Source organism: Lissotriton helveticus, chromosome 8, assembly GCF_964261635.1.
Source record: "Lissotriton helveticus chromosome 8, aLisHel1.1, whole genome shotgun sequence".
Classification (NCBI taxonomy): Eukaryota; Metazoa; Chordata; class Amphibia; order Caudata; family Salamandridae; genus Lissotriton; species Lissotriton helveticus.
This window is the reverse complement of record NC_136069.1, coordinates 1128168993-1128313171: the sequence shown is the minus strand read 5'-3', so window position 1 is coordinate 1128313171 and position 144179 is coordinate 1128168993.

Here is a 144179-nt window from a genome sequence, read left to right as displayed (position 1 = left end):
ACTACGTTGATATTTAGAGACTTTATTAAGAAAATATTATGAGATTACATTTATGGGATGAGTTTAATTGGCCTTCTGGCTCAAAATAATGTTTTCTGATTCTGACATAAACATAAGTCCAGCACCATATCGAAATGCCTGTTGTCATATAGCTACAGGGTCCTATTACAATACCAGAATCTGATACTTTACAAGACTACTAAGAATCCTTTAGAGAGAGAATACACAGTCCACTGTATGATGATTGATACATCTGGGAAAATTGGTGGGATACTGGTAACAGCTGACCTGATGCATAACATCCAAAGAATATACATACATATAAGAAATTAGTTAAATCATTTGCTGGTAGTTATGACACAAACAATAAGGGCCTAATTATGGGTATGGCAGACCTGGGACCGCTGTACTCGTGGTGGTGGTGGTCCGACCGCCACCACCCCGCAGTCTGACTGCCATATTATGATGGTGGCTGTGTGACCCCCCCACAAGACCGCCTCCTCTGCTGGGATCCAGGATCCCACTGAAGCTGTGTTGCTAAATGGGGAGCAAAATAGTGGCAGTGCCGATGTTGGCCCCACCAAGCAGATTACGACCTGCATTTCCATCACCCGTTTCATGGCAGGGACTCCATAATGAAAAGGGTAGCAGAAATGCAGGGCCCACGGGAGAACCTGCCCATGGGATGCATGCGGGCAAATGTTGTACCCCCCTAGAATTGCACCTTTGTGCATGCATTGTGTGGCATGCATGACATGGTGCAGGCCACACAGTGTGTCCGACATGGCAGCGGTCCCACAGCAGCAGCATGACAGCTGGCTGTAATCCTCAGCCAAAGCATGCCGCAGCTGTGGGACCTCTGCCATGAACCACCAGCCCAACTAAGTTATCATAATTGGGTGGGCGGGGATGCCGACGGCTTGGAGGTCTTCATGGGACCGCTGTGGCAGCGGTTCTACTGAAAGCCTGCCAAACTCACAATTGGGTATAACAGAATGGGGTAACCCAGTGTCCCTCAGAGTTTGGGTGAGTATATAGCAAACTACAGTGGCTATGTCGGGAACGCCAATCACTTTGATGATAAGTACAAATCATTAGAATAATGGACACTTATATATTTACTTGAAGAATCCAGTAAATACATTAGATTAGAGTGCTCAAGCGAAAAAGAACAACACATCCTGACAAACATGAAAAACTCAGGAATATTTGCAAAACATTTTTAGTATTTGATTTTTTCAGACAATATCAATATACAAATAGTCAGGCTGTCCAAGTAAAACACAATAAAATAGTGACACGTGTTTCAAGGTGAAAAAAGTGCTCAGTGCTGGTGACAAGGTGCATACATACAGGTATGAGGCTATATGCAGGATTGTACAGTTTCAAACAGGGAGGGAAAGGGGTCAGAACAATGATTGGAGTGATCACTCAGGTCAAGGCTGAATTTTAAAAATTTGGAAACCAGAGATATCCTAGAGCTGGACCATGGTTAAGCGTCGAGGTTTCAACCCTAACGGTGCATCAATGGTATGTCACGGCGGGTCTTCAACAGGACAGAGGACAGCCTAGGGTAGATAAGACATGATGTAAGAGGGTTGTTTTGAAGTGGGCCAACATGGGAGGTGGACAAGTGGTGACTATTACTCACCCTGAGTCCAAGAAGGTGTCCCGCGCAGTATGGGGGCAGCCAAATGAATCTAAAAAATTTATAAATTGGAGGTTGACTACCAGGTCTCTTTATACATACATTAAATTAACCGCTTAACTGTGGCGCAAATTCTTCTGGTGCGGAAGAAATAATGAGTGGTCTGGGCTGCGTCGGTCAATGGACGTGCGCAGCACCAGTGAGGTAGTGCTTGCAACGGCCCTTGGCCGACGCAAGCACGGTACTGGTTAAAGGAGTGTGCTAAAAAGGGAACAAGTCTTACCTGTCATGGTCAGGAAACACATGAGTCAACAGGATTCCAAAAGTGAATCCCAATTGTAATATTAACACCAAAGGAAAACATATGAATCTCAGTAATTCCCTAGAAGAAAATACCAATTCATAGCGTTATGATCTGCTTTAGTCAGTTGCATGCTCAATGATGTGATCTGACTATGTCGATAATTATGTCTTACCTGCGGATTGGCAGGACGACTGTGATTAATCCAGTTCAGAGCAGCATGACTGAATCAGGGCCAAGAGACCTATTTGGAAGGTGGTGGGAATAATGTATCAAAAATATAAAAGCTGGCACATGCCTCATTCGTGCTGGACTGCCACAACAGTAATCATGTCTTACCTGTGGCTAAGTCGTAACGCTGTAAAAATCCAGACTGGTAGGAAAAGAATCCATGTAATAAATCCTATAATATTAAAGTGTGGGGATTTTGAGAAAAGTTCAAATAGAATTATCGGAGAATCATCGTTAGAGAACAGATAGCGGAGGCTCACCATGAAAACAGGCAGCCGCTCTGCAGTCTTGAGGCTGACTCCGCTTCACTTCATCAAATGAGGAGTTCTGCCCCGATGTGCTCGAGGACTCTTGACTCACAATCGGGCCCTAAGTGCTGTAATATGCCTAGCTTTTGGATCTTTAAAAATACAGCATTGACTGATGTGGTAGTCACAGAGCAGAAGGGATGCACAATCACTTATTCTTTCAGGAAACAAAGGGCCATATGTATCAAGCAAATTCGCATTCGCAAAGGCCGAAATTAGCAGAATTTCGGCCTTTGCGAATGCTAATTTGCTCAATGGTATGTATGAAACATTTTGGCTGCAAAATAAGGAATCGCAAATTTTGCCATTCCTTATTTTGCGATTGCACTTAAGGAATCGCAAATTTGGCGATTCCTTAAATGCAATGTATCAAAGAAAAATTAATTCAAAATGCCCATAAGGATTCGCAAATTACCACCAACTGCGAATTCTTTTAAAAAAGCAATGTTTTTTAAATCCAAAGGTGCCATATGACGCTCATACATGCCCTTAGGGCATGTATTTGCGCCATATGCCCACACATGTCATTTTCAGGGGTGCAGCAGGGTGTTCTTGTGACACTCCTGCACCCTTGAAAATATTCCTAAATTGCGATTAGCAAATTGCTAATCGCAAATTTCCCCTTCATTCCTATGGGCCTCCTGGCCCATAGAAATGAATGGGAAATTTGCGATTAGCAATTTGCTAATCGCAATTTAGGAATGTTAAGGAATCGCTAAAGAGAAGCGATTTCCTACATACATACCATTTTGCGATTTCAAAATAGCGATTCCTTAAAAATCGCTATTTAGAAATCGCAAATGGTGATGATGATACATATGGCCCTTAGTGACACTGCTGAGAGCATGCTATGGTATGGGAGGCCATTAATGGATAAAACAGAGTAGAATGCATCAGCAAGGAGAATGGTACACCTACATTTAACAGGGTTTCATCTGGCAAACCTGGAGTCTCACCTAAAGGAATTTGATTTTAAATACCATGGATTAGGGCGTTGTTACTGATAGGGTTCACTTTCCTGGTCTATGCTGTGTAGTATCGTTAACTGAGTGCATTCCAAGTCATTGTGCCTACCAGATTAAATGTGTTTATCCTTTTACAGCTGGTGAATATGCAGCTGCCCTGTAGCTGGCACCTTAGTGAACGGTAGACCAGCTGTCAAGACAATGGTCCACATTTCATTGTGCAAGTGAAAATGTGGTCTGCATTGCACAAACGAGAACTGAGATCAAAATGCAGTGAGATATACTGTGTGACTGCACTTGCTTGCAGGGGGATGTCAGGAATCTTTATGATCCCTTTTCCCACTGTGCAAGGGGCGCCTTTGAAGGCACATTAATTGTGCACCACCTCTACATGGCGCGCAGTCAGTATGCCTGCTGATGACATTTAAGCCTGTGCACCTGAGCCTGTAAAACAGCATGGGTGCAAAGTGTTTCCTCATTTGCATTAAGTCATGTTCTCATACCAATTATGGAATGGTTCTTGAGATCACCCCAGAGCTATAAGTGAACCGTTGCAATCTGTATTACAGAAGGGGCTGCACAAGCATCTTAGGCTCCCTCTGTAATACTATGTGCCCTCAGGGCATTTGCTCTGGCACACATGCCTGTTTTGTCCCAAGGACACTTTTTGATAATATGGCCCTAGGTGAGAAAACAATGCTGGGGGATTTTAAAGCAGGGTTGGATTAATGCAGAGAGTTTGCTAACAATGAGATTAAATATACTTGTTTAGAAGTTCATGCTATGCGATATGACAGGTGAGAAGGATTTAATTGAACTTTAGTTTGGCTTGTCAAAATGAAAACAAACTGACCACTGTCCTGGGGTTTGTGGAGGTTATAGCAAGCTAGTCAACAGGAAAATATATGTAGATTTTTAGTTTTGCACATATCAATAAAAGCTATACTCCACCAAGCCTGGCACCTCACTGCAATAGACTGGACAATATTAAGACCAGGATGCATTTCCATGGATAGAGGAAGTGCAGAGAAAACTATTTTTTTCTACTGTTATCCCAGGGCAAAAATGCAGCACTACCTTGCCCTGTGCTGGGAGAAAAGCAACAGACCCAGATAATCTCTCAAAAGAGTTTAAAAAAAGCTATAATTAGATTCTGGCACATAAATACCTTACAGCATATGTGGAGGTGCTAGCTAAAGGCAAACTGACCTAAACCACTAGTGATCCAAGATAATAAAACTACTGAAGCAGATCAAGCTTTTAAAATTTGTAGATTTTATCATCCATTTTCTCTGATTATTTATAATTGAAATGCCTTTACCAACATGATCACAAATTGCTACTGATGATGTAGTAGCCAGACAGTCGTTGATTTTATCATCCATTTTCTCTGATTCATTTTTATTGAAATATCTGTAATAACATTCTCACAAATTGCCACTGCTGATGCAGCAGCCAGACAGTTTGGATGTATCTTGTTTTGCTCAAGATCAAATCATTTGAGAAGAATCTTTGCCACACTCTATCAGCTAAATCCAAACAGCAAATCAGTTTTGGTCTAGCTAGATGCATAGAAAGCTTTTGACTTTGTGGAATGGCCATATTTTATAGAAGTCTTGGAAAGAATTGGATGATGTACCCATTCATTAGTCCATGTATGAGATCTAGGATTGCAATGGAACAATATATCTAATAGATACCTAAACAGTGATTATAAAGGACATGGTACATTGCTCTGAGGTAACAATGGTGTGGCCTTTAATTAGTCTGAAACCCTGGCAGACAAATGGGCAAGACTGCAACTCTCCATTTTAGGCTAAATATTCCTCCTGAAAGCAGTGGTATTTCCAAGGTGCTTCTATCTCTTTCCAAATATCCCATTTAGGGTAACCATGCAATTGTTTACTGAAATTAAGCAAGTGGGCATAATATTTTTCTGAATGAGGGTCAATATTAGATGAAATAGGAAATTGTAACACAAACATATAGAAAAGAGGCTTCTGATTTTGGGCCATAGGGCCTTTTTTTTAGCAATCAATCAATCAATCTGGCGTTTGTTAAGCGCAACTACTCACCCGTAAGGGTCTCAAGGCACCCGGGGAGGGGGGTGGGAAGGATAGCAGGCTCCAGTCCATCAAGAGGGGGTCTGTTGAAGAGCCTGGATTTGAGGTTTCTTGCGAAGATGGGGAGCGATGTTGTCTGTCTGAGGTGGAGCTGCGGGGCTTTCCAGGCTCAAGCCGGATGAAGGAGAAGGAGCGGCCTCCCGATCAGGTCTTTCTGGTGCAGGGGACCACAGCATAGGAGAGCTGGGCAGATCGTAGGGTCCTCTGGGGTGTGTGGAATGTGAGTCGGCTGTTCAGGTATGCTGGTCTGGTGTCTACGAGGGCCTTGTGGGCATGGGTGAGCATCTTGAAGGTGACTCTAGCTACGAAGGGGAGCCAGTGGAGTGTGCGCAGTTGCTGGGGGATGTGGCAGTGTCTTGGCAGGTCAAGGTCTAGTCTTGCGGCGGCGTTCTGGATGTTCTGTAGCTTGGCGGTGAGGTTTTTGTTTATTCCGGCCTAGAGTGCGTTGCCGTAGTCGAGTCTGCTTTTGACCAGGGCGTGAGTGACAGTCTTTCTGTGTTCGAGGGGGATCCATTTGAAGGTCTTACGTAGGAGACGGAGGGTGTGGAAGCAGGAGGACGAGGCAGAGCTGATCTGGTGGTCCATTTTGAGCTCGGTGACCAGGATGATTCCCAGGTTGCGTGTATGGTACGTGGGGGTGGGCATGCTTCCAAGGACTGGGGGGCCACTAAGTGTTGTTCCATGCATCAGGGTTTGGGTCCATGATGAGTACTTCTGTTTTGTTGGTGTTTAGTTATAGGCAGCTGTTTTTCATTCCTTTGGGAACGGCTTCCATGCCTTCTTGAAAATTGTGTCTGCCGTATTGGGTTCATTGGATAGAGAGAGGATGAGTTGGGTGTCATTTGCGTATGACACAATGTTGAGTCCGTAGGTTCTGACGATGGGGGCGAGTGGAGCCATGTAGACTTTGAAGAGTGTAGGGCTGAGGGAGGACCCCTGGGGGACTCCGCAGGTGGTAGGTGTAGGGTCAGAGAGGAAAGGGGGAAGTTTGGCTGATATGACACTTCATCTTAAACATGGTGAATACCCTGTCTGCAGTATTAGATCTACATTATAGCCTATGACACTTGCAATACAGGGAGTAGGATATTCTTCACTCCGTCCACCAAACTCTAAATAAAGCGCTGTAGTTTTTTGTGGCACAATTAAGGTACCTCTTATTCTGTTTTTTTTTTAGATAAACCTGCACCATTTATTAAGCTACAGATGTCATTGGTTTTCCCTCTGGAGATGCTTACTACTAGGCAGAATATTAATATAAATGACATGATAGGATGGAGTTAGAAGTGGGTAGAGAAAATGTGGATTGCTGGAGTAATTTACTCCTGCTGCCAGAAAACAAACTAGATATTTCTATTTCATTTGAAAATGACTACAAGAGGTTTAAGAAAAAGGTAATTTGTAACTTAGGGAATATTTAGTGAAAACAACTTTATGATAGTGAGGGAGTTCAAGAAGGATGGTGAAACAAACACACTTGAGTTATTCTTATACTTTATAATTTGACATGGCATATCTAGAATACTCCCCAAGTTTCTTATCAAAACTAATCATTTTGCATTACAAGATGATGCTATGATTGTGCAAAAAAAGGATGGTCTCCATCATTAAAAACAGCATCTTAACAGCTGAGCTAAAATGCACTTTAATGTAGGAACAGATAGATGGATATCATTGGGGTAAATATAACAGATGAAGGGTATTTGCATTTATTGAACCCAATAAAACCGATTTTTAGCAAATACATATTGAAGTTACAATTTAAACTCCAATATTTTTGTATTCCACTTTGAAAGACTAAAATTGTTGCTTCCATAAAAGATAATGGAGTGAACACAATATGCATAGAAAGGGTTTATTTTTTACAACTTGGTTGGGTCGTCCATCATTGCATTCTAGTGGGAAAGGGAAGTAAGACTGATTGACCAAACTGCCACCATTCAAATTTCTAGAGAACCTCTGTTACTGGTTACTGACAGGATGAACATGATTTCCAAACTAGATATACCTAGCATTATTGATTGTGGAACTGACACTTGTGTTAAATTGATTTTGGCACTTAATGCCAGCAGTTTAAGGATCCATTTTTGGATCTAGCGAAAGGTATGCCACAGGGCATTGGCTACACAGTATAAGCCTACTGTTTAAAGTTCATCTATTTAACTATGGGTACATGCAGAAAATGTATATCATATTATATTCACTACCTATCTATCTAGATTTGAAGGTGAGAGTTTTTTGCTGTGGGAAATGTGCATGAGAATAATTTGTGTATGGATAGGAAGGTGATATATTAGTGAAGTTTGTCAATAGTATGCATTATATGAAAATCATATGCAAACATTAAATACAAGGTAAAATAATAAAGTAGAATACCGTGACACAGATGTAAAGGAATCAAGGAAAAAATCGAGTAGTCCTATTTTAGTTGTTCATCTGTCTACTTTCTGAGCCACTGAAACACTACAGAGTGTATGTAGCCTCCAAATCAGTCTTTTCTCCTACACTATTAATGTAGTGTATATTTAATAAAGAGTATCAGGTATTAAAGATAAAAAAGAATCATCCTTAACATTTACTCTACTGATTGTACATCCTAAATCCTGTACTGTACAAAATCTTTCTTACTTACTGGGCCCTGGCCAAAGGCATGTATGCGGATTGTAGGTAAGCCCTCCCAAGCAATCTTCTTTTTGTTGTGCAATTCTGTATTAAGTTTTCACAAAAAACAGAAAGGTCAACATAGGCACACAGGGATCTGTACAAGTAATAGTCTCAGACAAATTTCCAAAAAGTACAATTAGAAAAGAGAGAGCTAGAAAGAAAATGACAGTTCAATCCAGCCTGTATAAAGGCAATACTCATTGGAGACCTAGAAGAGAAACATACCACACCCCTAAAACGTATGGAAGCCCACCCTTCCGCTGCCCCCCAGCTCAACATAGGGGGACTGATTACATCAACATACAGTAACATACCATAAAGAAGGTCAGTTGCAAAGCCTGTTTGACCCATTATTAATGGAATAGAGTGGCAACAATCTCCCTGGAAGGGGCGCCCTACATTAAGGACAGATGTTGGTCCAAAGCCTGAATAACCTTGCCATGCTCCATCAAGGTGTGTGTCATAGGGACCACATAAGTGAAAATATGACATTAAAATGCAGCTATTACTACGTCAATGCCATTACAATGAACTACCATTACAATGAGAATGTTTACCCCGCTAATGCTTTTACCATGCATGCCATTACAATGCAAAGGCAAGCGTGGTAAAGGCATACACTTGGCAAAAGTGGTGAAGGTAGGCAAATAACCCAAGCCCACCCTAATCCCTAAATTTATCTTTCACACCAAAAAAACAAACCCACCCTAAAGCCTAAAGATACCCTTCACACCAAAAAACTCAAACCCACCCCACACCCTAAAATCACCCTTCCCCCAAAAAAACCAAATCAACCCTAAACCCTAAAATAACACTTCCCATTCAAAAACCCACCCTAAACCCTAAAATGATGCTGCCCACCCAAAATCCCAAACCCACCTAAACCCTAAAATTTTCCTTCCCACCCAAAAACCTAAACCCACCCTAAACCCGAAAAATACCCTTCCCACCCAAAAAACAGAACCTACTCTAAACCCTAAAATCACCTTATACTTAGATATAGAACACAAATGCCTTTACCATTCTTGCCTTTACCAAGAAAATTGTTGTAAAGGCATGCCTGGTAAAAGCATATGCATTGTAATGGCACTTGCTTTGTAATGGCAACCTTCGGTGTAATAGCTGTTTCCCATGAGAGCGGCGCAACAGGGCGCCTTGGGCCTAACTTTGCCTGGATTATACACAAGTGGATTCAAACGGTTGCTGTCCATTTTGCACTAGAGTTAGACCCAAGAGGTCAATGGAGGTGAAAAGTTCCCCATGTCTCATCGTACTTGTGTATTTTATCATTAAATTTACAGATTAACATTTCATATATGGCCTTGGTGTGCATGTCAGCAGGCCTTGTGGTGTAGGAGTATATCGTTTTGGTTTTCTGGTGGCGTAGTATCTCAACATTCATGACTGCAAAAGCCGTGGAGATCCAGCAAGTTGTGTGGTGAGGAAAAGATGGTAAATCTGCAGTGTAATGTAGTTAAGCCAAGCGGCTCATTAAGGTCAATGTTACTCCCAGTTTGTCTCAGAGTAGATCCCAGATTTGGCTCCAGTAGGGGGAGATAGCAGTACTTTTCCATAAGACATGCATGATATTAGTCAGAGGAGGAGGATCTCCAGCACTTGGAGTCGCTGCATGTGCACTCTTGAAGGTTGGACGATGACCAGTGCCATTGAGAGAGAAGTTTAAGCAACTGAATTTAAGTTGTGCCTCTTCCAGCAACCTTTCATGGTGTTCAAGCAAATCATACCGGGGGAGGTAAGACTAATATGGTTTCCTACCAGCTGCAAATGGCGTATGTGATGGGAGGTAAAAAAGGTATGTCAGTGTGTGTGGTTTAAAGCCCTGACATAGTCCCATTGAAGCGTTTCCACACCATCATATACTGAAGAAAGTCAAATAGGAAAAAGTTTCCATCTTACAGTAAATCCTCTACATGTAGTATCCTTTTCTCCAACCACATAGTTCAATCAATCGCCTCACCTCAAATCCTAACAGACCGATTCTGCCACAGTAGAGTATGATTGTGTAGTGCAGTTGGGAAGCGTAATAATTTATGGACTTGGACCCACACATACTTAGAGGTATGAAATATCGGATTGCCAGAGGGTCTGGTTTGGGCTTGAGCAGTGTATTGCACAGTTAAAACCCCTTCCGTATTCAATAGGTGTTTCCTGGACAAACCCAGTAGGGAGTTTCCCAATGGGTTTTCAGCATAAAGATTGCATTTGCCAGTTGGGATGCCAGCCGATAGAATTCACCATACAGCAGTCGAAATCCCTCCACAGTGGTTTTGCCATTTAATTTGGATGCTTTAAGGTGTGGCTTATGGCCATTCCATATAAAAGACAAAATAAGACAGTCAATCTCATGCAAAAGTGTAAGGGGATACTTCAAGGGGAGCATGTGGAAGATAGCATTAAAGCAAGGCATCACATCTGCACTCTATCCCACAGAGATACTTGTAATTTGGATTCCGAAGTTATTTTGTCAATCTTTGGGGATACATTATCTCTGACAACATCAGTGAGTCTTGGGTTCAGATATATACCAATGTATTTAAGACATCTGGTTCACCATGTGAACTGTGAGGCCCTTAGGGCAGCTTTTGTGGTAGTGTCTCTCAGCGGTAGAGCTTTGCATTTGGACTAATTGATCCTATGACCTAATAAGTGTGAGAAACAGTCAATGAATTGAATGAGGGATGGTACTGAAGTAAGTAGAGTGGACAGAGTTACTAGAATGTTGTCATCATAATAAAATGCCTTCTGTTCCCTTGCTACAGTATGCATCCCACAGATGTCAAGGTTGTTACATATAGCTACTGCCAATGGTTCCAGTGCCAAAAGGAACAGTAAGGGGGAGAGTGGGAAGAGCTGTCTCGTCCCTTGTCCTATCTCGAAAAAAGGAGAAGAGAAGCCTGCACAGGAGAACTACACGATTGGAGAACTATACAACCAAAAGACGTTGGCAATAAAGGGGGCTCCCAGTCCGAGATGCTCCATGATCCTAAACAGATACTTCCATTCCACACAGTTTAGCACCTTTTTGGCATGAAGGGATACGAGTATCTTGTCATCTCTGTCATGCCATTGCCTGCCTCAATATATGAGCTAACTTTTGCAGGTGGTTTGCCGATGTCTGGTTGCGTACAAAACGGACCTGGAATTAGTAAAGGAAGGTAGGTCGCAAGCCGCCTGCCAAAGACTTTCACTAATATCTTCATGTCCGAGTTTACAAGGGAGATTGAGCCTGTAAGTGGCGCAGTAGAGGTGATATTTACCAGGATTATATAATAATGAGATCCTGACTCTGTTAAATTCTGGTAAGGGTCTAGTGCTGCCCAAAATTTCCCCAAACAGCTTGCCCAGTAGGAATACTCAAATAGATTTAGTACTTTTAGAAAATTTTATGGGAAATGTATCATGTCTAGGTGCCTGCAATATTGCCATGGCATCAATGGCATGAGCTATTTCTTCATCATTTATTTCCTTTCCTAATGCCTCCGCATATTTCTGTGGGAGTGTCGAAATCTGAAGCCTCACCAGAAATGCAACCGCTGACTGTGGAATGTTGCATAAATCTGTGGAAGATAGTCTGCCATAAAAATCTGTGAATTCCCATTGTATGTTTTGAGTATCTGTAAGTAAAACAGCCTGAGTAGACATTATGGCAGGGATGGTGGTGTGTGAGGGTGTCAGTTTTAACTGTGCTTCAAGCAGCCTATTCACTTTCCCCCTTTCATAGTGTCTCAGTTTAAACTTAAAGTGTGCTGTATTCACCTGTGAGGCATATAGGGCATTTAGGTCAGTCTTCGCTTTGAGACATTCACGAAGAATTTTGGGAGTGGGAATCGAGTTGTACACCCCTGTAACTGGGTTGCGAGAGCAGTCAATCTGCAATGATCCCTTTTGCAATGTTTCTTATGGGCTGCAGATTCTCTCATCATGGTACTCTGCAAGCAGGTTTTACCAGCAGGCCATAATGTCTAAGCTGAAGAGACCATATCTACATTCTCTTCTATGTATTAGCTTGGGTAGGTGCATAGACGTTGTTTATTCATGTGATCTTTATAGCGAGCTACATTCATGCGCCAGCAGACCATGGGGGGCTTTAAAATGCTGTGGTCGAAATCAAGGGCTATTATATCATGGCCGGACCTATTGTTTGGCACTATAGACATTCTTACTAATGAAAAATGAAAAATGATTTTTTTTTTATTGTTTCAGTTAATTAAAACCATAACAATACATTTTATAAAATCAACTACTGCATTTAAAATTTCCTTATGTATGGATACATTCTCTGTTAATTCATTCTAAAACATTCTAAATCTAGTGCCAGAATTTGTTATTAAAAAACGATCAAGCAATCCGTATAGTTTATAGTTCCAAGAGTTCTGGTATTATACATTATTAAGTTCAAAAGAGTCCTCTTCCAAAACAACCGCTGTTATATTATCCTTTTGTGGACAGGATACCAAGTTGTGTTTCAGCGCTTGGGCGTGAGCTATGAGGAACTTTAATAATAGGCAGTTCAAGCGGTTGTCTGTTGGGTTCAAAGTTGACATAATCACCGATCTACACGTTCTTATGCCTCGCTCGTTCATAGCCTTTTTTAGGAAGGCAGCTCGAGCTTGGGCTAGGTTCGGGCAGATACAAACAAGATGAATGAAGTCCTCCTTGCTGCTCCCACATAGTCTACAGATTTTAGGTCCGTCGTGCACCCAAATTGGTTGGTCCATGGTTGATGGAAAATTTCCCAGACGGAGCCCCAGAAACTTTTGTTTACTATGAACTGGGAATGTAATTGTTAGATATGGGGCTGCAGTGAGCGTTTTGTAGTTTGATATGACCATCCAAGCGTGTTTTCTTGTGCTGAAGGTGGCTTTGTCAAGTAGAAGAGAGTGGAATTTTGTTGTTTTATTTATGGCTTGTTTGAACGCTGGGTAAGGCAGGTTGAGTTCCCAAAGATTTCTTGTTCCAGTCTCAGTTATGGCCTTCTCAAGGTACTGGTTGTGTGGGGATTTAGCATCAGCTTTTATTTCTTCCCACAGTGCTTGATGCAGTTCTGAGGTTGCCATATTTTGTTTCAAGCTGTACCAGTACTTAATATTTGCGTACTTTCTTCCCACTGTTTCATTTATTATTCCAAATTCTAATCTCGTCTGAGCTGGTGAAGGTCCCCGTTGAATTTGGAAGGTGGATTTAAAGATGGCTGTCTGCATTTTGTTGAGCAATTCCGCGTCTTTCCCGTGCAGTCCTACGCTGCCGTATGACAGGGTGGGAAGCACTTTTGCTTTTATCGTTGCCAATAAAGGTTTGTATGATGGCCCGTAAGCTTTTTAGCTAAAGATCTAAAGGCAAATGAAAGTGAGTTTGCTCTCTGGGCAATGTACGTCTTTTGCTGCTGATGGTTATGTCGATTATCAAAGTAGAAGCCCAAGTACTTGTAGTTGGTCACGGCCTCTAGTTTTGTTCCCTCCAGTTGGATGGCTGGGTTGGCTGACCGTCGTCTGGTAATGACCATTGTTTTTGTTTTTGTTGTATTTATCTCCAGGTTGTTATTTTTCATAAATTCCGCTAGCCCTACTAGTGACCTTTGAAGGCCAATCTTCGTTAGGCTCAACAATACCACGTCATCCGCGTAGGATAAGTGAGTTAGAGATAAGGAGCCTAATTTGGGTGGATGGGATGAGATCTTATTTAGGGTTGGGGATAGGTCTGCCATAAAAAGATTAAAAAGGTGTGGGGCCAGAACACAGCCCTGCTTAAGACCTTTGCTAGTGTTGATTTTTCTTGAGAGCCGTGTTCCATTCCCCAGTATTACTTCCATCCAAGTGTTGGAATAAAGGAGTAAAATTCCTCTCAGTGTTTTGTCCAGGATGTTCCAACTGCGCAGTTTCCTCCATAAGATGTTTTGATCTACGCTATCGAAAGCCGCCTTTAGGTCGATAAAACATAGGTGGAGGGGCTGTTTTTCCGTAGGTATTTGTCGGCTAACACTGAGAGAGACAGAATGTTTGTCATTGTCCCGGTCCCTTTCCTGAAGCCTGTTTGATTGGGCGGTATTCTCTTTGCGGCATCAGACCAATTTGTTCGATCTTCCAGGATTAGGGATGCAAAGTACTTCGCCTCCACGACCAGGAGGGCGATCAGTCTGTAATTTGCTGGGGATGTTCTGTCTCCCCCTTTGAAGATGGGTGAGATTATGGAGCCCAGCCAGCTTGATGGTATTTGGTTTTCACTTTCTATCTCATCACATAGTTTTTTTAATTTTCCGCTCCAAAAATCCGGATCAGTTTTGAAGACTATTGGTGGTATCCCATTCGGTCCTGGAGCTCCACTGCCACGTGTCTTCCTTAGAATTTTTCTTATGTCCTCTTCACGAAACCATGTGTGTTTGGACTTGTTTGTTGTCTCCTTCTTCTCCTGTGGCTGAACCACGTCACAGTGAAGCCTTGTTGTAAGGAAATCCCCTTCTGGTGATTGATTTGCTCTGCATTCTTCCTTCGGATGTGGTGATTGCGTGCAAGGGGTTATGGGTCCACCACTGGAAACAGTGCTCGCTTTTCTTTGTTTGTCCCCTTTGTTGGTATTTTGTTGGTTTGCTTCTGTATTGGGCTGGTCAGGTGTTGCTTCCGAGAAACTTTGTATTAATAGCGCGGCCCAATCCGCTTCTTGGACATTAGATGTTATTGGGTTTGAAGGATGGTTTAAACTGTTTATGATCCTCCAGAATGCGTTTGAGTTGGTGTTCTTTGCCGTGCAGAGTAGTTTTGCCCAGAAGTCATCCTTCAGAGATCTTTTATGTTCCCACATTTTCTTTTTGTACTCTTTCTTAAGGTTCTGTCTTTGAGCCCAGTCTTTTGGGGACGTAGTTGTCTTTTTTAATGCTCTGGCGTTTCTCCTTATTTCTATTTTGAGCTTCACCAGGTTCTTTGGCAGTGGAATTTTGTTAATTAGGGGGCGTGTTTTTTTGGGGATGGGCATAGTTGTTGGTAGCTTTTTCGTGAAGTCCTCCCATTTTTGTATTTGGTTGCCTCTAGTTGTCTCACTCTCCGTTTTTAATCTCTGTACGTTTACCTGCAGCTCATCGATGTTGGCCGTTGGGCAGTTAAGTCGTTTCAGGTTGGTGGAAGAGGAACTATCTCCCACTGACTTGGAACTACGATGTTTGGTTAGTTTTAGATTAAAATAGGAGTGCTGATATGAATGATCACTTTTTGATGTGTATTCAATTGAAAATTGCTGGACAAATGGCAATAATGGAAGTGAGACTGCTGTGTAGTCGACTCTTGAAGTGGCCGAGGTTCCTAGATGGGTGTACTGCGGTGGATTATCACCTGGAGTTCTTCCGTTGAGGAACGCAGTCCAAGGATTTCCAAGGTTGTTACCAATTGTTGACCGATTGGTTCGAAGCGCTCTGTTTTAAGCTGGCTTTGTGGTTTAACATTCCAGAATTCGTTGGCAGCTGCTAACATCTCGTCCTCCTCTGGTGTATAGATTAAATTTGAGTTAAAGTCACCTGTTAGGATGACTTCCCAGGTGGGGTTGTTATTTCGAATGTCCCTAATTGTGGATACTAGCTGATCCAGCTGGGCTTGTTTCTCTTTCACCTTTGGAGGTGCATAGAAATTAACCAATAGTACCGGAGCTGATCTGCCAGGTAGAGATAGTTTTATTAATTGTGTGTTTGGACCTTGTGGTGCTATTTGTTCTGAATTAATATTGATATCCAACGAGATATAAACTGATAGTCCCCCTTTTGGTCGACCGTGGTTGAAATTTTTTCTTGCAGGAATGTTAAAGCGTGTGTAGCCAACAAGAGTTAGCCCCTCGAGTGCCCAAGTTTCTTGAAGGGTGATGATATCACATGCAGTCCAATTGTGGGGGGGCAAACCATCTTCCAGCCATTTCCTGGACCCGGCTATATTCCAAGACAGTAGATAAAAGATTTCCTGACTATTATCCTTATCAGGTTTTTGGGATGGTCAGTTTTTCTTCTGTTTGTTCAATGTGTCTGTTAGACCGCGCCAGTAATCGGCGTCGTCTTTGAAGTTTACTTGTTTACCTGTGTTGAACAGTGGATGGATTGCCGGTGATGGGCTGTTCCCTCTTGCTTTCCGTAGTACTGAAACTGCCTGGACTTTTTGTTCTAACAGATTTTCTTTTTTTCCTTTTTTCGCCGAACGTTCTTCTAGAGGGCCGGGATAGCGTGGTTTTGCCTGCCTGGAGAGCCTTATACCCCATGAGTTGAACCTCTCTCTAAAGGATAGCATTAACTGAGAGATCTCTGCTGTTCGCCATGTTGTTAATGTTTGTTCCAATGAGTTATTGTTATCTTGCTTTTGGAATTTGACTGAGAGTAAGTCTGCGTTGGTTAGATGTTGTAGCCCTTCAGTGTTGGCGTAGAGTTTAAATAAGTTGCCCCTGTTGAGAATGTCATGCCTCCCCTGAGTTTCGTATTCTGGGGTGAAGAGGAGTTGTTTGAGATGTAAATCGTCTTTGCTAGACCAATTCCCAGAGCCTTTCCCCGATTCTAGTCTGCTGTCTGAACTGATTCCGCAATAAAGCCCAGTCCCGGCAGGTATTTGTGTTCCGTGCGTACCGATTTCCTGTGCGCATTGGGATGTCATAATCCTTGTGATCTGATTGCTCTCTTTCGTCAAACCTCTGCTCGTGACTGGGCTGGTCTGGGGGGCTCTGATGTGCTCCAACTCTGTCCTCCTCTCTAAGGTTGCATCCTCCATACAGTTCAAATTTACACTTCGGCCTCCGCGACTTAGTACAATTTTTATGTCTGCGATAGGGGGTAGGCTTTTTTCGCCCCCAACCTGGAGTTTCCAGTTTGGGGTTCTTTCAATGATTTTAGGTGATACCTCTTGGTTGTTGGTTGCATTAGCAGGCTGGTCTTGCTTGATGGTCCCGCGTAACGTACCTTGAGACCTGCTTTGTCTGGGGTTTATTTCTTCTCTGCCTTGTGGGCAGCGTTTAATTTCCTTCAGGCCACTTTTACAGATTCACGTCAGCTTTTTGTCCGGCTGGTGTTGATTTTTTTGTTCTTGGCGTCCTCTCTGCATTTTTGCTGTTGTCTCCGAGGTTGTAGGTTACCCTAGGGGGCCAATTGGATGTGATGAACTTCCGCTTTCTGTGCGACTACTTTTTTGCGTGGTGTCGTCTGTCTGTGTTAAATTGCCCATGCTCTGCCTCGGATGTGCGTCTCTGTTGTTTGTTTCACATGTGGGCGCTTCTCCAGTACATGTGCCAAGGTTGCTTGTGACCTCTGCGGGTAGAACATCCCTTCCTTTTTTTGTTAAGAACTGTTGTGTTGATGAATTGTGTGTTTGGTCAGTTGGGTCGTCAGATTGTCTTGTTGTGTTTAATGTTTCCTCCTTGCTTTTGGCTGAGGTGAATATGGGGAACATTCTCACGCCTTCCTCCGTGTACCCTGTTAGTTTGCTTTCCTTTCCTGTTTTTTTTTTACGTCTGGTTAAGGTGGCTTTTTTGTTTGAAGTTGATATGTATAACGTTGGACTTACTTTTGGCATGTGCTTTCCTTTATGTGTATCTATTTCTGAGTTCTTGGCGGGATTATGCTCTGTAATATTTTTAGATGATTTCACTTTGGTGGGATACAGGTCTGATTTTATTAGAGCCAGTATTTGTTCTATTAGGTTGGGAAAGAGGTTCAGTTTGTCTATGATTTGGCCGCACGAGCAGGGGCTTTGCTCCAGTGTGTACTTTGATTGAGCTGTTAATATCAGGTTGTTTAATTTATCAAGTTTATTGTCAATCCCCGCAATGTAGTGGGCTATGGTATTCATTAAATCAATTTGGGTGTCCATTTTGTTGGATTGCCAATTTAAAGCCATTGCTGATGACTGAAGGGTTTCTATTACTGAGAGAAGCAGCCCTGAATGGATTGCGCTTGTGCTGTGTTCGGGGTTTTGATTGAGTAGAATATCAATGCGCTCTTGACGAGGCGAGGTGTTTTTACAGTTCTTCCTTCTCTGGTTTTTTTCGGTGTTTTTTCTTGGCTTCGTGGCTGAGTAGATTGCCCTACTTCGTTTTTATTGCACAGTTGTTCCTCTGGGTTTTTCCCCCTTTGTGATTGGTTTTACTTGTATCATGCAGCTTTTTTTTATTAGTTATTGGGCTTGATATGAGGCTTAATGATTCTATTTCCCCCGGGTTTGTTTCCCCTTTATGGTTGTTTTTACTTGTGTCTTGCATCAATTCTTTGTTTGGTATTGGGCTTGATGTGAAGTTTAATAGCTTCAGCCATGACGTTTCTGAGGAGTTCTGGTGAACAGATTCCATTTGGCTTGTATTTTGTTCCCTATGTATCTGGACTTTGGAAATCTGAGATTCTTTGTCAAGTAATTCCTGTGTTTGCGGTTTTGTGGGGGGGCTCTGTGATTTAGTTTTTAAAACTTTTGTGAAGAAGGTTAGTGCTGCTATAGGTGTTATAGGTGTTGGGTTGGGTGCTGATTTTTCTACACACGTCCGTTCTTCCTTTGTCCTCTTGCTGTCTGGGGTGGCCTCTGTTATAACTCCAATCGCCTGTGTTTTACTCTGGCCCAGGATAGGGATTTCTCCTGTGCTGCACTTTTGTGGTGAGGTGGTTTCCCGATCGAGGCACTCCCCAGATTCTTCCTGCGGGTGGACCATCACTGTAGTCTCGGCCTGATGCTGACGTTGGCGAGATGAGGTAGTTAAGTTTGCACGAGATACGTGGGGATTGGTCTTCTGAATATAGATGTTAAGCCTTTGTTACAGGCGACCTTCTCGGGGGTTAGAGGCGTGGGGAGACCGGGGAGAGATTGTTGGGTCGTAAGGAGAGTGGCTCCTGGATTTTTCAGAAAAAAGAAAGCTTTGTTTGTCTCTAATTTCTCTCTCCCATCCTGCTTTTTGTTTTTGAACATTGTTGCGATTGGGGAGATAAGTTGGGTGGGTAGCACTGTTGTTAGCCCTTTTTTTATATCTGTGTTGTTAAGTGACGTTTTTTCCTGGTTTGCGTTGCACTGGTCGGCTGGTGGGGATTTCTTTGCCTTTGAGGATCTTTTTTTTTGCTTTGGTGACCTCCTAACCCTGCCTGATTTCATCCTTTAAGGGCAGGGTGGCTGGTTTAGGTGGTTTGTTGCTTTGTTGCTTTGGGAACTCCCCCGAAGAATTTGCTCTATTTGCTCTGTTGCTCTGTGCTCCCCGCACTATTCTCTACTTGGATTAAATTGGCTTGGCTGTGGTTGGGCTCGGCAGTGGTCAAACTTGTCGCCGGGGTCCGAGGGTCCAGGGTCCTAGGTCCAGGGTCCAGGGCCCAAGAAAGTCCGAGGGAACGTCCCGACTGCTTCCCGCCTGCTTGGTGAGCCTTGCAATAAGGCCCCCTTGGGCCCCCTGAGCCCTAACTCCTAGCCCCTAGCCCCTAGCCCCTATAATCTATGATTTGGAGCAGCAGATTTAACAGTTTTATCAATTTTGTCAGGGTTAAAAGAAGGCTTGGTTTTTCCTATGAGTTTTCTGTAAGTTTCTTTGGTTTCTGTGGATTCTACAAATTGCGAGGGCAAGATGTGGCGTAATGGATCGTTTTATAATTTTTTAACTCTCTGAGGCTGAGGTTGAGGTTGAGAGGCAGGATAAATCAGCCGTGGTGGGGCAGCTTACGAGAGTCCGGCGGAGCTCACGGGGGACCGCAGGTGGATCAAACCTAGTCGGATTGCCTTCCCGGTCGGCGAAAGTTCGGCGAAAAAAGGAAAAAAAGAAAATCTGTTAGAACAAAAAGTAAGAGAAGTAAGAGCCCCGGGCTCTTACTTCGCAGCTGCCTGTACCGGCAGCCGCGCTCGCGTCTCAGCTCGCGTCTCAGCTCCCGCACCCTATGCCGGTTTTTGTGTGGCCTCGCCTCACCTTTTTTGCCGAACAGATGAATATGTGATACGCGTGGGAAGCGCGGAAACCCCAGGTGGCTGTCGACAAGTCCGCCACCTTCTTTTGCCTCCGCTGCCTTCGCCTTCGCCGCCTACGCTCTTGCTCCTCCTCTGGCACGTGACAGGAGAAGAGACCAGCACTGGTTAGCACTTCCCAGCTAGTCTACACATTCTTACTAAGTTACAGGACAACATTGCAATCATCAAAAAGAAATTAATGTGAGATTGGCTACCATGGATGCATGTGGTGAAGTTGTAGTCTCTATCTCAGGGGTGAGTTAAGCACCAAGATTCCATCAAAGCGTTGTCACTGATGATATCGGAGACTAAGGGGGTCATTAGGATGGTGGGCGGACATCCTTTCGGGGATTGGGACCGCCCGCCATAAGGGCGGGGGTCCCGTGTGGGCAATTAGGATGTGCCCGCCACAGTGGCGGGCGCATCCTGGCATTCCTGGCATTTTGGCAGGCGGTGCACTCAGCACCGCCCGCCACAATGCCAGGAAAGCATGTTGTGCACTTCCATGACCAACATGGCAGGCACCGCGCGGTGCCTGCCATGTTGTGCATGGAACTGCTGGGGGGTACCATAGGTACCCTCCATGTGCTACCCCCCACCCCCCCAACATCCTGGGGGCCCACAACAGGCCCCCAAACACAAACACTGCATGCCTTTAAGGCACCTTCCCGCCTGCATCCTGATATGGATGGCGGTGTCTAGCAGACACCACCACCATATGAAACCCTTTTCTGCCCCGTCAAATCATTGTCCGGGCGGAAAAGCAGCCGGCGGTCTTCCCATCCGCCACGGTCCCCCCGCCATACTAATGTGGCGGGGGAAATGGGTGGCGGGCGGGCTAGGATGTAGGGCGGATCGCCACCGCCATGCGGGCAGTGGCGATCTGCCCTACATCCTAATGGGCCTATATGTGTCTTGGAGTTGATGGGCATTGGATTTCAAGATTTGTCAAATAATAGGTCAAGGGGTAAATTCCAAATGCCTCCATCACAATTTTGGTCTTCTAGAATGAGAGTAGCAGTGTGGATAAGGTGGTAAAGAGATCAGATTTTTCCACTACTGGTGCATAGATTAAGCAAATGATGATGCCTAATTTTAAGTTTGGCAAAGACATATCTACGCAATTGGTCTGTCTATGTCCGAAAGGTATGTACCACTGGTGCTTTGTGCGGAAGGATAGCAACTCCACCCTACTGTCTTCTAATGGTGTGGCGGGAAGAGGGTGGCATTGCCTTGCAGACTAGCATATATTACTGAGCCCATGTAGTCCCTCTGAAGCTTAGAATGTTCAGTGTCTGTCAGGTGTGTTTCCTGAACGAAAGCTGTCGTGGTGGCGCAATTTGAAAAATTATAGTATCTTTTTCCTTTTAGTGAAATGTGTCAAGCCATTCGCATTAAGTGACACTATCCATAGTGGACATGACGAGGCACTCAGGGAGACCATTGGGCTGGGTAAGTGTGTGGTAGTAGGGATCAATCCAGTGTGTTCATTGGTGGCATTGTCTTAGTAGAGACTGGTCACTTAGACTGTAAAAAAAAATAATGGTCAGAAAGAGGCGGTGTGGTCCCTGTTGGGTCCAAAAGCAAAGGATGAAACTAACTGTGTCTCCCCTAACACAGGGAAGAGTAATAACCTACCTATATATAGTATTGGGATACAGCCGATCCACCTACCATGGCTATGAGCCCCCTGTCAAGTATGGTATCTTTTATCATCATAGCCCATAATGAAGTCGCCTGTGGCCTACCAGTGGCCCCACACATTAATGCAAGTCTCAACTATTAACAGGCAGCAATCATTGTTCTAAGTTTGCGCCGAGCCTGGCCTGTATCTATATGGCACTGTTTGAAGAGAAGTGCATCTACCCCCCTGAACAGAACCCGTATCGTGAAAATCTCACGTGTTGGCGCCGGTATATCGACGACATCCTGGTGTTCTGGAAGGGTGACCGCTCGACTTGCGAGGCCTTTTGCTCGTGGATAAACCAACAGAACCCTTTTTTAAAATTCACGGGCACGATCTCCAATCAATCCATACCGTTCCTGGACCTCTCTATATCACTGGAACCTACCACCATCAGTACCACTCTGTACAAAAAGGATACTGATAGAAACAGTTTATTATCTTACACCAGCCACCATACTAGATCCCTCAGGGACAATTTACCTTTCGGCCAATTTCTCCGCCTCCGGAGGAATTGCAGCTCGACTACTGATTACAAACAGCAAGCCCGATCCCTGCAGACCAAGCTCCAGGCCCGGGGTTATCCCACTCATCTCCTGAAAACCTCCACTAAGAGAGCCCTCAACAATAACAGGGAGGCCCTGCTGGAAATACACCCCAAAGAACAAGAGGACACGATTGTTTGTGTGACTTCCTTCACGAAACACTCCTCGTTCATCAAAAAAACGATCACCTCACATTGGGATCTTCTCAATTCTGTGGGGTTGGAACTTCCACGTCCTCGCTTTGCTTTTAAGAGGACGGCTAATTTGAAGGACACGCTGATCCACACTCGCCCTAGGAAGACCAATACCCAGACTGCCAATACTCTTTGGGACCTTCCCCCAGTAACTGGACACTATCGCTGTGGTTCCTGCGTTGTCTGCCCCCAAACCATCCAAGGCAAGACCATTGTACTTCCTGGCGACTTCACATGGACAATGAACAAGCATACTAACTGCAATAGTTCTAAGTGTATCTATGTGTTGATCTGCCCCTGCGACCTGGTATACATTGGGATGACCATGCGTCCGGTGAAACAACGTATAATGGAGCACAACAGCAACATTCGGTGCCAAAAATCACACACTAGACTGTATGAACACTGCAAAATTAATCAACATCGCCCAGAAAACATCAGGTGGGCAGTACTAGAGTGTGTACCTAACTTCAATCAACAAGCCCTCTTCCGACTTGAACAAAGATGGGTACATCGATTACAGTGCGAGGAACGGGGACTGAACGAGGGGGTGCCCTGGACTGCCCTCGCCAGATAGGCATGATTTTGGACTTCATTGTCCATTCCCTAATGAGTACTGAGATAACAAGTCAGCTCTGACTATACGTTCCAAAATGGCCCCCGCATTGAAGGGCATTCTAGCTGCTGCCTCGAGCTAACCCCTTCTCACTGTTCACTCTTGCATACCGGGGCGGAGCAACCTGAGGGACACGCCCCCGCTGGGTGCGCGCTAGATTTCGATTCCTCTTTAACTAGACTGTAGTCTCCCGGGCACCCTGCCGGCTGTCCCTGCTACTTGCGACCGTGGGACGGGTAGGTGCTGAGATGCCTGCCTTCAGCGACGCTTGAGGTAAGGTGGGGATCTACTCACAAAAGACTGCGCTCTCTTTGGTAGACGCCCGGCCAGCTACCACCCAGCGGATCCCCTTCACGAGGGACGCTGCATGAAGGTGTTTATTACTCCTGCTAACCCCGCGGGTTGCCTTACTTTCCCCATAGGAACCCCTCACTCACTGTTGGCCCCACATGGACAGCCCGTGAGGCTCCCGGATCTACACTAGCGGGTAAGCGCATCGTCATTATTGTGGACATTGCTCGCACTCACGCGCACACGTCAGTTAGGGCATTATCCTTATATTGCGCGTTTTTGACTTTGTGGCGGTGACCGCGATCACCACGCAAACACCGACCTTGAGCTACTGACAGAGTGACAGACTGGATTTGAGCGTTCTGATTTGTATATATATGGTTTGTGTTTATATCTGCGGTTTATTTTCTTTTTCCCCCTTTTATTGGATTGTTTGGCTGAACTACTCAGTCTGCATACATGTATCTTCATATGCAGTTGCATAGTCTTGAGTCACGCCCCTTGCACTGAGATGCATGCTCTAAGCGTGACAGCATGACTACTCACACACAGAGCGTGTTCGACCGCGCGCACTGGTTTTATCAATCACCTCTCTCTCACAGTACCATCCAATTGCGATGACATAGCGTTTGGATTCACGGGACATGCATGGTCAGGTCACTTCAATACACAGGCACCTGCTGATGTAAACTGTCACCATTGTACTCTAACATCATGTATGTCTGTTTTTTCAATTTTTCAGTTCCCAGTAGGTTTTCCGCCTGGAACCACTCCAGTACGACACTATTCAGGTCGTATATGGGTGTCTTTTCAATCTATTAGACACCCAGCAATTATATGAGCACTAAGGTCCTGACGAATTGCCCTTATGGCAAGAAACATGTCGACCATTTCCACATGAAGGGTTGAATAAGGATTGGTCTCATTATCTATCACTCCTTAATACCCCTTAATTTTAACAAAGCAGCGAGCCTGATCATTAAAGTTATTCTTAATGGACTCGACTGACTTCTTTTAATTCTACACACACACCCCCTTGCTCACTATTGCACTCCCTAGGCCCCTCACACACATACACCCGCTGGCTCGGAATAAAAGATCTCCATCAAAGTGCGGCCCATCGGGCTGCCCGACGGGCATTGCACCGCCAGCCTGCCGTAGGAGCAGGATACCAATGATGACGCTGGACGGACACCGATTGGGACAACAGCTGTTGGCCTGTCGGTGACTTGTGTGAGGTATCCTAAAATTCTGAAAAGGGTCTACACCCTGCACTTGTCCCGCCACCATAACTGAGAGAGAAAATTGACTGAGCGACATCACAAGCTCACACTGGGGAACTCTGTACAACCCACTTTTGCTTGCTGCTAAGTAGAGCATAACAAGAAAAAACACAGATACAATACTAATGCAGGTGTTGGATTATTATCTGCAATGTAGTAGTCCAAGCCATCCAGTTTCCATATCTCCCCGATGGGGGAAATGGTCCCAAATTCACGGCCCACTTTGTGGAGAAGAGCTACACCTGAGTGGCAGGCCACTGTGAGACAACCATTTCTAGGTGCCTTACACAACTGGAGAGTGATTGTGAGTAAACGGGTTTGGGCCCAGGGGGAAGTAATTTTTTCCTTCAGAGCTTCAGATGGGAATGAGATTTGTCTCTCTGTGGTCCATTTCCTTTAGTTTTCTGTGGCCCCATGCCTTTCGCCAGGTTTTGGATGATTTTGTCCAAATCTGTGCCACTCCTCTGTGTCATCTGTCAAATGGACGCTATTCGGCGGGTCGCTTGCCTGCGATGGCAGTGTTGGGGCTATGAGTTTTCTAACTATAGTTTCCAAAGCATTCAAGAACAGTTCAAGGTTGTCCGGATTAGTATACTTGCTCATTCTGCCAAAAACTATTATGAGCATCAAAGCTGGTTCCAAAAGGCCGTAGCATAAGTAAAGTTTCTGGAGATGGGGTTGAAATGCTAGGAACTGTTTGTGTTAGCAGCTAGTATTCTCTGAGAAGTCCGCTGGCAGGAAGAGTTGTGGTTCTCCCATTAGTGAGAACAGTGTTCCCTGACTGCCATGATAGTCTGCCGCACAGGTTGATGCAGCAAAAGGCATGCCAGAATAGGGTGAGGTGCCTGAAAAGTAGAAAGAGTACAAGACCTAACCCGGTCAGCTCCCTGTATTTCCAACAGAGGGTTAAATTGCAGTTCCAGTCGCTGTAGGATGGTACCAGTATCATGTTGGTCTGCTCTATTTTTTCTGACACCCCGTGTTGCATATCTTATCTCACCTGCTCCTGTCCTCCAAATCTGTCACCTCAGGCTGCGATCTCCAGACAGCATACTGCGTGATGTAGGGAGCCGCCCACAACTCTGGGTCCCCGCATCGATGATCACGGTGAGGAATGCCTGCCAAGCGGGTGGCAATTGGCCCCATGTGTCATCAGTCCACAATGGTTGGCACAGCGAAAGCCACAGTATCCCTCCAGTCAGTTTATTGCAGTCTTCTCACACTAGTCAATCAATCAATCAATCAGAACATTTGTAAAGCACACTACTCACCAGTGGGGGTCTCAAGGCCCTGGAGGGGGGGAGAAGCTGCTACTGCTCGAATAGCTAGGTCTTGAGGAGTCTTCTGAAGGTTAGCAGTTCCTGGGTCTGCCGTAGTAGGATGGGGAGGGTGTTCCAGGTCTTGGCGACGAGGTGAGAGAATGATCTGCTGCCGGAGGTCGCTCTTTGGATGTGGGGGATGGTGGCGAGGGCGAGGTCGGCAGAGCAGAGCTGGCGGTTGGGGGTGCAGAAGGTGAGTCGTCTGTTGAGGTATGCTGGTCCAGTGTTGTGGAGTGCCTTGTGCGTGAGTGAGGAGCTTGAAGGTGATCCTCCTGTTGACGGGGAGCCAGTGCAGGTCTCTCAGGTGGGATGTGATGTGGCTGCAGCGCGGGATGTCGAGGATCAGGCGTGCAGAGGCGTTCTGAATGCGTTGAAATAATTTCAGGAGTTTGGCCGAGGCTCCTGGTAGAGGCCATTTCCGTAGTCCAGCTTGATGCTGACGAGGGCTTGGGTGACCGTTCTTCCTGTTTCGGTGGGGATCCACCTGTAGATCTTGCTGAGCATGCTGAGGGTGTTGAAACAGGAGGACGTGATGATGTTGACCTGCTTTGTCATGGAGAGAGTAGAGTCGAGGATGAACCCTAGGTAGAGTGCGTGGTCGGTGGGTGTTGGTGCTGTTCCTAGTGCGGTCAGCCACCAAGAGTCGTCCCAGGCTGAGGGGGTGGAGCTGAGGATGAGGACTTCCGTCTTGTCCGAGTTTAGCTTCAGACGGCTGTTCTTCATCCACTCGGCGACGTCTTTAATTCCTTCGTGAAGGTTGGTTTTGGCGGTGAGGGGGTCCTTGGTGAGGGAGAGGATCAGCTGGGTGTCGTTGTTGTACGAGATGATGTTAAGGTCATGCAGTCTAGCGACGTGGGCGAGCAGTGCTATGTAAATGTTGAACAATGTCAGGCTGAGGGATGAGCCCTGGGGTACACAGCAGATGATCACGGTGGCTTTGGAGCAGAAAGGAGGAGGCGGAAGCTCTGGGTTCTGCCGGAGAGGAAGGAGGTGGTCCAGTCCAGAGCCTTGTCTTGGATCCCAGCGTCATGGAGGCGTGTGCGTAGGGTGTGGTGGCAGACTGTGTTGAAGGTGGCTGACAGGTCATCGAGGTTGAGGGCCACGGTTTCGCCTTTGTCCTGCTGGCTGGGCTTGGTTCGTTACGTCAGCAGCAGTGGTGGTGTCTGAGGCCACGTCAGCTGGGCCATGGTAGATGTCTAGGAGCCAACTAATATCATAGTGCGTCCCTGTGTGGGATTGCATATTAAATGGGCTTTATGGAAGAGACAAGAGCCTAATGCACTGGGGAGCTTCAACAAGATGTGGCCATGCTCCTCGGCACTTGGTTCAGCCCCCTCACCCAAACAACCTTGAAGGCACACTTTATAGAGGGAACGATAAAGAACCCCGTAAAATATTGTTGCTTCACCGTTGTGTAGTTGGGCCCAGCTTCAAAGAAGCTGTGAGGAATAAGCTTGACGGTGCAGGAATACAATACTAGAACAACGGGATAGTTAAATAAGAAGAACCTAATGTCCAAATCAAATTTATAAAATACAAAACAAATGTGTTGGCTGACTACTATAAAAAAGGTAAGTAGAGTTTCTATGAAGAGAAATGAAAAAGGATAGTAACTTTTTTTTATTTAAAGTATCATGCTTCTATTTTTCTCTGACCAAGGAAGCATGTAGGAAATGCCAGAGTTCTCAACCTATTCCTCCAGGAGCAAAGTGGCATGTTGGAGGAGTATCATCATACCACCTGTCGATTCGGTGTGCGTGGGTATTTGATCTGTACCTGGACTTAATTAAATTAGGATTGGCTCAACTTCCATCAATCCTGCAAGAGTCAATCGTGTTTCTATTCTACTCTTCTTTTAAGGCTTTTCCACACGAATGTGTAGATTGTATTTTGCCACTTTCCTTTCTGAATCTAAAGTACTAAACTTTGCTCCTCAACGAATTACCAGAGAACATTTATAGCAGTATATTACAATCCTATTCTCTGTATCATTTGTCATCAATGCTTCTGAGAATTTCTACTGAGCCTCCCACAACATTCTTTTTTCGAAATCTTTTCTTCGATTTTACTAAATCAACGGATTACATCAATTGTTTCGTGTTTTACCTTGCTCGCAGTGCTTTAGTGTGAATGGCTTTCAGGCCCATTTAAAAGATGGTTAATGGAATAGATAGTTGTTCCGAATTCTGGGGGTAATATTTTGGCCGAAGAAATGTTTGCTTCTATCCATTGTCTTGAAGAGCACTCGTTTATTTTTTTTTGCAAAGTTTCATCATGAAAGTTGAGAATTTTATTTTTCTCTCTTGAGTTCTGTAAAATATACTCTGATGGCTTTTACTGACAATATGCTATTTTTTGTTGTCAGGGAAGCAAAGTAACCAGGGATTGAACTCAATCAAACAGATGTGGAAAAATTGCATTATTTTCAATTTGCTTGTATCTGATTGAAATATGTTTATTGGGCTGCTGATGCTACCTCTGACAAAAGAACTGGCAGCTCACACAGTGGGGTGCCAGAATCGTTCAGCTTCACTTTGTGCTCCTGACATCTGATGAATGTGAAATCCAGCATCATTTCCACTCATGAAAGGTGGCATCTGTTTTTCTATAATGATAAACCCGAGTGCAGAGCTGGCATGTTACGCATTAATGCTATTATTGGTATGCTTAGTGGTTTTACTCTCAAACCATTGTTGTAAAAACACTATTCATAACAAGAGTAGCCAAATTAAAATGCACTGTAAAGTAATACAATCAGAAATGGCAAGCAGTGTATTCACAAATCAAAAATGTATATCAATAATTTTCTTGATGACTGAGTGGAAAAATCAGAGTTTCCACTTAGAAAAAGGTCAGTACCGCCAATAGTCCTGTTTATGATATCAGAGTTCAATGTAATGAAATGTATAGGTTTTTCACTTACATCCAGTTAATTGAAAATTGAGGTTACAACAGCATTTCTGTTCATCCTCCAGAGCTATTTAATTAGCCGGTTTTACTTCAGGAAATTGATGTGTTTTCTGACTTTCCATTTTTTCCCCCATTGTAGGAGTGTTTGAAATCACACAATATTTTGTGAAAATCAGATGAAATTATTATTTTGTCAAGTAATTTGGTTTGCAGGTTTCTCGTCTGTCTTTTTTACACAACTACATATAGGGGGGGTCGAGGGGCAGCAGACCAGGGGTAGGTGTGCACCCAGGGGATGTTGGGTAGGTGGAACAGTCCAGAGAACAGTGCGTGTTTTGGGTGGCCCTAGTAGGCAGGGATAGGTAGCCGTATTTAATGAGGGAGCAATTGGGCTACCAGCCGCCATTTTCTGAAGCGGTACATGTTGGCTGGTGGCGTAGGTCAAGCAGGGGCAAGATTTTCTTTAAGACCTGAAAGTTTCTTGGGGTAAAGTAGTCTACCCGGTATGCTTACTTGGAACAGGAGCGCAGGGGTTGACAAATTGTTCTGCGTCGTCGCTGGAGGCAGGATCCCCAAGGTTGGCATGGTCAATGGGTTTATTGTTGTTGGTGTAGGCGAAGCAGTTGAAGGGGGTAGAGGGGAGTATGTTCACGGTTATCGATTGCACAAAGTTAAAGGTTACAGTTATAGACATTTCAGAAAACAGTATGTAGATACAGGGCTGGTAGGACAGTCAGGGGAGGTGTTATTAAGGGGACATCTAAGGGTGAGGAGTAGGATAAATGGTAGATGAAGCTAGATGTATTAATTAGCGAGGATGGTAGTTTTGTGAGACAATTTTGCCTAGGGATGCACATTTTGTGATGTACACCTGTTTCAATAAAGCAGACTTTTTCATACTATAGTGTTTCAGTGGTCTGCGCTGTGCCCTCTGGAACAAATTACATCACTCATGCAAGATACAGACAAGAGAATGGTTTAAGCCGATAATCTCTATTGATAATATATTTTCTTAGGGAACCAGTCTCCTCTCTACTAACAATGGACATTCTAGACACCCTATGTAGAGATGAGGTGACTGTATATTTAAATTCTTGTCTTTTTAACCTTTTGTACAACACTATTTTTTATCTGCTTTTTGGTTCTCGTTTTAAAATTGTTATGGTTTTAATTAACTGAACAATAAACATTACTTACTTTACTTACTTACTTACTTACAGTCTCCAACAGTTGAAAATGACACAAACTCGAATAATGTGAACTTGTGAGTTGTTTTGTGTAACATGAAATTTGAAATTTCACAAATTTCACAGTGGATTTAAATGCTGCACTTGCCTAGCCAACAACAAAGCTTTCCCTCATCCTCAACAGATTAACTTACTAACCAATATAAATTAATACAAATCTCTATCACAGAATACCTGCATTTCAATTATGTACCCCAGATTAGCATTCACAAATATTACTTTCTGCTGTGTTATGTCTGGATTACTTCAGGCCAGTCTCATTAAACCTAGTCTATTCTTCCTCGTCCCATTCCTTGTAAGATGAGGCATGATGTTTTTTTTGCCCACCTAATGGAGCATCATGCATCGCATAGAAAAATTTTCCTTGTTTACTTGCTCACTTTTTCGCTCCCTCAGCCTTCATAAAACATAGCATTGCTCATCACCTCCTCCAAAATCTGGAAAGTGCAAGGGATGGCTCATTTTTGTGTGTTTTTGGACAGGTCTTGTAAGGAAATGTGGGAATTGTTGTGTGTTCGATGGCATGTTACCAAGCAAGCTGCTGCGGGTCTCCTGTCACCTAACCCTGATAATTGTTTTTACTCACCTGCCACTGTAAGGAGGAAGTATAACAAGAAAGACAAGGAAGATGAGATGTGGTGTAATCTCAAAATATTTTTGAGTTTAAAAATCATTGCAAAATATATTATTACTGAAGAAAAATTTGGAAGAATTCATTCTCATTAGTGGAAATACCCATGCAAGTGCATAATGTATGTCGAAGTGAATGCTCGAACCTTACACATTAATGAGAGTCACGTTCTTCAAGTACTTTCTAAAGGTACTGCAGATGAGTTGACTACTAATGGCTGTCTCCACTGCCTGATTCTGACTTGGTCTTCCTACCGTATAGGTCTATCTGCCATTTTTAGGTCTTTTTTGTTATTGCTTTTGGTAGTTGTGGTTTTTGTCTTTCTGTTTTGTTGTCTATGTTTTTCAGTGTTTTGTATTTTTGGGTCCACATTGGTTTAAAAAAGATATATTTATATATTGGAGCCTAACGTTGAAAGGTAATGATGGTGGATGGTTCTAAGTAGCCAGGTGGAAAATGGAGGATGCACATATCTTAACCATGCCAGAAATACCTTTTCTGCAAAGTAGCCCAGAAAATGAGAAACTGGACAACTTTGTGATTCACATTAAAACATAGCAGTTGTTGATGGGAAGTATGGGTAAATCCCTTCTCCCCAAACAATATCCAAGCAAAAGTTGTTTTACATCATTGTTCTGTGCTCTATATCCTTACAAGGTTCCGATGAGCTTCCAGGGCATTTGGATAAAAAATTATCACATTCATAGTGCTTGCTAGGCGTGAGGTTTGGAGAGATGCTACTATACTGTTGCAGTGACCCTGCTGCTGCACTTACCAATGGAGTAGCAGAGAGGTTTAAGACAGATATAGTTATGCTTGCAGTAGGCACATTCTTCCTTTAATCTAACTTGAGCATGAGTGATTCATCTGTTTGGTAATAGCTAGTTCTTTCCACCCTCCAAAATTCAAGGAGCTTGTAGATAATCCGTATTCTTGCTGGGGAGGAGTTTTTGAGCTTGGTTATCTGTGGAAAGAGAAAAAGTAATACCAATAAGAGACAGGTACATTTTCTCATCTTGGGTTCATTTTCTGCTGTGTATTGATAGAAATTATTTGAGGGACAACGTGGTAAGTGGAGCACGAATGATCGCATGACACTCATATTAGAGAATTAATCAATCAGTATTTCTTAAGCATGACTCCTTACCCGCTAGGGTCTCAAGGCACTGACAATGACAACCTTATCATTTTTATATGAGGAATGGTGGCTGTAGCAGATTCAATATGAGTTACATGTTTCATTGAGAGCTTTCTTTATAGAGCCAAAGATTTCATAAGATGCCAGTTGGCCAAGGAACAGGGGCTTATTCATTTGTCTGGGAGGTGTGTTTTGGGGGTGACTCTCAAAGGTGCTTAAAGAAGATTCAGATCTCATATTGCTATGCTGGATCTGGTGTCTTAGTGGACTAATGTGCTCATTGTAGGGGCCTGTGTTCAACCTCATGGTCACAGGTTCAAATCACTGTGGGTCCAATCAGCCTTTCACACTTCTGAGATCTATAAAATGAGTACCATTGAGTTGGATACCAATAAACATCTGTTATTCTGCACCAAGATACCCTTCGGGGTGAACTTGGGCTTTACAAATACATCTTATGTTATATTAGGGACATGGGTCTGTTAAGAGTGAGAAACACCTGAATGTGGATGAAGCATATGCGGCCTTGCTGGTATTGCTTGGATATGAGGGAAGTGATACATACACGCAAGGAGAATCTTTAAAATGAAAGGAATAGAACATGATTTGTGTAAAACCAGCAGAGACGTAGTAGGAGAAAGCTGATAAGGAGTTATGAACTGTATGATGTTACTGAAGGAGGCAGTGCTGTAAATTTTGCAAGATTAGGTTGTTAAGCATAGAGTTTCATAGCAAAAATACATTTAGGGGATGATGACGATCTGAAGTAGCTCAAGAGAGGTATCAATTTGCCATATTCCAATTCTATTTACCTGATTATGCTTCCCCATCTATCATAACCCCATAGTGCTTACTATTGAGTATTATAATTGCTATGTCTTTCTGCTGATGGAAATGACCAATAATAGAATTATGATAGAAAATAACCAGCACTAGTTGCGGGCGTGGCCGGTTAGGTAAGAGCGGTGAGGCGGGGCACGTGGGAGTCGACAGAATATGGAATGGGGAAAATAAAATGAAAAAATAAATAAACCCACTTACCTTGTGATTGCTGCATCGCCGACTCAGTGATGTAGCGAGTGCAAGGTATGTGGTTTTATTTATTTTTGTATTTTTATTTCGCCCATTCCATTGTCTGTCAACTTCCCCCATCCCACCACTCATTCCTAAACCAGCCATGCCTGACTAGTTGCCTAGAAGTTGTCTGTCCCTCTCCATGCACAGTGCTGTTGTCAAGTATGGCATTACAAAAGTCATTAGGGATGTTATCAATGCAGTCACTGACCATGTCATATGTGATATCACTTGTGATGGTACAAGCAGTGCATGGCAAGGGCGCAAGTTATAGCTACCTTTTTTGGTTTAAAACTTTTTTTTATTAATGTAAGACCTATGTATACCTACGCTATGGCCTAAGTTTTTTTTAGTCAAACGTAAATATGCAATAAAGAGCAATCAATGCACAGTAATCTTTACATCATGTATGTTGGCACAATCAAAAAGAATTACATTGTGTCATACACAGAGGTGAAATTTGTGTACTGACAGATAAAGTGCTTCATATAGAATCACATGATAGTTTTAGTCAACTGTCAGAGTGAGGTGTAGCACCATATCTTCAGCATCTAAAGTCATCAAATTGCAGACCACACTCCTTGCCTATTAATTGCTAGAAGAGGTTTTCTTTTCATTCTGCGCTGCACTGTCCTTCTGCATTCTTAATTAGATGTTAGTGTAAAGCAACAAATGTAAGAGCTGTATGCCAGCAGACGCCCAGCTTGGGCCCAGAAAAAACAGATGCATTGCATTTCTGTGTATTGCGACACACCAAGACAGTCTTGAAAAGTATTTGCCTGCTCCTTTTCAGACCCAATAGCAGTCAAATCAGAGCACAAACATCACTTGTCATAGAACCAAGAGCTGATGTCCCTCTCACACCCAAATGTCCTGCATGCTTTGTGCTTTAATGTTACACACTGATTATAGAGTTGGGAGAATTTAAAGCACAATTGTGCTATATAAAGTTACCAGAAAGCCTGGGTGTGGGTCCGATGATGATTAGGTAAATTCATCAATAACCAGATGGTGGGAGAATGATATTTGAGTGCTTGTTGCAAGGACACTGAGCTCAAATGCCAACAGTGTAGAGGAGCCCCTAAATAAAAGACTGAATTGCAGCACTCCAGTGGCATCCATCTTATGACCGCAACGTTCAACTGGCAGCGATAGCTACAGTACTACTGGTAAGTAGTATGGCACCTACAAAGCCCGACAGGGGCCTGCAGGTGGTGCATCCCACCGACAGAAAGCTCACTTGACTCTATTCAGTTGTATTGAGGAAGAGGAGAGCTGCAGTGATAGTAATTTCTAAGGGTGTACTGCACCTCTGGCACTATCTGTATTCTGACATCCTCCCACATGCTCATGGCCATGAACCTCCACCACACACAGCATTTTTCGATAGTCCTCCAGAATCCATGTTTGTACTCAAACTATTTTTTTCTTCTAATCTGCACTAGGCACCCATAGCCTTTATACTGGATTAAAACTGTAGCCCTGTGATTGAGTTACAGTGGTATTCCACAGGTATTTCATGGCATGCAAGAATTAACATGTTGTCTTCAATGTCTTACAATTGCATTACAGAAGTTTTTGGAGTAATGGAATAGTAGATTTAGAGTTAGTGTAGATGTCGCCCGCAGAATGGAGTCCAGATACAGTGACAGATTCTATTTACACCTACCTTGCCACTGTTCTACACACCTCCAATGGCCAGCATACAGATTCAATAGGTGGTCCAGCAATAATAACTCTACACCAGTTTACCAAGGTCCCAATTGCATAATTCTACCTGATGGTTTCTTTGTTAACCACGTTAGGGGGAATGTATGCAGGCATCTGATGAGTTAATTCATTCATTATTACCAAGCTTCAGCAAGGGACATCCCCATGATAACATGGAATTCAGCAAAACCCTCTTTGTAAAGTGTTCTTGGCATTCTGTTCATCCAGAATCATGACACTCACAATACAATGAAAGAAGCCAGAGGAATCATCCAGCAACTATCCAACATGCAAATCATACTCAATTGCAATTATATGCATCTTTCCACCCAACAGCTGTATCCAGGGCCACCCTTTTGCAGACACTTACCATTGATGGTTGATTCTTATGCACGTAGTCAGTTGTAGTCGTCTCTATATATCTCTGCATTCCTTTTGCGGCAAAATGGAGAACCCCTTGGGTTGTATGTACAAATATTGGTAAATATATGTATATATTTACACTGTGGTTCTGCCTGTATGCATGTATATGTTATTTTTTTTAGTTGAAAAAAACCTTTTACCTTGGCCTGTCTTTTCACTCTTTGACCTTTCCGACTACTATGGACTCCCAAACAACCTTTAAAACTCTTACCTCCTCCTATTCAAGTCATCCAACTAACAGGTGCATATGGTCACTATCCCCAATAACACCTGACACCTTCCTTCTACTAATCCACCTCAAATAACATATACCTATCCAAAACACTGGAGTGAATGCATGAGATCGCAAGAGTACAATCTTAGCAAACTTGCTAGAACCAATTCTAGAAGTGAAAAGGAATCACGCCTTAGTGATCTACTACCTATTTTCATCTAACTTTGGATTATGTAGTAGTTTGCTACTTGTCTAAGCACATCTACGCCTCGCCAGGGGTAGTTAACACTACATTAATACAATTTGCAATTCCAATTACTATTATAATTTCAATTGCAATTACAATTGCAATGGCTCACATTTTTCTCACCATTTATCCATTGCCCTACAACTAGGCTATTTTACATTTTCTGATCCCTATACACCCTGTGTTTCCTCTCACTGATAGTAAACCAATTAAAAAAAATACACTTGCCAGATTCTTGCCCTACTTTTCTCAAACAGATTCACAATGTCCAATCGCCTTTGCAATATATTACATAATTTAAATACCACGTCTGAAAATCTTCAAACCTACAAACAAATGGTGAGGGTACTGTCGAGAAGCCTTGAAAAGGATAAATCAACAAACATTCATAATGTCATCACCTCAGTCAGACCTAGCCCAGCAAAGCGTGTCTGATCAATCAACAACTTATTCTCTCCACTATACATCAGGAGTTCACACCCACCTCAAACAGCCGATGACTTAGCACTGTACTTTTCCAAGAAAATTGCCACTCTATTCTAACTGAACTAAAACTTGCCTCAAAAACACCAATAACAGCACAACTCTACCCCGGATAAATCAGTCATAGCTCAGTACACTTTACTGACAGAGCTTATCACAATAATATAATCTGCTAAATACTCCTGCACTCCTTCTGATCCTTTTAGTCCTTCCATTATTAAACTTTGTGCTCTTTCTTTCTCTGTGCTCTGTGTTATTATCTTACTTACTCTTTTTAGCCATTCTCCCACTTCTAGTACCCATCCTACATATTTTAATTCATCTATGCTTCTACGCTTACTGCAAAAATAGCAGATACCAAAACCTTTAATGACATCCATCTATGTCTTAGTAATCCATCTTTTCTCTTTTAAAAAAATCTAAAACAACTTGCCTTCAATCATCTTAACCCAATCCATTTCAGCAAAACGTCTACTTGCCCCCTCCAATCTGGATTCTTTCTACCATTGTCAATTGAAACTTCCCTTACACATGCTGCAGACTTAAACACATCAGCTCACTCCAACCGCTTCTCCTCTATCCTTCTACTCCTTGACTTTAAGGCTGAATCGACCATCCTACCTTATTTGCCTCCTTCAAAACTCTAGCAAAAACTGGATCTCCTCCTTTCTATACAAACAAATCCTTCACAATAGCTGGGAACTCCAAACTGTCTTCTAAAACAGTCTTGACCTTGGAAACCCCCTAATGAATATGATACCTCTGCTTTTTTCCCTCTATTTATCCCCCATCGTGCTATCTCTTTGTTTGGCTTCTTGTAGCATATTTTTATGCAGACAACTCCTTAATATATTTCTTTATTCCTACTCTCTCTTCTTTATTCCTACTCTCTCATGCCATCTAATGAAATACATATCCAGCTATTCTTCACTGGATGGTGCTCATGTTGAACTCCTCAAAAACTGTGTTTCTGTACTTTCCTTCTTGAGACAAACCTTTGTCTCTGCACACTTCAATTCACTTCCCACCCAACTCGATAACTTTTTCCCCACTCTTTCAGAAATCATGACATATTATTTAACCCAGCCATGGACAAGCACTACAACCAATACAGGTTGGCACAAAGTCTTAAATATACTTAAGATCCAACCACTCATTGCTCAATTTGTTAGTACTTAACAAACTAACTACTGCAATACCCTACAAATGGGTCTTCCTCAATCTTATTTTCTCTAACGGGTCAAAGAAGTTCTAAACTTTACTACTTGATAATGGAATTGGCTGTCTGCCTAAAACATGGCACTCTACAAACTACTGACACTGCATTCACCATCTCTTCCTTCATTACTGCACCAACTTGCTGATTTGCTACACTCTCATTCTCAACTTATGTTGACTAACAAAAACATCCTAACTACATTTAAAACTCCTTGTGCAGCATTTAGACTTTTTGCTTAACCTCCATTTGTCTAGAAAGAGGAGCAGTCACCCCCGGGGGGACTTTAAAACAACTCTGCAGAATTTATTTTCTCCTACTAGAAAGCAAAGTTTCACAAAGGCACAAAGAGAGGTCAGGGCAACAAAACCCTGCACCAGTCGTTAAAGTGTTGTGGCTGTAACGATGAATTTAAATGTAGTGCAATGAGCCAGAGGCGTGACCCTCATACGCCTCTAAAGAAGTGGAGAAGAACCCTTCCCCACAGCAAATTTAAACACAAAGGGCTCTGCACTCAACTAAACAAATAGAAGCTTTATAAATTAATAATATTGTCCATAGTCCACCACACATGAGGATAAACTGGTATCTCCAAAATGAAATACGTTTTAGGCGTCTTTGCTGGAAAAAAAGTTCTTTTTGTACTTTATTCTTTTATTCATCGGAAGTTCCTTAAAATCACAGCACACATTTGACAGCCAACGTGTTTTGTCCCTCTTGGGACTTCTTCAGGGCTTAGTAAATAATGAAAATGTTCCACAAGTTCTTGAAATGTAACTTTGAAAGACCGAGGAATATTGTATGATATGTAAATGCGGTATATATTTCCCAAAAGTGTGGTCGTGGTGTCCGGTGCAGAACCCTTTGTGTAGAAGGCAAAGTTTGACCACCACACACAAGTGCATCGGCTAAGTCTAAGTGTGCATCTTGTGGCATGCTTTTCAATGTAGAGTTAGACATGATTCTTTGAGCTATAGAAGTGCTATTTGATTCGTATACCACTGCTCACATTTTCTTTCTTTGTTTTATGTCAACTATTTACTTCTGTTGAATGTAACACAAAAGCTCTTAGGTTGAGCATTCCTTATGGAAGTGCTATGAATGACACAAATAAATAAGCAAATAAATAAACAAATACATCAGTCCCCCACAGAGGATGGCAAACACTTTGTGTTGCAAGGGAATTTGAATGTAGTGTGGGCAGAACTGAACCGTCTGCTGAAAGCCTAACTTCTAGCTGTCCAAATGACTGCCCTCTTCCATGTGGATGTCTTTTGAGGTTACCCCCATCTTCTCACTAGGGTATAGAAAAGACTGTTGGAGGTTGTGGTGTTGGTGGGGGGGGGGCTGTTCTTTTAGGCTCTCTCCCTCACTTTGATATCCCTGCTGACCAGTGGTAATCCTTTCCCTAGAGGGGACAGAGAAGGTGGGTATCCCTCCTAATAGTTCACCCAAGTAAGTACAAAAGGAGTTTTGCCTTAGGTTTTGGGGGGTTCAGTTCATATGCTAGGACAGAGATCCCACCCCATTCACTATCCCTGTTGGCATATGGAGCCTAGGTTGCAAATGACAGGTAACCTCTGATGTATACCAATGGCAAAGGGAAAGGCTGTGTCTGATTGCATGGGATTGCAGAATTTATCCAGCCTTTTTCAATCTTTTGTTATATATTACCTAGTTCATAATTATGTTCCCCTCCTTGGAACCAGATTGGGACTCTATGCTCCAACTGATCTGCCCCTCTGGGAGGAAACATGCAGTGTGTCCATTGGGTGTTGAGGATAATCAGACCCTTTCCATGTGGTGTGCTCCGTTTGTGTTTCCATGGTGTTTAGAGTGGTATGTTCTTCCCCTTTGATTCTATTGGTGTAAGCATTCCTAATTTAGCCCAGGACTGAGGTAACAGACTCTGATCTGGGCAGGGAATGAGTTAGCTTCTAATGGGCTTTTTCCCTCTTCAGGTCTGCAGGCTGACTCGAGGGTAAAACCACACTGTAAGGCGTGTTTAAAAAACAAAAAGGCAACATGTGCCAGTGTACTGCAGGTAAGTTGGACCCTATTCCCAGGTAATTAGTGAGCTCTCCCCTTCCTCTGGGAGACAGATCAGAGTAATGATCCTCTTAAGTGCCCTACACTTGAGGGTATTTTGACATTGGCATGGACGGTGTCAACACCTGGGATGAAACATGTTGTCTCTGTTGAAGTTGTGTGGGAGGAGCCGTGCCAGTTGTGATCCCCTACTTGAAATACTCTGGGGCATTACAATGTTGGAAAGTGGGACATCCCCTTTCCAAAGAATGACCATTGCTTCACACTTCTACAGAGGAGATGTTCTATGCCACGAACATAGTTGCTCTGCTTCATTCCTGGAGTAAAATGGACTAGAACCATTCTGTATTCTTTTCTAATGAAGCTGAAACAAATGCACTTTTCTGGCAGTCGAGAGTGCGGGGTGATGGGGGGATTTCGGGTTTGAACGTCATGGTTTTCTTCAAGGTTGGATGCATGGAATTGACCTCAACATCATTGTGTTTGACAAGTAGTGCTGTGAAGTGTGGTTCATCCCTATAGCACCTAAGTATTAATCAGTTTCTAGTAGGGCATTTATTATTTGTTTTTGTAGTTTTCTTTTGTCCTCATTCCCCTTGGAATCGAGGTCAAGGGCCCCCCTCAACAAGCACCTACCAGAGATATTTGTTTATGCCAAGGGTCAAATAGTCCCATAAACTTCTCTCTCTGTTTTCTGCTCTGGCCAACCAGCTGAACTGCAGATCACCAAAAAGAGAAGTAGAAGACCAAGAGAAAAAAGGCATAATCATTGGACCTGTCCCTACCCCAGACCACTTCTTTTCACAAGATCTGACCAATTTAGAGCAGGAGACCAAATTGTGTTTCTACTTCTAGCAATCCTCTATCCAATCTGATAGTAAATGTAATGGATTTTACCCAGTCTAATTCCGTTGGTGGTAAGTTGCTGATCCATTTTGTGCAAATCTCCCTCTGGGCAAGGAGAATTAAATAAAAACCCAGCTTTTTTACATTGTTAGACATATAATCATGCCACGCTGGCACCCCAAAAAATATAAGAGGCAGGCTTACCTGAAGTGCTGTACCATGTATAGTTGAAATACATCTACTCAAATCGCCCCATAGTTTTTGAATCACAGGACACTCCAAAAACATGTGAATATCATCTGCTTTGTCTTGGCTGCATTTCACACACCTCTGCATTCGTCCCTTCCTCAGCTTTGATAGCTTAAGGGGTGTCTAATATAATAATAATAATAATAAATACACATTTGTAAAGCGCACAATCACCCGCAAGGGTTTCTAGGTGCTGGTGGCCGTAGGGAAGATTAAGCAAGCTGTTGCCCAGAGTCACATGGTGCTGGGCTAATCTGCTACCAGTGCCGGGGATCGAACTGTTATCCCCAGATTCCAGAGTCAGTCACCCTAGCCGTGGCGCCACACCTCTTCATATAACCTATGCAGACAAAAAGTGTGGTTTCTCCTTCGATTCGTGGCACGCACAGTGGAATAAAGAATGTTAAAAGATACTTGCCATAAATCTTCTGGCTGCATCCCCAGCAAGATCTTTTCCCACAGGTCGCCTGGGAGTCTGAAGACACCGTCTGTTAATTCCACCAGTAACCAGTACCATCTGGTCACTTCCTTCTTCCTTGACACGTCACAAATCAAACTGAATACTAATTCATTTGATGTGCCTATCTCTGCCCCAAATGTCTGAAACCAGATTTTGACTTGAATATATTTAAGCTTCAAGATTTTGTTGTTGGATACATCTGCTAATTTGCCCCAAGAAACCAACTCCCCTTCATCTACCATGTGATTCCATCTCACCATCCCTGCCTACCTTAAAGGGACTGTACAAAAGGGGGTGGTTATGGACGGAGCTTTCCGGTCCAGGGAAGGCATGGCTTGGCAGTTTGGGCTGGACTGTTCCCATGAGGCAAAGGGTTAGACTGATTTGCATATGGCCATGTCTGAACTGGGGTGGCAGAGTGGGCTAAAAAACAGTGATGGATTAAACCCAGATCTGTTGACTGGGTGTGAGTGTTTGATTGGTTCAGATGCTCCGTCAATCACCACCCACTTTTGCACCGCTTTGTTCGCCATAAGTTGTCAGGGTATGTTCAGACATGAGTCCCTTGCTCACTTTGCCACTGGAATCAAGCAAGCATGGCTGAAGACGTCTGAAATGCCAGAAACAGGTCCTGGGAAGCTTGTTTCCTGTCCAGGGAAGGCATGTCTTGGCAGTTCGGGCTGGACTGTTCCCATGAGGCACAGGGTCAGACTGATTTGCATATGGCCATGTCTGAACTGGGGTGGCAGAGTGGGCTAAAGAACGGTGATGGATTAAACCCAGATCTGTTGACTGGGTGTGAGTGTTTGATTGGTTCAGATGCTCCGTCCATCACCACCCCCTTTTATATCCCTTAAAGGGACAGCAAGGATATCCCTAGTACATTCAGGGGAGGCCTGGGGTATTCCATATTGGTGCGACCCACTATAGTAGTTGAGTTTTGTCTACTTTCTGATTCTAAACCATAATGCAGCTATGCTCTTTAAGACCGTAAGACGCTCCTTTGGAAAGTACATTGGATCTCCAAACTTATGCATAAATCCTTGCTCTTCCCCTCTAATGTCCGCTAACAAAGACCTGAACGTTTTGCCAATATCCGAGCTATCAGGTTCACTTAGTATCATCTTCCCATTCCTAAAAGAAAAATGCCCAGACATATTAACACAAGTCCGGTAGGCATAAACCCCCTTTGTCTTTCTTCCTTTGTAATTTTTTTCAAGCAATCCGGGGGGCTTTTGAAGCCCAAATGAAGCTGCTAATCTTAGCCTGTATTTTGCTAGCCACTCAATATTAAATGTCAGTGGGATCACCTGGAATAGGAAATTAAACTTAGGAAGAATTAACATTTTTACCAAATTTACTTTCCCTAGAACAGTCAGTGGTACATAAGATCAACTTAGCATCAGGTTACAGGCTTCCTTCATTATCTTTGAGAAGTTTACCTCTGGGAGGCCCTTAATATCCTGAGTAATCTTTATGCCTAAGTATTTCATTTCTCTTTTGCCAGTGCACAGGCTTGTCTCCAAATTCCAAACTATTATCTCTGTTTTGGCCCTAATTACTAAGGACCCTGCAATATGATCAAGTTGTAGGGTTAAGTCGTTTAATAGAGGAACCGTCACCTGCATGTCTGAGCCATCAAATCATCCAAAATATAAAGTCAAATTTTTCTCCCAATCTTTATTTCTAAAATGGAGTATTTGATTCTCTTTCCTGATTTTTGTTGCCAAAGGTTCAATGTATTAATTACAGGACAGAGGAGCTAATGGGCAACCATTTCTCGTCCCTCTAAGTATACTGAAGGGCGTGGAGAGATTTCCATTTACCAAAACGCTAGCCTGCGGTTCTTGGTATATCATGGCCAGGGTCCTACAGAAATATTTGCCTAGGTTCCACAGTTTTAACATTTTATGCAAATAGGCCCAATTTACCCGATCAAAAGCCTTGGCGGCGTCTAGTGTAATAACTGCTAGAGGGACTTCATAGGTGGTGGATATATCAACTGACCCTATCGGATTATATGTTAATTCATGTATTCCTCTTCTTCTTACAAACCCTTTCTGACCTTCATGCAGAAGACCCCCACCACACCATTTAGTCTCTCAGCCAAACATTTTGAGAACATCTTATAATTACAATTTAATAAAGAAATGCGTCTGTAGGAGTCACATAAATTGTACTGTTTTCCTCATTTATGAATTAACGTTACTGTAGCCTTATTCCAGGATGCTGACATTTCTGCTCCTTTCCCACAAATATCCTCAAACAGCTTAGTCATAAATGACAGTAGGACCTCCTCCAAAAGCAACCGGTCCTGCTGCTTTGCCAGCCTCACTGCCCTGACTGCGCTCTTAGTCTCTATGGGGTTTATGTTACTATTTATCACTATACAACTACTTTCACTAATACTCATGAGACCATCCTGGTCCAGCCATACATTTACCTCCCCCTCCATACCTACCATCTCTTAATGATATAACTCCCCAAATTGTTTCTGAAAGGCTTCCTCAATGTCCTTGCATCCAGTGAGAAGTCTACCTGAAAGCTCACACCTAACTTCTTTTATAAAATACCTTGGGTTTGCGAACCCTTTGTGCATGCAAAAACCAATAGGGGTATGTACCATTCCAAAATAGTGAGTCACAATTTCTTTGTGACTCGCTATTTTGGAATTGTGAGTTGCTATTAGGAAGGGGCGTTCCCTTCCTAATAGCGTGCGCAACCCCATGTACAAATGTTTTGCGACCCCAATTGCGGTTGCAAAACACTCGCAAATTACCAACCTCTTCCAGAGGGGGGTAATGGAGATGCAAAAGGGAAGGGGTCCCAAGGGGACACCTTCCCCTTTGCAAACACAGGGGGAAATAATTTTTAAGGGCAGGCAGTGGTCCCAGGGACCACTGCCTGACGTTAAAAAATTAAGCGAAAACGTTTCACTTAAAAATACATTTAAATGCATCCCATTTTCCTTCAAAGAAAACGGGCTGCATTTAAAAAAAAGCTGCTTTATTCAAAAGCAGTCCTAGCCATGGGGGTCTGCTGAGCCCAGCAGGCCACCATCCCTAGGAGGGCTGGCATTCCCAATCGGCTCGTAAATTGCGAGATGCTCATTATTATTAATGAGCTTTGCAATTTGCGACCCCATTGGGAATCGCAAAACAGTGTAATAACACTGTTGTACATGCATAATAGCGCCTTGCAAATTGCGAGTCACAAAAGACTCGCAATTTGCGAGGTGTTATTTTGCGCGTTGCACATCTGGCCCCTTATTTGTTCCATCTTGGCTTTCCAGGCTAGCAATTTCCCACAGCCCTCTCCATATTTAGAATTGGCAGTTTTACTCGCCTGCCACCTTTTTCTTAACCTGTCTTCTACTACTCCTAACAGTTCCATTCTTAAGGCAGGAGAGAGGCTTGTAGAGTTACTTTATCACTTTCCCCTCAACACCTGGTAACTCCTGTTCCTGCAACTAAATACTACTTTCTAGCTTACCTACTTCTGCTATAAACATTTTTCTCCAAAATGCTTGCATTCTGATTATATTCCCCCCCTCAAAAAGGCCTTATATGCATCCCGTACTACTTCCACTGTCTACATTGATGGAGAAAATTCTTCAGTCTCCATTCTAAGCACCTCAGTAACTTCCTCATCAAACAGCAGAGTACGGTCCATAGTCCACCATCTTTGTGTTAGCCTAGTAGACAAGGACAAAACTAGTGAAACCACAGAGTGATCTGACAGATGGACCCCTACATGCATAACTGCTTGTGCAAACTCTTTACGCCCTTGGTCCATTAAAATAAATCAATTCTTGATTGATGCCCATATTTTTTATTGTTGTACATACAATTCTTCCTGACTCCCATCTTCTCCCTCCATATATCACATATTGCAAACTGTTTAATGGAGACTTTAATTAGGGACAACATCTTATTGTTTATTACTCATCTACTATTAACAGAGTGGTCCAATGTGTTATCTAAAATCACATTCAAATTACCAGCCAAGATGACCGGATCAGGAAAATTCAACAGCTCTGTCAACATTCCTCTCAATGACCCTGCGTTGTCAATATTTGGGCCATAGTACCCAACCAAATTAACCTTTGATGAAACTATTTTAGCTTCACAATAACACATCTGCCAGTTCTATCTACTATGCTGTGCTCTATGGTGGTATAGGTTTTTGTTTAATCAAGGTTGCCACCCCCGTTATAGTCAGCTGTTTACTAGTACAGATGACCATTTGGACCAACCTCTGGATTTAAATAATTTCCTCATTTCACTTTCGGTTAAGTGTGTTTTTTGTAAAATGACAATCTTTGCTGAGGCATCTTTGAAATACTCCAGAATCCTTTATCTGCTTCCTTTCAATCTTAAACATTCCATGAAAATATTCCTACTTGAGCTCTCTGGTCACCAGCCATTCTTTATTCAATAGTATATCAGAATTGGAGGCGCCATTTCAATATCTAATTGATGAAGACGCTTTTTTTTGTTTATTTCCCCAATGCTCCCCACCCAGGGACCCTATCCCTAAAACTACAAAAAGAAACTCCTCCCCCCACCCTGGAGAATGCTCACCCTTCCTCATGGCCTAAGCCTATGGGGTCGCTCAGTTGGGATAAAACCGTAAAGAATATCACATTTAATTATGCCACAAGAAGACATATAACTCTCTTATAGCAACTAACACCCAAAACTGAAAAAGTGCAATGTAGAAAAGGGGGTAGGGAACACCCAGCCCATCATACTGAGTTAACTAACATATAACTCTCTTGTACCAACTAATACAAAAAAAAGAAAAAGTGCAATATAAAAAGAGGGGGTAGGGGTCACCCAGACCATCATATAGAATTAACTGACATCTACTTCGGAGATAGTTTTAATAAATTCTCCTACTGCCTCAGTTCTTCTGAAATTCTGCATTTTGTGCATGTACATCACTGGCAACGTGGCAGGGAATTTTAACTGTGCTGTAGCACCTAATTTTTCAAATGGTTCTAACATTTTTCCGAAGTCCCATTGCTTGTTTGCAGTGATCTGTGATAGGTCTGACCTCATCTCATAGCTTAACATGAAGCTGACAGAAGGCGACCCTACCATGGACGGATCTATCTAACCTCCGACCTATCTCTCTCTTGCCATACATCGGCAAGCTAACAGAGAAGCACGTGAACACCCACTTTTCAAACTATATCGAGACAGCGGATGGCCTAGATCCTTCACAATCTGGATTTAGGCCCAACCATAGCACCGAATCCGCCCTACTGGCTGTCACCAATAACATCAGGATGACGCTGGATAGTGGAGGGTCAATGATTCTGGTGCTATTGGACTTATCCGCTGCCTTCGATACGGTGTCTCACGAATTGCTTCTCGGCCGTTTGAGAGAGATAGGATTGGGAGGCACGGCTCTGTCCTGGATGGAGAGCTTTCTCTCGGGTCGATCTCAAGAAGTCAGATTGGGCTCCCATAAATCCATCGCTAGGGAGCTCACCAGGGGGGTGCCACAGGGCTCATGCCTAAGCCCCACTTTATTCAATGTGTATGTGGCCCCCCTGGCTGACTTAGTGAGATCCTTTGGGTTTATACCGGTGTCCTACGCCGATGACACCCAACTTCTGTTCCCTTTTAAGACCTTCTCTCCTGCATTACAAAGAACTTTTGCAGAAGGTATGAGGGCAGTTTCTAAATGGATGGCTGACAACTGCTTACAGTGCAACGTGGCCAAAACTGAGGTTGTACTCTATGGGGAAGCAGTAACATTATGGTCCAAAGAGTGGTAGCCTCTTGAACTGGGACCTGCCCCCATCCCTAAACAAACCATAAAGAATCTGGGAGTCTTATTCGATCAGTCATTGACTTTCAAAGATCATGTCAACCAGGTTGCTGGTACTTGTTTCGGGGTTATTTCACTGCTGAGAAGGGTGTTTCCCTTCCTCCCGGATCACCACAGAAAGACCTTGGTCCAGGCTCTGGTCATCAGTAGACTGGACTACTGTAATGGCCTTCTTTTGTCATCTAATGAAGGCCAATTTAACAAACTACAAGTAGTCCAGAATACGGCCGCGAGGTTAGTCATCAATGCTCCATCTAGGACTCCCTCACGGCCACTACTGATGGAACTCCACTGGCTGCCAGTGCGACTTCGTACCAAATTAAAAATCTTGTGTACAATTCACAAATGTCTGATTGGGAAGGGCCCTAAATTTCTCACCACAGCCTTTCTTCCCTATGTTCCCGGCCGCTCACTGCGTTCCAGCAATCTCCAGCTCCTTAAGGTTCCAAAAATTAAAAAAACCCGCCAAGGAGGCAAGGCTCTGGCATATACAGGACCCGTTCTCTGGAACACCCTCCCCCTTTCATTAAAGCTCATCACGGACCACCTGTCTTTTCGAAAAATCCTGAAAACTCATCTTTTTTCCAGCATTTAATTCATTTCCCCCCCACCCACCACCCACTAGTACTGCCCGGGCATAATAGCTGGTTCCTCTGTATGGCAAAGCGCAGAGATACCCCTTCGGGGGTCTATTCAGGCGCTATAGAAGCATATAAATAAATAAATAACATGTCCACCTTGGGAACTTTAGTTTTAATACCTTGGAGAGAATTTCTTCTTCCATTTTGTATGTTTGGGAATTGACTAGGATTTTCCTGGCCTTTGTTCTGTTGGGGTTTAGCCTAAAAGGATTTCTATGCATCCTTTAGATGTAATTAATAATGTCCTGCTCCAAACAGTCAACTTCTGTCCATACTTTAATCAGCCTTGCCACAAACCTTTTTAGGTTGTCTCCTTCAGCCCCTTCAGGAATGTTCAGCAAGCACACATTATTTCTTCTTTGATTATTCTCTAAGGACTCCGGCTTTAATTGCATGTCAACCCCACTTTCTTTCAGGAGTCTGATGCCTTCCTTATTTACCCCAGTTTGAAGTGTTAACTCCTTGACTTAAGATTCCAGTACCTGGTTCCTAACTGCTAGATCATTAAACTTGTTTTCCAGATTATCACAGGCCATTCTTATATCTTTTTGATTTATCTCTGAAATCTCGAATCTGCTCCTAATTTCTGTGGTTAACATCTGAATCAAGTCTGCGACTGACTGTGGTGGCCCTTGCATTAGAGATACATCTGCCACCTCAGTCTCTGTCATTGTGGGATCCTGCACTGTCAGTATATCCACCTGTAATGGTATACCTGTTACGGTTGACACTAAATCAGATTTCTCTAGTGCCACTTTTTGTGCATGAGGGTCATCCTCCTCTAAATTCATGGACGTGGTTCATCTATGGCCAGAGCTTGAAATCTATTTAGACTTAAATAGTCTGTCCGCTCTGAGTTTGCCATATTACTGCTAAGTGAAGGTCTATCTGCTGCTACAGCCTCACTCATCAGCCAGCTCTGAGACCCCCTTTGCTTTCTCACTTGCCCTTTCTCAGTATCCGGGTCTTGGGCACAACTTTAAAAATAAATCTGAAGCAAGGGGGTAATCTTAAGCTTCTGTCTTTGAATCTCTGCCTTTTTTTTGTTTTTGCCTGTTTATCACTTGCCCGTTCACCATTCAATGCCTGGTCTACTAGGAGCTCCTTAGTTAGCTTAGCTGTGCTGTCCTGCAGTGTTTTGTTATCAGGGCTAAACGAACCCTGTGGGATCCCCCAGCTACCGCACTTCTCAAAGCATTTCTATTATATTTCTCTGCACTCTCTTCATTTTTATGAAAAACTGGTGCTGATGCTGGTGCTACACTTTCCCCCTCCAGATTAGCCAAAGGTGGTCCCCCCGCTCTACTCCTTACCCGTAGCTGCAGAACAGTCCTGTTGAATGAGGACTGAGTGCCTCCTGTTTCCTTGGTCTTCTTGAGACTATCCCAATATGCCACTAGCCACAACGCTCCTGTAACGTCTTCAGTGTTTATTATTTAGATGTATTCCGGGTTGTTTAAGAACACGAGGAAAAAGATGCTCAACCCCTATTGTGTTGGTTAGCCCTGCCCTAGCAGCGCCTCTGAAACCAAACTTATTTGAAAGAATATCTAACTTAGATGATGACGGTAATATAATCAACGGTAAAAGATTATTGCAAAATAGGGGAATTGTGGGGGCTCTGGACTTGCAGCAACCACATAAGGTATTCCAAGCTCTCTTTCATGAATAGCCTCCTGCCTCTTCAGGTGCCTTTTGCATTCATTTTTAGAAGTGACAAAAAATGATAGCAATGAATTCTTATACAAAACAACGATGTAAAAATGTGCACCTTTAAAAGACTATTTTTGTTTTCTATAAAACAAAACACTGCCAACTGTCGTGCAGTAGGCCTTTAATTAATACAGCATATGGTGCATAGGTTTCACACCTAATTGATGGGACTAGTATGCTGAACACGTCGCTTGCACTACAAAGTAAAACAGTTGTGTTTGAAGGGAAACAGAAAGTCATATTGTCAAAACTTAAAGCTGTACTTAGAGGAATACTAGCATATTGTCTTCTTCTTCATGTATACATTGTTCAAAATCAAGACATCTTGCAACCTTGGGGACAAAAAATGCTTGTTGTGGTTTCTTTCAGTGTAGTGAAGAAAACACAACAAAGCAGACCTTGTTCAGACAAAAGTTATGCATTATCCTTTAGAGATATTATCTGCATCTAATTGGATTTTAATGAAATGATATTTCCATTGAGGTAAGCACATACAAATGATGTATTTAATTAACATTACAAGGTATAAGCCATTGATGCCAATTCACAAGTGGAATAATGGCTACTTTCATGTTCGCTTCAAATACATAAAAAGGTAAGCCGATGAGAAAATGAATAGGTGCAAGCAGATTGGACGTTGGTGCATTTTATTTTAAGCAGTCAGACAAGATCAATCCACTTTCCTTCAAAGTAAACATGTTTCTTCAAGAACGTGCCACAGCACAAGTAAATCTAGACATTACATGGTTGAAATGTGCATTTTTATTCATTTTCAGCAAAAATGTATTGCATTTTTATGATTGCTGTTTTTTACATGCGTCTTGAGAAGGGTTCAAGTCAACATTTGAGAAAACAACTTATGAAACTGCATCAAAGCTCAATAAAAGAACAATTAACTGTGTTTACTTCTCAATTAACACTATACTATTAAAACTCCATTACACATAATCACATTTCCCCTGGATTCTTAAGAATATTTGTCAATTAATTTAATAATTTCATTTTATGATAAATGATTAGTTGTCACTAGTATCTGACTCATGGTGCTTTGGAAAGAGGCTGGAGGTGGTTACATGGGAATTGACAGACTGGTCCAGAAAAACCCTTGGCCTTCCATATGAGCCCGGAGTATTATGGAATAATGGAAATATTTTCACCTTTGCTCTTAATTTTATGAATAAATTCAAATAAAAGAGACTCTGTCTGGTTGTTCTTACTGAAGATACTCAGAAAGATACTCCTTCTGCTTTCCTGACACAAAACTGTCATTCCGACTATGATCTCCTCTTGACCTGATTACTGCAATCCACTCTAGAGGCTACCAAAACACCTTCTCTCTCGTCTCTAGATATTGAATAATGTGGCAGCTTGACTCATTCTTGGTCACATACAGCACTCAAATATTTCTTCAAGTTTATCAGCCTTTAATCGGGAGATTAGTTAGCCTAATGGCTAGGGCGGTCGACCACGAATCTGAGGAACCGGTTTCAAATTCTGAGCAAATCACTTAATCTCCACGTGCCTAACAAAAATGAATGTTTGCTCATGTAACATAACTGGTGCTCGTGTAAAGCACTCTGATACCCAGTACCCTCGGGTCAAGTTTGCACTATATAAAACTCTTAACAATAAAAACAAGCATTGGCATAGCCAATAGGTATCGCCTTTGGTACTTTATGTTTTTTGCCATGCAACAGTTGATGTTGTTGCACCAAGGATATTGTGCTGGATAACTAAACACTTACAAGGTCCCAAAGGAGAGACCTATTGGCTATGCCAATGCTTGTTCAACTTGTCCCTCTCTGTGATTTCCACTATTTTCAACATTTTATTGTTCCTCTTTCTCAGTTTGCTTAATTACAGCCCACCTCCATCACCCCTCTGTCGTGGTATTCCCTAACTGTATTATTTATGGGCACATTTCCTGAAGACATGCAGACAGAAGAGCCCCATAAACAACGAATTACCTTTTTTAGTGGGACAGTTTACCAGAGCTATAGGGCCCAGTGATGTCTCCGCTTAAGCTGCTGAATTGCATGGTTCACTACACCACTGGGCACACCGCCAATCAATAGACTCGTATTCACAGCCTGGGTTGTCCAACGTTCTCACAGAGGCCTTTGCAATCACGACAATGAAGTTTGGATTCTAATATAGAGGGGTACCACATCCAAGAGCTTCTCTGGGACACTCTTCCTTTCTCCAGATCTGGATTGGTGGGTCCCATGTTCACTTTAAGCTCAGCTGAAGGCTAGAGGGTACCCTGGGTCAGAAAGTGAGGGCAGTGTGATTGCCACTTTACCAAGAAAGTAACTTGGTGGTGCAGAGGAGCAGCCGTGCATTCCACACTCTCCAGATCTAAGGCCAGATCACCTGCACTTTAGTTGTTAATTTATTTGGAGTTTTAAATAGCATTGATCACATCCAGACAATGTCGGAGCACAGTAAAATTTGAAGAAAAACTGTTAAAAAAATGCATCAAAATCATAAACATACATATTTACAGAGGTATGTTCTAAATGACTGCACACCACTCCTTCTTTGTTTCCGGAGTTTCTATTTTTCCATGTAATTTCTGCACTTGATAGGTCAGTGAGTTATTGTGAATGGCTTTACAATTTATGCACACCGTCCTGATTATGCAGCACTTCTCTACTGGGAGAAGTGTGGCTCAATGGTTAGAGCTTATAAAAAAGCAATTCACCAACTACACACTTCTTTGAATCCTCTATTTTGAGGAAAAAACCAAGTGATACTCCAGGGTTAATTGGGTATATTTCACTCGTACCCTTTTGATTTATTCCTCAAAAATAAATCAAAAGGGTACGAGTGAAATATACCCAATTAACCCAGGAGTATCACTTGGTTTTTTCCTCAAAAATAAATCAAAAGGGTACGAGTGAAATATACCCAATTAACCCAGGAGTATCACTTGGTTTTTTCCTCAAAAATAAATCAAAAGGGTACGAGTGAAATATACCCAATTAACCCAGGAGTATCACTTGTTTTTTTCCTCAAAATAGAGGATTCAAAGAAGTGTGTAGTTGGTGAATTGCTTTTTTATAAACTATAACCTATGGTCCAACCGACTACACGTCCTAGGACCTGACTCCCCCTTTTTTTAAAAAAAATCAATGGTTAGAGCGGCAGACCCTGATGCAGAGTTCTGGCCAGGGACCAAGGTTCGATTCCTGCCTCGGCGGGGTCTCGGGCTCAATTTCCTCGGACCTGTTAATTCTCGCCTCGGTGCATATTCTAATCACAGGCCCCACACTGCAACTCTGGGCAATAGCTTGCTTAGCCTCCACACCGGCCCCAACAGCGCTAAGGATGCCTGGCTTCACCCTGGGCGTGCCCAGGAGTGGACACTTCACAGGGAAAGCCAGGAGGGGTTCCACAGCGGTATGAGTATCAGCGCCAGGAAGCCGAATAGGCGACACCGCAAGGTGACCGTCTGGTGACAGTGCGCTCTATAAGTACCATGACATTTACATTTACATTTACTGGGAGCCAGTTCAGTGATCCTGGGAAGGGCAAGATGTGGTCTGCCCTTTTCGTGTTTGCAATAAGTCTTGCCGGTGATTATAATACTACACTTAATGTGTCAAGCTTCATTTTGGTATGCGAGTGAGTAAGATAGCTCCCTAGTGCAATCCATAGATGATTAAGGATTGAATTAGAGTTTGGAGAGCAGCCATTTAAGAATACACGTTTTTACTGTGGTTGATAAATGTTTTTCTGCAGGACTTTAGGGTATTGCCTGCTGCTCCTCTGGTATCCTTGTGCTGGCTAGGTGGCGCTACTTTCGTGTTATCTCCCAGCCAACTGTGTCAGACAGCAGTAGAGCCATGGGCAGAACTTCTGGCTTGGTCCCAAACTAGAACAGGACAAGAAGTATGAAGGTCGAGTTCAGGAAGCACCAACAATAGTCAAAGGTATAGATCATCATAGCTCTGCAAATTGCTCAAATATAGCACCAGTTCTAATTCTAATTAGTTGCAGTTTGTCCAACGGTCAAGTGCCAGGTGGATCACTTTGCAATGTTCAAAGATTTGGGTGGCAAACAATAAACATGAAAAGCATCTTCACAGATTTTTCTCTTTGTGTGTCAAGGGCAGGCTTGGACTATATCTCTTATGTGCTAAGGCGGAGGAGCGTCGCCCCACTGCAGTGAAATAAAGAAAAACTGAAATAATAATAACTCATGGTTGTCATCATTTGTTTTTGTCATGCTGCTGCAGCTTTGTGGGGGGGGTTCTCTGACGACAGGAGCAGTGAGAGTGGTGAGCACACTTTGTTAGTGCGCAAACAGTCATGCGCACTTTGCATGTCCTCCACCCAGGCTGCAATACAAACTGGCTGGAGAACATGCCCAGGCTCCCATTCCTTGGCTGAGCGTCAAACCACAGCGCTCAGACCAATCACAATGCTGCATTGCAGCATTGTGATTGGCTTAGGGGGGCCTGGATGTGCATCCTGTTCCGGCGGTGTGGAGGAACAAGGAGGAGAGACAGAGAAAAGGTGTGATGGTAAGGTAAGTTTTTTTTCTTTATTATTTTAGATCTAACAGGTTTGTAGGAATATTGAGTGAATGATGGGAAGCAGGTAGAGAACCACAAAGGGTTTTTGCTCCTTAGCTTGGGAGTAGTCCTGGCAATTGACCACAGAAATCCAGAGGAGAGTAGTGCTTCTGTAAAGGAGGATGGACCCGACTTCTCTGATGTACACATCCATCACATGCGCTGAGAGAAAACGAGGTTGGGATTGCTAAGGTTGCAAGCTTTTGTGCCGGAAGTCAGAAGACTACCTCCTGGAGTACAGCTACTAAACAGCTGTATAAAAAGAGTTATGGCAGATACCCTCCACCCACCCCATCGACCTTAAAGACAATTGCGGGTCTCTCCTTTCCCAGCAGCAGCCTAGTATACAGGTTATCTGTCAGATGGAAGTGTGACACAAAAATATTGAGAATACATCAGGGGAAATCAGCAAAGATTGTCAGCGTAAAAACATCTCAGGACTTTCATTTCTCATTAACCAATTGTGATAGAGATTCTGGTCCTCTGTCAGTGACCCAAGAGCACTGTGATGAATTGTTTCCAACAACCACAAGCGTTGTCAATGCTTGATTTAGTACAGATACAAAAGGCAATCCATTCAAGCCGTCATGGATTGCAAGACTGCTGAGGAAACCATCTCTTGACCCCTGATCTTGTAATACTATGAACCGTGTCCAGTAATAATGTGTTACTCGAGGATCCCTTTGAAATGCTATCCTTGGGGGTATTCAACTGTACTAGATCTAGTGCCATTGTGTATAAGTCCTAGCAATGGTATTTGCGTCATGCCAATTTTTACTGCGGCAGAATCAACAGGAAATGAAAATAAACAAAGGGCAAAGCAATTCATGACAGGCAATTGTTCATCAAGAACAAAAAATTAAACACCATGTTGCTCATCCATAGGAAAATGGGTAGCATGAACGGCTTAAGGCCACACACAGGCACTTCACATAAAAATAATGTGTCAACGGTGTTGTATTGTAATGAAAAAACGTTCTGAGCCTAAAATAACTTGTTTGCCGCTGATCACACAACATGCAAGACCGCACACTTCAAAAGTATTCTAGAAAAAACAAAAAAATATTTCTCATCCTCAGAGTCCATGCACAAAAGGCTAGCCCTCGACTGTCTCCATCATAGTTATAAACAACTGTGTGGTTAAAGATTGCGTCGTCACAAAAAGCTAACCTTAGCCATCAAACAATCTGGTCTTAGTATTATAATTACTACCGCTCCCTCAACAAGACGAGCTATACACAGAACTAAAGAGTGGGTGCTGACGTACTTCCATTAAACATATTTGGAACTGTGGCCCACGTAGCTGAACTGATTTGCTCAGAATCACACGTTTTTTTGGTCACGCTCCGGGATTCACCAACCCGCCCAATGCACGCAGATGGGCTCGGCGCTCGCTGCTGCACTTATGCCCGCTGCTCGGCACTCCGCCGGCTCTTGTTATTTAATGCGCTGTACGTGTTTTCTTTTGATTAGGTCTGCACTGTGCCCCAGGTTAAGTGGTTTGTTATGTAACACTGGAAAGCAGTGGGTATTCCATACCCATTAAGAGGATCAGTGGAGGGCACATGCAGGAAAGGACTGGCGGGGGAGAGGGCTGCAAGTAGGTAGAGCAGGACGTAGGCTACATACGAAGCGAAGAGTAGGCTGGAAACGAGAAGAAATTAGGAAATTTAGGGAAGTGAAAGGACGCAGGCCGGCTTCTTCTCAAGACGGAATCATGGATACCAGCTAACTCAGAGACACAGTGACACAAGGTGCACACCCTGACAAACAGATCACTACAGGACAGCCAGGATAAGTTCTCTCACACACAGACACATTCGGAGGCACAAGGCGCACTTCCTGACAAGCAGAACAGCAAGCAGTACGGCAGAGTCAAGCTCTCTCTGTGGCAGTGAGCAGCCGGTGGACCATGTTACGGGAGGAATGCCATCTAGTGAGCGGCGTTGCATGGTCTTGGACTGCCGGCCACCTCCCCCCTTAACACACTGACTGAATTACCCAATTCAACCAGTCAACACATGGGGGTCTTTGGAAGTCAAGGGGGGGTACAGGGCCCCCCCCTGGCCGTATTTATTAAAATATAAAAACAATCAAAAATTTTAATAAAATAAACATTTCTGACAATTATTACAATGCACATTTCAGAACATTAGATTGACATCCGTTTCGACATGGTATGATGGGCTAACCTTAACAAATATCTAGTACAGCGTGTTTCCTAACCGAATCTAAACATCCTGAAAATTAAACTGCATTCTAATAATAAAGTCGTACGGCAAGGTCGCCAACCGGTGTCAGATCCTTTTACAGCTGCGCTCTCACGTTCGAGATGCGCATGCGCAACCCAGGGCACGTTTCACCCACGTGCGCTCCCTGAACTCCATTTAACCATAACAGGAGGGCCCAGACACTCGCGCACCTTAGTGACGTCATAGTGTTGTGAGGGGTGGCTACCAGCCTGAGGAAAGCGTAGACTCCGTCCCCCGCACCCTTTAAAACGGGATATCATATCCTGCCCCTGAAGTTCTGAGAGAGACCAATGGCCCCTCCCGCGGGCGGCCCCTTTCGTGAATGGGTCCGCCCCCCCGTAAGGACCTTAAAATGCTGCTCACCGATTAATGACCTTACCGCCAGACACACACAATAAATACGACATTGCTATTCTAAAAGGGGAAAAAGGCCTAAGGAAAAAATTGTTAATACACCACAAAGCACCAACATATACATATAGAAATACTCCTGTAAGCGGGAAAAAGGGCCTAAGGAAAGAATTAATTAAAATATCACAGCACTGCACGAAATTATTTACATCTGTCCTACCTTCCAGTAAATGGGAACTATAAGGCCTACTGGATCAAGCACCCTAATCCTATACTCTGGCACATTGTAAAACCATATACCTACCATTTGCCAGGCCCCAAGGTCTGCTAAAAAAGGGATGGAGGGTGGGGAAAATTACACAGCCCCACGGTGGGGCGAGGAGCAAGCCTGGGAGCGCGGGCACAAAGAGGCCGCTTCCCGCGCTCTCCAGGCTTTTAACCCTTTCGCCGCCGCGGCCCCGCCCCCTCACCCCGGAAGCGCACAACTACTTCTGGGGTGAGGGCGCGGGGCAAGCGACCCCGAAAGGGACGGGGTGTGGGAGGAGCCGGGCCCCGCCATGCTTGCGTGGGGGCCGATTGGCCCCCCCTTCTCTCATGGTCTTGGACTGCCGGCCACCTCCCCCCTTAACACACTGACTGAATTACCCAATTCAACCAGTCAACACATGGGGGTCTTTGGAAGTCAAGGGGGGGTACAGGGCCCCCCAGCTGGCCGTATTTATTAAAATATAAAAACAATCAAAAATTTTAATAAAATAAACATTTCTGACAATTATTACAATGCACATTTCAGAACATTAGATTGACATCCGTTTCGACATGGTATGATGGGCTAACCTTAACAAATATCTAGTACAGCGTGTTTCCTAACCGAATCTAAACATCCTGAAAATTAAACTGCATTCTAATAATAAAGTCGTACGGCAAGGTCGCCAACCGGTGTCAGATCCTTTTACAGCTGCGCTCTCACGTTCGAGATGCGCATGCGCAACCCAGGGCACGTTTCACCCACGTGCGCTCCCTGAACTCCATTTAACCATAACAGGAGGGCCCAGACACTCGCGCACCTTAGTGACGTCATAGTGTTGTGAGGGGTGGCTACCAGCCTGAGGAAAGCGTAGACTCCCTCCCCCGCACCCTTTAAAACGGGATATCATATCCTGCCCCTGAAGTTCTGAGAGAGACCAATGGCCCCTCCCGCGGGCGGCCCATTTCGTGAATGGGTCCGCCCCCCCGTAAGGACCTTAAAATGCTGCTCACCGATTAATGACCTTACCGCCACAGGCCAGGTAGTTATTATTATTATTATTATTTTATTTTTGTAAAGCGCGTAGTCACCCAGAGGTATCCCAGCGCTAGGGACCCTAATTCTGAAGTACGGTGGGCCAGGGACCAAGAGAAAAAGAAGGAGGTGGGGAGGGACAAAGATACAGAATAAGGAGAGGGCAGACAAATATGATTATGGAAAGAGATGAGTCTTTAGCTGCTTCCTGAAGCGCAGATATTGTGGTTCAAGTCGTAGGTCACGAGGGAGCGAATTCCAGAGACGTGCAGCCTGGACCGAAAAACGTCTTCCTCCTGATCGGGCTTTCTTGAATCTTGGGGCGTTAATGAAGTTTTCTGCGTCTGAGCGGAGGGATCTTGTAGATTTATAGGGGATGATGAATTTGCTAAGGACTGGGGGGCCTTGATTGTGCAGTGATTTATGGACAAGGCACAAGGCCTTGAATTTAATTCGCTCCCTTATCGGGAGCCAATGGAGGAGTTTGAGAGCAGGTTTAGCCGAGGTTCTGGCCGGGGTGTTTGTGATAATCCGGGCAGCGGTGTTCTGGATACTCTGAAGCTTGTTGAGGGTCGCTTCAGGGGCGCCCAGATAAATCACATTACTGTAATCCAACCTCGATATTATAAGGCCTTGGATTAACAGTTTTTGGGACTGACCGACTATCTGGCCCCCCCCCCCAACCGCCTACACTGAAAGGTCATAACTTCCTAATCCAAAACCCTCTACCCCTGCTATTTTGTTCCCTACCCCTATGGCATCCCTGACTCTGTCCACTAGACCCCCCACCCTGTGAGTAGAGCCTCTAATAAACGTCAACTCCTCATTATCAGCCGACTGTTAGTCTACTTGGTCCTGAGATGACCCCCCGTGGGATATTCTGTCATTAATGTGTATGAAATAGTTTCTCCAACCAAGTGTAGATCCTCTTTATCGAGTGATTCTTCACCGAGTGACTCCGTGCACTCGCCTAATCCCCCCCCTTTTACGTGCAGCCGGGGGAAAAAGCAGCCCCCCATGGTGCAATCTGGGTCCTATCATCGTTACCCCATGTCCTAAAATGAACGAGGGTGTGGGGGCACGCCTCTCGAGGGTCCCTGCCGATGCTGTGACCGGGGGTATCCTGGTACTACCATTCTACCCTTCCCACTGGCATACTGTACAGTCTGCTAACCATCCACACCTAGCCACTACGCTCTGGAAAGTGTTAAGTGTATGGTACTACTTTTACCATGGAAGTCCCCACTTCCTGAACCGGGGAAATGAGGCGTTGCATAGGCCTATCATTCCTGGGGTTGCCGAGGTTAGGAATGCACACCCTTGTGTACTGACCCATCTCTACCGTTGTCACTTACCAATTGGTGATCTATGCATATCATGCTGACACTGGTGGCCCTGCGTGCACAGGCGCCGTTACTGTAGGTATACATTTTCCTGTTACGGCAAATACTGCCATTTTTGTGAAACCACATCCTGCTACATTACTGCCGCCAGCCCAATATAAGGGCTTACACACCGAAACAATCAACTCTGTGTTGGCACCTCCTGCGTCTTTTGATCGCTCGCCCATCACACTTGCGTTGTTGTTTGCCATCCTCTACCTGACGTCAGCATCCCTTGGGCTGTCCACCTGTAGCAGCTGTTGTGATGCGGAGCACTCCAGATATCCACCATGGACCCGGCCATACATAAATGAAAAAGATAAACACAAACCATTAGTGTTTCTGGCGATAACTGCTGTACACGTGATAGTCTTACATTGCCATCCCTTGCCACGTTTGAGATACGATTAGCGTCAGATGCATACTCCTAAACACTTCCGACTAAGTGTTGAGCATAGCCTCAGTTTGTGTCCCCTGTAGCGTGACTGTATTAGTGTTACGAAGAGTGCCCAGTAACATGGCCTTCATTAACGAATACTACCCAGTGTGTAGTGCAGTGACACAAAGCATGGAGTCCCCCAGTGCATACCATAACGCCCTCATGACTCCTTAAGTATGATTAGGATATCAGTTTAAAAGGAACAGTCCGTTTGTATTAGCACCCACCCAATCACAACTTGGTGAGATATACGTATTCTAAGTATCGAACCCCTCGCGCCTGACTGTTGGCTTCGACCGTAATGCGTAATATAACTAAGGGGCAACCATAAACTATATATATTATTCTTAAGATACCAGACTGAGCATCATTCCCTTAACAAGTTGCAGTAACAGGTGGCCCTCCAACTGCCACACATGATTTTCCACAATTCATAGTATACCGCCACCTATTGTAAATCATGATGCAACATTAGTTTCAACCGATCAGGGTTTAATGTGTTACCGTTCATTAACCCATTCTGCTTCCCCCAGTTCAGCCCTGTTCATATGCACATCTGTCTGCCCCTCCTGCCCATACAGGAGCTCCAGCAGTATCAGAGATGGGATTTAGGCATGGTCACGACCTTCCACTTTAGATCAACTCTACTATAGTGAGTCCTTTGCGTGCTCTAAGGCCTCTGAGAAAATTACCTGAAACTAACAGGCCTACTATGGAATGGCAATTTCCTGGCTAACATTTGGTACGGCTGACTTATTTAGGCAATAAAACAGGGGGGGAAGAATTAAGTGCCAAATGCTGTTAAGTAAACACGCAAGTGCACCCAGGTGACCCAGAACTAGTATTGTCAATATTCCCGATAGATGTATCCCTTACGTAGCCACTTTACCATGGTACCGTTGGTAAGTAGCATTACCTCGGTCCGGGGGCGTCAAAGGTTTTCTACCACTGTAACCAGGCTTACATCGCACTGTGCCTGCTAACCTGTGCTACACATTTGATAGATCTGGCTAGATCAATGTTTAACGCATTTAGCACCATCTACAGAGCATCTCAATGAAAAGGAGTACCACTATAAATCAACTGTAAGTGATGTAGACAAAACAGGGTTCTTTGCCTCGTAGCTTCCTAAAGGGACCCGAGGAAAGTGTTCAGAATAAATACCTATATCCATATCTATATCCACCTGGTGTGGTACTACTTTAATTTCCTCACTCGTGAGAATTTTTAGACTGGTAAAACCAGCTGCTTTTCCTCCCTAGCCGCCTGAGCCTGACGGCTGTTAACCACAGCTACCCCTAGGGTAGCTTTCTAATAAGGTTGTCTTTAACCTACCGTCAATAAGGGTCGCCTAGACTGGTGCAGTGCGCCCCTTATAATGTCAATCAACTCTCTCGCACTATGCTCACATAATCTGGCTCCCTGATCTGGCCAGATCAATGTTTAAGGCCTTCTGAACCATCTACAAAACCTCTCAAGGAAAAAGGAGGAACACTACAAACAAAATGTCAGCAATGCAGACAACCAGAGTGGCCACACCCCTGATTCTCACTCAAGATTCACCAAAGAATCCACTTGAGGACTCCCTTTTCCCAGTGGCCAAGCCCTGGACGTCATAATCACCTGAGATTCGTTGCATTCAGTAATGCATAAGGTTCAGAAGAGAAGAGTTGGCTGTTCATGGGATAACCACATGACGCCCCCACCTAGGAATGAGCCACCTTCGACTATGAATACAAGAGCCATCCTGAGCTTTGGGCCAGTCCCTTCCAGTAAACGGAGCAAGAAAACAAAACCATAGACTTGCTGCTGTTGTAGTTCGTAATTCAACCAACTAACATTCCATGGCAGAATGCTATTCCATACCGATGAGAAAGGAGGGGGGAGGGGCCTAAATGCCAGTCCCTAAACCATAGGTCAACCTCCTAGCATATATCTGCCCAACCTCCTTACACCCGCATGAGGAAAGGCGGGGAACTTAACATTTAAATGGTGCCCTTGGCTCAATCTATTATAATCACGGCGATTATATGTGACTCATATGTCTTGTATTCCTCAGTGTCTTAAATAACATTTCCTATACATTTATTTACACACTTATATGACTTATTGTCTCTGTATCAGGTGTTTATGATGTAAATGTCATGGGGGGGGGGCGCCAACAAAGATTGTCGCACTGGGCGCCACCAACACTAAAGCCGGCACTGCTTTCCACCATCAAATTAATACTTTAGCTCAATCACAAATTGTTTGCGTAGCGCAGTAAAGTACGACTTAGTTACACAAAATGTTTGTTAGTTGGGCTTAAAGATCCTCATTACAGGTTCACTGAAATGTTGAGCATAAGGGACTGACTCACAAAGTTTTCTGCCACCAGTTGTAGTAATTTACTTTTAGAGTATTCCTGAATTCCAAGGGCAATTCGGGATCTCCTGACATACACCCGGCTTGCTCGTGGAAATCCAGGAAGGCACATTCACTACAGCAATAAATCACAGCAAAGTCCTTATGGATTAGGCCAGAAGAGTCGATAAGAAAATAGAAGTGTTTAGTACTGAGTCACGTGTGACGTGCTAAAAACATGACTGGTACACGTTTTGTCTACGAAAATCCACATATATACCATGTGCATCAGTCTGCTCTTAAACCACAGTCTATCAATGTTTAACGATGCAGTGCAAGATCAAACACCCAGTACTCTGATCAGAGGCATTTCCAAACGTTAAGGAACACGACTGGTACACGTTTTGTCTACGAAAATCCACATACATACCATGTGCATCAGTCTGCTCCTAAACCACAGTCTATCAATGTTTAACGATGCAGTGCAAGATCAAACCCACAGTACTCTGATCAGAGGCATTTCCAAGTATTAAGGAACACAGTGACCGCCTGTATTGTTGTATCAGTTGAAACCACGGCGCACATCAAACGCAGCCTGTCTGGAGCGCGCCTCTGCTTAAGCTTCCTATTCAGCAGTAACTCGTTTATATTCCATGCCTGTCTGAAAGACAAATTACATATTGTGCTGTATGTCACCGGTAGGGCTATGCCCTGTTGAATGCTTCACCTCTCACGTGCCCTGTAATCTTATCTGACAGCGTTCCCAGATGCACTCGCCAGATCACTATGCGGACAACCCTGCCACGCTGTGGCCAAACATCTGTAACGTGCAGAATTTATCCCTAAAAAACTCGGCTACGTTTCACTTCATAATCTTGCCTTCCTTCCACGGCGCACCGTGGCTTAACGCTTGCAGGGTAAGCAGCTAATAAAATACATAACTTACTGGTTAGCTTTAACATGTGCGTGGTGCACACTACTAGCTGTGTAACATAGTCAATAGCAATCCCCGCAGGCACGAGGCGAGCGGGCACCCAACTCTGGATAAAGGAGTAAAGAAAAGCAGAGTTAAGATGAAAACCCTGCTGGCATATCGGTCCCTCATGCTTCCATCGAATAATTCTTTCTAATTGCTGTGATTGCCACCCCATTTTAATCAGCGCACTGTAATTAAAAACTGCACTTTGAATCGCCCATTTAGTCGTCAAATACAGCAATATTTATCGTTCAGAGGCATTCCGGCAACTTTAGAAACCGGCGCCGCTGAGTCTGCCACACCATTCGTAATAACCCTATTGCCACAGTTGACCAAGGCCTAAATTAAATGAGGTCCTCGAGGGCCTATAGTGACGCTCCCTCCGTGCATCAAGGTCGACACCGGCCGCGTGCCTTTAAGAGTAACAATCCTATCGCTGCACGGAACTCGCTATAAACACCCTAGCACAAACCCGACTCTATCTTCCTGGCTCCAAACCCGCACCATGCCTGATTCGTTATCGTATTTCGAGAGGTTTATAATTACGCTCCCTTAGCATGACGGCCAGAAACAAAGAAAAAGGAATAACTCCTATGTGACCTTTGTCGAGTCGTTAAGCACTGCGGGCCGTAGTCCATTAACCCCCCCACACACGGGTGAAGCCACACCAAAAACGGGTAAACCTTCGCGCTGCCTTCTCTGCGATGTAACTTATCCTCACGTTCTACGCCCAGGAAACAAACGCGTGCCATGGAATAACATTCCGCCAACGGCACACATCAGCGCACTGCGCCCAAACTGCAAGATACATGGTGACCACGCAACTTAACTTTGACTTGACCGAGTTGTCGCTGTAACTTCTCCCGTTAGGTAGAGGCAGAGTAGGAGTATGCAAATACATTACAATCTGCAGTATAGCGGTGTCTATTCAATGCACAATGTTTTCAGAACAGCTTGGCATATTGTACAATTAATTAGATGCAGAGGGCAAGCTAAATTGTAATATTTTTCAATATTAGCATACGTGCCCATAAGGAACCAACACCTTGTCTCGCTCGGGCATTTGAGGGTCGGACCCGGCACACGCGCCAACGTCTCACCTTAAGAGCAGCACCCCGCCAACAGCCATGCATCTGCCCAGCGCCTGAAGGTTTCTTGCTTCTCTTGTTGCTGGACCACCTCCACTCGACCAAGGCACTGCACGGCGACGATCCGCTCCGGATCCCTCAGACTCTGCCCGCGCCGCATGGCCAGCTCCGGCTGTGCCCGATCCATTCCGCTGCGGAATCTTGCGAGGACCTGCAGGGGAAACAAGAAAAGAAAATTACACAGCCCCACGGTGGGGCGAGGAGCAAGCCTGGGAGCGCGGGCACAAAGAGGCCGCTTCCCGCGCTCTCCAGGCTTTTAACCCTTTCGCCGCCGCGGCCCCGCCCCCTCACCCCGGAAGCGCACAACTACTTCCGGGGTGAGGGCGCGGGGCAAGCGACCCCGAAAGGGATGGGGTGTGGGAGGGGCCGGGCCCCGCCATGCTTGCGTGGGGGCCGATTGGCCCCCCCTTCTCTTTCTGTTTCCATGGTAGCGGATGGTGGGGACTGTTAGAGTCTGACATCTGCGGACGCTGTGCTCAGAACTGGCTGGTCGATGATCTGTTCCGGTATTAGCACACCGGAGAGAATGTAAGTTCGTTTCATTGCATCTCCAAGCCTCCGTCACAAGCCTGCATCCTCATAACAGGACCAGTACTTTAAATGTTATTAGAAAAAATTAAAAAGTAGAGCATGAAACCGGTTGTAGAAGGGTCAGGGCTCATGTCCTAAACAAGCATTGGCCGTGCGCAAGGTGGGGGAGGAGCGGGAGTTGTGTGCGCGCGCGGCAAATGCGCCTAGCGCGATCGCAAAAACAAAACAAAAAATGCAAGTGCTACCTTGCCGGCCACCAGCTTGCTCTTACGCGCATGCGCGCGTGCTCTTGTGCGCGTTCTAGCAAGCTGTTCGCTGGGAAAGTAGCACTTTTAAAAGCAGCTACTAAATGTCTTGGCCAGACTAGCGCATGCGCTGGATCAGGCTGAGACCTAAAAATTGACTGCCTATTTCCTAGACTCTTTTCAAATGCCTTTGCTTCTGCTTCCAGGCTCTGCTCGTTTGCCGTGTTCCATCCTAATTTGTGACTGTGGATTATGCAGTCTACATAATCTAATCTGCTACTTCCTCCGCACACTCAGCATACCTATCTGGGTGCAGGGTTTTCTCTATGATATATGCAAAGTTCTGAAATTCACTGACTTCTTTGCTCAGGGCATTGCCAGCCTGCGCCATCTTGCTTAATGCCCATAATATCTAACTCTTCTCTCTTCTACTGTGCTCATTCATTCATAAAGATAAGCCGAGAAAGAATCAGCAAATGTCCTTCTGAATTCACAGTGAGAGCACATGAATAACGACAGTTTGATGTATGAGAAGTATAAAGCCTCTGAATTAGATGGGGCTTATCAGTTTTCAGGTGGCCCTCATACAGGTTGCCTTCACCAAGCATTGTTGCTGGCTCCAGACACACACACATCATGTATAGGGATTCTCTAAGTCATCCGCTTCCCTTATTACAAGGAATTTGTTCTAGCACTGCCACTGCTTCGCTGGTCTGAGACCATAACTCTTATTTCTTTCTCCCCACATAGCCTTACAGCCCAGGGACCCTGGGTACCTAGTTATAACTTCCAAAGGGCCCAGGCACATGGTCCCCAACAAGACTCAACAGGGTTGCATCACAGCCATGACTATATTTTAGTGAGCCTTGACCTAGCCTGTGTCACAGGGTGCATCAGAAGGCCATTCCATAGTATGACAGTGAATTATTGAATTCTGGTGCACAGCCTGAGTGGTGTTTCTGTTGTTAATTGATTGAATAGTTTAGGTGCTCCACTGGTGGCATCTTCCGTCCTATGTGACGTCTAAGTATCATCGACAAATAATGTGCTCCCAAATTAAATTAGAACCAGACTTCAAAGCCATATTCACTAACCCACTGGTGTTTGCCTACACTAGGAGCAAACATGTGGGTGAGATTCTCAAAACACCCATTATTCAGAACACCACAGCAAAAGGCACCAGACCATGTACCAATTGCAATAATTGTAACAACATCATGCAAGGTAAAATTTTAACTCATCCTATGAAGGGATACAACATCAAACTTGCGGTGTCAGCAACCTGCGATACGTCCATCATCATATGCCCTTGTGGCAAAGTCTACATGGGTAAGACCAAACGAAAAATCAAAGTGCGCATCAATGAACATAAATCAAACATAAGAACACGGAATGTGAAATCTACAGTGGCGATGCACTTTATGGAAGAGCATCACAACATTTCCCAATTGAAATTCATGGTCCTAGAAGTCATTAAAAAACTGGAAGGAAGGGATAACAACAAATACCTTTTACGCCGTGAAAACTTTTAGATAAGCAAACGGAAGCCAGATAAACCCCATGGGTTAAATGATCGGATTGAACTGGCATGTTATCTATGATCTAATTCTAATGTACTCCCACAGTGGCAACATGTTCTGCAATATCGGTGCTGTTGATGGAACTGTTACTGTTTAGCTCACCATGTCAAACGCACTGTAGATCGATCGTTTATTCACATTTGTATCACATAGACACATTTGTTCTCAACAGTTCTCCCTGTAAACTGGTGCGGTATTCGTATCGATATTTTTTCGGGTTTTATATTTTTTTAGGGTTATTTTTCTATTTCTTGGTTGTTTCGAACATCTAGTTGCACCGCCATTTGCCATTTTCATTATATTCGTAATATTCATTCAGACCTCCACTTCGGTCTGATCCAAGACATTAGTTTGTTTTCCTGTTCAGTCGGTCCCGGCCGAAAACGTCACAGCATGTGACACCCGCTGACCAATACGTTAGCACGCTTTATCTTTTATACGGAGGCAATACAACTACAGAGCCGACACGCCGTTTCAACCACCTCGAGTAAGTCCTCGGAGCTGCGCCAATCTAACCACAGAAATCTTAAATCGACACAGCCTATAACCAGCGCTTTTCACTCTGTTCACAGATCTATACAGATCGTTTGTGAAGAGTTTGATGTAAGTTTCATTACCGCGTTTTTTTAGCATGTCACTCACTCACAAACCCACACTTTGTTGCACAGGTGAAAACGGATCTAGAATGTTTTCACTAATCACTAGGGGATTATCAGGAATCGCACTTAATGTGATATATCTATCTAGTAATGTAGATATCTGTGTGAAATTTGTGCTATGGTTTTCATATTTTAGAGATGCTCCCGGAAGAAGGGCAGGGTGCCCGAAATGCATAGGAGCTATCTGAGCTCATGATGAAACGGATTGAGTTTGGGATTCATTGCGAAGAGAAATGATTGGAATTTCTGGCAATACATTTGTATATCAACGAAATCATGAAATTTTTTATAATAAACGTATGATTTAATAAATCACAAAAGTTCGTGGAGTCCTTGTCTATAGGAACCCAAAAGTGTGCCCAAGGGGACATTCCATAGTATGGTCACTCCAGAGTTGTTTGGGGCCCTTGAAACAACAGAAGCCTTGGACTATGTGAAAACTCCAGCCATACCCTCACAGCATCAATGGAATCTTGTGACCGTTCTAGAAAGGGTACAAATGGTAGACGCCCACTGGTTCCAGTCAGATGCTGTGGATACAAATATTGACACTAACAGACCTACAATGTTCACTTAATGGAGGTTTCCTTCTCACTGCTGGATAAATTGCCCACGCAGATCATTCAACTATCTTGAGGGCGGAAGGGAATTGTTAGAATCTTCTGACAGCGGTCTAGACTCATCTGAAGGACATTGATGAGAAGAGGAATGGCTGATCAGAGTTCCTTTTTTTCGGTCATCTCAGCCTTCTACCATAGGAATGGAGGTGGTCTAATGAGAGACTAGATCATTCTCAAACAGCAGTGAGATAACTGTTGCCTTTCCCCATTGTCGGCTAAAGAGTAAATTGACTCATTGGTCCTCACACCCTGCCTCATCTATAGTGTCTTTTATATTCAAACAGGAGCCAGCCTCCGACTCCTGGCCTGACAGCTAAAGTCAAAACAGGAAATGAGAGCTGTTTAAAGACCTCTCATAACAGGTGGTAGGTATTTTCTTGAGATATGCACTTCCAGCACTTAGCAAGCTAACACTACAACCAGAGAGACTGATTGGCAGTGAACTCCACTGAAATTTCAAGACAAGGTAAATGGTTGGATGAACTCAAAGACTGTATTCACGTCGAGCAGTACAGTACCTGTGATACTGTGTAATCCTGATGCAATGAGGATTGGCAATACTCTGCTGTACCGTTTTCTCTTTCCACTCCTGTGTTTCCTAGCTCAAGCCGTGGTATGGCTGTACCTGTCTAATAAAGGGGTGCAGGTTTAGATTGGTTTTGTAGCCTCTCTATGTCAATTCTTCTTTGAATACAGCAATTCCTAACAAGATTTGCATCCCTCTACAGCAACAAACCTGGGAGTGCACAGCATGAATAGACCAACAAACCCACAGACTCCACATACAGACTATAGTTGATATTGAATATATGAGATGGTTAAAAAGAGTTTCATGGAAAAACCTTTAATGAGGTAATCAGGTGAAAGATATGGAGATGAATTCCAATAAAACAATATGTCAGATGACGAGGTACCTGACTGGCTCTATCAGCATGGTGAAAGAGGGATGTTTTCAATGGGTGTATGAAAGACATAACAGCTCCTAATACTCAAAAGGATTCAAGCCACAGACCAATCCCCAAGAATGTATTCTAGACCTCTGCAAAACTTTAGAAAGGTTCTTTTTAGCCATAGGTGTATGAGAAAGATATTCCAGAGTTCAGGTCAGTGTACTTTGAGTGATCAGGCAGCACCTTTTAAGTAAAGTCACCTGAATGGGCAGCCTACTTTATTTAGTCAATATCAGGTGTTTGGATGGTTGGGAGGCCTGGAAGTTTTCAATGGGTTTAACTATGGTCAGTTATGGATTTCATTACAAGACCGGAGGCTACATTATGCAATAACTTTTATTGCTCCCAGGACATGCAGCCCTTTAAAGTGTAACAACAAACATCATAAAGAAACATCCCATAGCAACAACAAAGCACCATGACGACCAGCAATCTTCCTCTTTTATTCGCTGCCCACGGACAGTTAAGTACAACTTCTTCTTGTCTCTCATGACTCTCTGTTTTTTAGGATATTTAAGCTGGTTTATTTGCCTCTTTTGGCATTGTTTTAATCATTTTCACATGTTTTTTCGTACGTAAAGAGAGATGAACTTTCATAGCCCTTTTCTTGTGATTTCTTGTCACTAGTTATGCCTTTAGTCAAGTTACTTTGCTTCCTTGTGGGTTTTTCTTTATATATATGATAAGGTAAGATTTCCCTACCTTACACGGACACCCTTCCAATTTTCGGTTGGGTCATTCTCTTTTCCTCTCTTCCCCTTTCTTGTCCCCCGTTCCTGGGAGTCATCGGAGTAAATACATACTCTCCGATCGCTCTCTTCCCCCCTTTTTCGGCTTGCTTTTTCTTTTAAAGCAGCGTCTTTTCCCCTTTGCCTTCTGTTAATCTGAGGAGTTCGATGTTGAGGAGAGCGATTCTAATGCGTATGAATCCCAAGTTAGGGGATTTGGCCAACAAAGACATGCAAGGGGATCCCAATGGTCTTCTCTTCGGAGAGGCCTTTATTAAGTCTCTTGGGAAATATGTATCCACCTTTGCAGCTTTTAACAAAGCACAGACAAATATGAGACGCATGTTTGGAGGAAGATTTTTTGGAAGGGTCGGCAGGGGAGGATCGGCTGTCGGCCGTGGTTTTAACAGATCCTATTACCAACAGAATCAGCGTGGCTACTCAAGGAACTACCGGGGATACGGCAATTTCTTTCCCCAAAGAGGCCGAAACAATCGTAATAGAGGTGGTGCCGGTCGTGGAAGATTCCAGTCCCAAGGACAAGGTAAGGTTTCCTCTTCTTGGTTCTTCCCTTCCAAAGGTAGGGGGAAGACTCTCCCTCTTCCGTCACGTTTGGCCTTCTATAACAAACGATACTTTGGTTTTGGAGACTGTGAGGCGATTCAAGATAGATTTCATATCGATTCCTTTTCAGGCCAAACAACCCAGGGAGCTTTCACTAGACCAAGAACAGTCAGTTTTGGTGGATGCAGAGGTGAATCAAATGTTAGAGAAAGGTGCGATCCGCATCATCCAAAATTCTGGTCAGGGTTTTGTGAGTACAATCTTCTTGGTGAAGAAAAAAGAAAAGGGTTGTTGGCGTCCTGTAATAAACCTGAAGGAACTGAACTCTTTTCTTGTTTATCGCCATTTCAAAATGGAGGGTATACACCTCCTGAGGGATCTTCTTCAGAAAGGAGATTGGCTCATAAAATTGGATCTCAAGGACGCTTACTTTACAATCCCTATGGATCCTTTTTCTCAGAAGTTCCTGAGGTTCGTTTGGAGGAATGTAACTTACCAGTTCCAATGTCTCCCTTTCGGCCTATCTTCGGCCCCTTGGTGTTTCACCAAGGTACTCAGGCCTGTAGTCGCCTCTTTAAGAAGAAGAGGGGTTCGCCTTATTATCTATCTGGACGACATCTTAACTGATGTCCCAGAACAAGGAGCAACTCCTGTCCCACATGGACTGGACTGTGGGTCTCTTGGAGAGTCTTGGCTTTATTATCAACATGGAAAAGTCTATTACGACGCCTTCACAGAATCTGGAATTTCTAGGTTTCCAGGTGGACACAACCCTAACCCAGTTACAACTTCCCAAGAAGAAACTAACAAAAATAAAGAAGGAAGTTTCTTTTGTTTTATCCAAAGACCGGGTAAGTTTGAGAAAATTAGCGAGAATAGTGGGTCTCCTATCTTCATCCATTCAAGCTATTTCTCCAGGCCCTCTTCACTACAGGGCCTTACAGAGACTCAAAGCTTCAGGTCTGAGGAGGGGTCTTTGGTACTCAGATGTAGTTCCCCTGTCCCAAGATGCTCGAGAGGACCTACTATGGTGGCGAAACAACTTAGACAGTTGGAATGGAAAGGCAATTTTCGGGAATACCCCGAGTTTTGTCTTGGAATCCGACGCGAGCAATCTTGGTTGGGGTGCCAGACTTGGAGAGGTGGAAACTGGGGGGAAATGGTCGAGAGAAGAGCTAACCCTTCACATAAATTCTCTAGAGATGTTAGCGTGCTTGAATGCCCTGATGAGCTTCAAGTCTATCCTCCAAAACAATGTGGTCCTGATCAAACTAGACAATTTCTCAGCCGTTACTTATATCAATCGGCTAGGGGGAGCAAGGTAGAAACCTCTAGCGGATCTTGCAGAGAAGGTTTGGTATTTCTGCTGGGATCACAAGATTTCTCTGAGAGCCGAGTTTATTCCGGGTCTTCTAAACACGAGGGCGGACTGGAATTCGAGGTTCCTGAGAGACTCCAGCGACTGGAAACTGAATCCTTCAGTGTTCCAGAAAATTTCGATGTTGTGGGGTCCTTTCGAAGTAGACCTTTTTGCAAGCAGACTTACCTTTCAGGTAGATCGTTTCTTCAGTTGGAGGTCGGACCCCTTAGCATTAGCAGTGGACGGTCTTCTCCAACCTTGGAAGTCCCTGATCTCCTATGCCTTCCCTCCCTTTGCCCAAATTCAGAGAGTTCTCTTGAAAGTTCGAAGAGAGCTTTGCCAAACTGTTCTAATTACTCCCTTTTGGAGTTCTCAGATTTGGTTCCCAGGGGTGATGGAATTAACAATAGACTTTCCTCGCCTTATCCCCGGGAGTTTGGATCTTCTTCAGGGTCCCGACTGAGATTTTCATCCTCTTCTCTTAGAAGACAAAATGGACCTTCTTGTCTGGAAGATTTCAGGGGTTCGGGAAGATACTCTGGCCTTTCAGGAGAGGCTAAAGATCTTTTGGATGAGTCATTGGCTCCGGGAACAAGGAGAAGATATATTGGTTCCTGGAAAAAGTGGTGTAGTTGGTGCTTGGAATGGGATTTGGATCCCGTGGCTGCTCCTCCTGTAGAGGTGGCAAATTTTCTTGCAGATCTTTTTAGGTCTGGACTTTCATATAGAACAGTTAATTGTTACAGATCTGCAATTTCTGCAGGTCACTCTCTATCAAATGATTTTTCTATTGCCACTGATCCTCTAGTTCGTAGAGTTATGAAAGGTATAAGACTCAAACGTCTTCCTAAGGCTAAGTATAATTCTTTATGGAATGTTAACATTGTTTGTACTCTTTTTACCTCATGGCCTGATAACCTTTTTCTTTCCAGGAAACAGCTGTCTATTAAGTTAGCTACACTCCTTTGTCTGATTTCTTTTAGATGTGTTTCTGATGTTAAGGCTTTAGAAATTTGTAATCAAATGTATTCTCCTGATGGTGTGTTGTCTGAAATTTGGAAAAGAACTAAAACTATGTCTGAAAATATTTTTTATCCTTACTTTTTGGATTGTCCCAAGCTTTGTGTTGTTAACTGTATCAAAGCATATGAGCAAAAGATGAGTGTTCTAAGACCTTTAAATGAAAATCAGATACTGATTTTGTATGTTAAACCCTTTCGGGCAGTCTCTTCTGCTACAATTTTGAGATGGGTGAGAACTGTTATGCTTGAAGCTGGCATTGACTTATCCAAATTTGGTGCTCACTCTTCTCGAGGGGCTATGGCCAGCAAGGTTTTTTGGAGTGGTGGTTCTATTTCAGATATCCTCAAGGCAGCAGACTGGTCTAATGCCTCCACCTTTGTTAAGTTTTATCTTAAACCTGTCGAACATGTAAGTAATGTGGCTTTACAGAGCTTTAAACGTGCATAATGTAGCCTCCGGTCTTGTAATGAAATGTGGATTCTCCAATTGTCATGCTGAGAGAATCTTGATTTCATTAAAGACAACGGAGGCTGACATTATCCCCCCCACCACTCCCTGGTGGTTGATTTGATTATTCTGTGTTTTTCATATTTGCAGGATGTCTTACATCTTTAATCCTTGCCTGCTTTTATTTGTTATTTTATCAGTTTTTACCATAAATTTCTTTCTTCCATTTCAGAATCTTCATAATTATAAAAGAATCTATGGGACATGTTTTTGGAAGAAGTTGTTTTATTCGTTTGCAGCTCTAAGAGGAAGATTGCTGGTCGTCATGGAGCTTTGTTGTTGCTATGGAATGTTTCTTTATGATGTTTGTTGTTACACTTTAAAGGGCTGCATGTCCTGGGAGCAATAAAAGTTATTGCATAATGTCAGCCTCCGTTGTCTTTAATGAAATCAAGATTCTCTCAGCATGACAATTGGAGAATCCACATTTCCATGAATGCAAGGTAAATGGTTCTACAATCTTAATACTAGATTTTTGTTCAGGTCTTTCATGTAGGTGTGATTTGACTTTGGTAACACAAGTTCAAATATGAAAATAGAAACATGATGACTAACTGTAAAACTCACTTTTTGGAAGAACAGTGTAGATCAAGTTGCAGATAATAAGCCCTCAAAACACCTGAGTGGTGTTTTGAGAGATGTACAATAAAGGAGGCCCTTTCCATAGCTGCAATCGATTAAATAACACAGTCATGGTGGTTTTGTTGACTTAGGGAATGCAGGAGATGTTGGAAACAAAAATGTATGCAGCATTGGTTGTAGCACTAAATTATTGCAGGCGCAGGATAGAGTTGTACACAATTAGCATCTTATGACAAACTTACGCATAATGAACAACTTTTTGATATATTTACAGAATATCATGTTACTTTTTAGCTCATCTCCAGAACATGTTTTTAAATTTGTCTCTTTAAACAAAATGTGCTTTACTCATATGTTCTAATTTATCATCTGACTTGGAGGCGAATGATCATCTCTGTTTGTCCATTGCAGATATCATGGTGTAGAGCACTAGGCTTTCCTTTCCCTTGGCCGTGTCAGTATTTTATAAAACTTTCAACAAAATAAATAAGTGAATACAACGGCCCCGATTCACAGAATGAACTTAAGACTAAATCCTAAACTTACTACTATTTGGTATTCACAGAATGCACTTACTACTTTCGTGATTCACAGAGTGAACTTACTACTTTCGGGATTCACAGAATAAACGTACTACTTTCGGTATTCACAGAATAGATTTAAGACTACTAACTCTAAGTCCGAACTCGGGCCGTAATTTCCGGCCTGGAGGCGGAGCTTCCGGCTTGGGGTGGAGCTTGAGGCCCGAAGGCGGAGCTTGCGGCTTGGAGGCGGAGCTTCCGGCTCGGAAGTGGGGATTTTAGCCATGCTGAAATCTCCACCTCTGGGCCGCAAGCTCCGCCTCCAAGCCGCAAGCTCCGCCTCCGGGCCGGAAGCTCCGCCTCTGAGCCGCAAGCTCCGCCCCCAAGCCAGAAGCTCCGCCTCCGGGCCGGAATATCTGGCCCGAGTTCGGGCTTAGAGTTAGTAGTCTTAAATCTATTCTGTGAATACCGAAAGTAGTAAGTTTATTCTGTGAATCCCGAAAGTAGTAAGTTCACTCTGTGAATCCCGAAAGTAGTAAGTGCATTCTGTGAATACCAAATAGTAGTAAGTTTAGGATTTAGTCTTAAGTTCATTCTGTGAATCGGGTCCATTCTTTGTAAAACGGCAGCGTTAAGTTTGCGTTTGGGCACATTTTACCGTGAAACAGTTTTCAGGACGATTTTCGCATATTTTTGTGTAATCCTATTTTCAAACTTCAACTACAGTGGAGGATTGTTTTTTTTAACTAACATGGCATAATCAGAGATGGCAAAGCCTAAAAGCTTTATGTTAAAATAATGAAAGATCTGTAGTCCATAGATGTATCCAGGATCATAACTTTATTCTTCACTTAGATCCATAGTATAAGATGTTATGTAGATACTAGAACAGGGGCAAGCATAGGGAGGATGCACCAGACAAGCTACGTTACAACACTTTACTTACACTGGGAGAGCTTTTTCACCAGTTCCTCAAACACACTGTCTGCTTTTTGACAACTAAAAAGATATCAGTGACTCAAATGCTAGTATTCCTTCATGTCACTTGTTAACTTCCCCCAGATTCTTCTGTCAATTTCAGGTGCATTTGGGTGTTTTCTCTACAGCTGTAGCAATCTATATAGCTGTGATATCCGACTATGTCAGCTAACAGTGCCACTACAGTTTTATAGATTATAGATATTTTTTAGAGAGAATAGATGTTATTTATTAATGCATTCTTGATTTTGGTGTTCTATACAAGGGGCCTTATTTTGATGTCCGACCGTTGCAGATATGGGTCCAACCAACCTCCGGTAAGTGTCCTACCTCTGAATTTTGATGGGACTGCACCCTTTTCTGTATGGGAGCTTGTGCTGCAGTCAGAAACCAGCCACAGCACAAGGTCCCATACAGAAAACGGAGTTTGTGTTCATTCCTGCACCGCGTGGCAGGCACCTCACAGTGCCCTCTTGGCCCCCAACCGGAGGCTGCAGGCTGAAGGGGGCTCTGCTATGGGTCCCCAAAGTCAGTTTCCGACAGGGTTTCCCTGCTGGAAACCAACATCGTATTCCAGACAGCATAAAACGCTGTTCATAGGGATTACGTACCGGTTCCTACAGGCATATGGGCTTCTTGAGCGCGCTGGAATGTCCAGCTGGTTTCAAAACAGACAGCCTCCACTGTAATGAGGCTGCTAGTTTTGATACTTCAAGGATGCTCGGAAAGCCACCGAACTGTGTTTGCCTCATCGTAATGAGGCCCAAAGTGTTAAATACCCTCATTAATATCAACTGTATCAAATACTGTAGAGAGGTCTTTAAGAGTAAGCAGGCTTGTTTGGCCTTGATTATTGCTTCTTTACTTGTTTAACATGTTGTTTGGTACCATGATGTTATAGGAAGCAAGACTAAACATCCTTAGTTGGTTTAGGTTCTCTTGGTGATCAGAAAACGTAGGGTTATCTAGTTTGCTTTCCTAGTTTCCTTTTGTTAGACCTGGCATCTTTGGCATGGTTTCCTCTGTCTTTTTGCCTCTGCCTCCTGTATTTTTGACGCTGTGCTGGATTTCGCTTTTTCTGGTTTAGATGCTTTGGGCACTTTGCCACTGCTGATCAGTATCAAAGGGCAAGTGCTCCCTGTGTAAATTGTTATTGTAACTGGTTATCCATAATTGGCATATTTGTATCACCAAGAAGTCCCTAGTAAAGTGCACTGAGTGTGCCAGGTCTGGTGATACAAATGCTACTAGCGGGCCTGAAGCACTGATTGTGCCACACTCAGGAGTAGCCCTGAAATGGTGTCTCAGGCCTGCCACCGCAGTGCCTGTGTGCAGTCTGTGAACTGCCATGTCCACCTGGTCAGTGCCCCCACTGACCAGGCCTAACCCTTCCCTTTCTGTACACATTGCTCACCCCTATGGAAGGCCCAAGGTACCCCCTTGGGCAGGGTGCAGTGTATGTGAAAGGTAGAGCATGTACTAGTGCAGGTGACATGCTTTGGTAGTAAATTACAGCCATTTCGTTTTTCACTATTGTAAGGCTATCTTGCCCATAGGCTATCATGGGGAATGCTGGTGGTGCGCAGCCATGACAACGCGGGCATTACCCCGCGCTGCCATTACGACGCTGCTTTTACAATGCAAGGGCACTGTTGGAAAAGGAATAGTTTAATTTTCTATTCCAACACCTTCCCTACTGTAACGTGGGCTGGAGTTGGAATAGAAAATTAAACTATTCCACTATCCAGCGCTTACAGCGCAAGTCGTTGTAACGGCTTGCGTTGTGAAAGCAGCGTTGTAATGGCAGCGCGGGGTAAAAGCCTGCGTTGTCATGTCATACATCCATGCTGGCTACAGTGGTTACCTGCATATCTTCCCATAGGAGCAAGATAGGACATAAAGGTTTGGTATCCCTGAACTCAGAATTTAATAACCCATCTTTTAGGAAAGATGGTTTTAAATCCTGTGTTTGAGAACAGCACTTTTAGAAAGTTGCTGTTGTCTTGTCTGACCTTTCTGTGTGCGTTGGCCTGTTTGTGAATGGACTGGTTTAAGAGTGACAGGGGCTGGGGAACCCCCAGGAAGCTGGATGAGTCAGCCCTAGGCTGAATGATTGCATCTACATCTTGAGTGGTGGGAGGGAATAGCACATGGGCCTGAATGGGGCTGTGCCTGCCTTCCACAATGCTGGCTCCACCTCCTGCTGGGTGGCTGACAACCTTGCCCCATCTCTCTGAAAGGAAAGGAGAAGCCAGGAAAAACAAAGTGCTCAAGGAACACCCAGAACTGGTTCAGACCGGGCTTAGAGCCCTCCTGCACAAAGGGAACAAAGACTTTTAGGGGTATAAGTACAGGACCCTGACTACAGAAAATACAATCATCCTGGAATCAAGAAGGAACCCTGTTAAGAAGTCCAAGGACCAAAAGGACTTCACCCCCAGCTTCTCTGAACTCTGCTGAGAGAGTTCTGTCCTTCCTAGAGTGCTTGGCCCAGTTGTGGTGCCTCTAGAAGTTGTACCTGTGTTGGGAAACTGGAAACCAAGATTTTAAAGACTTTCTGCAAGTTTTAACGCATCGCTCGCTTGCGGAGCACATCCCCGTCAGTGCGAGGAAATTCCCACCGCCGCGAAGGCCGAGATCGTCACAGCGCCTGTTGCCGCTCCCAGAGTCGTCGCATCCTTCGCTTGCGGGACGCACCAGTCCGGTGCGGGAAGATTACCATCGCTGCGAGTATCGCCACAGAGCCTGTCATCACTGGGTGAGATCATCACACCGCTTGCTTGCAGACCACATCATGTCGCTGCGAGAGTCGTCGCAGAGCCATCGCATCGAGGGGCCGCGAGAGGAGAAGATTGATGCTGAGCCGCGCTTCGTCGCCGCACCGGAGATCGTCGCCGCCCGAAGATTGTCGCTTCGTACCTTTTGCGAGACGCTTCCACCGAAACCTGTGCACCGGATTCCATGCAAGGTATCGCATACCTCCCCATACCGACTGGAGTCACCGCAACACGCCCGCTACGTCCAGTGGGGTTGTCGCATCGCCTCCCCAGGGTCTCAGGAGTTACGCATCGCTTGCTTTTCAACGCTACAGCTTTTTAAAAAACTTTTGTTGCATCTAAAGGTACTGTTGGCTAAAACGTGACGCAACTGCTGATTATTTTAACACAACCTTAAGAACTCATTTGAAACCATATTCTTGAACTGTGTATGTTGGATTTTTGTCATTTTGGTCTTGTGTAGTTTAGATTAAATACCTTTATTTTTCTAAACTGTTGTGGAGTCAGTTTGTGGTGTTTTCACTGTGTTACTGTGAGTGTTGGTACACATACTTTGCACATTGCCTTCAATAAGCCTGACTGCTCGTGCCAAGCTACCAAGGGGGTGAGCAGGGGTTATCTGAAGAGTGTTTCCTCCTTACCCTGACTAGAAGCAAGGGTCCCTATTTGGACAGTGGTACCTACCTCTGCCAACTAGAGACCCCCAGTTCTAACATTGTTGGTCAGTGCTGGGATTTTGAACTTGTATTTGTACTAGAACCCACAGTGACTGGTGTACATCACTAGTGAGTGCAGACCACTACACCACCGCATACTACGGTTGAGTTTTTGGGTTGGTTCTATTTTCGAATAACTCTTAAAAGCATCATGTCTGTGAATGGAAAGGTACTAAGTGTGGAGGCAGAATTGGAGTTTGTCATTGAGGATTTGTACTCATACAAAGTTGCGGAGCTTTAAAAATTCTGCCACAAATTTGAGTGCCCCACAAAGAGCAACTGCAGGAAGGATGAGTTGCAGAGAATCTTGACTGCCTGGTGGGAGGCCCAAGAGGGAAATTATGCAAGTGGAAGGGAGGGGTTTCAGTCCCATGAGTTGCCCGTGGGCAAACCAAACTCGAAGGGCTGGCAGCAACCACTCCAGCCGGGGTCCTACCCCAGAAGAGTTAGAAGAGAATCAGAGAGTAAGAGACTATGGGCCAGATGTAGCAAAATCAGAAATACCGACTCTTAATTACAGAATGTTACCGATTCGGTAATTAAGAGTAGGTATTTCTAATGTAGGTACCAATTCGGTAAATTTTACCGAATCGGTAAAAATCGGTATTTACCGAATCGGTATTTGATAGTGAATCCTATGGGCCTTGAAGCCCATAGGATTCAATATCAAATACCGTTTCGGTATTTACCGATTCGGTAAATACCGAATTTTGCAAGGGTGCAGGGGGTGTCACTTTGACACCCTCTGGCACCCCTGTTTTAGGCTTGCCTGTGTGCCACATGGCACAGTGTGCATGTATGTGTGCCACATGGCACAGGCGTACATGCACAGATGTGCATGTACACCTGAATCGGTATTTTACCATGCAATTGTATTGCATGGTAAAATACCGATTTTCAAAGCCCTGTGTCAATGTTAAAATTGGCACCTACATACCAAACATGCATTTTCGGTAATTTTACCGACCGGTATATTTACTGATTCGGTAAAATATACAGATTCGGTAATTTTACCGATTCTGTAATTTTACCGAATCGGTAAAATTACCGATTCGGTAAAATTACCGAAAATGCATGTTTTTTATCCCCCTACATCTCCATGGCCATTTACCGGTCGGTAACGGCCAAATTCGGCCGTTACCGGCCGGTAAATGGCCAAAATCTCCCACCTACATCTGGCCCTATGTCTTGGAAGTCATAAGGATAAAGATCAAGCAATTGGAAATGGAGAAAGAGCGAGAAAGGGTGGCGGAGGAGAGAGAGAATGCCCATGCCCTGGAGGAAAAGATATTGCTTTTGGCTCATGAGTTGAGCATGAGGGAACTGGATATCAAGGCCAAGCAGGTGGATTCCGGTTCAAATGGTGGCAGCGCACAGCTAGTGCCAGGGGGTAAAGTATCTATTCCCAAGGATTTGGTACAGAAATGTATTAGGAGTGAGGATATTTATGCCTGGTTTACTTCTTGAAATTGCATTGAGAATGAATGGTGTGCCTGAACAGCATTGAGTGGCTGGCCTGTGGAAACATTTTGAGGCTTCTCGGAGGAGTGCTCTAGAGCCTTAGAGTTAGCAGGTACCATGACCTACCCCAATATGAAGGAGGCCCTATGTCTCAGGCATGGACTAGCTCCAGAGCAGTACAGACTGCAGTTTAGGAACTCTAAGAAGAGAGAGTCTGAGACTTGGATGGAGTGTGTGAATTTGTACTCACGTGCACTGGAAGGTAACTGATTATAAGGGGTTGTTGGATTTAATTAGTTGGAGCACTTCAGTAGTCTTTGTGTTCCAGAGCTGTGCCAGCATCTTTTAGACAGCAAGCTGACAGACCCCATTGAGCTTGCTAAGGAGGCGGACCGCTGGACCAGTAACAGGGTCCACAGAGGAATTGTGGGTACCACAGCCAAAGGTGGGCACGGCCCCCAGCAGAAGAGTGGGGGGACAAGGGTAACCAAAAGGAGTTCTCTCACGGGCCCCAAAATAGTTCCCAGGGAAAAGAGTCCCAACCCCCCAAACCCAAGCAGCCATGGCCCCCTAGGGTCAGAAGGGATAACAGAGGTCCCCCTACCTGCTATCACTGCAATGAGGTGGAACATGTTATCAATAGGTGCCTTAAAAAATGTCCAGCACCCACTGGTGCTCCAGCCTTTGGGTTAGTAAGTGTAGCTTTAGGAGGGGATTTGATTTCCAGTGGGGAGGAGGGATTAGCAGTCATGACCCTTGTCTCTCTAGGAGACCAAGAGATGGTCCAGGATACCTCTCTGCCCCTTAACACTAAGAAATATGGGCAGAAGATGACCATCAATGGGAGGGAGGTAGAGGCTCTGAGAGACACAGAAGCCAGCGTGACATCCGTGAGGTGTCAGTGGGTATCTGAAGAGCAGGTCATTCCGAATGTACTCCACCCAGTAGTTGCAGCTGACAGCTCAGTGCGCCACTGCAAAGTGGCGCGTGTTCCCTTTGAGTGGAGGGGGGGTCTCTGGTCTCTTGGAAGTTGTTGTAAGTGAAGCCTTGCCTGCAGACTGTCTGCTAGGTAATGACCTGGAGAATTCCCCATGGAAGGATGTGGAACATCAGACTCATCTGGAGATGTTGGGTTTGCCTGCGTGGATCTGCGTGACCACGCGGGCTATGGCAGCCAGTAAGGGTGATTCAGCAGAACTGGGGCCTAAAACAGTGGCCTGGGAACCTGCCAGGAGAGGAAGAGGTAGGGGGCACGGGAAACCTGCCCCAGCTGTTCCCACAACCCAGGAAGGAGCAGAACCTGAGGGGGATGCCCTGGAACCTACCGTGGAACAGGTGGCAGCCATGGGGTACCTACCTGAGCTGACCCATTGGCTGCAAGAAGGTGGCTCCTCCATGGAGAAATCCTGCAAGGTGCATAACGAGTGCCATTCCCTCAGGCTGCAGACCAGGCAGCAGGTAGAGAGTCCAAGGATCATCTCATTTACTGGGAGGATGAGTTGTTGTATAGTGAACCTAAGTTCACTGAGCCCGGTGCAGCCCATGTGCTGGTGGTACCCGAGCACTACAGGAACTTCCTAATGGGTCTGGCTCATTGCGTGCCTTTTCACAGGACATCTGGGGCAAGACAAGACCTTCCAAAGGCTTGTCACCCACTTCTTCTGGCCCCAGATGAAGAAGCCCGTCGAGACATTCTGTAGATTTTGCCAGACATGTCAGGCGAGTGGCAAGAGCGGAGGGAAATGTAAGGCACCCCTCCAGCCCTTTCCTGTGATGATCACCCCTTTGGAGCGGGTGTGCCTCAACATTGTGGGGCCACTGGACCCCAAGAGAGCCTTAGGCAACAGGTTCATCCTTTTCTTGGTGGACCACGCCACCCAGTACCCAGAAGCTGTCCCTCTCAGGACAATCACAGCCCCCTTGGTAGGCCATGCATTGATGGGGATCTTTTCCCGTGTGGGGTTCCCCAGAGAGCTGGTCTCAGACCGGGGTACCAACTTCATCTCTAGGTACATGAAGTCTCTGTGGGAGGAGTGTGGGGTAACTTATACATTTACCACTCCTTATCACCCTCAAGGAAATTAGTTGGTTGAAAGGTTCAACCGCACCCTGAAAGGTATGATTATGGGCCTTGCAGAGCCCATGAGACTGAAGTGGGACGTCTTTCTACCATGCCCGTTGTTTGCCTACAGCGAGGTGCCTCAGAAGTTCTTAGGGTTCAGTCCCTTTGAACTTCTGTATGGTCACCCTGTTAGATGACCTCTCACACTGGTGAAGGAGGTTTGGGAGAAATCCCGTGGGAAAACCCCCCAGGATGTGTTCAGCTATGTGCTGGCCTTCCGCAACCGGACACAACACTTCAGGAAGCTCGCACAGGAGAAGCTAGCCAGGAAGAAATGAAAAGATGGTACGGCCAGAATCCCACTCTGGTCGAATTTCAACCTTGGCTGAAAGTGTGGGTGATGGCGCCAGTGGAGCCTTGTGCGCTCCAAGAAATGTGGACTGGGCCATATGAGGTGGTGGAGAGCAAGAGCGAAGTGACCTACCTGGTTAACTTGAAGACGCCCAGGCAGCCCCTGAGAGTCTTGCATGTGAACCGCCTCAACCCCACTTTGAGAGATCTGAAGTGATAATGCTCATGGCTACAGATGCTGGAATGGAAGAGGAAAGTGACCCTCTTCCTGACCTCCTGGCTGCCAAGGAGCAAGACGAGTCAGTGGATAGTGTGGTCCTCTCGCCCACCCTGACCCCAGAGCAGTCGCCAAGTGTTGGGTCAGTTTGCCTCCCTGTTCTCCCTGACCCCAGGTGTCACCAATTGGTGCATCCATGATGTGGACACTGGAGATAGTTTACCTGTGAAACAGAAGTTTTACAGGGTAGCTGACAAGGTCAGGGCGAGCATCAAGGAAGAAGTTTCCAAAATGTTGGCGCTAGGGGTAATTGAGCCCTCCAACAGCCCCTGGGCTAGCCCAGTGGTACTAGTGCCAAAAGCTGCTGCACCCGGTGCCACTCCAGAACTCCGGTTTTGTGTGGACTACCGTGGGCTCAATGTGATCACCAAGACTGACGCACACCCCATCCCCAGAGCTGATGCTCTTGTGGATTGGTTAGGAGTTGCCCAGTACCTCAGTACATTTGATTTAACTTCTGGGTACTGGCAGATTGCCTTAACTGAGGGGGCCAAGGAGAGGTCTGCGTTCTCAACGCCAGAGCGGCACTTCCAGTTCCGAGTCATGCCCTTTGGCTTGAAGAACGCCCCTGCCACATTCCAGAGACCGTTCAACCAGGTACTGACCGAGCTGGGGGAATTCAGCACCGCATACCTGGATGACATGTGTTCAGCTTCACGTGGTAGGAACACTTGCAACACCTCTGTGAAGTGTTGAAGGCTCTGCAAAGGGTAGGCTTCACTATCAAGGCCAGCAAGTGCCAAATAGGGCAGGGATCTGTGGTGTATTTGGGACACCAGGTGGGGATCAGCCAGGTGGCGCCCCTACAGGCGAAGATTGATACTATTCTAGCTTGGGAGCCCCCAAGACCCAGACAGAGGTGAGAGCCTTTTTAGGTCTCACCGGGTATTACCAACGACTTGTCAAGGGATATGGCACCATTGTTGCCCCCTCGACAGAGCTGACCTCAAGTAAGAAGCCCAAGAGAGTGAATTGGACTGAAGCCTGTCAAACTGCTTTTGATGCCCTGAAAACTGCCATGTGTACAGTACCGGTGCTCAAGGCACCTGATTTCTCCAGTGAGTTTGTAGTGCAGACAGACGCTTCAGAGCATGGTGTGGGAGCAGTACTCTCACAGATCAACAACGAGGGCTGGGACCAACCTGTAGCTTTCATTAGTAGGAGGCTACTACCCAGGGAACAGAGGTGGAGTACAATTGAAAGGGAAGCTTTTGCGGGGGTTTGGGCACTGCAGAAGCTGAGGCCCTACTTGTTTGAAACTCACTTCTGTGTTCAGACAGACCAAAGGCCCCTCAGATGGTTAATGCAGATGAGGGATGAGAACCCAAAACTGTTGAGGTGGTCCATCTCCCTACAGGGAGTGGACTTTATGGTGGAACACCGCCCTGGTACAGAACACGCCAACGCTGATGGTCTGTCCAGATTCTTCCGCCTTAGTGAAGAGAACTCCCAAGAGGATGGGCAGTTCTCCCCACTTTCAGCTGGAGAGGACACGTGTTAGACCTGGCATCTTTGGTGTGGTTTCCCCTGTCGTTTTGCCTCTGCCTTCTGTTTTTTTGACGATGTGCTGGATTTCGTTTTTGATGATTTAGATGCTTTGGGCACTTTGCCACTGGTGATCAGTGTCAAAGTGCAAGTGCTCCCTGTGTAAATTGTTATTGTAATTGGTTATCCATGAATGGCATATATGTATCACCAAGAAGTCCCTAGTAAAGTGCACTGAGTGTGCGAGGTGATACAAATGCTACTCGTGGGCCTGCAGCACTGATTGTGCCACCCACATGAGTAGCCCTAAAATGGTGTCTCAGGCCTGCCACCGCATTGCCTGTGTGCAGTCTGTGAACTGCCATGTCCACCTGGTCAGTGCCCCCACTGACCAGGCCTAACCCTTCCCTTTCTGTATACATTGGTCACCCCTATGGAAGGCCCAAGGTACCCCCTTGAGCAGGGTGCAGTGTATGTGAAAGGTAGAGCATGTACTAGTGCAGGTGACATGCTCTGGTAGTGAATTACAGCCATTTTCATTTTTCACTATTGTAAGGCTAACTTGTCCATAGGCTATCATGGGGAATGCTGGCTAAAGTGGTTACCTGCATATCTTACCATAGGAGCAAGTTAGGACATAAAATTCTGGTATCCCTGAACTCAGAATTTAATAACACATCTTTTAGGAAAGGTGTTTTTTAAATCCTGTGTTTGAGAACAGCACTTTTAGGAAGTGGCTGTTCTCTTGTATGACCTTTCTGCGTGCCTTGACCTGTTTGTGAATGGGCTGTCTGGTTTGAGAGTGACAGGGGCTGGGGAGCCCCCAGGAGGCAACATGAGTCAGCCCCAGGCTGAGTGATTGCACCTGCATCTTGAGTGGTGGGAAAGGATAGCACCTGGGCCTGAATAGGGCTGTGCCTGCCTTCCACAATGCTGGCTCCACCTCCTGCTGGGCGGCTGATGACCCTGCCACTCTCTTAGAAAGGAAAGGAAAAGCCAGGAAAACAAAGTGCTCAAGGAACACCCAGAACTGGTTCAGACCGGACTCAGAGCCCTCCTGCACAAAGGGAACAAAGACTTTTAGGGGTATAAGTACAGGACCCCTGACTACAGAAAATTAGATCATCCTGGAATCAAGAAGGAACCTTAGACCAGGAGAAAGCTGGAAGACTGAAGAAGGAAGACTGTCCTGCTGTTGCTTTGCTGGACTGACCTGCAGCTGCTTTGCTGCCAAGGAGAGGGGAAGGACTTTGCTTTGTGCTGTGTCCCCTTGCTTGAAGGAATCTCCAAGGGCCTGATGAAAAGCTGGCTCCCTGTTAAGAAGTCCCAGGACCAAAAGGACTTCAACCCCAGCTTCCCTGAACTCTGCTGAGAGAGTTCTGTCCTTCCTAGAGTGCTTGGGCCAGTTGTGGTGCCTCTGGAAGTTGTACCTGTGTTGGGAAACTGTAATCCAAGATTTTAAAGACTTTCTGCAAGTTTTAACACATCGCTCGCTAGCGGAGCGCATCCCCGTCAGTGCGAGGAAATTCCGGAAACCACGAAGGCTGAGATCATGGCCTGTTGCCTGTCGCCTGTTGCCACTGTCAGAGTCGTCGCATCCTTCGCTTGCGGGACGCACCAGTCCGGTGCGGGAAGATTACCATCGCTGCGAGTATCGTCGCAGAGCCTGTCGTCACTGGGAGAGATCGTCGCACTGCATGCTTGCGGACTACATCACGTCACTCCGAGAGTCGTCGCAGAGCTATCGCATCGAGGGGCCGGGAGAGAAGAAGATCGACACTGAGCCGCGCATTGTTGCCGCACCGGAGATCATCGCCGCCCCGAAGATGGTCACATCGTACCTTTTGCGAGCCGCTTCCACCGAAACCTGTGCACCGGAATCCACGAAAGGTATCGCATCCCTCCCCATACAGACCGGAGTCACTGCAACACACCCGCTACGTCCAGCAGGGTTGTCGCATTGCCTCCCCAGGGTCTCAGGAGTGACGCATCACTTGCTTTTCAATGCTACAGCTTTTTCTTGGAACTTTTGTCGCATCTAAAGTTACTGTTGGCTTAAACGTGACGCAACTGTGGATTATTTTAACCTTAAGTACTCATTTGAAACCATATTCTTGAACTGTATATGTTGGATTTTTGTCATTTTGGTCTTGTGTAGTTTAGATTAAATACCTCTATTTTCTAAACTGTTGTGAAGTTAGTTTGTGTTTTTTTCACTGTGTTACTGTGAGTGTATGTACAAATACTTTGCACATTGCCTTTAATAAGCCTGACTGCTCGTGCCAAGCTGCCAAGTGGGTGAGCAGGGGTCATCTGAAGAGTGTTTCCTCCTAATCCTGACTAGAAGCAAGGGTCCCTATTTGGACAGTGGTACCTACCTCTGCCAACTAGAGACCCCCAGTTCTAACACCTTTCATTTTGAAATACAAGGTAGCCCCAAGGTAGGCCTCCTGTTGGACATGGACTCAGAATCTTCATTCATCTTCTTTAAATAATGGGTTCGTAGGGAAGTGGTGGGTCCGGAGTCCTTCATGGAGTTAATAAGAGTTGCCCTGCACAAAAAGAGATCCAGTGGGGACATTGCTTGTTATTTATCATTTGACACCTTTTGATCCCTCTGGGATTCATAAAAGAAGTGAGTAATCGAGCAATAGCTGAATTGAATGTTTCAAGGAGGATTTGGAGAGGGAATAGGTACCATGAAGCGGGTGGTCGCCACTAACCGATTATCAACCAATTGTTAGATACTGCAATCACTAAACAGAGAATGACTAATCTATGATAACTGGTATGGCAGGACCGATGCACAATGCTTGTTCTTCCAAACCATGTGATGCTCAACCAAGGAAGTTGTACACAGCAATCATTCTAGAGGAATGGGGAAATGGGAAAAAAATAAGAAAATAGCCAAACATTGACTATATGACAGCTTCCTTGTATCACCCTTCAGGCTCATCTGTCATCTGCCTCTCAGTGTGGAAGTGCCTGAACAACTACAAATATTTTCTTCTTTTTTTTAAACTTTTCCTGCTTTTGATTTACAGTTTTAATCATTTACATTGTCTCAATCTAGATGCAATATACCTGTTAATTCATGTGAGACTCAATTAAAACATTAGTTCTTTCTCTTCTAGTTGTATCCTCCCCTGAAATAAAGTAAAATGTGGATTTGGCACATGCTGCATAGTTTCCTTAATATCTCACTGTGGTTAGCACAAATTGTGCGATAATTTAGTACCTTGTAAATAATCAAGCATATCAAGTATGTTACACTTTTTTCCACCAAATTCTTTTTCTGATGCTCAATTATAATTCCTTTGTCTCGAATTCCTGGCTGGCATGTGCGCATGAAGGAGGTAAATATCAATGTACTTAGCTTTCTCTTGTCTCTTTTATCTCTTGCAGATCATTGAGAACTCTCTACAAGAATTGCAATGTTCAAAGAGAAAGATTTCCTCGATGCGCAGGTAAACTTGGTTAGCTGGAGAAACACGGATGATGTCTTCACTGAAACTCTGATTGCCTAGCAAAGAGTGTGGTCCAAGGAAGTGGTATTTATACCCTCCTGAAAGCAAAGATGACTGCCACCATCACATGGTTGTTTTCAGAACCTTCTGGCTTGTTCCAGAACATTCTGGTGTGTTCCATATGGATTGCCATGTGCTGTTAGTATCGGTTTACTGGCTTTTTCCAGAACCTTTTGGTTAGTTCCTGAACCTTCTGGATTGTTCCAGAACTTTCTGGAATCTTCCAAATATATTGTAATGTGCTTTCAAAGTCGATTTATGAGCGATTAAATGACAGACGTGTTTCCTTTTACTAACAGTCTTAAATGAAGTTTGTTCATTACAATGTTATTACATTTGAGCACTTGTGACTCCCCCCTGACCTTAAAGCTTTGGGATCCATAGTTCTGCATCTCCATGAATGTTACCCTTGATTGTCTTTGCATTTATTGAGAGGGACTTACGAGCAAGGACAGTTCAATAAATTGGGATGGATATGTTTTCTACTTTAGACAATTTATCCTTTCTACACATCTAATTTACGTATAGCATGATGGCATCATTCGCATTGACCCTATTTTGTTTCATTATGGGATTTCCCAAAGATTGGCCCTCTTCCTGAACTTTTAAATATCTGTATTGGGCAACCAGCCATAATCGACTACTCCTGTGTATGCAGCTCCTTCTTTGACTTGGCACGGAGAAAGCCTGAACTGCTCATTTCGGTTACGCACTGCTCATTTCCGGTTACGCATGAGTAAGGACTAGGAGTAGAGGAGTGGCTCCTCAAGTTTATTCCTGCTGGGACCAAACCAAACGTTTAGTTGCTTGGGACTCTTTAATATCCGTATGAGTTTCTTTTTACCGACACAGGTTGCTCAGTGTCCAAATCATGTGAAGGTAGTAATACATGGGGTTATTACAAATTACAGCGCTCTTAGTCTTCAAAACATTGGATTGTATTAGCCGCCATTGGCCATCATCTCAGGTACTGTATTCACTTGCATTTTTTTCATTATCATTGCTGCAGGTAATTCAGAATGTCATGGCCAGACTTATTTTGGAGGCCCCCAAATTGTTCCATGAAATACACCTTCTTCCATAATTGTATTGGGTTCTAATCTAGGCTTGGCTATCTTGCTAATTCCTATGCCTAGGTTACAGTGACATCAATTGCAGTTCTTCTTCTTGACTATCTGATGATCATCGTTACAGCAAAATGCCACTGGAAAGGGCAGGCATTTAGGAATACATTGTATTGTAACTTGCATTTGGTGGAGGACATCATCAACCGAGCATGGCATTTAGCACTTGATGAAGAAGATCCTTACAGTCCTCCCTGAATCAAACGCACCCTGTTGACATGGCAAGCTGGAGCATAGAGTACAGAGCATTGATACTTCCCTCTGACTGTGAATCACAGATTTGGCTGTGGGATGACCAGTCAAGTAAGATGAGAGTGAATCTGAGGAGATGAAGGGCTCACTCAGACAAGGCAAGATGGTGGAAGAGCAAAGAAAGCACCTGGAAAAGTGCAGTGTCTAAACTAAGTCTGCAATGGAGATGCTAAGAGAAAACGAGTGAGAGGATGGTGATGGTTCCTACCTCGGGCCAGACATTGGAATTGCTTTTCTGCATGTGGTAGAGAATGGGCACCAACACACATGCTCGCTTGGAGGGGGTGACAGGGAAGCTCCCTCCCAAAAGGTGACAGCCGCTCAGGGAATCACTGGGGCATTGGCCTAACCAGCACTCTCCACAGAGCCCTGCAAAAAAAAAAAAACGGATGCTAATGTGGATGTCTAATTAGTCAGGTACACAGAAAGATGCAGGAAAGGAGAGCTCACCTGATGTGAGGACATGAGGTGGCAGCTCATGATAAGGTCTCCAGCAGCTATTCCTCAGAGAATACATTTGGACATTGAGCTGAGCAATTGGTGGAAACATTGTAGTGAGGAGTGCTTAGAGGAGGTGCTGGGGTGAAGAAGGATTTAAGATTACAGGGGACTCTGGTATGTGCTCGCTTCACTGCACTGCAGTGGAATGCTATGTAGTAAGGAGTCACAAGTAAGTACCTCCAACAAAGATTAGAAATGAGTAAACCAAAGTCCACTGGATCCCACGACCCCCCAACATTAAGACCACAATCAGAGGCAATAGAACAACACCCTACCTAAGTATTAAGGGATCCCCTTATAGGGGTACGTGTCTTTGAACAAATTTGACATGCTTCAAACTGATATTAAAGAAAAAATAGCAGGGCCTGTGAACAAACTTAACACAGTAGTGGTAGACCTCAGCCTGCTACAAGATCATCATTGGAAGTTAGTGGGCATAATCAAGTATAATGAAGAACTCTTGGGTGAGATTCATCCGGAGACTGGCATATTTCATGAGCAGGTGTAGGAGCTCACAAAGTGAGCCTGATATCTAATGGAAAAACCTGAAGTCTTAGAAGGGAGGGCTCCCACACTTCCACCCATGAGTTTTGGCATACACCCAGATTTACCATTACTAATGGACCTGGGAATGTGCCAAAATGCTACACCTCCCCATGTGAGGTGTAGAAAGGAAAAATATCTTTGTTTCTCTTCATTTTTCCTCATTCTATATTCTGCAGCACAAATAAAAAGCGGAAAATGTCTCAGAGTATTGATTTTGTGCAGGAAAGTGCCCCTTCCTGCACAAAAATAATCCTGCTTACAACACAGGTACCCTTGCAACAGAGTGTGCCAGTGTAGGGCACAGACAGGAATGTGCCATATAATGTTAAATATGTCACATTTGTGACCTTTTCCTATCACCCAGTGCAGCAAGGTGACTTGTTGTGCTGCGTGAATTTTTAATAAATGTGCTGCATAGTTTTTTACCCTCATCCTTCATCAAAGCACCCTCTCTGAGAAAGTTCTCTCACCCATGCTCACAATTATCAACAGATCACTCACTGAAGGCATTTTCACAGAAGCTCTCAAGTAAGGCCAGATTCTCCCTTTCTTAAAGAAACCATCATTATACCCTGATGACCATCTCAACTACCGGTCCATAACACATCGACCCTTCACCAGTAATATCATTCAAAAAGCAGTCTGCACTGAATTACAAGATCATGTTAATTCCAACCATCCCCTGCATGACTACCATTTAAGATTCAGATCACAATCCAGCATGGGTACCGGTACCTTACACATTGTTGACTACACCCTTCTGACCACATATAAAGGTGATACTGGGACACAATCCACCATCCAACTCTAATCCACACCCTGGAGTTTTAAATGGAATTCACTGTCACTATCCTTCATTGGTTCCCCTTCTGCCTATCCAATCAATACCAGTGGTATGTTCACATGTATACCTAGGACCCTATTGATAGAGCGCGCAGGTCACCCAACCAACAAATTTACCACACACGTATCGGGCCCATAAAACTTCAATTTATCATATACATTAATCAGGTGACCTTACACTCTACTACCAGTAACCCTGGTTCCTTCCTATTTATTTCTACTGTACCCGACTTACCAATCCACCGTTACGGGTACCTATGATCACAATGGATCAGGGAGCTAGCTGTAAAAGAAAGGCAGGCAACACAAATACCAATTTATATTTCTTTGTATTCATAAATGACCACAAACTCGAGAAGTTTTAAAAGCTTTATCTAAAATTCAGATTCAGAAAGCATACAGTTTATGACTAATAAACAGTCAATAATCAAGATAACAAAGAGCACATAACCATATATAAAACACATCAAGCTAACCATTTATGAGTCTAATGGAAGGTAAGAACAGGGAAACATGCTATTCAAGCCTTGCAGGGATGGAACTTAAGAATGAATAACTATAGATGGGGCAATCTTAGTCACAAACTAGAATTTCACTACTGGGAAAATACTTCAAAAGTTGAATGAAAGTTTTGGAAATCCTATACATCTATAGGAAGGGAAAAAAGGAACACGCTATAGTTCTAGTAACATTACTTCAATCAGCTTATAGAAGAAAATTATAAACCACATCTATATTTCATAAACAGTATGGAGAAAATGTGCTTTAAAGGTAGAGAAAACATAGGAGCATGCTAAGGAAAATAAATGTAAGACTTTTCATTTAGTAGATTGCGTCAAGCATGGAAAATTAACAATGGCAAAGGTATGTCTTTATTGAAGCAAAAACAGAAAAATAGAAGGTGCAGAATAGAATTTTCAGCGTCTATATTTACCTAGAATGGTGTGAAGACCAACCCTGGCCACGGGTCAGTTAAGGACAGGATAAACCCCAAGGAAGGACAGTCATCGACAGGACAGCAGGTGTAGAATGGACACCCCAGGACAGGACAGGAAACCCAGATTAGGATCAGGACAGGACCATCAAGGAACGACCAGCACCCGCAGTTTGGAAGCAACGCCTGCGCTCCACCCTCTCTGTAGCTATCAGCCAGAACCCCGATTGGGTTAGCGAATTCCCCAGCAAAGTGCTCCGCCAGCACTTAAGGTTTAGTAAAACCTCTTGAGTCTATGGTATATTTTGGATAGAGTGCTCCGCAGCCCTCTGTATCAGTCACCTATTGAGTGCGTTGGGTCAGTGACAGGTCAGCTATTCGGACAAGTCGGACAATTTCTCTAGCTAAACCTAGGCTAGTTATACTGTTTTCGGGTCAGTGTACCACCCCCCCAAATGTTGCAAGTGTCAGAATCCCCAATTTCGATTGGTCCCCAAGTAGGATAGGTCAACACACCAATCATGTCTTACTTCTACTAGCTCACATTTACATACTCTGGAACCGCCTATTTGAATTTGGGGTTCCCATGAGATACTCTACAGAATACAATGAAAACATTACAAATGTATCAATTGCAGTACAGTTCGGCTTCTTCGGCTGGGTGAAGGTGCATCTTCCCAGGCACGTCTTGGCTGCCACCTCTGGTTGGCAGTCATTCAATGTTACTGGCCGAAGACTCACATGCGCAGAACAGCATTTCAATATGGATTCCCGAGCATCCCATCAGCCCCTCAATACTGCGGTACATGAAAAGTAAGCGAAAACAAATTAAAACATAGAAATAAATGAATACACTGTATACCATGAATGGCTACTCTATACCCTTTTACTTAAAATATACTATAGCGTGAAGGATTAGTGCAGACAGACAATAACATGAAAACATCAGCGCAAGCTTCACCATGTGAGGACACAGACAGCGATTTTAAAAGCAAGTGCGCAGGTGCAAAGATTCCCACCGGAACTGCAAGTACGTCACGTGAGTGTGACTAACGCATGCGCAGAAAGAAACCCGCCAAGCAGCGGCCATTTTTAGATACAAACGTTATTGAGTTAGTAAACACATAGGCAAGCGTCTCTAGGACACCCCAATGTCAGAATAAAGGGTAATTAGTAAAACGAACAGGTTGAATTACATTGTTATAAGTTATTCGAGGTTCTTGAATCCAAGCAAGTCGCGTAATATGCGAATCCTTGCTCCATCAATCCCCTCTTTGATGATATTTACTATCATCACAAAACCAATGGAATCAGATGCCAACTTTTTCATACTTTGTTCATTTCAATCTCTTCCAACATTCGATTCAATTTCTCCTTCAGATCTTTGTTAGGGTGAGAATTTTTCACCCTTTTGTAAATTTGATTATTCAGTTCTTCCAATTCAAGCTCATCCACACTCCTTTTCACACCTCTTTTATTCACAGTGTATTTCTTTTGGTGTTTGCGACATTTGCAACAGACAAATATGAGAAATATGATGAAACCTATCACTCCAATTGGCATCAGTACCTTAAACAATAAACCTTTACCTAAATTAGAAAACCAATGACCTACAGCGGAGAGACCATCAGTAAGTCTCTTCCAGGCACTATCAACCTCCAGTGGTTTGAGTTCTTTTTCAAAATTTGTAATGTTCCTCACATGCTTCTTGATTTGCACACTTTTATCCGGTATGTAAGTGCAACAATGTTGCGCTTTCAACATCCGGCAGACTCGCCCTCTTTTGCTAATAAGGTATCAAGAGCAAGTCTGTTCTGTAAAACCATTGATCTGATCGCAACCATTTCGGCATTGACCAACAGAAATCCATGAGCTGTGTCAGTAGACAACAGATCCACTATTGTTGACAATTTGCAAATTCTGTGTGTGTTCAGAACCACTCCCACTCCAGGTATCAGTACACTAAAGATACTACCCATTATTTCACCTACACTTTCTCTTTTACTACGCACTAGGCCATTAGTGTTTTCATTGCTTCCAGCAACCTCATTCACATGGTATATTTTCGGGAAGACAATGCCAAAGTAGCAGCTTCCATACCAGTGATCCGGCAATTTGAAATAAGCCTTGTTTCCACATATATAATAAATTCCGGGAAACACAGGTTCTGACCCATTTTTGAAACCCCAACCTCCAATTACCTTGTAATTGTGCTCACATTGACTGGAACCAATGAAAATGTTATTATAATAACTAGTCTTTTCTCGGTGAAGACAAAGTTTCCCTTTTCTCTCGAAATCCAGCAACAAAGCAGGACCAGCCCCACCATTTGAGGTGCTTTCCATGTTTTCAGCCCATTTAGGAGTTTTCTGTCTTTTATCATTTGCCTTTCTTTGGAAACTCTCCCTTCTTTACTCTGCCATGTTTAGAAACATTTTCTCTTGTTCGTGTAATGAACAGGTCAAGTTATCTATGTGTGCTTCATTTAAGTCTATGGTACCTATAGTCAGAAAGTATTCTCCCATATAACGTGTAACGTCACTTTTAGTATGTACAGGATTCAGATATCCACGTATAGGAAGTTCAGAAAAGATCACGTCTGAGTTAGAGTAATAGTACTGTAACGGTCCTCTTTTGTAGAAAGAGCTAGCTAATATACTACAGGAAATTCCATAAGTCAGGGGCAGGTGATGATAAGTCACGCCTTCAGCTACAGAAGTAGGTAGCTTCATGCAGACATAGCAGTCTTCTATTTCCATTGTTTCTACGTAATACACTAAGAGGTTTGCGAATACATTTAAATGAGTCTGGTTCTTAATTCCGTGATAATGTAGTCCTTCCTCATCTGGTGCTTCTAAGTCTGATTTCGTTTGTCTGATGCTAAGTGCTTTCTCACGTCTTTCTACACTTCGTGTTGTCAGTTCTTCAGTATCTTTTGTCACCGTCTGTGTAGGGTCAATATTAGTACTTTTGCTCACCATATAAGGAATAAAAACTGTTAGTCCTATCCATAATATTAATACTATGGCTATACTACATATACATATTTTGCAGCATGTTTTACAACAATTACGTCTAGGCCTTCCATTCACATTTGAATCAGACATTTCTGCTTAACAGAAGTTTGCCATCCCCTCTTTGTAACTTTGCACAGGTAGCTTACACTGAGCAACTTCAGGTTGGTTCGTCTTCTTCGGCAGACTGATCAGCTGTTTGTTCTTCGTCACTTTCGTCAGTTATATCAAGATCCTCAAATTCCTCCAATATCAAATAAGTCCATTCAGGATCTTGATATTTTTCGTTCAGTCTTTTTATTCGATCACTCCTTCTTTTGGTGCTTTCTCCAGCTTGTTATGCTATACGGGAACTTTTCCTTCTTTGCTCAAGTTTTTCTTCTACTGTTTTTAGTCTCAGTCTCAGTCTCTTAATATATCTTGGTTCGATATTTTTCTTTTTCTTGAGTCTTTTAGCTGGCACTGTGGTTTGGCTTTCTTCTAATGCTCTTTTATTTTCGTTTGTTTGTGGCACTTCTGCTTCTGCTTCTTCCCTTCCTGTCTGACTAGTCCCAGGTCTTATCTCTATTTCTTCTGCCTGGTTACTAAGCTGGCCTTGTTCAGGTGTATACTGGCTTTGACTTTTGGGCGTTCTAATTTCTGTATCCTGAACACGTTCTTCTAATTCTATCCGGTCCTGTTCAAGCACTTCAAACCTCTGATTTTCTTCCCCTTGAACCTTTGCCCTAATGTTTATCTGTCCCTTTTCAATCTCAGGAGTTTGTGGAGATGTGTCGATCACTTGCTCTGTCCCTGTCTGATCTTCTTCTCCTTCAGATTTTACATGGATTTCGATAATCTGATTGTCTTCTCCTATTCCTGTCTCTTCCTCTCTATTCCACTCTCTATCTGCGTAGGTTTGACTTCTTGTTCTGATCTGATTGGATCATCAGTTAGGTCGATTATGGGTATCCACTCATCTTGACTGGTGCTCGGTTGTTCGTCATCAGCTACTTCAGGACCATCGTCTGGAGACCCCTCAGCTGGACAACCTTCAGCATCAGTTTTCTCGTCTCTGATCACCTTCTTGGTATGGCTGGCATGTATCCACTTTGGAACGCCGGCACACTTCACCGCTGTCGTGGTCACCAGTATCACTTGGCGTTGTCTTCCCCACTTCGGTGCAAGGCAATTTGAACGAGTATGCTTCTTTAGTACAACCCAATCGCCTGGAACCAATTTATGGACTGGAGTTGTTGGACTGGCGACGGCGCCTTCCCCAATCTGGCGAGAGATAGAACGCACTTGGTCACCCAGTTGCTTGCAGTACTCAAGTACCAAATCATCAGAAATGCTTATCAGTTTATGTCCTGGTACCCATGCTTGTCTCATCACTCTTCCCATCAGGATTTCATGGGGGCTCAGGCCTGTTTTTCGGTCTGGAATACTTCGGATTCCCATCAGAACAAGAGGTAAAGCCTCTATCCAATTCATGCCAGTAGATTCACACATCTTCCCTAATCTCCACTTAATAGTGCCATTTATTTGTTCCATCACTCCAGAAGCCTCTGGACGATATGCACAGTGCAGTTTTTGTGTAATCTTGAATGCTTTACAGAGCTGATCGATTACTTCATTCTGGAAATGCCCACCTCTATCCGATTCAATTGTGACTGGAACCCCGTACCTAGGTATTAACTCTCGTAGTAATAACTTGGCTACAGTCATGGCGTCATTCTTTTTGGCTGGGTAAGCTTCTACCCATTTCGAAAACAGGCAGACAATGACAAGGACGTATCTCATTCCTTTACAAAGGGGCAATTGAATGAAGTCTATCTGTAATCTTACAAAGGGACCTCCTGATTTCCCAATTTTCCCCAATTCGACTACTGTTCTGTTCCCAGCGTTGAACTGCTGACATGTTAAGCACCTCTGGCAGAGTGACTCTGCTACTTTCCTGAACTTCGGGTGTTACCATGTTTGTTGGAAAACCAGAACCATGGCATCCTTACCAACGTGTGAATCCCCATGTATCAGTCTGGCCATTGAAGCAAGCAGATGTCTAGGCAACACAGGCATACCATTTGGGCCCACAATGATACCATCCTCACTTCTGTGTCGACAACCAAGTTTCCTCCATTTTTCCTTGTCCTTTGGTGTCGCAGCATGCTGCCAATCTCTCAATTCTTCCCAGGTAGGCGCATCCTCAAACACCATAAGTTGGCAGCTGTTTCCATATCCCCCCAATTTGATGTTTACAGACATTCGATGTTTGGCACAAAGTTGGGCCACTTCATCAGCAAATCGATTTCCTACTGTCACATGGTCAGTGCCAGATTTGTGAGCAGCACATTTGACCTCTGCCAATTCTTTTGGTAACTGGATTGCATCCAGTAATTCTTGTACAACTTTTCCATTTCTGATAGGAGTACCTGAAGAAGTCAGAAACTCTCTTTGTAGCCATAATTGGCCGAAGTCATGCACAACCCCATAACAGTATTGACTGTCAGTATATACTGGTATTCTTTTATTTTTCCCAATTTTACAGGCTCTTGTCAATGCAATTAATTCGGCTACTTGTGCAGACTTCACTCCAAATAAACAGGATGCTTCTTCAATGCGTTTTACTGTGACTACAGCATAAGCAGCACTTAGGCCTACAAGTTCGTGTCTCATACATGAGCCATCCACAAACAGCTGTTATCTTCCACAGGCAGGGGCATTTCCTTGATATCTGGGCGTGGTTTAGTACTGAATTCTGTCAGGTCAATGCAGTCATGCTCGACCTCTCCCTTTGCTTCTGCAATTATTGAGTCTGGTAATAGGGTAGCTGGATTCAGGATGTTACACCAAGTAATGACTACATTTGCAGCACCCACGAGAATCCTCTCATACTTAGTCAGCCGACTAGGGGTGAGATACTGGGTTTTAGTTCTGGTCAGTAAAATTACAACTGCATGTGGAACATACACAGTTACAGGATGTCCCATAACAATGGATTCACTCTGTTCTAGACTCGTGCAAGTTGCAGCTACTGCTTTCAGACATCCGGGTAATCCAGCAGCCACTGGATCCAAAGTGGCAGAGAATGTGCTTGGGTTAGGACTAACAATGCTCAATTGTCTCGTGTATCGCAAAACAATGAAAATTCTTTAGAATAATCAGGCATTCCCAAAGCAGGGGCTGTACATAGGCATTCTCGTAATTTCGTGAATGCTGTCAAGCTTTCCTCATCCCATTCCACTGGGTCCTTTGCTCCTTTCTTGGTCATTTTTATCAAAGGCTTTTCTAGGACTGCAAATCCCACAATCCATTGCCTGCAGTAGCCTACGACTCCAAGGAACATTCTGACTTCTTTCTGAGTATGGGGTAACTGCATGTTCCGAATTATTCTGACTCTTTCTGAAGTAACCTTTCTGATACCTTTTTCTATCTGGTGCCCCAGATATTTTACTGACTTGGTACAGAACTGCAATTTGTCAGGTGATACTTTATGTCCTCCTTCACCTAGGTGATTCAGTAAGGCAATGGTGTCAACAACACAGTCTTTCTGACTCTTAGACGCCACCAAGAGGTCGTCTATATATTGCACTAAAACTGATTTTCCGGGTAAAACTAAAGATTCAAGGCACTTTTTTCAGAATCTGATTAAAGATAGAGGGGCTTTCTGTGTACCCCTGGGGGACGCGATTCCAGACGAACACGTGACTGTCGAATGCAAATGAGAAAAGAAATTTGCTGTCTGGATGCAATGGGATCGAGAAGAAGGCATGACATAAGTCAATCACAGTGAACCACTCAGCATCCCAGGGGATCTGATACAGGATCACTGCTGGGTTTGGAACAATGGGACAGCAGGGAACGACAATTTTGCTTACTTTTCTCAGGTCCTGCACTACCCTGTACTTGCCGCTAGGTTTCTTGATTCCAATTATGGGTGAGTTACATGGGCTACTCATCACTTCTTGTATGATGTTTGCTTCTAGTAATCTTTTTATTTCAATGGCAACTCCTGCTCTCACTTCTGCACTCATTTTGTATGGCTTGGTATTGGGGTAAACTGCATTTTCTTTCATGGCTATTTTGATTGGGTCTACATTCGCCATTAAGCCTACATCCTTTCCAGTAAAGTCCCATACCTCTGGTTTCACTGTCTTTTGGAGTTCTTTAGGCAAGTCTTGTATAGTCAGTTGTTTAATTTCTGAGTCAGGTCTGATTAACATTAATTTGTATATGCCATCTTCGTCTGGGGTTTGAATTTCGACGCCCTTTGGTGTGCAAAAGATGGTACAGTTCATTTTACACAACAAATCACATCCCAGTAAATTTACTGGACTGGTATCACAAACTACAAATCTATGCATTTCTTTGAAATTCCCTATTGTGATCTCCATGGGCTCAGTAACTGGGGTACTAATCAATTGATTAGATACACCCACTACTTGGATTGCTTCTCCCGAGAGGGGTAGGTTTGGAACGTCTGCTGTTCTCACAGTAGAACGGGTAGCACCAGTGTCCAACAGAAAGGTGACATCATTTCCATCAACCCTTCCTTCAATGTATGGCCCTGACTGGTCTACCGGCAAGGAGGCGCCAAGTACACACTCCTCGTCCTCCCCTCTCAGGCCCCATCAGTATTGATCGTCACAGAGAAAAGTATCATTCAACAGAAATTGCGAAGTTGCTGCATTTCTATCCTCATTGCCTCCCCAGATCTCTATGTCATCACCCTGCGGTGTTTTCCCCCTTATAATTCGGTTTAGGTGCACAGGGCAACTGACTTGCCTTTACCTGTTGCTGGGTCTTTCTTGGTTTTTCATTCAGCGTCTGTGGAGTTAAATCAGTGGTTTGGGGGTTACCATGCTGTAAGTATGGACATTCGTCTCTCCAGTGCCCGATTTCTCCGCACTGGTGACAGGGAAATTTCTTTTTAGCTTCTTCTCTGCTCATTTTTACTTTGGGCTTACCCCCACCCCCAGAGCCTTGATTTTGGGAATTCTTATTCATTTTACTCAGTTGCTTTTCCTGTTGTTCTGCCAACTTTACCTGTGCCCACATAACTTTCTCCTTCAGAGCCTTTCGCTTATCAGCCATCTCGTCTTCACAGTACTTTGCGTACCGTAAGACCTCATCCATTTTCTTAGACTGCCAACAAATTTTATTGTCTTTGATCCACTGGCAAATTTCGGGTCTTAAACCGTTTACAAACCTGTAAATGAAGTGGGTCATGTCCTTCATCTCTATGTTATCTATACCACTGTAGGTTTTAAACACCTGTAACAGTCTCTCATAAAAGGAGTTTACAGTCTCATCCCTTTCCTGCGGGGTTCTATCTATCTTGGTCCAATCAGTTTCCATTGCAGGCACTTTTCCCTTTAGGTGCAATATTACCTGGTCATATTTTCTCATCACCTCATCGGAAGGAGCTCCTGTTTTAGAGTCCCTCGGGTATTCCTCACTAGGCCAACCAACAGCAACCTTACACTCGGTCCATAAATCCACAGGAACCACTATGTCGAAAAACCTATCCAAGTCTTTCCATAGGCATTTTTGTACCTTTACAAACCTTTCCTGCTGCCTGTACCAGCCCACAGGCTTTTCTCGTAATTTTGGAAAGTCATTGGTAAAGGACACAATATCCTGTCTGGACCATGGAACGTGCACATATTTTCCACCTGGCACCTCTCGCATAGGATATAACTGCTCTGGCTTGTCAGCTTCCTTTAGAACGAACTCAGAAGACGTCTGTTTAGATCTAGCCTCATCCTTTTTCTTTGCCCACCTGGCTTTCCACTTTTCTACGTCTCCCCATTTTTGCAACACAGTCAATAATTCTTTGATCTGCGCCTTTTTCCCTGACACATTCATATTTTCCAGATCTTTGTCTGAGAACTCAGCTCAATAGGGTTTTTGTAATGGCTTTGATTTTGAAATATCTATTCCCATGCTAGCTGCAGTGTCTGTCCGTTTCTCATGGAGCACTCTGGTATTCCGGGTAAGACTCTTGCAGATAAACAGCAGCTCTTCCTCAGAATAGGTATTTAATCTGTCTAATCCTACATTTCCTGTCATCAGTTCATCCATTTCTACTCTCAGTTTGTAGATATCTAAAGGTTTCGACTGAGGAGTTTGTCTTTCTAACTCTCGACTCCATCTTTCAATTACTTCAGGAGTCACCAACGTGACACTCTTAGTACCCGAAGTCGATTACATTTGAATCTCTCTTGTATTGAAAGGATTATGTCTTTTCTGCAACCTTTTTCCTGCATCCCTGATCGGCAAATCCATTAATGAAACTTCAGACTCACATTCACTCGTCTGATCATCTACGATTAAGGGCTCTTGTCTCGGCTGTGCTATACCTGGGGTAATAACTGGAGTCTTTGGACTCCCTTGTCTATCCCCATACAACTGAACCACTGGTCCAATAGTTACCGGGATTGTCAAGGCTTCAGGACTTGTATTTAACTGGGAGATTTTCTGAATTATCTCAGCTCTTTGTTTGGCTAGAGCCTCTCTCTCTTTTTCTTCCAATAACCTGTCTAGGGATTTTTCATGCAATACCTGTGGGGTCAAAGTTGGAGCATAACTTGGGGCAGTTGGATGCATCATACTTGGTCCTTCACCATAATTAGGTTTCGGGAACAAGCTCCCTGTGCTTAAGGATCTTGATTCTTCCTCATACGGAGGTCTTGAGAACGGATTCCCTGTATTTGGGGTCTTGCCTCACCCTCGTAGGGGGGTCTGGGACTGAAGTCCCTTTCTCCTGAGTATCTTGACTCCCCACTAAATGGTATTCTTGGACAGGTATCTCTAGCACCTTTGGGTCCTAGGCCCTCATTATAGGGAGGTATTTGACAACCATCTCCTACGTTTACAGATCCAGTCCCTTCCTGAGAAGGAGGTCTTCGGGAAGCATCCCCTACACTAGAGGATCTGGGTCCTTCGTTATAAGGAGGTGTATTTTTCATGAACAAGTCCTCCAAATAATCATCATCCGATTCCCCACTAGTTACCCAGTGCTTGGTCTTTTCTGCCTTTTCTCCCCCACAGAACCACCCAGTGACATCATAGGATATAGTCCTTCGATTATCATATTCTGTCTCCATTGCTTCATTTTTTTATCTCGGGTTTCTTGCTTTAATTTCGGATAAAATGTTGTTAACGCTTTGTCTAATCGGGGCTTGTCTCTCTCAAAAGCTTCGATTTCCCATTCCTCTAATGCTTCGTACTGCGTTAATCTAGGTCTGGGATGCAAATCATTCATTCGGGTTCTCAAATTAAATAGAATTCTGCCATTGAATGTACCTTCTAACGGAAAAGCCAGAATTCCATCATCTTTTGTGTACTCCGCCCAGTTTTCCAACCATACACATGAGTGGTACCCTTTATCAAACATCATGAAAGATGCAGGAGTATTAGGTGGCGGTATGAAAACACCTTCTCTAGTTTTAATCGGTTTGTCCTTTTTGAAATAATTCTTCATCTTATTTACAAGTGACAATTTTCTCTTATTTCCGTACATAATGATAGTGTTATGACCTTTCCACTGATCGTTCTCAAACCCTAAATGTTTCAGATCAGGTCTAGTATGTGGTCTATACGTGTGCCACATATGATTTCCGCAAGTGACTTTGTTTACAAATCACTCCCAATCCAAGTGCGTCTTTTAGTCTCGTGCAACCAATGAAATGCACGATTTCAAAACATTTCGACCAATGGGTGCGCGGCCTTTTCGCGAGACAAGTTCTCACGCTTCGGCACTCACCCCTCCTTTACAATTTCAGCTCCGCTACACACCCGATGTTCCGACCAATCCCAGCGCGGCACAGAGTGACGTCAGAGCAGCTCCGCAACTGACTCCCTCCTTTACAAGGTAACGGAAACTTGATTTCTCTTTTAAAGTGCAAGTGCTTTAGTTATTTAACAATGAAAAAACACATTCGCCACTGTACTCGAGTGTCTTAGAAAGGAAAGATTACGTTTTACTGCAAGTAAACCTCTTCTGTCTACTTTTCACGCACTACAGATAGATCTCTTCCGCCTACCCTTCACTCAAGCATTAGGGAACCTGCTACTCCTCTGACTCATCCACTTCTTTTCGGGATATATACTAAGTCTAAAGTTTCACCAGCGAACCCCTTTGCTATCACCCAAGCTCCGACGAACCTGCTACTCCTTCCGGTGTGACCCTTACTAGGTTATATCACAATAGAAGTTTTGCCAGCGAACTCGTTGCTACCATTTATTCAAGCATATATTCAGAAAACCCTAATTAGTCCTTCCAGTTCTACCTCACCTGCACCAATTTTCCTAGAGCCAGTGACCTCACCACGGCGTGGATTCTCCTCACCACCCGCTATTCAATTCCCCGGGGATTCCAGACAAACATTTAAACAATTACTAACGAGTGGATTAGTACATACATCAATATAATAGCAAGAAAAACAATTTAAAACATTTCATAATTTTTCAAAGCAAAAAGATTTGTAATTACGCTTGTACGTTTAGCAGCAATTTTTTCCACAATTAGCAGCAAATACCTTTTATAGCAGTATCCGACCTACCTAGCTATCTCAACTAGTCCTACCTAACTTTAGCTAGTCCCTAACCATAGCTCTGCTACCAGAAAATTACTGATAGAGCGCGCAGGTCACCCAACCAAAAAATCTACCACACACGTTTCGGGCCCATAAAACTTCAATTTATCATATACATTAATCAGGTGACCTTACACTCTACTACCAGTAACCCTGGTTCCTTCCTATTTATTTCTACTGTACCCGACTTACCAATCCACCGTTACGGGTACCTATGATCACAATGGATCAGGGAGCTAGCTGTAAAAGAAAGGCAGGCAACACAAATACCAATTTATATTTCTTTGTAATCATAAATGACCACAAACACGAGAAGTTTTAAAAGCTTTATCTAAAATTCAGATTCAGAAAGCATACAGTTTATGACTGATAAACAGTCAATAATCAAGATAACAATGAGCACATAACCATATATAAAACACATCAAGCTAACCATTTATGAGTCTAATGGAAGGTAGGAACAGGGAAACATGCTATTCAAGCCTTGCAGGGATGGAACTTAAGAATGAATAACTATAGATGGGGCAATCTTAGTCACAAAGTAGAATTTCACTACTGGGAAAATACTTCAAAAGTTGAATGAAAGTTTTGGAAATCCTATACATCTATAGGAAGGGAAAAAAGGAACACGCTATAGTTCTAGCAACATTACTTCAATCAGCTTATAGAAGAAAATTATAAACCACATCTATATTTCATAAACAGTATGGAGAAAATGTGCTTTAAAGGTAGGGAAAACATAGGAGCATGCTAAGGAAAATAAATGTAAGACTTTTCAATTAGTAGATTGCGTAAAGCATGGAAAATTAACATGTGCAAAGGTATGTCTTTATTGAAGCAAAGACAGAAAAATAGAAGGTGCAGAATAGAATTTTCAGCGTCTATATTTACCTAGAATGGTGTGAAGACCAACCCTGGCCACGGGTCAGTTAAAGACAGGATAAACCCCAAGGAAGGACAGTCATCAACAGGACAGCAGGTGTAGAATGGACACCCCAGGACAGGACAGGAAACCCAGATTAGGATCAGGACAGGACCACCAAGGAACGACCAGCACCCGCAGTTTGGAAGTAACGCCTGTGCTCCACCCTCTCTGCAGCTATCAGCCAGAACCCCGATTGGGTTAGCGAATTCCCCAGCAAAGTGCTCCGCCAGCATTTAAGGTTTAGTAAAACCTCTTGAGTCTATGGTATATTTTGGACAGAGTGCTCTGCAGCCCTCTATATCAGTCACCTATTGAGTGCGTTGGGTCAGTGACAGGTCAGCTATTCAGACAAGTCAGACAATTTCTCTAGCTAAACCTAGGCTAGTTATACTGTTTTCGGGTCAGTGTACCACCCCCCAAATGTTGCAAGTGTCAGAATCCCCAATTTCGATTGGTCCCCAAGTAGGATAGGTCAACACACCAATCATGTCTTACTTCTACTAGCTCACATTTACATACTCTGGAACCGCCTATTTGAATTTGGGGTTCCCATGAGATACTCTACAGAATACAATGAAAACATTACAAATGTATCAATTGCAGTACAGTTCGGCTTCTTCGGCTGGGTGAAGGTGCATCTTCCCAGGCACGTCTTGGCTGCCACCTCTGGTTGGCAGTCATTCAATGTCACTGGCCGAAGACTGTCATGCGCAGAACAGCATTTCAATATGGATTCCCGAGCATCCCATCAGCCCCTCAATACCGTGGTACATGAAAAGTAAGCGAAAACAAATTAAAACATAGAAATAAATGAATACACTGTATACCATGAATAGCTACTCTATACCCTTTTACTTAAAATATACTATAGCGTGAAGGATTAGTGCAGACAGACAATAACATGAAAACATCAGCGCAAGCTTCACCATGTGAGGACACAGACAGCCATTTTAAAAGCAAGTGCGCAGGCGCAAAGATTCCCACCAGAACTGCAAGTACGTCACGTCACGTGAGTGTGACTAACGCATGCGCAGAAAGAAACCCGCCAAGCAGCGGCCATTTTTAGATACAAACGTTATTGAGTTAGTAAACACATAGGCAAGCGTCTCTAGGACACCCAAATGTCAGAATAAAGGGAAATTAGTAAAACGAACAGGTTGAATTACATTGTTATAAGTTATTCGAGGTTCTTGAATCCAAGCAAGTCGCGTAATATGCAAATCCTTGCTCCATCACTATCACCTGTGGAGTTCCCCACAGTGCCATAATCTCCCATCATCATCATCATATATAACTTTATTTGTAATTTGTACAAAAGGACATCAAAGTATACAAGAACAAAACATGGGTACATTTATAATTAAAATAGTATTAAACCATTGCAAGCACAAGTACAAATAACATCAAGAAATCAGGTTAAAAAGACATAGGTACATAAATACAATCAACCTAGTCATACATAAAAGGAAATGCTATACTACCGCCAAATAGATGAGATAGAAAACCATGTGTACCAAGCTAGTTATTTAAAATACATATACAGAATAGAGAGGGAATATAGTTAAATATGGCAACATAACTATAACAATTTTTTTTTCCGAATTAGCCAAAAGGAGAATAAAAAACGGCTAGGAGCAAAAACTATTGGCCCAGAAGTATCTGTTTTTAAAATTCTGAATGCAATCTGCTACTGCCTAGCACCCAAGTTGAGGCGTAATGGTCTAATCCATCTCCTACGTAACTGACGATTCTTGGGATAAAAAACAAAATGTGTTCTTCAGTTTTATCAACTTCATGGCAGGCAGGGCAAGTGTCTAAAACTAGGCTGATCTCTTCTTTCCCCGGAAATTTCAATAGCAAGTTACCATATCTAAACCTAATATACAAACTTTTAGCAAAGGGGGTGAAATCAGGTCAAGAAAAGGTTCAAATATGGAACATGATTTTATATTTAAAAAGTTGGATGTTAACTGACCGCTAGTTTGATTATTAGTGAATAGTAGTGTTTAGACGTGCCATTAAGACCATTCTATTTGTCTAGCCTTTAGCTTCTGTTTCCTGCTTTTCTCTGTTTTACTTGTGTTGTGTTCTGCGTACCTTGTTAAGCGCCAGGACGCCCCTTTGCTGGGGCAGCTGTGCGCGATATAAGTTTGAATAACATAACATAACATAATGCTCCCCCACTACCTTCCCGTATGTAACTTTAAGTGTCAAGATGTCACGTCTGGTGGCCCTTTCTGGGTGCTCCCACAAACCCATCAAGTTCAGTAGTTTACACCATTTAGCAATATGTTTGAACCAAAGAAGTTGTTTTGCCCCGTTGAGCATCAGGACCTCCCGTAGGGAGTTAAGATAGTAAATTAATTGGGGAGTAGTCCATAGATGCAACCAATAAGTTAGGGGTCTCAGGGCAACCAACTCGCCAATTCTCTTTATCCCAAGATCACAAAAAAGTGGGGTGAGTGGTGTTGTAACAGGTAGCGAGATGAAAGCCCTAGCAAAATTATTCTCACAAATTGTTAATTTATTTACAGGAGTAAAACCCGATGTCTCTGCTCCATACAGAGTTCCACTTTGGGCTTTTGCACGTAAATTTCAAGGGCCGGAAGAGGGGTTGGTTATAAGATTGTATAAAAAATATTAGTACTGATTTGGATTTTTGGCAAAGTGTTAGGAAGCTCTTCCTCAGTTGATATTCCCAACTAAGTGTCTGATTCAAGCCTATACCTAAATAATCAAAACTTTGTACCCGTTCCATAGGTTCATGTAAAATCTTAACCTCTCGTATGCCACCCCGTAATTTACCAAACATCATACATTTTGTTTTTGAGGTGTTGAGTTCCAATTTCCTTTCCTTACAGAAGCTCAGAAATGTATCCAAAAGGGCCTGTAAGTGCCTAGGGGTTGTGGATATTAATAAAGAATCATCTGCAAAGAGCAAAATGGGGACTTTTGCATCGTTCAACGAAGGGGCATCATTCTTACAACCCATTAAACAACTCACCACATCATTATTAAACAGGGAAAACAATGTGGAGGCATAATATTTCTTTTTGTCCTGAACAACTACATGGAGCACTACTTTCAAATAACAGCATCAAGATTCTCCAAAATACCAAAGATGCATATCGGTACCTGAAAATCTCCACTGCTCCAGACATCCAATGCCTCAAATACTACTTTCACTTTCTCCAGACCTGTACCTCATCCATGACAGAAAACCTGTTATTTGCAAGGAACTACAAATAAGTAGTAGTATAAACTTGGCCCAATTACATCAACCTTGAATGCTTCACAGACCAACTTTATTCCAGAAAATGCCTTTAAATCTCTGTTCAAGTCCTTGTAGCCTCCTATCTGAATGGCGGTAATGCCTACAGCATAGGCTCCAAGATTCCACATTGGCACCCATTAAGGGCATCCTACATGCAGCAGCACGTTTCATCCTTATTTGAGAGTCAACGTAAACATGGTGCTCAAGGAGTGGCCAGCATAAGCTACCATACAATTAACTATGGGGGGCCAATATAGTACTACTGATACCAGACTAGCTGCAAGTACCCTGAATGATTGGTGACCCAAACAATAACAATGTTTAGCTGTGCCCATCATCCTCATATCCACCACAAATTGACAACTGCTTAGGATTTGCTACTCAAGCCACTAGACAGCATTATTATGCAGAACTCAACCTTTTCTATTTCAAGGCCCCAGGGATAGGCCCCTTTGAGCCCTCTTGTTTCTTATAAAAGTAGATATTCAATTGTCGTCTTTCCTCATGTTGGTGTCAAAGATTGCATATTGTATTTCTTTGAGAAGAAAACACACCAATTGAATAGAATTAATTTTTGTTTAAATCTAGTCTAGGTAAACAGAGAAGTGTGAGACGAACCAAGAGATGCTGGGCTTGAAATTACTAAAATGATAATAAATTAACACTTCCAGCATTCATCCTGAATCAAATGTTCACCCAAGCATGAAACAGCACGTTTATCTAAGCACATCGTCACATGAACCCTCATTTGACATTCATTGATGCAAGATGCCTGGTCCAAGCGCAGTGTCCATCTACCTACAGATGCATCTCTTTTTTCCAGGGAAAGTGACATACTTAAGCTGTGTAGTGTAGTCCTTTGCATTTCCATTTACAGCTGAGCAGGGCAAGGCTAGGTTAGGCATGGGAGGCAGGCATCTTATTTTTTCAGGAAATGGTCTCTGGTGGCATCCTTTGCTTAGTTAGATACCATTGACTACTCAATGCAAATACTATGCTTGACTCTACGGTTGACTTAGTTTTCTTACTTTGTAACTGCTCACTACTAAGTCATCAGACCAAAAGCTGCATCTATTTTGATTGTTTGTTTGCAACACACACACTGGTTCATTTACGTTTATTCATTGTAGCTGCATACCAAATATAAATGTAATAGTTGTTCCAGTTCATTTCATAGAAGACATTTCTTTTATGATATTTTAACTTTTATAAGTTGGGAAGTAGAGTTCATCCTCAAATTCAGGAAGGTCGTCTGGAGGATTATCCCTTATTTCACTTGTGATGTCTGAAAAACTTACCTCATCCACTGCTGTGTTTTCTGGAGCCTTATAAATTTCATGATATGAAACGTTCACTCACTAATGATTGTCAGTCTCTATATGTTTTCAGGAAAAAGACTAGTTCTTCTGACCATACCAATTGTTCCAGCTGCATTGGGGCTACAAGACATGTCAGATTCTTTTTTGCCAGCCTACTGAGGTCTTGACATTGTCCCTTCTTTCCATGCCAATAGTTCAATGGAGCTTTATATGTAACGACCTATGTTGGGATATCCAAATCGTCCTGTACTATCTACTCAAATGTCATAGTTGTTGACACTTGTTATTTCTGAATTGCCTGCACCTGTGACTTGGTTTTAGTCCTCATTCAACTATAACAAACCCACTGCAGATGTTAGAAATAAAGCTGTTGGTGCTGTAGGTTTAGAGGCAGGCAGTCTTGTTACAATGGCAGGTTCTGCGGCTGGAGATGCAGCTGGCTTTGAAAGGTCTGGGCAAAAAAAGCACACTCTCTCTCAGAGGAAGGCAGCCATTTACTTCTGCTATGGCCTTGAATTTGCAATCACTCATCTTCTAGATCACCCGTTTTCTACACGGTCCTGTTTTTGTAAATGGAAACATCCACTGTTGAAAAAAGAATTAAAGTGGCCAGTGGATTTTTGTATCATGGATCAAAACTGTAGCACAAATGTACTCTTTGGAGTATAGGATGTATTTTTTTGTAGCCTTTGATTTGTGTTTACATGAAGGATAAAGCTATGTACTGCAGCAGTTGCTTCTTCATTGACATTGGTAAATATTTGTTCCATATTTTGCAAATGTTCCTGCTGTATATGCAAAAATGGGAGCACTTTTCTTATAGTACTGTCCTCCTTGATAACCCCTGTAGCACTATCTCAAAAAGTACAAGCATTTGGATGAGACACTATACTAGTACCATTTGTCTCCCTCCATCACCTTGGCTTTGGCAATTGCAGCCTCTCTTCTTTGTGGTAAGTAATCATTGATAGAACTCTATTGCTCAGATAGGCATTGCAGCATGTGTGTGGAAGATGGAGTTCCAAACGATTGATACCTCCTAAATGAGGGCTATTACTGGGACTGTATTATCATGTTGAATGGTCCTCAGGTGCTTCTGGGCTTTGAAAGAAAGACTGACAAGAATGCAACTCTGATAGCAGGTGACGAGTTTTTTGTTTACAATTATCTTGATGCAGTGTACTAATCATAGGACCCAGAAGTATCCTCTGACAGACATGGCTATGACATCTTTACTTCATTGCTTTGCCATACAATTCAAGCACTTGGTGGTGCAGTGCTGTCAAAGCAACAGCAGAAAAATAGGTCAATTTTGGAGTCTTCCAATTAAGCCAAAGGGTCCACACAAATTCCAGAACACCCCTCTTCTTCCAAGAAAGTAAAAAGGCAGGAGGCCAATCATAACGTTTTGGCCAGCTTACCATTGTGTAAAAAAGACATATTCAGGAGTTTGGTAGTATGGAGACTTCTTGCTTAAAACATACTTTATAGTCGGCGGTCTGGTTTTTATCTTTGAGTGTATGCCCCTCAAGTGGAATATGGATAGCAGGTAAGCTGTTGGGATTATGGTATTCATTTTTCCCTTGTGTCATTCTGAGGTTGCAGAGGGTGATTAATTCACACTATGAGCAACAGTCACACCCTCTTCTACCAATTCAATTTCTTGTCCTCTCTCACCAGCAGCTGTCTTTGTGAAGTTCTTTATTCGTCACGATTGTAAACACCCACCTATTTACCTCTCAACTCTGCCTCACATCGCCCTCCTCCGCATTTCTAAAATTCACATCTCACTACCTCTTTTCTTCCTAGCATATCCCCCTTTAGTACTTATTTGTATTAACCTTGGAAGGACGAAAGTTGAGTGGGGCTGCCAGGATTGGTACATGTGTCCATGGCATCAAACTCACCCCCTTGGAGTGGATATGTTAGTCCATTGAGTCACCAGAATCTGTCTCTACCTATTGCAATTTTTCAGCTCTGTAAATGGCAAATGTTCCATAATGAACTCAGTTATACTCATGTTATCAATATGAGGAGGGGGGGGGGCTAAGATTCCCATGCTGGGATTCAGACCCACTCCCTGGAGGGTATATATAGATTGCTGCAGTCTGTATAATGCTGGTACACATGAACTCATCAGCATTATTTAGAATGATGGGTACTGATGCAAAGATGCAGAATGAAGGGCACTGATGCGAGGATGCAGCATGGTATAAATTGCCTCAAAGCACTACTAAAGTCAAACAAGAAGAAACTAAAGTGGGACCTAGAACTGTCTTTCTTCACGGGAATTCAGACTACATATCTGTTTTTAATCCTACAGGCATTGTGTTTCTGTAAACGACAAAGCATATAATGGCAGAACGCCATTCAAATGTGGGATCCTAAAATGCCATCTGGCATACATGATAGATACAATTATGCTGGAGAATTAACACTGAGGTCTTTTGAGTCAAAGCCACAAGTTTACTGTAAATAAAAAACTAATTAACTTAAGAACATTCTTAACACACTATCTCACTTATTTGTTACAATCGTTTTTAAGCTCCTAAAGCCAAAATAATGTCAGTTCATTTTTTTTAAACAGCATACATCTGCGGTGACACACAAACTGTTTTCCTCAAAGCTAAAAATAATTGAATGACTCTGTGCTCACTGATGTCAAATGCTACTTTTTAAAAATATCCTTCACTGCAAAACTGACACTGTTAAGTGTTGGAAAAAAACAGCCTCCTACTACTGCCAGCTTTGTGTAATAATCACAACAGGTGGTGATTTGTTATATTCATAACTATTAAGCCAACGAAATCAGTCAAGAACACCATTAGCAAGTGTCATTGTTGTGGGAGGATTTAATAAGGCGAAGTGCGCTTAGATCTTCTAAGGAACATAACAAACCAAAGTCTCAAAGTAACATCAACGCCCCAATTGTGAGTAGCCTGGAATGGCTAGTGTATTTATCATACCTGGATTATTCGCACCTTGGTCCCTTTGGGAGGAGCGGAATTCCCATATGGAATTGCGGAATTCCCATATGGAATTCGGCTTCCTGATCACAAATTGCCTGGGATTTTTGAAACATTTTTCACAAGGAAGCATTTACTCGTACATTAGAATTTGCGAATCTGGCCTTGCATGTTGAATATGAGGAGGAAAACTCAGCTCCTCAAACTGTAAGTTTGACGACAACCTTTCATGTGTGAGCGACATCAGTGAAATGTCTAGAAAATGTTGCTAACTGATAGGTTTGCAGTCACTTTTAGACATCAGAAATATAAGCATTTTCCATATTCCTAGGAGTGCACATAAGCACAAATCTCTTTACACAGTCATGCAGATGTACACATTTTTGTATTTAAAAATAATATGTTAAACTGTATTTGCATATCAAACTTGATGATCATTCTTCATTGTAAGCAGCAAATCCATCTCCTACACAATTTGGAGTATATTTCCACCACTTTTCCATACTGAAAACAAATGTAGTCTTTCTCTTTGGCAGGCACATTTTCAGCATGAGAAAGTGCCCTTGAAATCACCCTGGAACTCGTACTTTTGTACCCTGGAACACCGACAGGAAATGTTTTTTTCTTTCTTTTTTTTGTGGGTGGTGGGGGTTAAACGCACATTCTATCTACTATCAAAGTTGTTTAATATTATAGATGGATTTGCATGCCTTATTACCTACTATATCCACCATTGCTAGCAGTATCACAAAGACAATATGGGCATGCATTATAAATTTGATATCTTTAAAATAGTGCATGACACAAGCACCTAGCATTTTCTTTGTCGATCAAAACAGTCACAGATTCAAGTAATGATGATGTTTAGCAGTAGACATAGGTGCATCTTTTCATTAACTGCATTGTTTATATAAGGCTGCCTTGCCTACTGTGTATATGTTGCTTCATAAATCTAAGTCATATGTCTCTCCTGGGAAAGAAGGATGGGGTATGCGCGCGTGAAGCCAGAGGCTAATTATAGGACGATCGAGCAGAAATGCTGGGGTCTGATTGCATGGTTCTGGAGCAAGGTGTATGTGTGTTATAGTCAGATCCGGTTTCAGAGAAAACAAGACCAAAGTGCTTACACACAGCCAGATTAGCAGCATCGTGGATCCATGCTCCTCCCTGTCACCTCTTCCAAAGGGCCCTAGACATAATGGGCCCTCTTCAGGAGGCGCCAGTAGCCTGGCACTAGACCTGGATGAGCAACATGCAGTTGTCCATGCCTGGTGCCAATACTTAACTGGGCAGGCTGTAGCACAGAAGACTGAGAGGGGCTGCCAGAATCCACATGCCACCAATGACTGAATAGGCAATGCTGTGAGTCACCAGTCAAAAGCTACCAACCCAGGATGTTGGAGTTTCCCACACCAGGAGGAATGCTCTTTCACTGCCCAGGATGGAGTACCTACTCACCGACATCAACTCAGAGCCATTCACATTAGTCTCATGCTTTCCAGTTGGGAATTTATTGTATAATCCTTTTTTAGGTAAGAATTTAGGAGGCATGTAATAAACACAGGCTCACTCTTAGTTGTTGCCACCTCACCATTTATTGGGTTACTCCCCCCCCCCCGAGTATGCATAAGTATTTCTATGTAGTTCAGTCTAATCTGTGAAGTGCATTTAATAGTAAGGTAATCCCATCTGTGCTTTATGAGGAAGAACTGTTAGCTTTAGACCCAAGAGTTGACTTGCAAAAAGGAGAGGGGTGAAACTCAAAGCTAGTTGTTCAATCTTGCTCTAGCACAATGCTTCAAGATGAGACAGAACTTTGTTGTGCTTTCTGGTGGATATTCTCACTCATGTAATTTGGGGGTCTGTAGATGCCCTGCAAAACTGTCCTGTACAGGACAAAATCTCAGTGTTATATTTGAATTCTTCGGTTGAAGGGGTAAGTCCCCTGGTTTGAAAAATGGCAAAAAGGAGAGGGGTGAACCTTAAAGCAAGTTATTATTTTTTTTGCTGTAGCTCAATGATTCAAGATGGGACATTAGAGCTCAGTTGTGCTTTGCTTTCTGGTGGGTATTGGCTCAGATATGTAGCTTAGGGTATAAAGTTGGCCTACAAAACTGTCCTTTGCAAGACCAAAACTGTTAGAATGCTTTTTTGACGGTGTAAGTACCTCTAATTTGAGAACTGAGCAAGTGCATGGATGGGCAGGTCAGAGTTTGTAAAGAGACAGTGACTCTCAGTAGCCGAAACATCCTTTTTAGGGTACAGGAGGGGAAGCACAGAAGAATGCTGAACTGTGCTTATTTGCACTAAAAAGGTCTGTTTCTGCTTTCTTGGACGGGTTGACTCATTGTGTGGCTTTCCCTACTTAAAACGTTTACCCGACAAGAAAAAAGGTTTTCAGATTTTACAAGAGTTGGGGTGAATCCAGCTCGGCGAATCAAAGTATTGGTGTCCGCGATTTAGTCACGGGGTTCATTTGTAACCTAAATGTATGCCATTTTTTATTAAATAGCTCTTTGAGTCAGAAGCCTACCTCGGATGCCACGGACCCTGGGGCAATCAAGGAAAAGTGGCCCCTTAGAATGCTGTTGGGGTAGTAAAATACAGTAATATTCAGGGGTTTATAGGACCCTTGTGGCTGTGGGTCGGTTAACACCGCACCTGCTGCACCAATGATAACTACATCTAAACCTGGATGAACGCCTCATCAGCGCCTGACATCGCCATAGCCATCCCGGACGCTTACAAGATCATCCGAAAAGACCGCACCAACCAAACAGGAGGAGGCATCGCCATCGTCCACAAGAACACCATCCGAATCACGACCAGCTCCGACGACAACCTTGCGACCGCCGAACACCTTCACTTCCAGATCCACACCGACCCCAGGACCACACTTAGAGGCACCCTCATCTACAGACCACCAGGAACCCGTACACAATTCTGCGAAATCATCACTGACTTCATCAGCCCACACACCCTCCCCTCCGAGGACTACACTCTACTGGGAGACCTCAACTTCCACCTGGAAAAGAGAAACGACAGCAACACCACCACCCTTCTGGACAACCTGGACAACCTCAGACTCAAACAACTCGTTGACACCCCCACCCACCTTGCCGGACACACGCTCGACCCTATCTTCACCTCCAGCAAACACATCTCCTTCGATCACACCACAGCTCTCCATTGGACGGACCACAGATGCGTTCACTTCAGCTACAAAAAGACCACAACCCACAACCCCCCACAACCCATTCCTCGAAGAAACTGGAACAAAATCACTACCGACCAACTCTTCACATCGCTTAACCAATACCCTCCTGCCATATCATCGGACCCAAACCAAGCTGCCACCAAACTTACACAATGGATCACCCACAGCGCTGACGAATTAGCACCCTTGAAAAACCATTCAATCAAGCAAGGTAGCAAAAAGGCCCCCTGGTTCAACGATAACCTTAAGAAATCCAAGAAGTTATGTCGTACCCTCGAGAAAACCTGGAGAAAAAACCCAACTACTGACAACCAGATCGCCTTCAAGGACGCCACCCGCAAACATCACCAATTGATCCAATCCACCAAGAAATTAGCATTCAAGGATCGACTTGACAATAACGCCCACAACAGCAAGGAACTATTCAACATCGTCAAAGAATTCACCACCCCCACCGCCGGCACTAACGACATCACTCCATCCCAAAACCTCTGCGACTCTTTATCATCCTTCTTCCACAACAAAATCGCTGACATACACAACAGCTTTGAAAACCAGTCCGAAGAACAGTCCACTCCACCCACCTCCGAACCAAAACAACACTCTAACAACCTTTACGCCTGGAACCCAATCACCACTGAAGACACCATCCGCCTGCTGAACTCCATCCACTCAGGATCACCAACCGACCCATGCCCCCACCACATCTTCAACAAAGCAGACTCCATCATCGCACCTCATCTCCGCGATGTCATCAACAGTTCCTTCAACTCCGCTACCTTCCCGGAAAGCTGGAAACATGCCGAACTCAGCGCCCTTCTGAAGAAACCCACAGCAGACCCCTCTGAACTCAAGAACTACCGCCCCATCTCACTCCTCCCTTTCCTTGCCAAAGTCATTGAGAAAGCCGTCAATAGTCAACTCGCCGCCTCCCTTGAATCCAACAATTCCCTTGACCCCTCACAGTCCGGCTTCCGAGCCAAACACAGCACCGAAACCGCCCTCATCGCTGCTACAGATGACATCCGAACGCTACTGGACAACGGAGAAACAGTTGCCCTCCTCCTACTTGACCTCTCCGCCGCCTTCGACACAGTCTGTCATAGCACCTTCATACAATGCCTCAGCAACGTCGGAATACAAGGAAAAGCTTTGGACTGGATCATCTCGTTCTTCACCGGAAGAACCCAAAGAGTCCACCTCCCCCCATTCAAATCTGAGGCCACCGAAGTCATCTGCGGCGTACCACAAGGATCATCACTCAGTCCCACCCTCTTCAACGTTTACATGAGTCCCCTCGCATCCATCGCGCGACAACACAACCTCAACATCATCTCCTACGCAGACGACACCCAGCTGATCCTCTCCCTCACCAATGACCCAAACACCGCCAAAACGAATCTACACGAAGGAATGAAAGAAGTAGCCGAATGGATGAAGAACAGCCACTTAAAACTTAACTCGGACAAAACGGAAGTCCTCATCTTAGGATCATCCCCCTCTGCCTGGGACGACTCATGGTGGCCACCGGCCCTGGGTACAGCACCCATACCGACAGATCACGCTCGTAACCTGGGCTTCATCCTAGACTCCTCCCTCTTGATGACCAGACAAGTCAACGCCGTCTCATCTTCATGCTTCAACATCCTACGCATGCTCAAAAAAATCTTCCGCTGGATCCCCACCGAAACAAGAAAGACAGTCACCCATGCACTGGTCACTAGCCGACTGGATTATGGAAATACCCTCTACGCCGGAACCACAGCCAAACTACAGAAAAGACTCCAACGCATCCAGAACGCCTCAGCCAGACTCATACTGTACATCCCACGTCAAGCTCATATTTCCGGTCACCTGAAAGATCTCCACTGGCTCCCCATCAACAAGAGAATTACGTTCCGTCTCCTCACCCACGCACACAAGGCCCTCTACGACTTAGGACCCGAATGCCTCAGCACACGACTGTCCTTCTACACACCCACCCGCCAACTACGATCATCCAATCAAGCCCTCGCCGCAATTCCGCGCATCCAGAGATCCACCATGGGAGGAAGATCCTTCTCCTACTTAGCGGCCAAGACCTGGAACTCTCTCCCCACTCACCTCCGCCTCACACAGAACCACCTCTCCTTCAGAAAGCAACTAAAAACCTGGCTATTCGATAAGTAATGCACCCTCCCTCCCTCAAGCGCCTTGAGACCCTCTGGGTGAGTAGTGCGCTATACAAATTCCTGAACTTGAACTTGAACTTACGTCCCTGCTTTAATTCTGTCACCCTCCTGGCATTTATTTCAACCATTATTAATTGATGCAAGGGCTGCTAGATTGGTTCTAAAAAACAGTCCAGAAAATTCAATGTTGCTATTAAGCTATAAGCAAGTTTTGCTTCCCCTGCACTAAGATTTAAAGTTTTATGATATATGTTCTTATGATGATTTCATATAATGTTATGAATTGTCTTGATAAACATTAACGGTAAACAAAAGATAAATGAAAAGATCTTTGAGGGAACAATGAAGTGTCTCTGGCCATGATGGATGAGTTATAATAAATGCTGCTCTGTACGTGGGATCAATAAGTGCCTCGAAAGTAATAGTACGTTACTCACTTTTCCTTGAGAGCCTTCAGTTGTGCATACTTATGTTCACCTTGTTGTGTTATACAGGCATGTAAACAAACATCCAGAGAAGGCAGCAAGTCATATGCGTATATGTGATTATATTCTGCGGATGCACTTTGGATGATATTAACCATTTAATTGAGGAGGTCAAGACTATTTTAAAAGCCAATGATGTGAACCTACCAGACAAAACCGGTCCTGTAACTGTGGTGGATATGTTTAGGACGGAGAAATCGAGAAAAAATACTAATAGCCACGGTGATGGTGGACTCTATGAACCCTCTCTGTGCGATAATGCTCCAGACGGTAAAAAGTTCCTAATTGTGTCCCACTGCCCAATTGTTTACAGCTTTCTCCAGAAATTATTATTGTTCCTATTATCCCTTGCCATAACAGGTATACTTCCTTGGATTCCACAACCTCATGTCCTCAGACCTTTTCTGCAATTGCTCTACAAGCTGCTGCTTTGACCAATATTGAGCCAAATGATACATTTGTTGATAGACCTTTGGTTTCTACTGAAGCTTGTTTCTCAAGTCGTGAGTTATAAAAAATGGAAAGTTACGTTTTTAAAACTAGTTGAAAAAAATGATGAATTTATGAGAATCCAGCATAATGTAACTGATAACTGTGTTTGTTTATGTGGGACATGGAATTCACAGTTAAAGAACTCTAGTACAAATACTCTCTGAGCCCTGTTTATAAAAAAAAAAATGTTATCCTCATCCGCCTCTCCGCCTCAGACCGCATTTAACAAGAAGTAGGATGTCTTTACCATGGCTCGATACCAAAAGACGTAGGCACTTGAATTTGAGGGGGCCATGAGAAAAACCATGCCCGTCTACCAATATATGACAAATCCACAAAAAGTTGCATGCCCCTTTCCTAGGAAAGGGGTATTCTCACTCTCTTCAATGGCAAACCACAAGTGATTGTTGGTCAAGGTCCGTACAGGATGGTAATTTGATTGCCTAACAAGACCCGGCCCAGTCCGAGAGTACCCAACGAGGCATATTCATAGCATCAAAGATGTTTTTTTTAATTCAAAAACATGACCAACATACACCCTGTATCTCTAGAAGTTAACCACAAAATAACTAATGCTGAGACCAATTGAGCAACCCCTCCCATATTACTTTCCTCTTACTATTTTGTAGTCTATTCAGATCTATCTTGGAAATTTTATACAGGGAGGATAGCCAATCTGAATAAGTTGGGGGTAGAGCTTCTACCCATCTCCTACAGATCTCTCTCCTAGCTAAAAGAATTGAATACAAGAGAAACCCCGTTGCAGGACCTGAAACTTCACTGACTATGCCGAATATAATCAGGGCAAGAGAGATTTTGACTGGAATCCCTATGATGTCTGTTAGGGTTGCCACTATGCTCTCCCAGAATGCTGTTATTGCTGGGCACTCTTTAAACATGTGTATATCTGCTGGCATTTGCCAAATAATAATAACAACTGAATTTATAAAGCGCCTGGTTACACTAGACTAGTGTGTCCCTGCGCTGCAAGACGGCGTTAACCAGAGCACCTCGGCAACTATTTTTTCCCACCCGCCCAATGCCTAGTCCAGGGCTACTCTTTGGGGAATAGGTCGATTTTCAGCTCTTTACGGAATACTGGCTCTGACATCTCCAGCTGGAGTCTCAGAGGGAGTTTGTTCTACTGTTGAGCTGCCAGAACACGAAAGGAGCACCCTCCCATCCTTACTCTTCTTGAATTTCGGAACCTGAACCTGCCCCGTCCCGCTAGATCTCAACTGCCGGGTAGGATTGTATGGGGTTAGCAGGTTATGGAGATAGGTGGGCCCTTTCGCCTGTATGATTCGGTGACTAAAGCATAGGGCTTTAAACAGCACTTGTTCCATAATCGGAAGCCAGTGTAGTGTTTTCAGCGCCCTCTTTGAAGGGGCTCTCTTGGGCAACATCAAGACCAGACGTGCCACCGCATTCTGTATGCGCTGCAGCCTCTGAGTTCACTTGGCATTGGCTCCCAGATAGAGAACATTCCCATAGTCCAGCCTTGATGTTATTAAGGCATGGACCATGGTTTTTCTGGCTGTCGTTGGCAGTAAATCCAATGTCTTCCTGAGACCCCTCAGGATACCAAAACAAGTGCCTGCCACCCGTCTTGTATGGTGCTCAAACAAGATCTTAGTATCGAGCCATACCCCCAGATTCCTAACTTGATCGCTGGGTGAGGGTAAAGTCCCAGCGCCTGAGGCCACCATGCCGAGGTCCACACCAAAGGAGCTTTCCCCACAATCAGCACCTCCGTCTTATTTCCATTTAATTTGAGGCAATTATTCGCCATCCAAACCGCCAGTTCCTGCAGACAAGTACTGAAATTGCTGGCGACCTGCTTGTCTGGCTGTGTCAAAGCCACAACCAATTGAGTGTTGTCTGCATAAGACACAACTTCCACCCCAAATTTTTCTGTGATCTCCGCCACTGGGGCTACATACAGATTAAAAAGGGTAGAGCTGAGACTGGACCCTTGTGGCACCCCCTGTTTCAGGCTGGTGTCTTTGGACCGATAGGGTCCCTGTGCCACTTGGAAACTGCAGTCTTGCAAAAAGGACTCCAACCATTCCCATGCTTTACCCACCACTCCTCCCCTTTTTAAACACTGCAGCAGCGTGTGGTGAGCTACAGTGTCGAATGCGGCACTTAAATCCAGCAGAATCAACGCCGCTGTTTGACCTTCATCCAAAAATTTCCGTAAGGTCTCTGTAGATAGAAGCAGCGCTGACTCTGTTGAATGGAGTGCACGAAAACCAGATTGGGTGGGATGGAGCGTCTTATGAGCCTCAATATGGGCTGTCAGCTGATTATTAACAGCCTTCTCCGCGATCTTGGCGACGTAAGGTACAAGTGAAATGGGGCACAGGTTATCTAATTGCTCCATGCTGGCGTTAGGCTTTTTTTTCAAGCGGAGCACCACTGCCTCCTTCCAGATTTTCGGCACCTTCCCTGAGTTAAAAGAAAGCTCCAGAAGGTGTCTAATGTAGGGCTCTAGAGTCTCCACACTGCCTCTCAATACTTTCATGTGATGCAGGAATTTTAGGGGAACCCGATTTAATTTCACCAGCTATTATGCATAAGGCATCCCGAGAAGGGACACTGAAGGTCATTAGACACTTCATTTCCCTTACGTTGATAGGAGTCTCCCCCCCATGCAACCTTCTCTGGCCGCATCCGGGAAAGAGGAGCAGATCCTCTCCACCTTGTCAGCAAAGAACTCTGACACCCTATTGCAGGATTCCTCGGACCCTGTCTTCGGTGCAGCAATGCTGGAAAGGTCAGAAATTTCTTTAAAAACTTAGAACAGCTCCTTCACCGAGTTGTCTGCTCCATCTATCCTCCTGCTGTAATAGGACGCCCGAGTCTTTCTAATTAAGGCATGGTATTCCTTAAGACTATTTTTATATTAGTTCCTGTCTGTCCTCCTTCACCGTCTCTCCAGGCGTTTGCAGACCGCTTTGTTTTCCTGAAGTTCAGTCCCGTACCATGGGGCAGATTTTGTTTGTCTCCTTGGTTTGTTACTCGACCAGGGCGCAGTGCTGTCAAGTGCCTCCATGATACGTCTGTCCAGAGCCTCACAAGCTGACTATCTCCAGACCCCCCAGAGGCCCACCCTGGCCAAGAGCCGTGTTAAACATTTCTGTGGAGAAGCCTGTCCATCTCCTACATCTGTCCTTGATTCCCACCTTACCCTGTGTATTAACTATCGGTACCGCCGCCTTGATCGAGATCAAAAAATGATCTGACCAAACCACGGGTGCCGGGGATTCAATGGTCAGCATGTTTCATGTTGCCTGTTTTCTAATTGCAGCAAATCGAATAAGAAGGAGAAATGTCACATTCCCACCACTCTTAAATATTTGTGATAATTAGACGCCTTGAACACGTATACTTAATTTTACTAAGTCATGAATTGATTTTTAAGGCAAACATTGCTCTATTTTTATGAATCTTTTAATCTTATTGAATATTTATTGCAACTGTAATCAATTGTACATTTTTTAATTCAATTTCTTTGTAATTACTTGTATGTTTATATGACTGTGCTTTCTGTCTTTATATGATATTAATTTATCGAGAATAAAGGAAATTGACTCAATGGTCAGCATCTCCCAATTTGCAAAAATCGCGTCAAGTAGATGGCCATGGCAATGTGTAGGCAGTTCAGATTTCAAAGTCAATCGTAGTGCTGCTAATTCCTGCTGGATCTCTTGCGCCTCCGCGCTAGAGGCCTCATCAAAGTGGAGATTCAAGTCTCCCAGAAGTAAAAGCCTCTCATACCTGAGTGCTGGCTGAATTAAGCCTTCGATCAAACTTGAGGCAAACCACGCCCCTGGTTCCGGTGGTCTATACACCAAGAACCCCTTTAGGATATGATTACCAGATGCTTAGATCAAAAAGAACCCAGCTTCACTATCCGCAATGTCAGCAGTCTCAAAGGTGCACTGAATCTCATGCTTATAGATTATAGCAATCCCCCACCCCTCCCCTTCGGCCTATCAATCCTACTGATTCCATAGCCGTGGGGGAGAGCTTCCAGAATTTCTGGCGCTGAGGCATCATTAAGCCATGTTTCTGTGAGAAAGAGAACATTCACCTGCCCATCTAGCAGGTGGTCATATATTTCCACACTGTGCTTCCCTAGAGATCTACAGTTGAATAAGGAGAGACTAAGCATCTGACCCCTGTCTCTGAACTTCAACTGGCGATTTACAGAAAAGGAACAGTGATTGCACCTCTTACTGTGACTGTCCAATTCCATGCTGTGCTTGCACTTTTCTCCCAGTGTTGGGCATAATGCATGCAACTGCTGAGCGTTGTACTGTCTCCTTAAATTAAAACCGCAGGGGTTCTAGCCCCTGGCCCCTGTCGGCCGTGGATGGCCGCAGACGGGCTTGCCTTTGGCGCCCCAGCAGCACGCCCGCTGCGCGCGGCCGTGCGTGGCCGCTGAGGCATGTGACCTTTATGCCGGGTCTCGCCCTGCACCGAGACAAATCACATTTCTTGCACCTAACCGGGGGACCCTTTGCTATTTTCAAGAGTCTGGATGGAGATAAATAGGCCCTTTGTATTGTGAAATAGTGGTTCCTCCGCAGCCAAGCTTGTTTTACTATAGAAAACAATGTCTGGAAGGAGGTCTGCTACACCTCCTCCCAGCACACATATGGCAAGGAGGCTCCCCACAATTCGTCTGCCAATTTAAAATCTCCATCAATGGTTTTGACTAGAGACCGATAAAACAAAGAAACGTATTTCCCCCCCTACAGGCCAGTTGATCCTCCAAGATGTTGCCTACACCTATCGGCTTTTTAAGATTCTGCGACCAGCTCAGCAATTGTATGTACTTAAACCTGGACATATCATTCTCCAGCGTGTTATGAAAGAACTCCCAAGGTGAAAGGGACCCTTCTGAAGCCAGATCTCTCCATACTGTTAACCCTGCTGTCTTAAGTGGAATTGCTAATTTATCCTTCAAACATTCCTGGGCTCCCGGAGAGTCCCAACTAGGAGCAAGGATAGAATAATTATTGAGCCTGGTACAATGCTTAATTCTGAACCACATTTGTGCAGCGGCCAAGAGGACCTTCAGCCTTATTTTTTTAAAGAACTTTTAATCTCTAAACTTAAAAAGGAAACCCCTAAGGGGTAATCCGGCCCCCCTCAGCATCTCAACAAACATAATACCTCTTTCCGAGCCATCTGGGGATTTCAACAACATCCTAGAGGGAGATAACTGAAAGGCCCAGGCGTAATACTGAAGGTCAGGCAGCGTGAAGCCGCCCTTCTCCCTTCTACGCCTTAGCTTTTTCCATGCTATTCTTCTTGACTTATATGCCCAAGCGAATGAGTTTATGGCTTGTTCTAACTTATCTATTGCCTGTTTTCAAAATGTAGAGGAATGGTGTTGAAAAGGAAAGTAATTTTGGGTAGTATAACCATTTTAATCAAGTTAATTCTACCGAAGATAGTCAGAGTAAGATGTGCCCAAGATTTCATAAGCTTTTGGCAATCTCTAGTAATATTTGCAATATTGGTCCCTGCTATTCTATCTATATCTTGTACAATCCTAACGCCTAAATATCTCATTTCTCCCTTGGTCTGGTACCCATTTCCGGGCAAGTTAAATGCCATGATCTCTGTCTTCTCTGCGTTCACCTCGTAGCCAGAAATCCGACCAAAGTCTTGAACTAATCTAATGACCTGGGGGAAAGACACCTCCAACTCTGATGACAAGATCAAAATGTCATCAGCATATAGGGCAACTTTCCTCTCCCACACTCAACTTAAATGATGTAATACTCCGTTCTTCCCTCAAACACTGAGCAAAGGACACAGGTCAAAAAGGAGCGGGGAAGCCCTGTCTAGTTCCCCTCGTGATCTTAAAAGAGTTAGTCAGTTTCCCATTGACTAGGAGTCTTGCAGTAGGGTCTTGATACATAAGCTGTATAGCTCGGCAACATTTTTCTCCTAAATTGAACCTTTCCATTACAGCTGTTGAGTAAGTCCTGTGGAATGCCTTAGTGGCATCCAACGTCATTGCTGTCAAGGGTAAAGAAAAAGTAGAGGCCAGATCGATTGCACCTATAAGATCATGAGTTAAATCGGATAGGTTTCTACACCTTACAAAACCCTTTTGATCCGTGTGTAGCATGCTACCTGCAAAACTCCCAGCCTATCTGCCAGAATCCTTGTGAATATTTTATAATCCGTATTGAGGAGGGAAATCAGTCTATGAGACCCGCAGCTTGCCGGATTCTTTCCTCCTTTCAAAATTAGTGAGATGGCGACTTGAACCCAAGAGGCAGGGGGTCTAATTCCCTCAGATAATATTTTATTGAACAGATCTGTCACATTAGGTATTATTGTATTTCCAAGGGATCTATACAATTCCACTAGGAACCCATCGGGCCCAGCTGCCTTATTCCCCTTGCAGGCGGCAATGGCCTTCCTAACCTCCTGCTGGGATATATCCTGCTCCAAGTTGTCTCGCTGAAGGAGGTTTAGGGGAGTTAATATGCATTTCGTAATAACTCCTGCGCAAGGGCTTTATCCACCTCATTATCCTCCTTATGTAGTGTCTGAAAAAAGGCGAAGAAAGCCTCACCAATTTCTTCATGCATAGACACTGAAGAGGAATTATTCTCACTCTCAATCCGTTTTTATTAAATTCCGTGACTTATCTGATTTGACCTTCCAAGCCAGGAGTTTACTGGCCCCTCCCCATATTCAAAATGCGCCATCTTGCTGTCTTCTCATCTTTTCATAATCCTGTGTTGAATGATGGTATCAAGCTGGTCTTTCAGGGTTTTTAGTACTAGCATAAGTTCCTGTCTTTTCGCTGTATCTATTTCCATATTCAACCTGATTTCAACTGCCTTAATAGCAGACTCTATTTGTGTCAGTTCTTCTCTGTATTGCCTGTTCTTGTGGCATATTCTATTTGTGACTATCCCCATTAAGAATGCCTTTCAGGCATCCCAAACCACTGAAATCGCTGCAGAGCCGATGTTCAATTTAAAAAACCATTTTGTTTCCTGCGATAAGTGTGTAACCTCTAAGTTATCTAAAAGCAATACACGGTCAAATGTCCAATTCCGTGAGAGTTCTCCCCCTGCCAAGCATAAATCCATCCAGACCGCCGCATGGTCAGACAGGTGAGGCATCAGATAGCCTATATTCTTAATCTTACCCCTAAGATCATGACTGGCCAGGATATATTCTATCCTTGATTTATGACCATATTTGTTGTTATAGTAAGACACGCCTAGTTGTACGCCCAACCTTTCCCTCAATATATCGCACAGACCTGTCTGTGTCATCATGTTTTGTAAATATGTCAGAGATTTGGACAATACATTCACTCTGCTATTAGGGGATTTATCTAACACAGTGTCTAAAACTATGTTAAAGTCACCTGCCAAAATCACAGGCTCCGGAAATTCCAACAAATTAGAAAAGATGGTTTTCAAGGTAGAGGGATCATCCTGGTTGGGACCATTATAGCCTATCACTGTGAAGAGTGAACCTTGAATTGATAATTTTACAATAACCCACCTACCTCCTGGGTTGGTCAGAGATTCCAAAATATGCGCATTAGCTTGCTTTTTAACCAGGATGGCTACTCCTCTAATATTGGCACACTGATTAGTGCTAATTAGATGGTCCACCCATTTAAGCTTACTAAAAAACTCAATCAATTCTCCTCTTAAAGGGTGCGTTTCTTGCAATATAATAATCTGTGCAGGCGAATCTCTAGGATACTGCAAGATTTTTGCCCTCCTTGACTTTACTTGTAGGCCATTAATGTTCCACGATAAAAACTGAACAACAGTCATGGCGGTCTAGTCAACAGAAACTGAGATCTGAACAGAGACCTGAGTGTGCCGGATCGTCAGGCCCAAATCAAGGGTGAACAATGCAAATACATGCGGCTAAAAGGTTAATGAGGACTTTTTTTTCTTTTTTTCCCGTATGCTCCCAACCCTGTGCCCCCCCATATCCCCCCTCCAACCTCCCTTTCCCTACCCCACCCGTGGAGAACCCTACCCCCATTTATCTGGGATAATAGTCCTGCTTCTGCCTGCCGGGGCAGCCCACCCCATCTCCTCCTAACTTAAACATTCCAGTGCTGGCTAAGTAATGATCCCCGAGATCATCTTGGATTGTGTCAAATTCTGGTTAGTTCATTTTATATATGCTCTTTTATAGTGTCGTAAATGAATTTATAATAGTTCGAGCCATAGTAGATACTAGTAGGAGAGGACACCTTTCAAAAAGAATAACAAGAAGAATGAAATGAGAAGGGACCCATATGGATATCTATCACTTAGCTATAACCAACCTATTTGATAACTGTGGCAATATTCAGACTTTCAGACTTTTAAGTAACTGGTCTGCCTCCTGCACTGTTCTAATATTGTGCATCTGATTATTATGCATAACCTTCAAGTGTGCAGGGAATTTTAACTGTGCAACCGCGCCGAGCCTTCTAAAGTCCTCCAATCTCCTGCCCAGTTCCCACTGCCTATCCCAAGTTGATCGAGCCAAATCTGAACGGATCTCATAAGCAAAGTCTCTGGGTTTCAGGGATTTTTGTTTTAAGGCACAATTAAGAATATTTTCCTTCAAGGAGAACGTTAAAAAATGTATTAGAACTTTTTTTGGCTTCGGCTGGTTAGGATGTTTTTGGAAAGGGTCCCTGTGGATCCTCTGACTGTCCCTTTTCAGCTCTTCCACTGACTCATCGATCTGGACCGATACTTTAATGAGAGTAGCTATGAAAGACTTAGGGCCAGATGTAGGTAATCCAGATTTGCCGATTCTAAAATACCGAATTTTACCGATTCGGTAAATGGGATGTAGGTATCCATTCGGTAATTTTTTACCAAATCGGTAAGATTCGGTAAATACCGATTTGGTATTTACCGATTTGGTATTTCCCATTTATCCCTATGGGCCTCCAGGCCCATAGGAATGAATGGGAATTACCGAATCGGTAAATACCGATTCAGTAAAATGGGGAACACATTCAAGGGTGGCAGGGTGTCGCATTGACACCCTGTTGCATCCCTGTATAGTGCATGGGTGCACATGTGGCACACATACATGCCCTAAGGGCTTGTATGCCTGCCACATGGCACTGTTAAAAAAGCACAAAATTGCTTTTTAACGGTTTTCGTTATTTACCACCAACTTGTAGTTGGTGGTAAATAACGAATCCTTACAAGTGAAAAGCACTCACTTGAGTGCTTCCTACATTAAGGATTCGGTAATTTACAGAATTTGTATTTAAGAATTCGGTAATTTACTGATTCCTTATATTACCGATTCGGTAAATTACCGAATCCTTAAATTAGGCCCCTACATCTCAAATGCCTAATACCGGTCGGTAACGGACGAAATTCGGTAATTTTGGCCGTTACCGACCGATATTAGGCTTCCTACATCTGGTCCTTAATGTCCTCTCCTTCACTCCCTCCTGGAACATTTAGATGGCGCAAATTGTTCCTCCGTGAGTTATTTTCAAGCACTTCTAGTCATTCTTGGAGTGTTATCTCCTCTTTGTTTAATATAGCAACATCATTTTTAGCAACCTCCAACTCCTTCTTAATTTCTCCAACAGAATTTTCCCATGAAGCCGTCCTAGAATTTAAAGGATCAATTTTTGTGTCTACGTTTTCGCAAAAAAGACAGATTTCACTCTGATTGGCTTCGGATACGGAAAAACCCCTTTTAATGTTGACCAACAGGAAAGAGAAAAGAGCCTCCAGGGGAGCTACTGTGGTCACTGAGGACCCTCTGGTTCCCTGTTCCTGCTCCTCAGAATTTTTAAGGCTTACCACCATCCCATTATCTACTGTGTTTATAGGTTGGCAGGCTGGAGTAGTCGGTTGTGAAGACATTTTATCTGAAACCCCCTTTAGTGCTGTTGAAGCTGTTTCAACTGACATTTCGGCGAGGGTCTGCTCCTCTACAGGAACCTTACCTACCAGGTCCATCCTTTCTGTCCTTTCTGTCTCTCCCGAATGAGAAAGGGGCTCAACCCGTCCCTGTTGGCTACCCCTTGTGGAGTGATGTCTAAGATTAATGATTGGACTTTGAAATATGACCGAAGGGAAGGAGTAATCTTAAACGAATTATCTAGAAAGTGGCCTTTTGCTCTCCCCACTTTAAAACTCCTGTCTTTTACCTCCCCGTGTTGGATAGTGGAAAAATTACCGACTTTCCTTGAGTCAGGGAGTGTATTCAGGACTAAGTTTTCCTCTCCCTCACCCCCGTCTACCTGTAAACTGGAGTTTGGGCTAATATTTGGTCTAATATTTGGGCTCTTACTAGTAGTCTGATAGCCTGGTGCTTTAATACCTCTATCCGCTTTAGCGCTGCTTTTAGTGATTTTCCTTAACTCAGGAGTCGTTTTGCTTTTAGTCTTAGTTTTGGCCGCCCCCTGTGTCCCAGCACCGCGTCTCCTCCCTTTCTTCCCTTTCCACGTCCGCCTCCACCTTGTCTACAGGTGGCAGAAATGTGTCAATGGATACTGCCCTGTTCTGCCTCTGCCTCTACTCTTCTCCACCCGGATGAACCCGCGAGCCGCTGCTCTGCGGCCCCTCCTCAGCACCAGGGCGCAGCAAACCAATGATCCCATGAAACACCGCCACACATCCGGCTGCCAGAGCGAACACCTCTCGCAGGACCACACACGAAGAAAAATGAGGAAAAGACACCCTAACAATGTCTCCAGGAGCTCAGAAGAGCCAAAAGAGCTGATTCCCTGCCTCACATTGCGCTGGTGAGTAGATAGGGCTTATCTGCCCCTGACGGTAAGCGGTGGCTTAACCTGTGGCCTCCATGTTCTCCCAACCCTTCCTCTCCATCCTGAGCCCTGTTGTAGATGAGCCTGTGAGGCCCCCTGGAAGTCTTGGAATGCGGAGGGGTAAAATTTACTATTCAAAATCCACTCAGGGCATCAATAGGCAAAGTGTTGGATTACGGAGGGGTAAAATGTACTATTCCCACACCAGTCAGTGTAACAGTAGGGAAAGTGTTGGATAACGGAGGGGTAAAATGTACTATTCCCACTCCAGTCAGTGCAACAGTAAGCAAAATGTTGGATTGCGGAGGGGTAAAATTTACTACTGTCACTGCGCTCTATGAGGCATTAGAAACAGACTGTTTCACTTTAAGTAAAATAAATAATTTCAAAACTCTAGTAAATAACAAAAAATACAAATATTTAAATATTTTTATCAAAATACCAAAATCTATTGTCAAAACATTAACAACCAATAAATACAATTTTATTTGCAATTAAAAAGCATAAAACAATGAACACATACAATAATAATTTGCAATCTAAAGTTTTGTTTACTCTTTTCTAATATTGATATTACTTACATAACTTTCTGTCCTATACCTCTACACGCTACACAACACACAGTTAAACTTTATTTTTAAATTTATAATATTTACACATTTTACATAATTAAATATCTGTTAAAATATGAATACTAATTAACTACTAATAAAATAATTACATTTAACTACCTTTCCACCCCACACCTAATATATAAATGAACAAAATATTAATTAAAGAACTTACATAATTAATAATCAATTAAACAATTAACAATTATTATTACTAATTAACTAAGAAAAAATTGATTATATTTCATTAACTTCCTACCCTTTGCCCCCTACAAATACAACTTACACATAAAACCTAAACAATATTTTAATTACACATATACATAATTAATAATCATTAAAAAAATATTTAAAATTAACAATAATTATAAATGATTATAATTTCCTACACATCCTTTAACCAACCAAAAACCCCGAGACACTCACAAAAATAATTATACAATTTACATAACTAATTAGCAAATAAACATTTGTTTATTATAAAAAAACAAATTATAATTAATTTACTTCCCACCCTATACCCATACAAAACCCACAACCCACATGTTAAATTTAACTTAAAAGGGGGAGCGAGCGGCGGCGGCGGCAAGATGGCCGCGTCCTAGGAGAGCTTCGTGGCACCGGCTTTTCTCTTCCTACGGAGGTTCTGCAAATCGGCCCGACTCCTGCTCTCACCAAGACGCAACGATGTCGGAAGTCTTCCGGCTCATTTTGGTGTGCTTTGTGGCCGAAGACGCCTGAAGGAAGGTGCTGTATTTCAGAAAATGCTTTTCTCCCCTTTACTCTGAGGGCTCTTTGCGGCCGCCATTTTAATCTTACTTTTTGGCGCAAATTTTCCCTCACCTCAAAATGGAGCGCTTTTTAAAAAACTTTTGCTCCCTATAATTACACTTCAAGTTGCTGCTCCACATATTACCTACCCAAATGGACTTTATCTGCTCTATGGGTGTTTTTCCTCAACAAAAGGCTTGGTCTACTTCGCCTTTGGAGATTTCTCAATGACTTCTTGCAGTGCGCGCGTGCCGCATTTACATTTACCCTCAGGAATGCTGTATTCTCACTAAGAGATTTGCGCAATTCTTGATTTTATGTGCATTTCTTTCCCATAATGTCACTTTGGCGTTGTTTTATACACGAGACCTAGTTATTTGATTACTTTCTTATAAAGACTTCTTTTTTTTTGGTCTTTGTGTACATTTAACTGCTATATTCTTCGAACTCAACCCTTTTTTTGGTGGTCACCTAATATTGTTTGTCTCAACGCTTCTTTTCTACCCCTGCACTGTACACTACTTCACCATGATGGATTCTTCGCAGTCACACAAAGCTCATGGTACGCCCGGAACTGCATCAGGACAGCGCAAAGACTCCTCAACCAACGCAAGTAAGCGTCCGAAAAAAGACCCTTCATCTCCAACTAAATCCCCTCTAACTATCACGCTAGAGGACATAATGGATGAACTGCATCTTATTCGTCCATTTATCTCGGATACTACTACAACTCTCCAAAGAATTGAGAAAAAATGTTTTGGGCTATATTTACGTTTGTCAGATGTTGAATAAAAAGTCAGCGTCGCTCAAGATGTTGTGGCAAGAGTTGATGCCCTCACTAAGGAAGTAACTCAACTTAAGAAATCCACAGAAGATTTGGAAAATCGGAATCGTCACAATAACCTGAGAATTTACAGTATTCCAGAAGGTTCAGAGGGATCTGACTTGACTCTTTTCCTGAAAACCCAGGTTTTGCCACTCGCCGGTGTCTCCAAATCGGTTGATTTCAACATCCAGAGGGCACCTAGATTAGGTCCTCAAAATACATCCTCAGCTTCCAAGCCTAGAGGTATCATTGCATATTTTTTGCTACACTCCGACTTAATGTCCAACCTAATTGCAGTCAAACAGCATAAACAAATGTTTTGGTCAGGACATAAAATCTTCTTCAGTCAAGATGTCTCCAAACAAACTGCCATTAGACGCAAAGAATTTCTGGATCTTCGGCCAGCTTTGAAGTCGATGAATGCTCGTTATGGCCTTATACATCCTTGCTTCTTCAAAGTGACTTATAAAGACCGGTCTTTTTCCTCTGAGGATCCAGCTGATCTCCGGACGTTCATCCACAACCACAAGGAAGAACAGATGGAACTGAGCAAACACTAACAATTCTCTTTTTCGGATGTTTTAGGTCCCATTCTGTTTTACTGTTGTGCTTTTTTGTTGTCCTTTTTTTCTTCTTGTTCCCTTCTTATAATATGCCTCAATGTTCATTGTTCCTTTGTTGTTCCAGATTCATCTGTTGTTGAAGTGTATAGATTCCCGTATTTTCCTTCCGTACTTGTATGACTCCTACACCTCATTGATGTCTCTCCATCTATCCTGGTAAGCTCTCCTTTTACGATGTCTTTTCCACAGTTTATGTTGTATTTTATTTATGCTAGTTCTTGTTACTTGTTCAGGCCTGCTCAAATCTTTCCACCTCCCTCACGTTATCTCATTGTTTCTTGTCGGTTCCGCCCTGTTCCCCTTTCCTTGTGATGCGGCCTTCTTGGTTTTTCCCTTACGTCCCCCCTCCCCTTTTATTGATTGTTCTCCTTTCTACTTGCTCTATGGCTAAAGCCCCTCGGCTTTCTGTCATCTCCTTCTTTATTGATATGGGAACTCCCGTTCCCGTCTTTATCCCTTTCTATCCTTCCCCTTCTTCTCTCTTCAGTGCTAATGCCCCATTCTCTTTCTAAATTCCTCACTTTCTTGCTTTTTTGTATGCATTTTCTCCATTTCACCCCTTCTTCCTCGGCAACATTTTTTTTTTCTTCATTCACTTCTCTTCAATTCTGTCTTTTCTCTTGATACTATGCTTCTTCATTTTCTTTCGCTCTTTTAGCACATTTTTGGATCTTTCATTGGTGTTGGTTACAACTGCTTCTTATTCATTACATGGTTATACTGTGTTCTTTTATCTTTTTGTTTGCTTGCTTTATCTATTTCATCCTTTTATGTTCTCTTTTCTTTTAACTGCCTTATGTCTCCTTTCCTATTCTTTCCTCTTCTCCTCTAATGAATAACCTTCGTATTATTTCATGGAATGTTAAGGGTCTTCGTAACCCTATCAAAAAGCAACGTATTTTATCTCATTTAGCTCGTCTTAAATGTCAAGTAGCCTTGTTGCAGGAAACTCATCTTTCTTTGCAGGACTTGTCTTTGCTTCGTAAACATTGGGTTGGAGAAGCTTTCTGCTCTCCAGCTGTTAATCACAAAAATGGTGTTGTTATTTTATTTCACAAATCGTTGTCTGTTCAAGTTCAAAATGAAATTGCTGACTCTAATGGTAGATGGTTATTTCTCGATAGTATTGTTAACAATGTTCATCTCTCCTTTTGTAATGTTTACGATCCCAATGGTATAGATCTATCCTTCTGGAATGATTTCTCATCTCTCCTTTCCTCTCGCACTACCGAAGATTTGATTGTTGGTGGCGATTGTAATCAACTTATGAATCCCTTTATAGATCGTAAATCACAATCACGATACGTCCCCAATAAAATGCAAAAATCATTTCACAAATCCATCTCCTCTAGAGGTTTAGTTGACTCATGGAGAATATCCCACCCTGATTAATTTGAATTCTCCTTTTTCTCTCCAGTTCACTCATCATACTCCCGTATTGATTACATATTTCTCTCACAACATGCCTTTCAATCCATGACTCATTCTTAAATGGGGTCTATCCTTATCTCAGATCATGCTCCTATTATCCTTGATATGGATTATCCTTCCCCCACTCCTGCCTCCCGCCGTTGGCGTTTTAACAACTCTTTACTTCTTGATCCCCTCTTCACCACACAATTCACATCTTTTATGGATGAATTTTTTAGCAATAATTTAAACACTACCATAGATGTTCATTCCATATGGGATGCTTTTAAGGCCACTGCCTGAGGAAACATCATAGACTTTGTCTCTCGTAAAAGGAAAGAAGCTCTCAACCAATCATCCCGGATTCTCAAAGGAATTAAAGATCTTGAACACCTCTATTTTACCACGAATTCACCTGATTCTCTATCTTCCCTTGTTAAAGCTAAGTTAGAATTTAATAAACACACGTGGGACTCCGCTTCTAACCATCTTCTTAAATTTAATGCCAAAATATATGGTGGACGTAATAAAGCAGGTAAGTCACTCGCAAAATATCTTAAAATTAAAAAACAGAAATCCAAGATTGTTTTAATTAAAGACTCTGAAGGAACTTCTCATTCTTCGGATGCTAAAATTCTTGACTGTTTTTTTAACTATTATTCTTCACTCTACACTCCTGAATCTAACCCTTCCCCTGAACAAATTGAACCCTTCTTTAATTCCATTCCCAAATCCCACAATATGCTTGCTGATCTCTCCTCCCTAGATGTTCCCATTTCAAAAAAAGAAATATTTGATGCACTCTCACTTTTGCCCAAGGATAAAACTCCAGGCCCGGATGGCTTTACTGTACACTTCTTTCTTCACTTTCAATCCGTTTTATCACCTCACCTACTTACTCTAATTAATCATTCTCTCACTATTGGCGAATCCAAAGGTTCCTTCACACAAGCAATGCTCTGCCTCCTCCCCAAAAAGGATAAAGACCTCTCCCTCTGTAAAAATTATAGACTCATTTCACTTATAAACACAGATTGTAAAGTATATGCAAAAATGTTAGCTATTCATATCAATAAAGTTCTTCCTGAATTAGTTAATATTTATCAATATGGCTTTGGTAAAGGTAGGTCTATTACAGACAACTCTAGAACCCTTCTGAAAATCATACATCTAGCTTCAAAGATGGATTCGCCTATTGCTGCTATCACATTAGATGCAGAAAAGGCTTTTGATCGCGTCAATTGAGATTTTATGTTTGGAGCGCTTCGATGGCATGGTTTCAGCCCTCATATTCTTAAGTACATTCAATTGGGTTAATGGCTTGCAATCTGACTATTTTCCTCTTCATAGAGGAACTAGACAGGGATGCACTCTTTCTCCTTTTCTCTTTATCCTTGCTCTAGAACCCTTCTTGGAAAAAATTAAAAATTCTTCTTCTTACTCTGGTTTTCTTTATAAGGATGTAGAAATGAAATTTACTGCTTATGCGGACGACATTTTGCTTTACATCTCTAATCCCGTTACTTCACTTCCTGCACTTTTCTCTTTACTCAATGACTACTCCTTGGTCTCTGGTTTTAAACTAAACATTGATAAATCTGAAGTCCTCCCCCTCAATAAATTTTGTCTATCCCATATGTTTGATGGTTCAGGATTAGAATGGAACCCTGGTTTTATTGAATGTTTAGGCATCCTCTATGCAAATACTACTAGAGAGACTATTAAAATTAATCATTCTGATCTACTTAAAAATCTTTCCTCACTCATTGACCGCTGGACGCCGCTATTCCTCTCTTGGTGGGGTACATTAGCCACCATCAAGAGGATGCTGCTCCCTATTGTAAATTTTTATCATTCTAAGCTCCCTATTTCTCTTCCTCATTACTTTTTCAAATCCATTAATCGTATTCTAACAAAAGTTTTATGGAATAATCGTAAAGCTAGACTCTCCATCTCTCGCTTCCAGCAACCAAAGAATCTTGGCGGTGTTAATTTTCCTAATATTTCCCGTTTTCATTCTGCATTTACACTTAAACAGATTTGGCCCTTCCTAACTGACTCGTCTCCGTCTTTTCTGACAGCTTGGAGTCCTATAGAACTAGAACAACTTGCCCCCTTTTCATTCCTCACTGCAACGCGTCTATCTCAACCTCCTAATAGATATATGTCCCCTGTTTTCAAGCACTCTAAGGCTTTAGCGATTTCACTTTTTAGCTCTTTTCTGCCTCCTTCATCACTCCATCTACAAACTCCAATTTGGTATAACAAATTCCTTAAGATTAAGAATAGAGCACTTTTTTGGAAGGAATGGATTGATAAAGGCATTATTACTTACGCTCATTTGCTCACAGATAACTCTTAAAGATCCTTTCAGCTTTACAAGACTCGTTTAATCTCTCTAACACACATTCTTCCCATTTTCTCTCACTTACACATACACTCTCTTCTACCATTCTTCAGAACGCCCCTCCTTCTGATGTTACACTTCCTCTTTCCTCCCCACCAGACTTTACCATTCCCTTTAGAGCTTTAGCCTTTACAAGCTCCTCTCTCAACCCCCAAGCTAGAACTCCGATGGGATTTTCCCTTGACTGTTGGGGATAATATTTGGTCTAAAATACATATAGTGTCTCGCTCTGCTAGCACAACACAGACTTTCTACTTTTTTTACAATCGTCTCTTTTTTACTCCCGCAGACCTCTATAAATTTAAGTTATTAGATTCCAAAAACTGTTGGTCCTGCCTATGCGAACATAGCGATTTTATACATATGTTTTTCCATTGCCCTGCAGTCAAAGCTCTTTGGTCCCGTATATGGTCTACACTTAATAGTATTCTGTCCACTGATGTTCCCTTTGAGATAATACACGTATTTCTGGGGGGTTCTTCTCCTATTTGGAATGTTCAAAACAATGTTCGTAAATTCATTGACCTTTTCATGGCAATCTCTTTTCAAATGATTACTACTAACTGGAAAGATACTTCCAAATTAGTATATAATGCTTGGTGGAACCTGTTATGTCACCATCACAGACTTGATCGTGCTTATGCTACAACTGTACCATTATTAATCAAAAGAGATTTGTTATGGTTACCTTTAACCACATATCTATCTAAACTCACCCCTTGATTTGTAGCACTATTCACTGTTTTTTATCTATCCTTTTGATATTTGACATATATTGTTATAGTATTTAAATTCATTGTTGCCTCCTGTTTCCCTTTTCCCTTTTCCCTTTTCTCTTTCTTTCCTTTTCCTTCCCCATCTCTCCCTTCTGAAATTTTCCACCCAAAAAAAAAGCTCATTTTATTGGTATAGTTATATACCCCACTTTTGGGGTTTGTATTTACAATGTTGTGTTTCTAAATTTTCTCATGTTTTCTGAAATATTTACCTTTGTACTGATGTTTTACATCGTTTTATTTTGTTCAATAAAGCTTTCTAAACCCCAAAAATCTTTAACTTAAAAAAACATTTATGCAATTAAATAAATAATTATCAATGAAATAATTATAACTAATTAAAAATAAATATTATATTATATTTAATTAACTTCCCACCCTATACCCCTACACAGCCCAAAACCAGCAGCTAAAACATAACTAAAAATAATATTAATTATACAATTAACATAAATAATCATCAAATAAATTATTAAGATTATTGTAAAAAGAGTATTAATTATTTTTATATAACTGACTTCCCACCATATGTCCTATAAACCCCACAACCTGCTATGGTACTAAAATAACAAAAAATGATTACATAACATTTTAAAACCACTATTACTTTACAAGTCATATTAAAAAACTAACAATATTTAAACAAACATTTTGAAACATATACAATTAACATATATATTACATTACACAAAAATAATTCAAAATCAATATTATTAACAACAATATTTTTACATCGATATTACTTACCTTTCAATTGAAGTCTTATCCTCGATATTCTTGCACTTGATATTTCTGTGTCATAATATTTTCAACTCGATATTTGTGTCAATCTATATTGTTGACTAAATATTTTGTCTGAACACCGCTTAAATGATTGATTGGGGCAGAGGCAACATTCCTTGCCTGATTGGTTTTGAAGATATTAAAACACTAGATTCTATTTATTTACTGGTTGAAAATGGAAGCACTGCCTCTGCGTCTGTTGAAGGGGTGGGTGATCACACTCCAGACTCCACTATGGGGGTGAATACCGGCATGCGCAGAGGAATCCAACAGGCTGGGCAAAAGATAGGAGACATACAACTTAATGCTGGTTCTTTTACTAAGGCTGGTCTGTCTTTAATGTCTTGAAATCTGGGGGGTATAAAATCCAAATTATGTGACCCAGATTGGGGCTCCTACATCAGCACATTTGTCAGGGTCCAAGAAATTATGAAACCTTACCAGAGACTTGCACAGGAACAGAAGATGCAAATTCCCTAACTATCTCTCCAGGATTCCTCAGAGACCAAATTTAAATCGCGTCTCCAATGAACCCCAAAGAGGGAAAGGGGGAGTGGATAAAATAATAAACAAGAGAAGAGACCGGTTCTGGACCTTCGGATATTTCCCTGACTGGTTCTTCTTGTTAGTCCGATCAACAGACTTGTCTTCCGAAGAACAGTTACTCAACACCCTAATCTACTCTACTCTTGTTTTTCTTATTATTATTTGCGTGGACTAGATATTCACGTACCCCTAAGTCTTTCTGAACTAGCCTCTCTTCTTATTAGTTTTTAACCTGGTTATCTTTTTCCTTAATGTTGATAACCTATAAAACACATCAACACTTATCACCTTTAGTCTTACTGTATTGAGGGAATGACTTATTATTATTATTATTTCACCTACCAGTATTATTTTAATGTAAAGTCTTTAATTATTCCTCAACTGAACTTGTTATTTGTCTGTTCTATTGTTGATTGAGTTTGTCTTATTCAATTTCTTATTTTCTCCTTATTTCAGGACAACGTGTAACTTTTCAGGATACTTACAAGGTAAGTAAATATTCTGTTTTTCTACTGTCTCTATGCATTTATCTCTCTTTCGCAATTCGATATTTGTTCTGAAAAAGTCACTTAGCTGAAAGTGGTTCGTTCCTATGTTGATCCGCTTTCTTGCTATGACAGTGTTAACTGGAGCCGGAATCTGTGAGGAGGGAGGAGACACGGAGCTGAGCACTTCATCATGATGTCTACAATTTCGGGCTCCACTCGAGTTTAGGGGAAGGGACAAAAGAATCTCTTATGGGCACAAGGGCAGGGGCTATGGTATGGTTTTTGGTAAATAACCAAAACAATATTTCTATCGCGTACTAGGAGCTAAGGCAATTACGTCTATAGCCGTGAAACGCTTCAGTGAAGTGCGCACTCGTTAGAGAGAGCGCGCCTCACCGAAGATTCCAAGCAGGTGAGAGGAATAACATCTAGACCACTACAGCATTTTGCTCCGCGGCGGCTATCTTGAGATTCCTGTTTCGCCACAGAGCTCCCCAATTGTGTTTAGTCATGGAATTTTCGTCGTTCCTTTTCCCACCTGAGTTGTATAAGGAACAAACTGAGTTTTTCACACTTGTAGAAGGTTTGACGATCCCGACAGTACCCCCCAACAAAGGAGGACGTTTCCCTCTTGGTTTTGTGGGAAATCTTTGATGAAAGATTTTCACTAATCGAGGGGCATGAACATCTGAATCAAGTTCCCAGGACCTCTCTTCCGGACAATAACCTTTCCAGTCTATTAAATAGTATAGCTTTCCTTTAACCTTTTTTGAGTCCAGGATCTCTTTCACTCCGAATTCAATTCCGGATTCTAGTTGAATGGGTATCGGAGGTAGTTCCTTTCTCAGTTCTGAGGAAGCCTTTTTTCAACAAGGAAACATGAAAGACTGGATGAATCTTTAACTTGGTTGGTAATTTTAACCGGTAAGTTACTGGATTAATCTTTTTCTCAATTGAATATGGTCCAATGGACCTAGGTTGAAACTTTCGATTCCCTTTCAATCTGAGGTTCTTTGTACTTAACCACACTTCATTTCCTTCTTCCAAAGGAGGGTCCTCCCTTCTCTTCTTATCTGTATAGGTTTTATATTTGTTCTTGGCTTGTTCCAAATTTTTGGACGCTGTTTGATGAACAAGATTTATGTGAGACACCAAATCCTTAAGTGCTGGGACAGAGATTTCAGTTTGTTGAACAGTAGAATTAGGATGTCTCCCATAATTCCAGTAGAATGGAGAATAGCCAGTGGAAACGATTTTAGCGGTATTATGCGCAAACTCTGCTGCCCATAAATAATCTGACCAATCCTTATCTTGTTTTAACAGAAAGAACCTTAGATATTGCTCTAGGTTCTGGTTTACCCTCTCAGATTGACCGTCTGTCTCTGGGTGATAACTGGTTGAATACCTAGTCTCAATTCCCAAACTTTTTACAGAGGCCCTCCAGAAATGGGACAGGAACTGTGAACCCCGATCTGAAACAATAACCTTTGGTATTCCAAGTAATTTCACCATCTGAGTACTGAAGTGACTAGCTAGTTGTTTTGCTGTAGGAACCCCTTAGAGTGCTAGGAAATGTGCCATCTTTGAAAAGGCATCTACAATTACCAAAACTGTGTCAAATCCCTGACATGATGGTAAGTCAGTTATCAAATCTAGGGTGATCGTGTGCCAAGGAAAAGGTGGAGTTGGCAGAGGTTGTAACAAACCCTTGGGAACTTGCCATTCTGTTTTTCCCTGAGCGCAAATTTTGCAAGTCTTAACATACTGCTCAATGTCTTTCTTCATTGGAGACCACCAATATTTTCTTCTAACCAGATCTGCTGTTTTGTACTCTCCCTTATGACCTGCTAAGATATCATCATGGCACTCATATAATGATTGGTCCTGTAATTCCCGCGTTGGCAAGTGTAAGGCTCCTTTATGATAAGGCAGATGGTGGAGAATCTCTCATTTCTTCTCTTGTTGGAACCATTCCTGCATAGCTTCGGGACTTAAGGCCTGAGTGATCTTTTCTCTCAAATCCATCAAAGTGGCAACACAAATTATTTTAGAGTCTGGAATAATTGTTTGGTCCTTGGTTAGACTCTTTTCCTCTCCTTCAACTCCAATTCGAGATAAGGCATCCGCCTTTCCATTTTGGGCTCCTGGTCTGTAAGTAATCACGAACTCGTAGTCAGCGAAGTATAGAGACCATCAAAGCTGCCGGGGTGTAAGAGTTTTGGCTGACTTAAAAAATGTAAAGTTACGGTGATCCATGAAAACAGATACCACATGATTGGCCCCCATAAGGTAATGTCTCCACTCTTTAAAGGCATCCATGATCGCCAGCAACTCATTCTCAGTTATGGTATAATTAATTTCGGTAGGTGTGAGTTTTCGCGATCTATAGGCAACTGGTTGTAATTGGCCTGTTTCTTTATGTCTCTGAGACAATACACCTCCAATAGCCAGATCGGAGGCATCCGTCTCCACATAAAATGGTTTGCTCTGATCCGCATGTAGGAGAATCGGTGCCATGGTGAAATTGTCTTTTAAGGATTTAAAGGCTTCTTCTGCCTCCTCTGTCCACTCAAAGCGTATTCCTTTCTTAAGCAAACGTGTGAGGGGGAGTATTTTCCGTGAAAATTCACTGATGAATCTCCTATAGAAATTCGCAAATCCAATGAATCCTTGAACTTCCTTGACACTTGTTGAGGATTTCCAGTCAATGACAGCTTGAATCTTCTGTTTATCCATGTTTATTCCAGTTGATGAAATTACAAACCCCAAGAATTCCACCTCTGGTACTCCAAAGGTGCATTTTTCCAGCTTCACGAACATTCTGTTTTCTCTGAGCCTTTGTAATACTTTTCTCACTTGTTCTTGATGTTGACTCTCATTAGCGGAATAAATCAAGATATCGTCAATGTAAACAATTGCATACTGATCAATAAATTCTCCAAGGACGTCATTAAAAAAGTGTTGAAAGGCAGCTGGAGCATTGCATAGCCCATACGGCATGACTTGATATTCAAAGAGTCCGAACCTTGTTCTGAAAGCCGTCTTTCATTCATCGCCCTCTCTTACTCTGATTAGATGATAGGCCCTCTTAAATCTAATTTTATATGGACCCGTGCCCCTTTTATCTGATCTAGGAGGACAGAAATGAGAGGAAGTGGATATTGATTCTTCTTTGTGATTTTATTGATTGCACGATAATCAATACACATTCTCAAATCTCCTACCTTCTTTGGCACAAAAAACAGAGGCGAAGATATCGGCGATGGTGAAGGTGGGATAAAACCGTTTGCCAGATATTTATCAATGTATTCTTTCAAATGCTGATGCATTTTTTCTGTCAAGGCATAAACCCGGCTACAAGGCATATTCAAGCCCGGTTCGAAATCTATTTTACAATCGTAGTCACGATGTGGTGGTAATTGCTCAGTTTCTTACTCGTTGAATACGTCTTCAAAATCTTGGTATTCTGGGGGTATTTCCTGCGAATTAATTACACACACCGAGGCTTCCGCCATGCATAGAGAGTGGGCTGGGTTGTCTATCAGTTTTGCTCCCAGCTCCGAAACAATTTCTCTTACAATATTCCGAATTCACTTCGATCGTCCGTGTACTCCAGTTGATGAGTGGATTGTGCTCTGTAAGCCATGGTAGTCCCAAGATAAGTTGGAACTGGGGTGCTTCAATCAAGTTGAATTGAATATCTTCCCTGTGTCCATCTCCTGAAATCATCTGTATTGGTTCCGTATGGCTCACAATGGGCCGTGAGGAAAGATTTGTTCCGTCGACCGCTCGGATGGGTTCACTCTTTGTCTTAGGAATGGCTCTCAGTCCGACCTTAGCTGCAAATTTTAAATCACAAAAATTTCCTGTTGTCCCAGAATCTATCATTACTGCCACTTCCGTCAGTTAATCCTTGATTAGCATCCTCCTGTCCAACTTCTCCTACAGGTGGCGCTGCAAGTTTTCCTTCGTCTTAAAGGAGTTTTTTTGGTTTCTTTGGACAATTTCTTACAAAATGTCCACTTGAGCCACAATACATACATAAATTGCTGGTTCTTCTCTTATCTTTTTCTTCCTTGGAAAGCGGACCCCTGACTGTTCCTATTTGCATTGGTTCTGGACTATTTGGTCCCTCAGTAAGTTTTCCAGCTTCTGACCTTGTTCTGTGAAATCAGGGAACTATCGGTTTGAATTCTCTTCTTTTTTCGCCTTTCCTTTCTCCTTGATCAAAGTCTAATTCTAAAACCAGATCTATAAGGGCAGAAATTTCCGTGGGCCGATTTGGTATTTGCGCCAGTACGTCTTTTAGTTTGTCTCTTAAACCACAGTAGAAAATTGCTGTTCTTTTACTTTCAGGCCAGTCTGTTTCCATTACTAGTTTATTAAACTGAGCCTAGTAAACCACAAGGTCTTGTCCCTTGTTGCAGTTCTAGTAATACGTTATCAACTGCCTGAGAAACTCTTCGTATATCAAATATTCGAAGAAATTCTTTTTTAAACTCTTCATAGTTCCGCAGAAGTGCGTCATCTCTTGAAACCAATTGCATGGACCATGACGCAGCATCTCCACTCAAATATGATAAAACAAAGGCTACTTTGGATTGCGTGTCAGGGAAAATGGAAGGGTGGCACATGAAATGTAGGGAACATTGAGTGATGAACACTTGTGCCTTTTGGGGGTCCCCATTAAATCTTTCTGGAGGGGCCAATGGAATAACAGGGGACAAGGAATGTATGACTTGTGTAGTTAATTTATTCGGGTCTCCTGCTGATGGGTTTAATCCGTCCCTTCCTGAAAAAGGTTGTCTGACTCTCTGGGCCAATTCCGCTGTTTCCTTTCTCGAATTTATGACTTCCTGTCTTAAACTCTGATTTTCTTCTCTAACTGCTACTAGCTCTTTTTTGTATGGCTTCTAAGACTGATCCTAAGATCTGCAAATGTCTTCCCTCTGCCATTCTGTTCGGGTGCAAGTTTTAACACGTGGGCACTTCACTCTGTCAGGGTCCAAGAAATTATGAAACCTTACCAGAGACTTGCACAGGAACAGAAGATGCTGATTCCCCAACTCCCTCTCCAGGGTTCCTCATTGACCAAATTTAAATTGTGTCTCCAATTAACCCCAAAGGGGGAAAGGGGAGTAGATAAAATAATAAACAAGAGAAGAGACTGGTTCTGGACCTTAGGATATTTCCCTGACTGGTTCTTCTTGTTAGTCTGATCAACAGACTTGTCTTCCGAAGAAACCTAAGGGAACTAACACAGAACAATTACTCAACACCCTAATCTACTCTACTCTTTCTTATTATTATTTGCGTGGACTAGATCTTCACGTACCCCTAAGTCTTTCTGAACTAGCCTCTCTTCCTATTAGTTTTTAACCTAGTTGTCTTTTTCCTTAATGTTGATAAACTGTAAAACACATCAACACTTATCACCTTTTAGTTTTACTGTATTGAGGAAATGACTTATTATTAATATTATTATTTCACCTACCAGTATTATTTTAATGTGAAGTCTTTAATTATTCCTCAACTAAACTTGTTATTTGTCTGTTCTATTGTTGATTGAGTTTTTCCTTGCTGATTCATTTTATTTAGTAGTCAAGAGTATCCTCTAATCTATTAATCCTCATGTCTTATTCAATTTCTTCTTTTCTCCTTAATTCAGGACAACGTGTAACTTTTCAGGATAATTACAAGGTAAGTAAATATTCCGTTTTTCTACTGTCTCTATGCATTCATCTCTCTTTCTGCAATTCGATATTTGTTCTGAAAAAGGCACTTAGCTGAATGTGGTTCGTTCTTATGTTGATCCGCTCTCTTGATTTGACAGGGTTAACTGGAGCCGGAATCTCTGAGGAGGGAGGAGACACGGACCAGAGAACCTACTCACAACATCTTCAATTTCGGGCTCCACTCGAGGTAAGGGGAAGGGACGAAAGAATCTCTTATGAGCACAAGGGTAGGGGCTAAGGCAGGGTTTTTGATAAATAACCAAAACAATATTTCTATCGCGTACTAGGAGC